This window comes from Tyto alba, unplaced genomic scaffold (assembly GCF_018691265.1).
Source record: "Tyto alba isolate M040663 unplaced genomic scaffold, T.alba_DEE_v4.0 Super-Scaffold_7, whole genome shotgun sequence".
In the NCBI taxonomy this organism is placed as follows: Eukaryota; Metazoa; Chordata; class Aves; order Strigiformes; family Tytonidae; genus Tyto; species Tyto alba.
Window position 1 is genome coordinate 41,852,774 of NW_024881328.1, and position 142,373 is coordinate 41,995,146.

At 45.4% G+C, this 142,373-nt stretch overlaps 2 protein-coding genes across 2 annotated transcripts; both read left to right on the plus strand.

Annotated features, from left to right (window-relative positions):
• Positions 1 to 18,850: 18,850 nt before the first annotated feature.
• Positions 18,851 to 69,889, plus strand: TRPM8 (transient receptor potential cation channel subfamily M member 8). The gene is made up of 26 exons (XM_042784341.1): positions 18,851 to 18,935; positions 23,880 to 23,984; positions 25,602 to 25,675; positions 28,303 to 28,459; positions 33,268 to 33,445; positions 33,790 to 33,962; positions 35,097 to 35,271; positions 36,327 to 36,394; positions 39,104 to 39,301; positions 41,723 to 41,825; positions 42,798 to 42,916; positions 43,257 to 43,547; positions 44,673 to 44,768; positions 45,679 to 45,808; positions 48,285 to 48,430; positions 49,208 to 49,320; positions 49,797 to 50,013; positions 53,577 to 53,668; positions 54,664 to 54,805; positions 56,409 to 56,580; positions 56,821 to 56,998; positions 60,412 to 60,602; positions 62,990 to 63,089; positions 64,568 to 64,601; positions 66,449 to 66,535; positions 68,010 to 69,889. Exons 1-25 carry the CDS (start codon positions 18,894 to 18,896, stop codon positions 66,497 to 66,499), a joined length of 3,345 nt encoding a protein of 1,114 aa, XP_042640275.1. The 5' UTR covers positions 18,851 to 18,893; the 3' UTR covers positions 66,500 to 66,535; positions 68,010 to 69,889.
• A 15,523-nt stretch (positions 69,890 to 85,412) lies between these two features.
• SPP2 (secreted phosphoprotein 2) lies at positions 85,413 to 97,132 on the plus strand. The gene is made up of 7 exons (XM_009964483.2): positions 85,413 to 85,494; positions 85,599 to 85,723; positions 87,094 to 87,216; positions 88,784 to 88,894; positions 90,572 to 90,626; positions 91,007 to 91,114; positions 96,874 to 97,132. Exons 1-6 carry the CDS (start codon positions 85,446 to 85,448, stop codon positions 91,102 to 91,104), a joined length of 561 nt encoding a protein of 186 aa, XP_009962785.2. The 5' UTR covers positions 85,413 to 85,445; the 3' UTR covers positions 91,105 to 91,114; positions 96,874 to 97,132.
• The last annotated feature ends 45,241 nt before the right edge of the window (positions 97,133 to 142,373 follow it).

Genomic DNA, 142,373 nt, shown 5'->3' on the forward strand with positions numbered 1-142,373 from the left:
CACCGCTCTACTGAGAAATAACTTTAAGATTTGCTGAAGCAGTTTTATCTGAATAAGATTGCTCTCTGTTCCAGCTTAGCTCTGTCTCATTTATGACACCCAGTTGTTCCTTCCAGAAGATGTCTGTACGTTTTTATTTTCTATTGGTGGTGTGTTTCTCTCTGGTATATCCTACTGTTGGCCATACGGTTCTAAGAGCAGATGTGGGGCTCTTCAACAGCTAGAGCAGACTTCAGCCTGGCTGTAAGTGTTGTAGGAATGCAGGTGAGTAGTGAGGCAGCGGGCAGGAAAAGCTCTTTTGTTCCAAGTCATCCTATACCTGCAGGGTATTCAATTTATTGCTGGATAGCCTCTCCTGGAAATTCTTTGCAAACTCACAGAATGGTTTGGGATGAAAGGAACCTTAAAGCTTATCTAGTTCCACCCCCCTGCCCCGGGCAGGGCCCCCTTCCCCCAGCCCAGGGGGCTCCCAGCCCCGTCCAACCTGGCCTTGAACCCTTCCAGGGAGGGGGCACCCACAGCTGCTCTGGGCACCCGGGGCCAGCGCCTCACCCCCCACACAGGGAGACCTTCTTCCTTAGGTCTAAGCTAAATCTGCCCTCTGTCAGTTTAAACCTGTCACTCCTTGTCCCATCCCCACCCCCCTGATCCAGAGTCCCCCCCCACCTCTCCTGCCCCCCCTTTAAGCCCTGGGAGGCCGCTCGAAGGGCTCCCCGGACCCTTCTCTTCTCCAGGCTGAACCCCCCCAACTCTCTCAGCCCGGCCCCCCAGGGGAGCTGCTCCAGCCCCCCCAGCATCTCCGTGGCCTCCTCTGGCCCCGCTCGAGCAGCTCCGGGTCCTTCTGCTGTTGGGGGCCCCCGAGCTGGCCCCAGCACTGCAGGGGGGTCTCCCCAGAGCGGAGCAGAGGGGGAGAATCCCCCCCCTGGCCCTGCTGCCCCCCCTGCTCTGGCTGCAGCCCAGGGCACGGGTGGGTTCTGGGCTGCCAGCGCACGGGGCTGCCTCACGGGCAGTTTTCCCCCCACCAGCCCCCCCAGTCCCTCTCCTTGGGGCTGCTCTCCAGCCACTCCTCGAGGCCCCAGCCTGGGTTTGTGCTGGGGATTGCCTCAACCATCAGAGGTCAAGGCAATGCTCAGAGGCTTGTCAGCTAATCTTTCCATTAGGGCCCTGCTACATAAACCCTGAAAACAGGGTCAGAAGAATATCAGTTTGCTTTCTAAATGGATTCTGTGCCCTTAAGGCTATGGAACGTAATGGGAAAAAAAGAAAAAGCCCTCAAACAGGTCATGTACTAGAAAGGTGATAAAAAACACACTATTGAAGTGGAAATTTAAAGGTATTTATATTATTCTGCAGATCTGATGCTGCTATGAAATATCCAAAGCTGTCACAGAAATTCAGATTAGCCCTCCCAACTCCATCAAAGAAGATGGTTTGCATGAAAGTTTGCCAAGAAGGGTACAGAATTTAAAGAGGAGAACATTCCACTGTTTCCATAATTATTCTTACAGAGTCATAGGAAAGAAGTGGAACAGCCAGGAAATTTTTTGCTGTGCAAGCTCACAGCCATGCAGAACTCAGGGCTGTTGTCTTTTAAAAGACACTTCTTGTGTCCCATTGTTTGGACTGCACTACAGCTCTCCCAGGCCTGGAGAGAGGAAAACAGAACAGAGATGGAAGCTGTCTCATCCCCTGTCATACCCGCTGAAAGCCTGAGCTGCTTTCTTTTGGGGCCCCCAACAGCAGAAGGACCCGGAGCTGCTCGAGCGGGGCCAGAGGAGGCCACGGAGATGCTGGGGGGGCTGGAGCAGCTCCCCTGGGAGGCCGGGCTGAGAGAGTTGGGGGGGTTCAGCCTGGAGAAGAGAAGGGGCCGGGGAGCCCTTCGAGCGGCCTCCCAGGGCTTAAAGGGGGGACAGGAGAGATGGGGAGTGGCCTGGCAGCCAGTTCCCCACCCACCGCACAGACCACTTCTTTAGGCCATAACACATCAGTTTCTCGAGGAGGAGGCTGTGGGAAACCATATCAAACACGCTGGAGAAATCCAGGTAGACAATGTCCACCTCTTGCCCCACGTCGACTGAGCAGGTCACTTTGTCACAGCAGGCGATCAGGTTTGTCAAGCACAATTTGCCCTTGGTGAATCCTTCCCAATCACACGCTTCATCTGACTTGTGACAGCCCCCAGGAGGATTCGTTCCATAACTTTCCCAGGGACTAAAGTAAGACTGATGGGCTTATGAATTCCTGGATCCTCCTTTAAGCCCTTCTTGTAGATGGGGGGTGACATTAGCCTTCTTCCAGTCTACTTGCAAGGACATTGGCCAGCTTTCTTAACACCTTCAGGTGGGTAATGTCAGGTCTCATTGATCTGTGAGGGTCAAGCTCCTGTAATAGTTCTCATACCAACTCTTCCTTCACTGACAGTGGGTCTGTGTTTGCATCAACCTGGATTTTTGCTCTCAAGGCCTGGGGCCCAACCAGGGCTGGTAAAGACCGAGGCAAAGAAAGTGTTGAGAACCTCTGCCTTTTCAGGGTTGTTGATGACTAATTCACCTCTCCTGTTTAACAACGGGCGGATATTTTCTCTCTGTTTCTGCTTGTTGTTTTACATACCTGAAGAACCCTTTCTTGTATTTTTTGACATTTCTGGCCAATTTAAATTCAAGCCAAGCTTTTGCTTTTCTAACTGCATCTCTGCATACCCTGGCAATGCCCTTGTAGTTCTCAAAGGATATTCATCCGCTTTTCCATCTCTCCTATGCTTCTCTTGGTTTTGAGCAGGCTCAGAAGCTTGCAGTTAAGCCAAGGGGGTCTCTTGCTCCACCTACTTCCCTTACCTTTCAAAGGGATGAACTGGTTTTGTGCTTCCGGGAGAGTGTTCTTGAAAAGCTCCCAGCCCTTGCTAGCTCCTTTATCTTCCATGGAAGCTTCCCACAGAGTGCCTCCCAACCGAGCTCTAAGTGAGCTGAAGTGTGCTCTTCTAAAATCTTCTTGGGCTCCAGTCTTGGAGTTATTGCTGCATGAGTTTGAGGCACTGAGAATATGAGGTTTTGTAATTAGCACTGTGAATCTATGTCCTTTCTCACTCTAGGAAGCTTAAGATTTGTTGATATGAACAGCAAATTACTGTACACTAGCGTCAAGCATCATTCAAGCCTTTAATTTCATTTTCTCATGCTCAGAGACATGCTTGGCTTTTGATGTACTGGGTAGTCTTCTCTGTAGCCAGTCCAGCTTCTTCTCCATGTTTTCCACCTTGTACCTGATTGTGCACAAACAAACATAAACTGTATGGTACTGTGGCATCTTCTAACAAAAGGAGGGAATGCTTTTCATGGAGATCCCTTTGGAGCAAATAATTCTTCCCTTTATAAACCTGAAGTGGGAGAGTGCCTCTGTGTTATCCATAGCAAAACTAGCAGAAAGACAGCTTTCTGCCTACCTGGAGCAGCTGGGTTGTCTTCTGCTTTCATGTTTCAGAGACAGTCTTGTCACACAACTGCCTGGCTAAAGTAGCAGCCCTCCTCTACAGACCTCTATGGACTTCTCTGCAGAAGTGTCTGCTAGAAACTTCCTGTAGATCTCCATAATTGCCAAGTTGTCCATCTTTCAGTAGCCATCTTTTTATAGAGGGAATCCCTTGCAGTCTGGCAGATTCACTTTTTTCCCTATACTTTCAGGCCTGCTCCTTACACTTTCCCTGTGCTGTTCTTTGTTTTTGAAAAGTCCATCAAAAGGCTTCGTTAAACTGCTTCTTGGCATCTTTCAGATCCTTCTTACAGCTGTCATTTGCCGTTTGCTTGTGAGACCTTGACCATTCAAGGCGGCTCAGTTTGGAAGCAGATGTCATGTGAAAACTGTCATCAGCTCTCTCTTTTTTTTTTTTGTGCTTAGATAATCCCTTCCATCCAATAGTTTATCAGTCTGAGTGGATAACAGCCCCTAACTGTGCCTCCCCGATAAGATGGTGCACAATAAATGGTGACAGTGATGGCAGGTTCAGGTTCTGCATGTGATTCTGTCGTGGCATGTTTTTGGTAGTTGAAAGACCAAAGACTTGCGTGAGTTTAAGATCTGTTGTGCCCCTCTGAACAGCCTCCTGTTGTCTAATGTGCTGATATCCAGGAATACCTGTAAGTCTGCGAGTTGTATTTTAAGATCATCCAAAATACAGTTATGAAGCCTTGTTTGAAAATGAGATCTAGATGCCTGTGTATTGGGGAAAGCCGGAATGAATGATGTAGTAACTTGAATGCTTTTTTGAGAGGGGAACCTTGAAATTTTGCTAGCTTATCCATACTAGTCATGCATATTTCTGCTAGCAGCATCTCCTTGCCATCTGACAGCGTTCAGACAGAAGTTGTGTTTGAAGTGCAGTTCTGACTAGCAGCTCTTGTTTTGTCTACAGAATCTTCTTCAGAAGTGGAGTCTAGTCCCGTGAAACCTTAATCTCTCTCCTAATGTTGCTAATGTGTTACTGTCACTTCTGCAGCTCCCTTGCTTGTGCCTCGGGTTTGTACAAAGCTGTAAAGGTACAGGGAGGAGAAAGCACTGAGGCAGAAGCTGCAGTGGACTCAGTGGGTGTTCTGTTACTTGATTAGGGAGGAATCATTAATAACTGAAGTGACTTCGTAGGGTGAGTGTGGTAGCTGAGCGGATGCGAATGGTTTTTATTGATATGTTTGATCTTGTTGCAAAACAGGCAAATGTTTCTGAACTAGCACTTCAAACATTGAGTTCTTCAATTTTGTCCTACTAACTGGACTGGTTTTGCTGGATATCTGTATCACACAAAAACATCCTGAATCCAGATAAGTAAGGTAGCTTGTCCCTCTACAACTCCGGCAACTGGTGGAGACAAGTGTATATCTACTGTGAGGCTAATGCATACACAAGCCTGCTGAGCTCAAGAAATATTTGGGCTAGAGAACAGCAGGATTTGATGCAGTAGCTTACATTTATTTTGGCTGTAACAATGCTGCTTTTGGGAATTTGGTCAGCCGTACAGTTCTGATGACTGGGACAAGTCTGTAGAGCGGATCATTAGCTCTGTGAGAAGAGGAACTGGTCTTTCTGGCCCTAGAAATCCAAACTCCTATGAAGAGAAATGCGTCTCTCCCATTTCTCTTCTGCCAGGAGGTCTCTCTTGCTGCATTCATGCTGGTTCAGCCCCACGTATATGGACACTTGCTCCCGGTTGTCCTCCATTTCCCCTAAAATTGTGACAACCGGGTGCATTAGAAAGTGAATTTCCATGACTGACAGCAGGAGGGGTAGTGCAGCAAGTAAGAGGAACGTTGGGACTGACTGCTGGGAAGGGAGCAGAGTAGCAAGTATGGAGTGGATTTGCATAACAAGAAGGGACAGCATAGCTGCTGCTGGGCTGAAAACTTGCTTTAGAGATGGACTTGACTTTCAGATACCAAGTGTTAACCTGGTCCTTTCACCATTTAACCTCGCCTTCTGTGTGATGGAAAATTACTGCCCTCATGTTCTCTCGTTGTCCTGTTGTAACACTAAATACTCTCAGAGAGATGCTTATCCATGCTGTTAATGTGTAGTAATGGGATTGCTATTTTAAAAATCAATACAAATATCACACTAAAAAAGAAGGGCTTATAGATTAGTCTGTCAAGAGCTGTTTTAATAGATTTGTCTGACATTTGAGATGCTTTCCCCAAAAGTACTCTTTCAGTTTCAAATTACTTTTTAAATGTTGCTGGTTGCAGATTCTAGGCTGGCTAATACAAGTTGTTAGAGTGAAAACCTTTCTCTGCAGTTTCAGAGAAGCTGGAAATCATAAATGTTTTCATTATTTTTTCAATTGATCAAGAATGTGTTCTCTCACAAATTAGGGAGTGGCAGCTCCAGACACATGCTTTATTTTTGTGGTTTCAGCCATCTGGTAGACTGGAGAAGCTGGAGAGTTGAAGATGATGTGGAAGTTTAAAACGGATCTTTCTAATACTGCCGCTTGCAGTGTGAAAAGCTGAATGATGCTGACTTGATTGAGACTCTTGTTGAGATGCAGAAAATTGCTAGCAGATGGTATATGCATTTATAATGTAGGTATTTGAAGTCATCTTTAATATCCTTTTTATATTTTAACAATATTTCTTACCCTTCTCATTTTCTCCCACAGCTCTGTGCGTAATGTCTCAGTGATCCTTGTCTGTCAGTGTACTCGCAGCTTTTCTTTTTCTATGATCCCTAAAGGCCTATTAATTACCAACACTTGCAGTTCATCAAATTCAGGGCCACGTCTTTGGGGTGGGTATGTTCTGCTGAGAGTCCAAGACCAAAAACTGTCACCAGGGCCAATAGCTTCAAGACTTGCAAATTTTTCAAAAATTACTGCTATTATTGCTCAGTCCAAGACGAAGCACTGCTCAGAGAAGCGCAAGAGTTTGATTCAGGGGTGTGTTTGACTCGACTCCATCTTAACATCTGCTGCAGTTTCCACTTTGCAAACAGGGAGGATCAAGGAACTGGCACGATTACTCCCTTGCCCTTAGAGCCCACAGCACCAGTGGCAAGCAAGTAGATAAATGGAGAGAAGGAGATCAAAAAGGCAACAGACATTCACTGCTGCAACTGGGTGGTTCTTCACTCCTTTGGGGATTCTCCATTATGAGACCGGACGGGAGGTTTGGCTTGTTTGTGATCACCTTTCTCCTGTAGCAGGTATAAATAAATTTCAGTAGGGATAGCTAGGCTTGTTGGTGCCTTGGTGGATCAGGATACTTTGATCCAGCTAGCAGATTTTTGTGATACTCTCTTACCTTTGGAGGTTGAATAAATGGAGCCATCCTGCTGGTTTGTGTGCTCAGATTATTTTTATCTATGCAGCGTATCAAGATGTTTTGTTCTTAATTCAGCATTTTGTGGGGGCTTGCTGTAAAGCTCTGTTTGCCACCCTGTGTGGAATGTGCTTCTTGACCTGGGCTTTCCCAAATAATCTATAATGCCCAATTAAATGCTTTATCTTTAAAAAACCTTCACAGCGCACAGCTCTCAGCATGAACCAGACAAAGACTTCACAACCACTTTGAGGTTCTCAGACTTTAATCAATGTAGAACTGGACATTCAAATTTTGTGTAGTGGTGGTGGTGAGAATCACAAAGCTGGGATGTTTGGGGGTAACGGCAGTGAAACAGCCAGAGAATAGATTTGGCCTTAAGTGTCCACGGGGCAATGGGAAGGTGAGATGTGGATATAATGGCAGGAATCCATTGAATCTTGGAAAACTTGGCCATCGTTGAAAGATTTGCGATTGTAAAAAGGGTCCATTTTAATACCCTTACTGTTATTCAGAAATAGTTGTTTAACATTCATCCAGAACCTGTATCGTGTAATTTCACAGTTCATGATATTTGCTATGCATTGGGAAGCACAACGATTTCTGCAGAATTTGGTAAACACCCATTTAAAATCTCTCTCTAGCTTAAAGAGCCCAGAGGACTTCTACATTTTAATGTCCTTTCTATTATTTTAAAGTATTTCTTAGTTCACAGACTTACTATACGGTTTAGTGGCCTGGAAGGTAACTAAAGCAAATGGCTTATTTGCCTACAGGCCAAGTCTGCCCTCAGGCAGACCAAGGACAGGCCTAAAGCTCTTCATGCTTGGTATTGCAAGCAGGGGAGGTTAATCCCAGCAGCCTTCTTTCCCCCATGTTTTGTTTTTATTCATAGCCTGTTCCTCTCCAGCAGTTTTCTGACTCTCCTCACTCACACTGGTGCCCCCCCAGTAGCCGTTTTTTGAGACACATGCCATTCCTGCTTCATGCTGATCTTGCTTGACGTGGTGCCTGTGGTTTCTGGCCAGCCCATCAATTAGTGGGACCGGTGAGGTTTGTTTCTTGTCATCGATTCCACGGTGGTTTTGGCAGGTCTCTGTATATTTTGTTTCAAGTTTCCTGCTTTTTCCCTTGGCTTCCCAATTGACAGGGCCCTCAGTTGGATAACTTCACTGGAGTAAACGTTCTCACACTCTCACACGCCCTCATCAATTGGTGTGACTGATGAGGTTTGCTCATTTTTAATTTTATTTTCATTTTTTTTCCTTTGCCCATCAACCCTGTCCTTCTCTCCCTCAAATGGCTGCTGGTTATTCTCTCCCTCTCAGGTCATTCCTAGTTTAAAGCCCTCTTAACCAATGCCACCACCCTTCTGGCAAAATTACCACTGCCCCACTTAGTGGTGGATCCCATCTCTCCCACGCAGAAGCTGATCTGCAGATAGTATCCCGTGGTCACAGAAACCAAAACCACCACCAGCCAACCCCATCTCCACAACCAGCTGTTGATGTGCATATCAGCGCCCCTCTCCTTTTTCCTCACTAGCAGGACTGAGGAGAACACCGCCCGGGTCCCCACGCCCCAGACTGCTGCCCCCAGAGCTCTGTAGTCACTCGGTCGGGTGGCCCAGATCCTTGGCTTGAAGGCACATTCAGCTCTTCTTCAACTTTGAGGGTGGTGAACTTTCTCTGTTAAAGTCTCTTCTAGTTGCAGAAGTCATTACAATGACAAGAAACATCAGGAGAGCATTGAAGGGAACTGCATTGTCCCTGAGAACATAGCTGACAAGCAGCTGGGGTTTTTTTTAAACTGTGGGGATATTTGCCTTTTTTTCAGCCCTGTTGGTTGCCCTGAGATGATACCTTCTTCAGGATCGTGGCCGAATTGTGAAACTTCTTTCTTCAGGGAACACTTCACGCTGGAACCAAGGTTTTCAGTAGCACAGAAGCCAGAGAGCTTTTCCTAGCTTCGTTGCAGGTTACTGATGGACCAGGATAGATAGAGCACTGAATAAATATAGCACCTGACTATGGCACGCTTTAACTTACTTGCTGTCCTTAATAGGAAATTTCCAGTCCTGCGACTCTGAGTCATCTTCAAGCTTGTGCATATAGTGTATTGGAGCAAGAATGAGTGAATGCTTGTACTTCTAACTTGCTAAAGACGTACTGGAAGAAGGGGAAGAGTGACCAGACTTGGAGAAATTACAAACCCTAACAGAAATGTGTACTCTGTATGCAATACCAGTTCATTCTAGAGTCATTTATTGTCAGAATCAATGGTATCTGTTCAGAGTAAGGGGCGTAGAAGGGGTGTTTCTGGTCCCCTTTTTGCTGCTGATTTTGACTGCAGCTAGAGACTCTGGTTTTGGTGGAAGTGATGCTTTGTATTCTTCTCCACTCTTGCATGTGAAGTCCAGGGGGATGTCTCAGACCCAGCAGTGTCTATAGAAGCAGCTCTCCAGAAGTGTACCTACAGACAGGTTGTGCTCTTCACCTTTGTGCCTGACCATAGGCTTATGCTAATCTTCCCCTTAAAGTCTGTCAAAGACACCCACCTCCCCAGACACGGAGCTCCTTATGGTCTTGGGAAAACAATGAAGTTTGTAAGCGAGTGGATCAAACTCATGGTTTACTCTAAAATGCTAACCTTTCATTATAATGCTGCGCGATGGGCATAAAATGAAATTTATAAGCTACCTCTATAAAGAATAGACTGCTTAGGGGTTTTAAGCACATAGGCTTGACAGTGGCACCTGATTAATAATTAAAATAATGGTTAATGAAAGAAATATACCTTCGCTAATCTATAATTACTTGGAAGCTTCTTCATACATTTTCCATGAGAGTCTTTTCCTTGTAAGACTCAAAAAGTATATTTAGTGTTTGTTTGCTTTCAACTATGGTTTTCAGCGGATATTCACTGAAACAGCATCTTAATCAGTCTGACCTCAGCCTCCAGGGGATCTTTTTCCATTGACTGTATCTCTTCCTCTTCGCCTCTCCCTGTGCGCTGAAATTCTTGTCAGAGCTCCGAGCTCTGTCTATTAATGTTGCCTTTAGTGCTTCTTATTTTAAGACTCTTTTTAGCTCTAAACTTTTCTGAACATTCCCGTCTTGGCGGGCAGTTCTTGCTGACTTTGACCTGAGCTAAATTTCTTGGAAGCAGTTTCGTCCCATCCTCCCACTTTTCTTAAACTGACTTTCCAGCGGCAGCTTTGCTGAGAACAAAATTCTAAGTAATGCAAAGCATTTTAGAAGGCGTGAGGAGTCAGGTCTTCTCTGTGAAGACCACTCAGACTGGATAATTCAGTCAGGTTTTCCTACCTCAAGCCCGGAGCGTGGCTATTTTTTTATTTTTTATTTTCTGTGGACTTGGCAAGGGTTCCTGTATTCTGTTTGTCTTCTTTGCACTCCTCGCCACCTACTTTTTCATTACTTCCTACTTCAGCAAGTTGGACTGATTCCAGCTTTTCTCCTGCAAAACATAAAGGCGTCCTTGGCCTCTCATCACTACCTTGTTTTTAGAAAACAAGTTGTTCAGAGTGAGCTGGGGTGAATAACACATCTGATTTGAGATGTTTTGTAGCTCTGATGTCCAATTCCTTAAGCAGAAGACCACCGTGGATACAAGGTACAGTGCTTGCTAAAACAGGAGCTCGCTAACCCAAAGCAAGTGTCAAGGGTGGCCTGTCAAGTCGTCCCCTTTGCTTGTGAAACATGCAGGGCTCGGCAGGCTGATAAGCAGGGGAGTTCATCTGATTTTTTTTTTTTTTTTTTTAATCAGGTCTGCTCAGGAGCCACCACGTTGTAAATAAAGCCACTGGCAAGTGAGGTGTCAACACGGAATGAGCTTTTGTTCACTACAGAGTGCCTTAAAAGATGCGGGTTTACTGTGTGTGCTTGGACTCCGTGCTGGGAAGTGTCACGGGGAGCCTGTAAGGAAATGGGACAGGCGGAGTGTGCGGTGCTGCGGTCAGGCTCTTGCAGTGCAGAGGTGGCTGTTGTCTGTGGCTACTTGGACAGCCTTAACAGCTGGCTGCCAGCAGCTAAGAAATTGGTTTCTCTGCCTCAGAGAGCCTCGTGTTGTTCTCCCTCTCCTATGCATGTCAGCCCCAGGTTAACTATAAACCCAGCTTCTTGCTCGTGTTGTCTCTCCGGTTATTGGAATCCTAGAGCATCTTGGGGCAGGTTACAGCTTCCCACAAAGTGCACCGTGGAACTGTGTTGTTATACAGAAGGGCTTGAGAAGGATGCAAGTTAGGGTTCCTCCAGGGAGTGGCTGAATTAAGGAAAAATGAATAAGAAATATCAGCGGTTTTGACAGTCCCACTCTTTTACAACAGCCGCATTTGCACCTGGGCTATTTGCAGCAAGCACTGCAGACTGATGAGTGAATGTAGCTTGTGCCCACATCTGTTCTGTGCTGTTGGAGCAATAGTCCAGCATCTGCTGCCAGAAGTGCAGTTTTCCCAAAGTTGGGGCACCCTAAATTTATCATTCTGGATGGCCTGTGCTTCCAACCACACCTTCCGGATGTACAATTCTCCTGGCACTCTTTTCATATTACCTCCATGGGATTGGTGATTGTTGTCTCTTTTTGTTTTGTGGCAGCAGGAAAACAGAAACAGAAAGCAACAACAGGGCTTGGACAAGTTATCTCTGGCCAACCTGTCACCTGGTCGGGGACTGGTAGTAGGTAGTAGCGTTCCTAAGAGCTGCCAAGTTTGTGCATGGGTTAGCTAGGGGTATGTAATTGCCTGACTGCGTGCTTTTGGTTCCCTCCCTGGTAAATCCTGTTCTAGGCTAATAAAAACGTCCTTAGCTGCATGTTGGGGTGAAAGGGTCTGGGGGCCAAAAAGTTGACTATGAGTCAGCAGCGTTCCCTGGCAGCAAAAGAGGCCAACGACATCCTGGGCTGTCCTGGCAAAAGTGTGGCCAGCAGGTCCAGCAAAGTGATCCCTCCTCTCTGTTCAGCGCTTCTGAGGCCACAGCTGTGTCCAGTTTGGGGCTCATCGGTACAGAAGAGACCTGGCTGTGCTGAAGTGAGCCAAAGCAGAGGCCACCGAGGTGGCTGGGGCTGGGGCACGTCACGCCTGAGGAGAGGTTGAGGTGAGAAGGTGCTGCTGGGGGTCTTAACGGTGTCTGCAACCGCCTGACGTGGGAGGGTGTGGAGAAAATGGGCCCGGATTTCTCCAAGATGTGCAGGAATAGGGCAATGGACACAAGCTGGAACGAAGGAGGTTGCAAATAGACGGTAGGGCAAAAAAAAAAAATCAGCCTGAGAGCGGTCAAACACTAGGAAAAGGGTCTTGAGAGGTTGTGAGATTTATGTTCTTTGAGATACTGAGCCATGTGTAGTTCAGTTCTGATTTACCTGGACCTCTAGACGTACCTTCCCACTTACATAACTCCGGTTCTATGATTTCCATGGGTTAAAGGCATTTTACCTTAGATATTATGTATTTGGATGTTCGATTAAGTGTATGTTTTATAGGGGGAGTAGAATCAAATGCCTACTGCTGATGTACTCTATTAACTGCATAGTGGTGTGAAATTTTAATGGATGTACAAAGTTTGCAAGTTACCTCCAGTTTCCAGAGAATGGAGACTGAAATAGTCACAAGCATATGTTCATTTTGTCTGGATACGATGAGATGAATTCGACAGAATATTTTAGTATTATGTCTCTGTAAAAACAGATGTACTTCTTCACTGGAGTAGTTTCTTTTGATTAAATTAAAATTTGTGAAAGCTTTTCCTTCAGTGTTACCACTTGTCTTTGTGCCATATAGCTTTGATTTATGTATATGATCTCAGTGCATGCAAAATAGGCATATGAATATTATGCATAAAAAAGCCCTCACAATTGAAAACGATATGGTTTATTGCTAAGCTATATGTTTAGCATTTCTTTGTTTTGAACTTTGCAACAGTGAGTGATACCAGCTATTACTCAGGAATCTTTCAACAATGTTACAATGAGCCTTAAAAGAAAAAAATGAATGAATTTAATATTTTTCTTAAATGTTCTGGGTATGTTCAAATGCGCTTTATTACCGAAGTACGTGCGTTTCCTTTTAAGGAAGGTGGTTTTGATTAAGTTTCGTTTTGATGCAAATGTGAAGAGAATTTATTACTACTTTCAATTTTTTGTTTTCTAGTTTTGAAAGATTCATTGCTGACTCCATATCTTAAAGAACTGTTGTGTAAATGCAGTAGACTTCCTAAGGTAGTCAGCAACTGGATTATTCTGGGTTAATGCACATTTTTATTTTGATCCTAGTTAAATTCAAAGAAATCCATGTAGCCATAGCAAGCTAAGCTTGTGAGCATGCTGCATTAAAACTGGTGGGAGTGAGTCTTCAATTGACTAGGGACTTGCTGGTTCCTTTTTTTTTTCCCTGTTCTAAAGTGTCTTAAGCTTTTCCTCTCTTCTCCTCTCCCCTCTCTCTTCTACTCCCCCCTCTCTTCTTCTCTTCCCCCTTTCCTCTCCTTTCCCCCCACCTCTCCCCCCTCTTCTCTCCCCCCTCTTCCCCCCACTCTTCTCTCCTCTTCCCCCTCTCCTCTTCCCTCTCTTCTCATTTTTGAAGCTCGATGAAGACTTTCTCAGAACATTTCCATCAAATTAAGTGCATAAAAGCCTGAGGTGCACAATTGCTAGTCACTCTGAACATTCATAAGCTGAAAACTACATAATTAGTTTTGGTGGATTTCTTTTATTTTTAAAGCTTTTACAGAAAGAATCTGACAGTGTTCTGTTCATACCTATTAATATTTCACACCAAAATGCACTTTTAAAGCTTTCTGGGCTAACATGCATATCAGAATGATTTCACCCATTGTTATCCAAATGCAATGCACTCTCATGCTTAAAGTAAATACAAGTGTCTGCGTTTAGGAATCTAAATTGTTAAAAAGGATTTTAAATGCTTGTGAAACAGCAGGATAGGTAATAAGAGAGGGTAGGACCACAGCTTTCTGCTCTGTTGTATCCCAGCTTTCAAGGTCCCATAACACTCGGTCTCTGTATCTTTGCGAGGTCACGCTTACATTTGTCTAGGAGACTGTCCTCTCTAAGTGAGACTAGCTGGATGCTCAGACTAATAAGAGGTGCTTCTAATAGATTTGGACTCTGTCAATAATAACTTTTTGAACAGTTCAAATGTCTGTAATTGCCAAAATATTGCCATTTTGCACTAGGTTGTGTTCTCTTTGGTGTGCCCTTTAGTGGGTCTGTGTAGACTTGATAGAATATTCTGTTACATACCTTGGAAAGGCCAATGGCTACAAATAACAAAATTGATTTCAGTAATTAATATTAAATCCTCGTGACTTGAGCACCCAGCTGGAAATATGCCACTCGCAAGGTTTTCCATTCAAAATGAGTAAGAATCACTGGAGCTGGGTATCTTTTATGAAACTTTGTGAAGTGCTCTTTAGGCTTTTCCAGGATTCTTAAAGACCCAAACCCCAAAGAAGCTCTGCAGTCTGTGCTTCTGTTGTCAAAGTTGTACTGTAATGGGACTTACCACCTCTGTGGTTCTGGTAGGACTCTGGAATAATTTGAATAGCTTTGTTTACCTTTCTTGCAATGAAGAATACCTTCTGCAGCTCCTCATTTTACTGAGCTTTATTATAACCCAGACGTTAAGCCAACAAATTGCCTGTATTATCTGACAGAGACTTACTGCAGTGGCTGGTAGGTGCATCCCAGTGGTCCACACATAAAGAAATAGGAGTCAGATCTCCCTTTCTTTGCTAAAAAAAAAAAAGGCAGGGGGAAGCCTACCCTTGTCCTTTTGCTTGATTGGAAGAGTTTCCTCCTCTTTATCTCCATCCTTCTGTGGGGTGTTTGTTGCTGGAGTATTGACCTGCCATCCGTGTAGCAGCTTCAGGTGTTCTCCTTAGCCAGAGCTGGGAAATGGTAAAAGACACAAACAGGGAACTTCTCACCTTTGCTGAGAAGAGCTGGGCATTTAAGGAGCCAGGTGAGGTAGAGAGGCAAAGAGCCTGAACAAATGGCACATATTTATCTTTATTTTCTCCACAGGTGTGTTGTGCTCACGCTAATTAAGTTCAAGGTGCTTTTGAGGATGAGAAATGCTAAAGTACTACCTCATAGTTCACATTTAATAATTTGTGTCGCTTTCTCCCCCTCCTCTTCTAACGCTGTTGAGAAATGCAGTATCTAAGCTGGAAACATACTGAAACAGTTTTATTCTCCCCAGCAAAATCACAGCATAAAAAGGGTGAGGTGTTACCCCTGCTGAAGGTGAGTTTCTGCAGTTTGGATAAAAGGGAAAAAAGTGGGTTGCTACAGCAAGCAATAAAAGGGGGTGCAAAAGGCAGGTCATACACTGTAAATGAACTTCTGTGTGCAATGGCATCGGTGCCTGTTTCCTGCTCAGAAACAGGAACCGTGTTAACAGCTTGCAGCCAAAGCAAAATAAGTCCAGGGGGATTTCTGCGATAGAAATGTTCTTTGTGAATCTCCATGTAACACTTTGTTTTAGCTTCTGTAATTAGTAAGTACCCTGGCTGTTCTACAACAGTATTTGGCATTTTGTTCTCTCTGGTGATCCATGGGGAGAATGCAGACTGGGGAAGGATGGTCATTAGCACTCAACAGAATAAGTATTTCACCTTTTTGCCAATTTGATCCATCGTGCTTTGATCGTGCTGCAAAACTCATCTGTATTTTTGCTTGGGCTCTTCTCTGAGTTTCAGGTGGAAACAGATGACCCAAGAATGCTTTCAGCCGTTGGATTCTGTGGTGGCTATGCTGTGAAACCCCATATAAAAACCTCCAGTAGGACATAGTCTTTAAACAGTGTACTAATAATGCGTGGCTCAAAGCTTAGCCAAAACAACCTTGTTCCTAAAAAAGGATGTCATGGCTAGTGGCGGCGATTTTAATGCTGTCAGCCCATGACAGTCTCCTTGGCATTAAAAATTTCACTTGGTGCGGTGAAATGAGACTAATTTAGTTTAACAAACCAACCCACAAAACAAACTCTACCAGAGAAGTAACATATTGCTTAACTTCACAGGTGCGCTGTCAATTCTGCTTCACCAATAAAAAGTCCCTCGTAAGTTCTCATAGATCTTGGGATAGGAAATGTTTTGCTGCCAACCACTGCAATGGGCCCTGTAGCACCTGGCTTTCTGCACACTGGAGGCTGCAGGGTTCAGAAATCCCTGTAGCTCTTCAGCCATCATTTGCTTTAAATCTGCTCTTTAAATCTGCTCTCTTGCTCTATACTTTTTTTTTTTTTTTTTTTATTATTAAAGGATCGTGATGTTCATTTGTGTGCAGAAGAATCTTTCTTCCTTGCAGTCTCTTCTGTGCTCTTGGTACAATGGAAAATGCTTTCATATCTAGGTGAATTTCAATCTCTTACTAATACAAGTGCTTGCTGTGTTTTGATTCCTGCATAGATAACGACACTGGTGGTCTGAATGCTGATCCTGAGGATGAGGGCTCTTACTTCACTGATCATAGAAACATAGCGCTTTGGCCAGCATCCATAGTAACACCTTTTCTGTTCTTCACAGATATTCACCTCTATTTAGTCCAAAACTGGTGTTATATCCTTTCTGTGAATTAGGAAAGACAGCAAATTCTGTGTAGTTTGGCAAATTCTCACTGAAATCTATCCAGTGGAGACAGACTTGATTTTGCTGGAATACAGTAAATATTAGTGTATTTGCTATCACTTGGTATAATTAGTGTAGGTTTGGAATACTTGTATCTGTATTCTCAGACCAAGAATGCAGGAATGCTGGGAAGCATGAATTATTGCCAATGGAGGAGCTCTCATCTTTGGAAAATATTGATCATCTTTGTCCAGGTAGACTAAAAACTTCCTGACACATTCAGAGATCATCTCTAGCTTATGCTTGGGGTGCCAAATTTCTTTACTTGAGGTATGGGGGGATTTGTTACACTTGAGAACCATAAAGTGGGCCCAAAAATCTGTCTGCTCCGCAGGTTTGCTATGTATAATAGGACCAGGTAGAATGATTTGTTCCCCAACTCTGCAGCTACTTTTTAAAAGGGATGTTTGAATTCCCCATTTATATACTTAGTTTCTCTTCTTGAGAGCTATCAGCCAGACTGCTTTCACGGGGTGGTGACTAAGGGACTTACTGCAGGTATAAACCACAATAAAAATTCATGTTTAGTACTTCAGTGATGTTGATGCACGACCATATTGCTTCTACCTGCCCCTGAAAACTCCGTTCTTGTGAAATATGATGACAGAAGATGCACAGCAGCGATTTAGCTCCCTCTCAGGATTAGCTGCAAGTCTTTGATGTGTTTCTGCATGTTTCTTAGGAGTAGTGGATCACTTGGATGAGTTACATCTGGGCTGAGCGCACGTGTGCTAGAGGCGGGCAGGATGGTGGTCCCTCTGGACTTGAATAAAAGGTCCCTGGCGTATGCTGTTCTAGGAAAAGTTTCTCTCATGGATGGTGAACCGAGCCAAGAAGGAAAGAAAGTGGAGCAATGAAGTGCATGGCAGCTGCCTGTTCATAAGTCATGAATTGCTCGTGTGCAGTATGTATTGTAGGGCAGAGACAGAGCTGTTAGATGCTGCAGTGTAAAGTTAAGCCCCTAAGTGAAAACTCATACAAATGCAGATGTGTATATGCCAAGGCAGCATGAGATTTAAGGTAAATAAAGCTATCTCCATCACAGAAGGAAAGATTGCTCAGAGGCCAGGCTGCAGGCTGGAAAAATCCAGCTCCAATCCTCTTCTGTTAACGCCTCTTGGCAGGATAATTTATCCGGATTGATTAGCCTCTCCATGCTGCAGGTCCTTGCCGAGTAGCAGCACCTGCCTCGCCGCTGGCTGGAGAGGAAAGTGCATCTGAGACTTCTCACTCCTGCTCTCGCAAAAGCTACAGAAGTACTTTGCTGAGCCTTTTTGGTGGTTAGCCACGTCCATGTCCTAGCCCACTGACTGCATGCTGGGAACAGATTCCTATGTGCATTATTCCTGTCATTTGGTTTGCAAAGGGAGGAAAGCTGGGAGCTGGAGGGAGCCCAGGGCAGGGCACCACGTTCTTTAGTCTGGATGCTCTGGGGTCACGCTTCAGAATGTACTTGAACAGTTGAGAGACACCCCTGATTACCGGGAGGTAGCACTGCGAGCTTTTGACCATCAACAGAAACTCAAAACACCCCAGCTTGTTTTTAATGGTTGTGTTTTCAACAGCAGATCTTTAATTACAACACATACGTGTTTTGTCTTGGGCCTTTTGAACAGTACGGCCTTTGCCCTTTTCCTCTGCAGCTCTGGAATCACGTATAGATCAGAGCTTCTGCCCTCCGGAGATGGATGTGTTTTCTCCTTGCATGTTCATCCACTGCAGTGTGAAGTCAAATAGGATTTTGGGAGAGTGCTTGAGCTGGCGGGGCAGTGACATCTGTCCAAAGCGGGGGATTAAAAGGATGTCAACGGTTCTCCAGCAGCACACCCACACCGGATAGCTCTGCTTTCAACAAAGAGCGTGGACTGGGAGCAATCTGCTTCTCCAGGGAGTCACTGTGAATATCACAGCGATAGAAATTACTCTTTCCAAAATGAACAGCTTTAAGCTAAAGTCGGAAGAAAATCAAATTACTCAAAATATCGGGTCAAAATATCAGTTGTAAAATCTTCCATTGTGCTGGCCAGTGTTTCAACAACCTTGTAGTAAATGAGATTAATAGGTGTTGATTTTAGAACTGTTTCATTATCCTCTGATACATTAAAATCTAATTATTCCCACAAGCATTTTCTTATACTTCTGGATTTTTAATAGTGCTGTTGATTGCAGAAATTAGCTGCAGTATTGTTATCAGTACATTGGCAGCAGGTGGGACAGAAGCATCGCTGTTCTCTTACAAATAACCTGCAACTGTTAGTTCCTGTGCCCTGCTGCAATTAAGCCTGCCTTCATTATTAATTGGTGAATAATGCTGCTGTTGCTTGCTCCTGTGCTTTATCTCTTCTTCCGTGTCCTCCCTTAAAAGGAAAGCATGACACAGATAAAAAAAGGTGGGGCTTTGCAAGCTGAAGTATATCAAAACCTTCCTCTTTGAGTAATGATTTCAGTAGGATTGCTGGGGCATGTTCTGGAGACTTTGGTAAGTGCTCCACAGTGGTATGGGATTAGGCGTTGATTTTTCTGTATATACTTCTCATATGCTGAAATTGAGGTAGCTGTGTATTTGAAGTTTGGCAACATCCTTTTCTTTTTGAGAGCCTTCACATAAAGCCTGTTGCTAGAATGATGTTAATGCAAATAGTGGTTGGATTTATCCGAAAGCTTTCTGAGAATTAAAGCTGGTGTTGCTTTCTCAGTTGCAGACAAGTTTTTAAAAGCCTATTTATTAAAATTTCTTTAGAAACAGTTATTTTTTTATCACTGTTTTTTTTTTTTTAGTCACCTCCAAGCTGAAGATTTCCTTGGAATATGCTCCTTCAAGTGCTGTGGGAGTCATAGTATTAGTCTTATACTTTAGAGGATTATTCTGGTGCTTATCTAATGGTTATTACTCTCAAAATGTGTTAGTGTAAGAACGTTATGCTTTAATGCACTAGTCAGGGCTTTAAAAATGTTTTCCTATATATTTAATGGGTTGGAAATGCGATTGAAAATGAACTGTGTTTGCCTGTTCTGTAGACTGCAGCTGTATCACATCTTTTAAAGTATGTACGATTGCTGTATTATTTCTAACACGCATGGAGTTAATGAGCTTCACTCACAAATATCAGCTAACACTGTAGTATCACTGCAGCTCTTCAGAACTTACATTTAAAAGTGAGTCCGAGGTTTTCAGGGTTCCTTTGCACTCTTGCTAACTTCTGTCAGTTTGTTTGCAGCATGTTCATTCCTATCAATTATTTACAAAAAGCAGTGAGGCAAACTTGAAATCCTTTAGTGTTTTGAATGAATAATTTAATGCCCTTGTTTCCTTTTAATCTTTTCTCTGTACAGTTATGTCCACAGTCACTTTTCTGGTGTTAACTTGTTAAACAAATCAACAAGTAAAGTAAAACTCTGTCAATAAATAAACTGCATGGATCCAGACCAAAGTGTATTCCCACTTGTGGAACTTTTATCGCGAATTACAGCTTTAAAAACATCTTTATACCAAACATCAGTCTTATGAAATGATAAGAATTTCTTTCTGGGTTATTAGGAAATATGACTCCCAATGCACAGCTGCCAGTCCTACTCAGTTAAATAAGTGTTATGGTGGTGGTGGTGGGGGGGTGTGGTTTTATGTTTTTGCTTTGTTTTCAACAACCTGGTGTTTTTAGGGACAATATTCTTTCAGCCATCATCTTGGTTGTTACCAAAGTTAGCACTTCACAAGGGCAGGATGATTCCTTTGTGGCTGTAGCCACCTAAATTCTTCTGTGCCTTTGTAGAAGAGGAACTGCTAGAGCTTTGATAATTGCTTCTCTGCTTCTAGCTCCTGCCTGCAAACCCTCCGTGCACTAGGTAAAATGTGCAAAGCTCGTGTCCTGCCTGGGGAGGGGAGGAAAGATCCTGAAATGTTTGGGGTGCTGAGTGAAACCTGTCACAACCCCAACACCAAGGTCAGCTGTTGTCTTGTAGCTTTCTTGCCCTGTTTGGAAATGCAGTGTGAGAGCTACCAGTCTCTCGATGGAGGACTTCTTGTTTACCAGGACCTTCTTGATCTGCTCCAAAGTCAGGGTCATGCAGGACCCTGGACTCGTTTGGCATTTGCAGGGCTTGTGAAAAGCCAGGCAGGCCTCTAGATGGACAACGGATGATCCCGTGCTTAGGGAAGGGAAAGCCAAGACTGTATTTGAGCAGACTGTATAGCCAGACCATAAAGCCAGAGCCGCTGTGTTTGGTCTTGCATCTGTCAGTGAACGAGTGATGCTAGCCAAGCCCCTAAAGACCTCACTTCATGTGAAGTGAAGCACGAGGCTCCACTGGCCCTGAAACGGCCTGGGGAAAGTAATGAGCAGAAATGACAGTTTGGCTGCTCTTGGCAAGCTTCTAGTGCTTCGTATTCCTTTAGTGGAGCCCTTCCCGTTGGGCCAGCGGAGACAGGAGGTCACCAGTGCAGCCACACACACGGCACTCTCGGGGCTCACAAGCACACATATATTTGCAGATCCCTTGAGCACCGGCACAGCCCCTCCACCTGCCCAGGTAGTTGAGAAATAATTTATTAAGAAGATAGGAGAGACTGCAGCGATCAGGCGCAGGGCTCAGCCAGACAAGCGCGCCGGCCCATTTCATGTGCAAAGGGTCCCTTTTGTACCCCTTTCTGCCTGTTCCTCCTTTGTTCCTCCCTGTCCGCCTTCCCTTCCTCGGCTGGCAGGGTTCCACCAGCCCACCTCCAACAACCTTGAACCTCAGGTTTTCATCTGTAGCAGCTGCAAAGTCCCAGTTTGCATGAAGTTTCTCGCTAACCCATCACTTACTGTGACTGACGAGGTGTTTTTTTCTTGTCTTTTGTTTCCATGATGCTTGCTTGCTGGGTTTGAGCCTCTGTGTATTTTGTGTATGGCTTCCCTCTTTTCCTTAGTTATCCCATTTGACAAGCCTGCCCTGTCACATAACCCCACTGCAGTAAACCTTCCCACATTCCACATACCCTTATCAGTTAGTGTGGTTGACCAGGTTTGGATCTCATCACAACCCTTACTGCCTGTCAGTCAGGTTTTCCTCTCTGCATGTTCTAGTTTATGGTAGATACCCTTAACTGAGAGGAGAGATGCTCTCTCCTTCCCCAGACCCTTGCAGTTCCTGGATAAATAAAGGCATGCTTATCTTCTGGAGATGTGGAGCAGGGCATGACCAAACCGGTGGCCGCTTTGGAGGTCAGTTTGTTCTAGTGTTTTCTTGTTATGAGCTGTTTTAGTACATTTGCTACAAAGTCTTTTCCTAAATCTGGCACAGAGCTTGCCAGATTTATATCCTTGCTCTGAAGATGAGAAGCGCTAGAATAATTAACACAAAGGAGATTATGAACTTCAAAGACGGAATGTGTTCTATTTTCTTCTGCAACTCCTACTTGAGAAACAGCATGGCACCTTTCTGCAGTGCTGCAAGAGGAAATAAAGTGGTCTGAGGCAGACCCACTGTCTGAAACCTTGAGCAAGTGTGCATAGCCTGATATTTATCTGCATCTGTACCAAGTTCCCAGGTGGAAGGGTTAGGTCAGCACAACTGTAGCTCTGAATGGCACGTGTTTTGAGAAGTCACTTTTGGATCGGTACTTCAAAGTTGAAGTTTGAGGGAGATCATGATGGGAGGTGAAGAGATGTGAAGTGATTCTACACCATCAGGTTTCAAAGGAAAGGTGTTTTTTTTGTTGTTACTCCTCGGAGCTGAGAATCCCAAACACCTTTGGTGGGGGTCTGGTCAAAAAAGATCATAGAATCATAGAATTATTTAGGTTGGAAAACACCCTTAACAGCATTGAGTCCAACTGTTAACCTAACACTGCCAAGTCCACCACTAAACCATGTCCCCAACTGGCCCCAGTGCTGAGCCCTGGGGAGCACCACTTGTGACCGGCCGCCAACTGGATTTCACTCCTTTCACCACCACTCCTTGGGCCAGGCCATCCAGGCATGATGAAATGCACTTTCCAGCCTTTTGCCTTTTCTTGGGTTTAAATCATTCCTATTGCATGCAGAAGGCAGGCAGGAGGAAGAGGTGGTTTTTCTTCTGTGCTCTCCCATCACTTAGCAGTGATAAAGAGAGTGTCTGAGATCCCAGGCATGCTGAAAAATTTGGGGGAAGTAGCTGTGGACTTCTGCCATGCACAGCAAACAATACCGAGTCAGTCATGCTCCCCCCTCAACGTGAAATGTTTTTCAAAGTATTTTTAAAATAACGGTGAAGTATAAATATACATGTTTTTGCGGAAACTTGACTTTTCTTTCCTGCTTTGGGGGTTTCTCGCATCATGCTCCATTGTTCTATTTACGACTACTGCTTCCCGCTGTCTGTGCCATTCCTACTTTGCCAAGTGTCCCAAGTAAATTGTTTCACACTTGCTAGTTTTTTGATCTCAGAAATTATATATTTACACAGGGATGCTTCATCAGAGCTGGAAAACACATGTTCCTGTGTCTGGGAAGGATGCTTTTTGCCATACAGTGGCAGTATCACCCGAGAGGCAAGCCCAGTGTACCCAGCGAGAGGAAAAGGCAGGAAAAATAACAGTGTTGGAAGGAGAAATAGAATTTGTGCTCATGATGTTAGCTGGCTGCCAGCCTTCCTTTCAGGAAGACACCTTTTCCAGTATTATTTTGCAAAGTAACATAAAGGGAATTGAAATATTTGCTGTTGGCATAAATAAAGTTTTGTTCTGTGCTTTGGTGCAAAAAAAAAAAGTGATGCTCCTTCAAAGACAGCGAGGTAAATACAGGTATCTGCTCTAGAGGGCAACTGAAGCGTGCCTGCTTCTAAGGGTTACTTGTTAACTTTTGGATCCGATAAATTTTAAATCCACTTACTCTTCAGATCACACGTGTTGATTGTCCTTGTTACAGGAGTGGACAGAGACCTGAGAGATCAGTGTTCAGGTGCTGCACCTACTCTGTGCTTCCAGCGTAGTGCCAGACCAACTCCTATTTACGCTGCAGTTCATTTTCTCTCTGATTGAAATGTTTCTTCTTAACCTCCTCTTTAATTTGTAAATACACTGGATTAGGGACTGCTCATTGTACATAAGTGCTGAATAGTGCAAGTGCCCATCAGAGATGGGAAGGGAAAGAGTTAAGACGTGGCAATAAATTGAGTGGGATAGCGCATAAGGTATGTTCCTTTGTCAAAGTGTGTTTACTTGGAGTTCTTTTTTTGGAGTGGGGAAAGAAAGAGAAACGTCTCTTTGTGATATGAAATAAGAGGAAATATTTTTTCGGAATGTTAGTTTCACATTTTAGGAATCAATACACTTCCTAATCCTTTATGCTGGATTTGAATGACCTCTCCCTTGCCTTCCTAGGGCACTAGGTGTCCTTGCTGGTTTTTATTTAGTGAGAGAAATGACCGTTGCTCCTTCATCTCCCCTTACACCGTGCTCTTTCAGGTTTCTGTGGGCACCATGCGACACCGAAGAAATGGCAATTTTGAGAGTTCCAGACTCCTCTATTCCAGCATGTCTCGCAGCATAGACGTGTCCTGCAGTGACGCTGTGAGTATCTGCTACATCCTGGAGAAGATTGGGTGCTGTCTTGGGAGTGGGCCACGGTGGTTATGAATTAGGTCATGTCGGGAGAAGGATGATTGCTTTGTCAGTTTTCCCTTTATGGAGAAGTTTTCCTACCCAGTGGTGCTTTGTTGACATGGTGAAAATCTAAGGATGTACTGCTTTCCTTTTGATCCTTGTAACTCTGTATTGTGCAGTCTTAGTCACTTCTGGATTTAAATCCTTTTTCACATTTCAGTTACAGACAAATCCTCTGCCTCTATAAAGAAGAACTCCAACCTCTTCAGCAACCTGATGGCAAAGGTGGACAACATACGATTATGTTAAACGTCCCTTTCAAGCCTCAATGTTTTGCTGATCACAGCGATTGTCTGGCAGATTTTTTGCTTCTGATGGGCTTGCAAGAGACCTAATAACTAGCTCTTAGGTCTTTAGCAAGTGGTTCCCCCTCCCTTGTATTTTTATGGTCTTTCATCATTGTGGCTTTTATTGGCTAATTATGTTCTCTTCCATTTTCTTTGTCTTGGATATTGTAATTTTTATGCTTTTTTACTTGGAATAACTTCCTCTCAACTACTGTTTAGCTAGAAGTGTTCTGTCAAGATGGTAAACTGAACTCTAGCTGAATGTTTTCCCTTTCCATCCCAAGCTAAATCTTGGTTTGCAAATTGCAAATCCAAGCTGTGCTTAAAAACAAACAACCCCTGCCAAGCCTTTATCAGTGAGTGAGAAATTTTTTGCTTTCCTAGTTTGCAGAGGCAGATTAGGAATGAATTTGCATTTCCCAAATTTGAAAGGTTCCCCTGCACTTGTGGAGTTTCAAGGTTAATATGAGAGTTGATGGTTAAACAAGGTGGAGAGACTTTGCATTCCGCTGAGTTCACATAAAGCATGACTTTAAGTTGTTCGCGTCTCCTGCTGGGGCCTTTTTGTGTTGAATTAAAATAGCCGCTACCCAAGAGGACTTTAATGTGTTGGGGTTTTTTGTTTGTTTGTTGGGTTTTTTTTTGTTTGTTTGTTTTGTTTTATTTTTTAACTTGGGAAGAAACGGTGTTTGCCATAGTCTTTTAAGCAGTATCTAGACAATCACTGTTTGAAAAATATTGTCAGTGCTCTAAGTTATTTGGAAACACAGCAACACATGCGAATGGAAATGCTCTGTAGTCTACAGCTACCTATATTGTGCCACTGAATTAAAGCAAGTTTTCTATGTGGGTCTTTTGGATTAAAAGATGAAATTAAAATACACTCCCCAGCAACTCTTAGGGCATCAAATCTGTTTTGCTGTTCAAGATTTCTTTTTTCTGAAGGGGGAAGCCATACCTTTTGCCTCTTTAGTATATATCATGCTTAATAGATACAAAAATATTGATTTCACATGTTTTACGGAACGCCTAATTATAATTTTGTCTTTTGTGTCCTGTCAACTCCCATCAGTACTTTCTAGTTGCCCTCCACCATCCACTTTGAGAAAGGAGACTTACGAATTTGTACCAGTTTTCTTTGTGTTTAAACTATGCTGATTGTGCTGTTACTGAGGTTTCTTCTGTTTTACGAGTTATCAGAAGTAATTTTTTTTTTTCTTTTTAAATTATTTTCCAGGATTTGGTTAACTTCATCCAAGAAAACTTTAAGAAGAGAGAATGCGTCTTTTTTACAAAAGACACCAAGTCAGAGTAAGAAGACATTTTTCTCTTGTTTTGCAGGCGCGTGGGGCTGGGAACTGTGGGTATTTCTGTCTGCTAAGCCATGTGCCAGGGGTTGGGCGGGGAGCAAACTTTTTGGTTTTTTGTTAAGAGCCTGAATCTAGCAGTGCAACCCTTGCCTCAGTCTCTTGGACAACTCCTTTCGTCGTCGCTGCTTGTTTGGCTTGTTTGCGTATGCCTGGGGTATTCTGCAGTCGTGGTCAAAAAAGCTGGAAGTTTGATGGTTGGACAGACACCCTGGAGTGCTTCTTCCAGCTCTAGACCAGTTCTCTTCAAACTGTTTTGATTGCACACCTCATCAGTAAAAAATTTTTGAGCATACCCCCAATATATGTTTAGTTATGAACTATATACATCTACTACTGCAGTAATATTATGTACATTAAAAAACCCCCACAAAAATAGCCATTAAAAAAGGATGGGATAAAGATTAAATAAACACTATTTTTATTTTTTTTAAAGCTTATTTAATGCACCCCCCACTTTGAAGGCCACTGCTCTGGACTGTCTGGAGTTCATGTAAAAGCTGTAAATAGATCAGTTTGCGTTACTCCACAAGTAACTTGATGTAAAAGTAGGGGCCTGACCTTCATGCTAACTCTGACAGCATGCCTTCCAGCAGCACTGTTGTTAAAGGGTTTTAATATCAAATTCCCTATTTGAAGCATAATTGTGGCAATATATAGGTGGGATGCAGTACCAGCAGTGGTATTGGTTCCTAACAATGTATGTATGGATCAGAGGGTGGCATAATTTAAATTTTCCTTTTAAACCCGAATCACAAATTCCATGCACAAGCATCTACAGTGGAGTCACTAGGTTTTGCTCAGTCTGATGTCTTAAGATATGATATTATACTTGCTCCATTTTGAGGCACAAGAACCTATGCAATGCAAGCTTGAAGGCCATAACATTGATTTGGAATTTATTTATTTATTTATTCATTATTTGTAATCGCAGGAGAAAAGTGATCAAACTAATGCAGCTGCAGAAGTCCTAATATAGAGCTCTAAGGGCTCTCAGTAACCCCATTCTCCTCTGAAGCTGGGAGGAAAAAAAAAGCCTGAAGAGGGAGAGGAAAGGAAATTAGTCACATTTCAGAAAGTCTTACTTAGGGTCCTCTTCTGCCATCTAAAATGGGATGTCTGGCAAAGGACCAACAAAGGATGGGAGAGTTTATCTTCCTACAGAGCCACTGGGAAAGGATTGCAAGTCATACTCGATACTTGCTGGGTGTTTTTGTCTCTCTATTTTTAAGGTAGGCTTGTTTTATTTGCAAGTTACAGCGGAGTAGAGGAAACCATATGTTTTCTCTCCTCCAGAGGCACGCTGTGACTTACCTTAACAGCAATCTTCACAGGAGGGCATTACTCAATCTCATGTTTGCAGTCTGCAACCTAACTGTAAAGGTCACTGTAAGCACACAAATTAATGTTCTCATCTTAATCCTTTTGGACTAATGTATTATTCCTTTCCCCTCCCCCTATATATTGCCAAATTGCACAGTGCCATTAATAGTGCTGCAGTTGTCAGTCAATCCTCTCTTTCATAAGCAATGATCCCTCAGAGAAAGCAAGCACACAGGATTGTGCTGCAGCTTTTCCCAGGAAAAGAGTTCTCCTAGCTTTCCCAACTGGTCCTGCACTACCAAAGTGCAGATTCTTCCTCCCCTGGATGCAGTTTCAGTGTTGGTGAGGAGGGCGTTGGTGGTGAGCGCAGGCTGTGCCCTGCAGCAGGCAGGGGTGGTGGTAGGGGAGATGTGCTGGGAACACAGCAAATTGCCTGCAAAATCTGCTCAGAGACCAGATGTCTGTTCCCCCCTCGATGTGAACATGTCTTGGGCATGCTTAGACATCAATCAGGCCCTGGGTCTGCATGGAAAATGATTACACTTAATAATCATCTTCATGAACTCTTCATCTCTGGTTGAGAACACAAAATGGGAAGGAAACCATTTGTACACCTCAGCAGCAGGTGAGGTCACTTCTGGTGGTGTGTAATGCTGAGCTCTGGCTCATTTTCTTAATTTATGTGCACGGTTGTAGGGTTTCAAATTAAGCTGCTGGTGGCCTAACTTGGTCTGTGATAATGAAAGAAGTCACGTAGGTAAGGCCCATCCAGAAGTGTCAGCTCATCTCTCAGGTCAGACTGGTTCCTGAGATACACTGCACACAGTCGCCCGGTGCTAGATAGAAGCAGATTACAGGGGGAGGAGGCAGGATTAGGTGCTGGTCTCAGCTGGGAGTTGGTTCCTCTCGACTGTTAATTTGCCAGCAGCAAATCCAAGTGGAGTCCCATGTGCGAGCGGTTCTGCAGCTCCACCTGCTGCTTGGCTTGATGAGTTGTGTTGGTGCAACCCTGCTCCCAGACTTTGCACTTGATGTAACTGCTACTGCAGGCACCCCCTATTATACAAGCTCCAGATGTGTTGCAGAATAACACTTCTTGGAAACGTCCTGACTGAGCAGAGAAGTTTTGAAGGCGGTTTCAGCTCTGAAAAATTTCTGTTTCCTCTTAATAAATGTATCAGAGCTTATTTTCTGTGCTCAGGATGATTGATAACTGCGGGGTTTCATGTCTACTCATTCTTCTTTCAGGGGTAATTTATGTAAATGTGGATACCCCGAAAATCAGCACATAGAGGGCACTCAGATTAATACCAATGAAAAATGGAACTACAAGAAGCACACTAAGGAACTTCCTACTGATGCCTTTGGGGACATTCACTTTGAAAACATGGGAAAAAGAGGAAAGGTAGGTGATTGTACTTAAGGATATGCATCAGGCCCCTGTTGGGTGCGCTGTATTCAGAGCTCTGAAACCAATACCAGTGGAAGCCCCTGAGAAGCAGGGAAGGTGAAGCTAAGGTCAATTTTATTCTAATGGGAATGGAAGGAGTTAAGATCCAAAGGAGACAAGCTGGTTTCTCAAGCTGTGAAAATAGGTAACAAAGAATGAATTCTTCTGTGTTATTTGTTTCATAGGCTGACGATGGAACTGAAAAGGTTATCTGTTTCCAGGCTATGGCAGAAAAATGGGTGAATGAGGGTGATGATCAATTATTATTTTTATTTTTTCATGTAGCTGGTTTTATTGTAATTAGCCTGTAGTACAATCCTGAAGGTCTTGGATTAGGAGGAAATAATTTTCATAGAATGACAGAACGGTTTGGGTTGGAAGGGACCTTACAGACGATCTGGTTCCAGCCCCCCCTGCCCCGGGCAGGGCCCCCTTCCCCCAGCCCAGGGGGCTCCCAGCCCCGTCCAACCTGGCCTTGAACCCTTCCAGGGAGGGGGCAGCCACAGCTGCTCTGGGCACCCTGGGCCAGCACCTCACCCCCTGCACAGGGAACAATTTATTCCTTACATCTAACCTAAATCTGCCCTCTGGCAGTTTAAAATCATTATCCCTCATCCTACCCCCACACCCCCTGATCCAGAGTCACCCCCCACCTCCCCTGCCCCCCCTTTAAGCCCTGGGAGGCCGCTCGAAGGGCTCCCCGGAGCCTTCTCTTCTCCAGGCTGAACCCCCCCAACTCTCTCAGCCCGGCCCCCCAGGGGAGCTGCTCCAGCCCCCCCAGCATCTCCGTGGCCTCCTCTGGCCCCGCTCGAGCAGCTCCGGGTCCTTCTGCTGTTGGGGGCCCCCGAGCTGGCCCCAGCACTGCAGGGGGGTCTCCCCAGAGCGGAGCAGAGGGGGAGAATCCCCTCCCTGGCCCTGCTGCCCCCCCTGCTCTGGCTGCAGCCCAGGGCACGGGTGGGTTCTGGGCTGCCAGCGCACGGGGCTGCCTCACGGGCAGTTTCCCCCCCCCCAGCCCCCCCAGTCCCTCTCCTTGGGGCTGCTCTCCAGCCACCCCTCGAGGGCCCAGCCTGGGTTTGTGCTGGGGATTGCCCCGGCCCACGGGCAGGACCTTGCCCTTGGCCTTGTTGAACTCCATGAGGTTTGCCCGGGCCCCCCTCTCCAGCCTGCCCAGGTCCCTCGGGATGCCATCCCTGCCCTCCCGCGTGTCACCCACCACACAGCTCGGGGTCGTGGGTGAACTTGCTGAGGGTGCCCTCGATCCCACTGCTTTAAACTAGATCTGTGATGTCTCTCACTGGGACTCTGTACCCTGACTATATCAGGGTGCAGTTACAGTGGCCATTTTGTGGCCCGCATCTATATGGAAATGTAATGGTATTGCAGAGCAACTTAGTACCATTTTGCCCATCTTTAGAGGTGAACCCAACATGATGAGCTTAAGTGCCTGAACGATCAAGCTCCCGATAAAGATGCTTTGTTCCTGACTGTCTGACTTTAACACCAAGACAAGGCTGTTTTTTGGAACACTGCACCTTTCCAGTGTGGACTGCCTTATTCTTTAGAAAGAAAACGGTGTGAGGGCATGCACCAGTGCAACTCTTGGGACAGGAGCTTGTGTAACATGCTTTGCCTTTGAAGGTACAGCAAGATCCATGGGGTGATAACCATAGGGATTTCATGTCTGTAGGGATGTAAGACCTTTCTTCGGAGGATCTGTACTTTTCAGTGCAGAAACTGCACATACATGCTTGCTGTGCACTAAAATCATCCCTCAAGTTTTGTAAGGGCTTTAACATTGCATGACATGTCATCAGAGCTTGCTGGCCGATGCTCCCTTCATTCCTAGCTGTGCTATGTGCAGATCATGGCAGTCTGCAGATGTACACTGCTACTTTCTGTACAGTCATATCTCAGGCCTTGGACTGGGCACTCTGAAGGTTGTTGGGAGATGTTGGAATAGGGCTTTTGTGTCCCACACCCTCACAGAGTAATTTTGTTTGGAAGGGCTCTCTGGAGTTTTCTAGCCAAAACTCTTACTCAAAGCATATCCACGTAGACCAACTTGCTCAGGCCCATAATCAATTGAATATTGAGTGTTTCCCAGGGTGGAGATCCTACAGTGACAGTAAATTTCATGGGGATGTAAGATACCAGTGGAACTTCAGAGGTTTATTCTGTTTGTATGTTGCTTCCCCCCACCCCGCCGTGCTTTTTCCTTAGTATGGGGACAGTGGAAGGGTGGAAAGAAGAAAAAGAAGAAAATAGCTGGTGTTGCTGTTTTTGATGATTTATACTGATACCGCCTGAGTAGTCACATGTGGCTGAGCTCATCTGCCTCTTCTAAATGACTGATATTTACCACCAGTGCAGCTTGCTTGAGACAATCAAAATAAATGAGAAAAATCAGAGCGTGCTCTGTGAATTAATTGTGTTTGTTTTATGCAAAATAGCGGAAACAAGAGGCATTTTGGTGGGAAATAAGACTGAAGGTTTTGAATCATGCTTAAACAGGTCCAGGTACTTCACATGTTTTTTGATATGCATGTTTTAGCTTCATACTACTGTGTTGTAAGCTGCTGTGTACCTTTACTGAAAGAAGAAATGGTTCACTCTATTACAACATTTCAGAGTTCTCAAAGTTTAAATATTCTTTCCTTAGGTTGTGTCCCCCTCCCCACCTTGGAAATCAGTTTGTGTGCCCACAGCTTCATGAGGGCTCTAAAGGCCATTGCGCATGTTTCAGAGCATACTTTGTTCAAATACAGCATATAAATTCCCTAATCCATCCCGTCAGCACGTTGGCTGGAGTTATATCTCTATTTCACATTCTCATTCCCTATACTGCAAGGCACCTGCTAGTCTTAAACGTTGCAAAATATTTTCTCTTGATCTTATGCGCGGTGCGGAGGACTTGAAACCCAAGGTAACCTAAGAATTGCCGACTGTTATCAGTGAGGGATGGGAATTCTTATACCTGGCGTCACACTTTTTAGGACAGATGAGTTCTGAAAAGTTCAGAGCAGAAATATTAGATGTGAACAGACCAATGAAATCTCTTCACTTTAAGTCCTGCTTGCGCGCTCTTTTTTTCTGCAGCGTTGCTCAGATCCCGTAACATCCAAGAACACTGCGGTTGCTGTGTTTTATGTTCTGGTAGCCATCAATCTGAAAAAATGCTTCTCCGAATACCTCTCTGAGTTCAGCTCCTGCAACACTTGGCTTTGCCCGTGTTTGAGGGTTGGATTGGCCAGGGTTGGGGTGCACCAGCCGGCTGTACCAGGAGATGGCACCGTTGTACCTCGGAGAAGGGAAGTGGCTGAACCGAGGGGTTCACCCGCTTGAGTAGAGCCTTGCCAGGGCCTCGAGGTGGCAAGTGCCAGATGTGTAGCTGCCTGAATGAAACTTAGGTGTAACTGAAGTGTGTTAGCAGTTATACTCCGTGATGATGGGTGAGAGAATGACATGAGCAGTCCGGGAAATTCAGCCTCAGCATCTTTTGGTTGGTACTTGCTTTATACAGTTGAAAAGAACTTTTATAGATGAAAACAAGTCATTCAATGGGAAAACGGAGATGAACAAAGGCAGTCATACAGATACAAGGTACTTTGTGTATCGGTAGGCTTTAAGAGAAATGCCTTCTAATTACAGAGATAACACGATTTGCTGTGGGGATGACTTGCCGGCTCTGTGGAGTAGTTGATTTTTCTGACAGGCTCCCTCTTTCCTGAAAAACACCCAAGGCTTTGTGTGGCTGATGCTTCTCGGAGAGCAGGAGCTGTGGGAGTCCCTTAGCTCCCCACCCCGTGTAGCTGCGGGAGCCTGCTAGGCTTCCTCTGTGATGTGCTGTTCTGAGCCAGATGCAAAAACTGCTCCTGGGAACCTGTCCTGGAACAGAGGAATATGTTCCTTCATTCAAGTTAAATGCCTCTCAAGATATGGACATTTATTCGTCAAACTAATCCCTTGCTTTTGCTTTCCTGCAAATACTGGGCAATCTATACGAAATCCCCTGTGATTAGGGTCCAAAATATTCCTTTTCATCCCCTGATATGGGTTGTATAGCCACGATTGTCTTCCACAACTCCATCGCAGTAAACTACTGATGGTGATGAAGTTGCAAAGAGGCTCTTGAATAGCATAGCAAGAAAAAGCCAGAGATCCTTTTACATAAAGGGTGACATAGCAAGTTCATCTGAAGCCAGGTGATCTATCTAGTGTGCTTTTTGGCATCCTCACACAGCGTTTAAGCTTTACTACATATTTGATAGACTTGTTATGAGTTATACTTAAAATGCTGTTACGGGTATATGTTACGATAGGGACACCATGCACATGGAGCCTGGAGTTTATAATTCATTAAATTAAGGCTTTAATGCTGTAATCAAAATCCAACCGTAATTGTTATTAGTTCACTTACAACAAGGCTACCACTAATCCATAAACTAAGCCATAAATAGCATTGTTACAATTGTTATCCCATAAACTTCCTCAGTGTTGTGTTCATTGTTCTAATGTTCCTCTGAATCCCAAGGTCAGTGCTTTTGTCTTTCCTCCAGTGGAAGGTGGGTTCGGTGCCTGGGTGTAGGGGGAAGATAAAGATGATTTAGAGGAAGAAACAAAGATTTCATCATCACTTCACCTTTTGTCTGCTGGCGGCTGGAGTCAGACCGTACATTAGAGAGGACAATGCAATTCCTGGTCTGTTCCCAGCTATCACTATTTATCTCTTGTTGTATTTGTTCTCTTATTTTTTCTCACCCAAGTACATCCGTTTGTCATGCGATACAGACTCCGAAACGCTCTACGACCTCATGACCCAGCACTGGCACCTGAAAACCCCTAACCTTGTCATCTCTGTCACTGGGGGTGCAAAGAACTTTGCTCTCAAGCCCCGAATGCGCAAGATATTCAGCAGGCTGATCTACATTGCCCAGTCCAAAGGTAAAGACCCACATACGTGTCTGTATTATTTTATTGTTTCGTAATACTGGTGGAGAGGTAGCAGCTCAGAGGGTCAGCAGGGAAGCAGCACAGCATTCGGTTTGTTTCTGCTTGGGTGGTGCACTGGGGGCAAACGTGCCATAACAGTTTGGAAGTAGCAGGGTTGAGAGCTCATCATCAGACAGCCATGGTAATGGAAGGGAAGTTGTGTAGCGTATCTTCTGTGTTGAATTGAATAAATACCTCTTCTGAGTCAAGGTCTTGAGAGGGGATTGGGTGGTTGTGTCTTAAAGGAGGGTGGGTATTCCGCTGCATTCCCCCAGGTCATTGGATGTTGTCCCCAGGGGCCTGGATTTTCACGGGAGGCACGCATTACGGGCTGATGAAGTACATCGGGGAAGTGGTCCGAGACAACACCATCAGTCGGAGCTCAGAGGAGAACGTGGTGGCTATTGGCATAGCAGCCTGGGGCATGATTTCCAACCGAGAAAGTCTGATTCGCAGTGGTGATAAGGATGTAAGAAACACGTACGGGTTGGTGGGCAGGAGGCTCAGCTGTCGGTTATACAGCTTATGTCCCTGACTGACCGCTGCTCTCGGCCATACCAGTGTCTGTGCTAGGCCGATGCTATCAGCCGTGTGGTGATTGAGTTGAGTGGTCAGTTGAGCTCTGCTGGCATGTCTGTAGCAAAGCAGACCTCAGCAGAATGCTTTCCAGTGCAATGTTTGCATAAAGCACGTGTCTCTACTCTTAGGCTGAGCTGCTGTGTCCTAAACGGTGAAACCTGGGGCCAGCTTTTCTTCAGCCTATGCAGCAGTGAGACAAAACATCGGGTGCTCTTCCCAGAACAGGAGGGAACAGAAGTGTTCTCATGTTCAAGATGGTTGCATCCGTCAGGCCTGGTGGGGAGGGTTTCAGCTGTGGGCTTAGTGTGTCTGTGTGGGAGTCCAGCTGCTCTGAGTTCATGTCCTGCAAAGCGTTAGGGAATTACTGCTGTGAAATCCCCACGCAGTAGCCCATAGTGGGGATTCCCATGAGCTAAGACACCTTGTACCTGCTGCTGCTATTAAGGATCTTGTTCACTGATTCTATCACCCCATCTGTCAGATACACTAGCGTAGCTCCCTTTGTCTTTTGTCCACCACTAAACATTATAGAATATATCTAAAATCACCCTACTAGATAAATAAAAGCAGTTTAGTTTACTGAGGGCTCTAAGGAGGTGCCTTCCAGCCTAAAAAAATCTGTGAGAGGTTGAAAGTAAATTTGCCACAGATTTAATGTTTCTGGTGGCTGAAGGAAGCTTGCATTGCTTAAGAGGTTCTCTGAAAGGACTGACTGTTACAAATAACTTCCACTGTTCATTGGCTGAGGTGAAGTTACGAGAGGATCGTTGCAAGTCAGGACGCTCTTGTAAAGAAGAACTTTCTCTGCAAATATTTATGCTGTGCTCACGTGTGGGGTTTCTCTCACTGTTTTGTGCCGCTGTTGGGACTGCCAATGAACAGTGTCTTGAGTCAGGAAATTCAGACTCCGAACTAATGAGGAATAGTTGGTGGGTAGGGGTTCAGCTGTCACGGGCTTGTCCTTGAAGTCTTGTTGCATGCCCTGCCCTTGGATCCCTGTTAAATGCTGTGCTTGTGCTTCTAGGGGTACTACTTGGCCCACTACATAATGGATGATCTCAAGAGAGACCCCCTCTATTGCCTGGATAACAATCACACCCATCTCTTACTGGTTGATAATGGCACCCATGGGCACCCAACGATAGAGGCAAAAGTACGAACTCAGTTAGAAAAGTACATTTCGGAGCGGGTTATCCCAGGTAGGTGTGGGCGTCAGGTGGCTGGCCTACTTCTCCTTAGTTCTCGTGTGCTTTGGGGCTGATGCACAGTCATTTTCTGGGAACAAAAGAGTAGTGGAAACATCCCTGGGATGCTGAGCTGGAAGGGGTGTGTCAACTGCATTGCATCTTGAGCACTTTCAGGAGCAACCAGCCCTCTTCAGAGCAATACCCCTCCCCTCATCTTCCTTTCCTTATGTGACAGTAATCCTTTGTGGGACACAGCAAATGATCCCTTTCAGCCGTACAGCCCTTCCCTCCCTTCCTGCTGGGCTATCTATTGGAAGCTGTCCCTTCTGCATACTTCCCACCTGGCACTGAATTTCAGGTAGCTGAAACACAACTACATAGGAGCTGAAATTAGGCTTTTCCTGAATTGTTAATTTGTGAAGGTGATTGATCCATCTGCAACCTGCTCCTAAATTGTTTCTCTTTCAGCTCCTTTTTTTCCAAAATGGGAAAAAAAATATCAAAAGCCTTGACAGGAAATTCTCAGTTGAAGAGTTTGTTTTGTTCTACTGTGTACCTCAGCTGAAGCATAGTTAGCTGAAGCTGCTGTTAGTCGTGACCCAGAATCATTATGAGACTTGGTATTTCTCTTAAACCCTAGCTACTAGAGTTATGGGATTCTTATCTTTCCTTTATGATCGAAAACGTGAAGTCAGAAGTTTTGAATCTTCAGCTTGTGATAAGAACCTTGCACTTAGACTCAAAATGACCAAAGCAGTAGGTGAATGCAATAAAATCATGGTTTTGGGACTTTGGAGCTAGTAACAATTATGATTGTTAGGAGGAAAAAAGCATCTGTTGGAGAAAGGTGTCTGAAGCTAGCTATGCAGAATGTTAGGCAAAACTGAGTTTTCATTGAAAACAGAAAGAGCTGTTAGTAGATGTGGCAAAATCAATAATAAACTAGTATCAAAGTGTTTGCATGAACTGCTTGGAAATTCTTTCACTGTACTCAGGAAAAATAAGTTGTTCAAACTGTATTAATGGGTTAATATTTTTTTTTTCCTCTCTTTTGACATGTTTCACAGAATCTAATTATGGTGGGAAGATTCCAATTGTATGTTTTGCCCAGGGTGGAGGGAAAGAGACTTTGAAAGTAAGTTTATTTCTTCTACCTATTTCCAGCAGTTTGATGAAGTAGACATTCCTGTTATTTACTGAAGCTTGCCCAGCACCTACTATAGACAGATCTTGCTTGCAATTGCACTTAAGCTTATAAAGTTTGTTTCAGTTCAAATTTTCTGTGTAGTTTCTACCTCAGGCTTACATCCTGGGAAACTGTTGGCTGGGCCAGTTCAGTTGTCTCAGTTCTTCCATAACAAATCCAGCATGAAAATGTTAATTTCTTGAGTTTATTTGTGGAGCAATGAGTAAGGTCTTTGTCAGCCAAGTAGTTCTTGATCCTTTTTATACAGATTTGCCTAAGATTTGGTTTGGGAAAAGTTGACTTGCCCATGCTCAGTGAAGATTAGTGCTTTCTTGTAATACACCAGGAAGATCAGCTGCTGCAGCTCAGAGCTTGCTTGAACTGACTTGTGATTGCTGCTCCTGAGAACTGTGGGCTGCACCTAGTTTAAATCTAGGCAGCTGAGCAAGCCAGGACTCTGACCCTTCTAAGCCTAGAAGAGGAGGGAGCAGGCATCATCTTCAAATAGGCAACAGGTAGGAAGAGGATGAACAGAACAGAGAAGCCAGAAAGAAGGTTCTTGAAATGGGATGTCTAAGTGACACTTAGGGAAGGGGGGAAAAGAGATGACTTCTAGGTCCGTCTCAGTGTTAAAACCCAGGCTTGTTGCTTCCCCCTCCACCTTGCCACCTTGAAGGAGTGAAGAGGGGTGGCCTGAGCGAGGAGGGTGTGACTGAGGGAGCAAAGGGACCTGGCACCAGGGAGTTCAAAGTGAGGGGATGTGCAGTCAGGCTGCGTGGGAAGGGAGCAGTAGCAGTGAGGATGAGGTGGCTCTGACTAACAGCCAGATGAAAAGCTGACATAGCCTGGGCTGAGGGACCTTGAGAAAGAGCTGAGAAAGGGGCTGGATTTTGCCAGAGGGTAGGGTACAATGAAGAAAGTGTGTCAGTTTTTGAGTCAGTAAAATTGGAGCAGGGTGGTATTTATAATTATTTCTTTTGAAGAGGTGATCTTGGTCCTACCTGTTCTGACTAGAGCTATGCTGTTAATATTGAGGCTAATCAAACTATTTTGCTTGCAAGGATGACAAACAACATGAATTCAAAGCAGAGTCTCTGTTACCACTTCACTGATAACATTAATCAGTTAGTCTGAACCACTCTGTGAAATTTCAGATTATTATCCCAGCCACCCTGCATGTTTCCTGGATCTTCTTTTTTTTCCATTCATGTGATTAATTTTAGCTTTGCCCACAGGTAGGTTGAATACAGATTCACTACAGAAGCAGGGTAGTTAGTTGGGCAACCTTGTGGTTACACGTATGTTATGGAGAGACCTCAAACCCACTGTGAAGAAATGATAGATAACACAGACTTACTAGCTATCTAATCAGACGGAATAAAACCCCTGTTACATTGAATGCATAATTCCTAGCAAGAGGTTCCTCTGAAAAGGAACTGGATGGTAGTTCAGTTAAGGGTCCATGCCACTCTCTTGGCTATTTATCAGTGTTACCAGTACACGGAGTCTGCCTTCTTGCACATTTGTAGCTGAAGCCATTTTCTGAAGGAGTAAATCGAGTCTCTGATCAGCCCAAAGTGACACAGCAGGTTCCACGCTGTGGTCATCTGTCCTTGCCATGCCGTGGTCTCAGCAGAGTTGGCCAGGAAAGGCTCCCTCTTTCTCAGCTTCTGTGACTGGTGCGTGATAGCAGGAATCAGCTTTAGCAGAGGAGAAGTAAAACTGCTTCAAGCTTCTGTTTTAAGCTCCCTGTTATGTAAAACATGCACTTTATCTGGACCCTTCTTAAGAAAACCACTTTGATCTAGTTGGTAAGAAAAAACATCCTGCTTTTGTCACGGACCTGCTGTCCAGCTGACAGGAGAGACATGCTCACAGTTTTGATTACTCCAAGTTGATTTTTTTGTTCTCACAAAACTGTCTCTTCAGGTAGGTAATAGATGTTCTGTCTTTCCGGAGGTTGCTGATAACTTGAATTGACTCCTTTTGCACACTTTGCTGGCAGCCTGTGTTCTCAGTGTTGCAGATGAAATAAGTGTCTCCTGCTGTGGTCTTTGTGACAAGAGGGGCTAATGGTCCTTCCATCATTATTTCAACACCTTTTTTTTTTTTTTTTATCTTGCTGGTAAGCCGTGTACAACATTGCTGTGTGAGAAATCACATAAGCAACTACTTGGAGACATTCAGTAACATCGGAGTTCAATGTTCTCATGATGTTAAAGAAGTGATCTCTGTGTAAAAGGCTGCTGCTTGCATCTCCGATAAAACCAGAGCCCTTGTACTCGGCTGTGGCGTTACTTGAGCGATGCTGCACCACAAAACAGGAGTGACTGTAGCTGAGCAGTGTTGTAACGTGCCCTGAATGCCATTTCTGTTTGGCAGTTTTCCTGATCAGCTAATCAACACTAAAACTTGGCAGGTGGTGAGTTCTGTCCCTCAGTTTCTGTGGGGCTCTTCATCGCTGGATGAATGCTGGTTTAAAGGGTTGTCATTGGTGAGGTATCAGGGGGCAGTAGTAAAAATACTGCCCTGGACCATGGGTTTCTGTTTTTTCTTGCCTAAGTCAAGCCTACAGTCTCCAGACTTTCTTGCTGAATAGCAGGCTCTAATAATACGATCGTGCTTCAAGTGATCACCTCTCCCTCTCTGGCTCCTTAGTCTATCAACGTGGCCATCAAGAGTAAGATTCCCTGTGTTGTGGTGGAAGGCTCGGGCCGGATCGCTGATGTTATCGCTAGCTTGATGGAGGCAGAAGGCACTCTCGCTTCTTCATGTGTCAAGGAGAGCTTGCTCAGGTATCTGCCTCGCACCATTTCAAGGCTCTCAGAAGAGGAGACTGAAAGCTGGATCAAATGGGTAAGTGGGTGCTACTGCAGGGAGCTAGCAAGGCTGAAAGTGGGAGAAGGGTGGAGGAAACGGGAGGTCGGGAGCAGCTGGTGGCTTCCAAAATCAGGGATGTTGCTGTCTCGTGATACCTATAGGATGTGTGGGGCTCCCCTTGCCATGATATATCCACGGGGATTTCAAAAAGAAAAATTCCAGACTCTCATAATTGATAGGGATTGGAACAAAAGGAGTGGGGGATTGCAGTCTTTTGAAAGGAAGCACATGTCTAGGCACAGGAGAGCTAAGACCAGATGTTTTCTAACTGTCTGCTCCCTGGATACTTGTGATTCCTCTGGAGCACTGGCTGCTGGATGTGTCGCTTGGCCGACGTGCTGGTAGGTGTTGCAGTTCCTTTGCGTGCTTTGTGAAGGTGGAGAAATTGGGTATTTGTTGAATCAGGCCTCATACTGCTAAATCCAGCTGAGTTGCTCAGAGACAAAGGGTCATTGCTGCTAGCCCAGGGACTTCCAAACTGTAGCGGTTCTGCTTCAGGATTCTCTCATTTGTTCCAAAAGTTCTTGTCTTTTTTCCCGCATCCCCTTAAGATATTGGGCAGGATGGGTTTCCCTTACAGGCTAGGAGTGCGGGGCTCAGGACTCTAGGGGCTTACTTGGTCAGTATTTCTCCACAGCAGCATCTGCACACCATCCCCATTGGGACTCTGTTCGCCTTGACTTGCGAGTACTGTGTACATGGGATGCAGATGAAGGTACAGCACTGTACATACACCTGAAAATTCTTCTTGTGCTCTTGTTTGCCTCTTTGACCAGAGCTAGAGCCTTCGGGATGTAGTCACTGTTGTGATCCCCTGTGTAACTGTTTATTACGAGAGTGTTTTCTGGAGACTGGGAGAACTGGAGAAGCAAGGAGAGCATCTGCTATCTTGGGTTGCATGGACCAGTCTCAGGAAACTGCTGCAACTCTCTGGCTGCTTCAGGTGGACCTGGTTTTGGATATACTTCTGCTCTCCTTAACGGGGACAGAAGAAACGGAGGTCCAGAAAAATCTTAGTGTCCTGTTATTTTTCAGAAATGTTAGTTCCAAGGACACTTCAGCTCAGTGAACAATCCATTAGCTTGAGCTAATTGACTTTCTCAATTAACTGTCCAATGCTTTATCATGGGGTCTGATTCTGTTTTCCTCTCTTTGTTAATTATATCCTACCCACGCTCACAGTGGGGAGCAGGCAGTGGGGAGTGATGGCATCTTCTAACCTCAGCTGAAGTTCATAATGGGGGATGGAAAACGTTATATTGCTTCCTGTACACTTAAGGCCCCTTCTCCCAACTTTCCACTCCCTGCCCTTAACTTTTTTATTTTTTAAGGTTTTTTTTTTTTTTTTTTTTTTTTTGTTTTTTTAGGAATGCACCCTTGCAAGTTGTTTACAGGCCCTGGAGAATAATTCAGATGCTTAAACTTTTGTGTGTATTTTCTTTGATATAAACCAAGCAAAGCTTCTGGTATTGAAGCTTAAGCAGCTGTTGGTTTTGGCAAGACCTGAGTCAAATCTCTTGGTCAGAGCTTGGCAGAGTCAGTCCCTGGGACAACCTGCAAGTTCCACTGCTCAACCTGCTCCACTTGACCCTGTTTAGAGCAGTGAGCTTGGACTAGATCTCCAGAGCTATCTTCCAACCTCAGCAATTTTCTGCCTCTAATAAGAAGCTTACAGGGAAAAGGGCAGGAATAGGGCCTGGCCTTTTGTAGAGACAGTTCTGCAGAAAGAGCGTCTGAACTTGCGCTTTGTGCCTGGGGCTGTGGCATCCAAACCTGAAGAGGAAGAGCTGTCCTCTGAGCAAACCATGAGCCTCTGGTTTCCAGAAGGAGCTCTGCACTGGGGAGTGTGGAGCTGTTGAAGGCAGTTTTCCCTGTTTGGTCACCCAGCCACTCTCCCCACAGCCTCCGCACTCTCCCTGCAGTCAAGAATGACTAAGATTATTTGTTTTCTACGTGCTAGAATGAAAGTAAGTTTATAAGGCTTGGTTATATGAGAAATGATCTCCATTTTTGACAAAGCACAAGGAGGTAGAAACTGTTCTCTAATAAACCGCTAGACATTTGTTGAAATTTGAGCTGTCACAATCTGTTTTTTCTTTAGTAGGAGTTTCTAATTAGTGAGATTATATCTTTTTGGTTATGGTGTTCTGCATAGGGGAATCACAGTTATTTGCTGTATGTGCAGAGGATAAGTAATCTTGTACTTTGGTGACTTTAAAATAAATCTCATTATCTACTTTTATCTGGACTTGATTAAATTTTAGCTGTACATGGAAATGGGACTGATGAGAAGCAGCTTTGCCATGATGTGATGGCAAATTTCTTTTAAACGTGCTCTAGGAGATCAACCACTAAACAGCCTATATCGCTTTGAAATGGAACTTTTCCTTTTTGTAGATCAAAGAAGTCCTTGAAAACCCTCATTTACTGACAGTTATCAAAATAGAAGAAGCTGGAGATGAAATTGTGAGCAATGCCATTTCTTTTGCTCTGTACAAAGGCAAGTAATTGTTTTTCTGTTTGGGTTTTTTTGTTGTTTGTTTTATTTTGTTTTGATGGAAAAAGATGGCTATTGAATTTTCTAGAACAGCCTTCCTTAGAGCACTGCCATCTCTAGAGTTAAGCTTCTGCCACAGTGTGGAGCTTGTCTTCATCTGAAGTGGTGCAGACAGGCTACAGCAGTATTATGGGATGTTAGCGTGGGTGAGATCGAAACCCGGTCCAGATAACTGGGAAGGCATTTAGCAGAGTTTTGGAGATGCTGGGATAACATCTGAGAGTAGCGAAGAAGTATGTAACACACCAAGGTGTCAGGAAACCAAACAAAGAGTCTTTTCTGGTTCTATTGCAGAAGCGGATTATTCAGCATCCTGCAATGTCAACTCCAGTATCTTTTGGTATATATGTGGTTTGAAGAGGTTTGAGCAGCATTTGTCAGGGAGAGAAGTATCCAGTTAATTAACAGTCAGTGTGCAGGACTGCTTCCCAACTCTTTCAAATCCCAGTGACTTGCTACCATGAGTAATTCAGACCTGGGCTCTCTGTTACTCCAGCAGAGCAGAACTGGTACTTAGTGAAGGTTGCTGGGCTGACCTCGTTTTCCTGTCTGTGCATGGAGAAAACCTCTGAACGTTACAGCTTCTCATGATACTTCTTGTGTTAGGGCCCTGTTGGGAATCCGGCAGAATTTCTTTTGTGTAGAGGATGCAGGACACTGAGGAGCCTGAAGCTGTGCTGATTTTGGTTGATGAGGTGCTCCTAGAAGCTCATTTGTGGCCTATGTTGGACCATAAATATGCCTCTCAGCCTCCAGCATCCTCTGAAATCCGATCAGGGAGATGCGCATGAGTCTGGAGAAAGACACGTGATAGGGGTCTCGTCAGGCAGAGTGTGAAAAGCAGAGATGAATAAGTATGCCAAGAAGCTCTTCTGTCTCTGGTCTTTTGCCTAGAGGATTGTTCCTCCTCTGCAGCTTTCAGCACCAATGAACATGACAGAGATAACTGGAATGGGCAGCTGAAGCTGCTGCTGGAGTGGAACCAGTTGGACGTGGCCAGTGATGAGATCTTCACCAATGACCGGAACTGGGAGGTATGGACCACTTCTAAGTACAGTGACAAGGGTTAGGGGAGCCGTGGGAGAGAGGCATCGTAACAGCAGCCACTGTCTCAGCGCCCCAACCTCTGTGATGATAAGTAAGAGTGTCTTTTCCTCCTTGCGCTGACTTCACTGATTACAAAGGTTATCCGCTCATGCCAGAAGTACTCTAGGCCACCCAACAAAGGCAACTGCATACAGAAAAAAAACTGGTTCTGATGGAAATGTGGCAGCATGATGGAAGATGGAGGAGTTAGCCACGCGTGTCAGGCCCTTGGGTAAGCTTTACATGTCTCACGTGCTCCCTAAAATTTGTTTTTCCATTTCTTCCTAGTCTGCTGACCTACAGGATGTCATGTTCACAGCCCTAGTGAAAGACAGGCCCAAATTTGTCCGTCTCTTCCTGGAAAATGGCTTGAATCTGAGGAAGTTCCTTACCACAGAGGTCCTCAGAGAGCTGTACACAAACAACTTTAGCAGCCTGGTGTTCAAGAACCTGCAGATCGCAAAGAACTCCTATAATGATGCACTCCTCACATTTGTGTGGAAGATGGTTGAAGACTTCCGAAAAGGTCTCAAAAGAGATGACAAAAATAGCAAGGATGAGATGGAGATACATCTTTCAGTAAGCGACGAGCAGTTGGATTCCACTGTGTGTCCCCTGAAAGGGAAAAATAAAAAATATGTTTTGTTTCTGGTATAGCTTTAACAGTCTCAGCCTTGTTTTACATTTAACATACTGCCCCGGATTACAAATTCATGTAAGGGTCATTTAACTACAAGAAAAATGGGTGAGTTTGGGTGTTGAGTTAAAGTATTTTCTATTAGAGCAATTAATGCTCTAGTTATGCTTGTAATTGATACCGATATAAATTTAGAGTCTGGTACAGAGCTGCCAGCTGGGCATGAGGAATCTGGACTCTTATATTTTGGTACAGACTCTTGTATCTTAAACCTTGCATGTTGCAAGGGTGTCAAGCAGCTTCTGGACTTTATTTCATTGTCAGGTAGAATCAGGCTTCTTATTTATCACAGCACAGTCGGTCCAGACATCAGATCAGGATCTGAATTTCAAAACTGGAGCTCAGGCATCAGATGGGAAATTTTTGAAACCAGTTGCTGACTTCAGAGAGATGCATTGCAGCACATGTGACATTCGAGAGAAGCTTGATTTGAAAATGCTGGTTAGCTTTGAGAGTTTCCACCAAAGCTTGTGGTTCTTAAAAGTTTTGTTGCTCAGGAGCCATTTTGTGATGGCTTCGCCATCCCCAGGTGCTAATTGCTCTAATGCAAAGATGACGGTATAGAAATACCTCTCTGTTTAAGTTTTTTGTGAAGTTCAGGGTCAGTCCTCCTTAAACACACAAGGCATACTGGTATGAAGTTAGTATTCCTTTTAAAGGATGTTAATCTGTGTTCTCTAAACACAAAGTCAAGCTGTGAATGAGGCTATCTGAACTGCATGGGTTAAAACGGAAAGTGACTTTGACCCAAATGTCCTTCAAGAATAAACAGGGAGGCTGATTCTTCCACATCAAACAGGAAGATACAAGGCTTTAATATGAATATAAAATATAGCCTAACTTACTTTAGTGTGTGACAAGTGCCAGATAGCAGAGAGATTGAGGATTGGTGGGCTGGCTGTAAAAGGAAGAAAATATGAAAATAGGAGAGTGGCAGGCAAGGATTTGTTCCAGTTGCGAGCAGTTTGGTGAGCTTAGATCTGAGGAGCTGTCGCTCTTTCTTTCAGGATGAGTGTCCTATCACAAGGCACCCACTGCAAGCTCTGTTCATTTGGTCAGTTCTTCAGAACAAGAAAGAGTTGTCTAAAGTCATTTGGGAGCAAGTAAGTTGAAGTCTCCTTTATTTCTCTTTGCAAACAGCATAGTGGTGTTCCTTGTCTTTGGTTTGTAGGCCTTTGAAGGCCCTGGATCCATCTTCAAACACAAAACCACAAGAGATAATTGCTAGATGGCTCTGTAAGTAGGTTTAATATTACCCATTTTTTTGTTTGGCTGTGGATTTCATACTTTACTTTCCTAATGCCATCTGTGAGTTAGCAGTCCAAGCTAGCATTTACCTATAGTTTTATGTTCTCGTCTGTGTTCAAGCTCGGATGCTGAGTTCCCACCCATTCCACCATATAGATGTGTTCTGATCCCAAGTATTTGATTGAAATCCATTTCTGATTTTGATTAGACAGTACATTTAGTGATGGTTGTGTCAAATACATAATTTTCAGGCTGTAAGTGTGAGGCTAATGCAAGCAAAGCTGATGGATGCTTCTGCTCACATTGATCTTTGTGGCTGAAACAGAGCACTCCCTCCCTGTACGTGTGGATGCACGTCAGTCTGCGTGTCCAAAACAGAGTGCTGCTTCCCTGCACATGCAGATGTTTTGAATGGAATGGATTAATACAGTCTGGGCAGTTCTGGGTACACCCAACTGGTCCATACTGGTGGAGAGTGAAAAATGGTAGTACAGCTTGTGACGGAGCGGACCTTCTTCTGTGAGTCTTCAGCCAGAGATGCAAAGCTGATATATCACTATGAAACACAAGACCTTTTCAGACTGGTCACAAAGTTGTTATCAAACCAGTACACTGATGGTTGCTATTCATTTTGTGGGACTGGATCTTCATTTGCCAGTCTTGATGGGGAACTGAGCAGCTGCAAAAAAAGGGGGGATAATTTTTCATTAATATATCACATTCCCTTTGCAGAGGGCTTTTATTAACTTAACTCTCTCTCCACAGACCAGAGGTTGCACTTTGGCAGCCCTCGGGGCCAGTAAGCTCCTGAAAAGCATGGCGAAGGTGAAGAATGATATAAATGCTGCTGGTGAGTCTGAGGAACTCGCTAATGAGTACGAGACAAGAGCAGTAGGTAAGTGTCTTCTTTAAGTCCTTTAGAAATTTAATAGGTGGGATCACAGATCAGGTAATTGTTCCCTTTCTTGGAACATTACTTGTTAAATGATCTCCAGGTCTGGCCCGGACGAACGATTGCATACTGATGTTTTTATTTTGTGCACAGCTAAACTGATAACCCTGCTGGTTTTGTTCAGCAAAATGCAAGGTGAGATAATTCATTCAGTTTGCCTGAAATGCTGCCCAGAAATCCAGCCTGAATTTTAAAGAGGAGAAATGACATCTCAAAAGGAAGTAGAAAGAAAGCTTTATTTAGAAAACTAGGTATCCACATTAAATGCTTCCCTTTAATGTCAAAATGTGTTTTTACTGCTTGGAAATCTCTTCCACACCATCTGTTCCCAGTAGAAACTGTGTGTCCTGTCTGAACAGCTTGCCTCCAATAGTGGGTGTTGTGGGGTTGGTTTTGGTGGAGGATTCCTTTCATTGGGAAGAAAAGCTGCCTAGCTCTAATGGCAAGGCTGAAGAAGAAGGGTGCCCAGATATAGGAAGGAGAATATAGAATAAGAGAAGCTTTCTGCATGGGTGCTGCTAATGTTCAGGCTGAGAAAAGCTACCCTTTAAATTTGCAGGAGTACTGCTGGGGCATGAGAGTAAATTGCAGGTAAAAAATGGATTGAATTTCTAAATTCTGAACTGCAAAGTCATACCTTCCCTATTCTAAGATGAAAGGTAACACTGTCGCTCACTGAGAATGCAGATCTGGCTCAGTTATTTTTCTTTCTCTGTATGACCTTCAGTTTCTCCTACTGCAAGGACTGTCAATAATTCAGAATTGAGCTCTGCATCTCCTGGGCTGAAATGACCAATAGTCTCTTATTTCACGAGAGTGATGGGTGACAGGAGAACAGAGGGATGTTCTTATTTTCTTAGGACTTCCATTATCCTGAGCAGTAGTACTGATGTTACCTCAGTGTCCTGTTATCCTGCAAATTATTCAGAGAAACATGCAAGCAAAAGCCAGAATGGTTGGCAGATACCAGGGCAGGGATTAATTTGTAGCACCCACAGCTTACAAATTCAAGCTTCCCTGTGGTGCACACTGTGGAGCAGAACCTTTCTCCTAGGCTTGGAGGGAAATACAACACAGTGTTGCCTCTGGCGCTTTATTGCAGGTTATAACCTTATTATTTGCCTGATGCAGAAAGCCACACGGCCACACGGCCAATCTGCTGTCATCACCATAAATCAGATTATGTGACAGCTGAAGTGCAATAGCCCTGCAGGTTGAATAGGACAACTGCACAAGTGTTGCTGGAAAGGGCTTCTGGAGGCCTCTGGTCCAGTCTTCTCACTGGGGTGGTGCTGCCACTAGGACTAAATCAGTTCCATCATGGCTTCATTTAGCCAAATCTTGAAAATCTCCACAGATGGATATTGGTTTATTGCTCCTAAAAGCAGACCATGTTTGTTCATTTTCTGGGGCTAATGGAGACTAGATTGACCTGTTGAACTTGAGCCTTATTTTTATTTGTGTTTTCACTATCCACTAAAGGAGTGGCACAAGGCCACGCTGAAAATGTCTTGCCTGTTACCAGACAGTATCTCCTACTTCACGAGGCAAAAACTGCTGGAATAGATTTTCTTAAAGGTATCTGCATCCCTCAGGCCCAATTATTTAGCACGACACTGAGAATCGAACAGGTCTCGTTGAAGTCTGTCCACCAGGATCTATCTGCATATTGCAGTGTGTGTGGTAACACCAGCCAAAAGTATTGCTGTAGGCGTGCAGCTTCGCAGTTACGGTAACACCGTGGTTTGTAAAGTGCCTGGGAAAATGTGCTGCTGGGCAGAAGAGCTTCTAGAGAAGGTCGGTGTGTTCTGTAAGAGGCTGGATCGCCCTTCAAGGCAGTTGTGCTCTGTCACAGATACACCAACAGAACCGCCTTCAAGTGGGAGATGTCCAGAACTGGCAGGAGAAATAATTTTTCACTCTCTGTGCCTTGTTAGTGGTGAAAATCTATGGGTAGGATAAGATGCTCATGGCTCTTCTAGAACAACTATGTTTGCAATTAATACATTAATATGGGACCACTGAGACTGACTATAGTCATTAAATCAGTGTTAAATGAATGAAAAGGAGATGAAAACAAGCAGCTATACTGAGTCATTTGAATAGGAGAAGTTTATATGTGTTCACTCTATTTTTAAGTGCAGAACTCAGCTTAATACTATCTCTGTGTGAGCTGATTTTTTATTACATTTGTCTGTCCAGACATGAATTCTGCGTGAAAGCTTAATACACGGAAGTGGGGTTGCAAAGCAATGCAGACATTTTATCACGCTGAAAACATGGGAAGAGTTCTTGTGTTTGCATGCTTTAATATTGCAAATATTCTACTTTGGAAGTTGCTGAAGCCAATTGCACTCAAGTCGGTGGGAAAATTGAGTCTGAAGTTGGAGCTTAGTGTGAGGCTGCCTCTTTCCTCCAGAACTGTTCACCGAGTGCTACAGCAGTGATGAAGATCTAGCTGAGCAGCTGCTGACTTATTCCTGTGAAGCCTGGGGAGGGAGCAATTGTCTGGAACTTGCAGTGGAAGCTAAAGACCAGCAGTTCATTGCGCAGCCAGGGGTGCAGGTAATGTCAGTGAAAAGGAAGTGCACAGATGACTGTAGCTCTTGTGATGTGGATAGCTTAAAAAAAAAAAAAATATATATATATATATATTCTTGCTGTGAAAATGCTACATCCACATGAACAGCCTGTGAAAGGCCAATGCTCAGACACTGTCCTCATGGAAGTGAGAGCCTCTGGGTGAGGTTTCCCAGCCCTGTGAACACTGAGCTTTGCCCAGCAGCAGCGCAGCCATGTCCTGCAGCGTGCTCACAGAACCAGCAGCTGCGGTGCTGTAAAATGCATCCCAGAGAGCACTGACTGTGGCTGGTGGGGGCACAGGGGGTGTGGATCCTCTCCTTGAAATAGGAGGTGGCTGGTTTGCTCACAATTGCTAAGTCAGGACGGGGGGTGGGGGGGAGACTTGATTTAGAGCTGTAAATCATCACGAACTGGATGATAAAGACTGCTTGAAGTGATTTCTCCCTTGGCCCAACTCCCGTGCACACAGTATGGATGTACTGCCCAGCATGAAGTGCCTTATAAATCAGGTCAAGTCCTCCTTAGCCTCATTTCGAACTCCTCGTCACGTAGACTGGAGGATGGCTGGACTAAGGAACCAGCACGCTGTTACTGATGCAGAAAGCTTTCTGTATTGTTGAAATAGGAATCCTAGTTATTTTGATTAAAGTCACAAATTTTGGGGGTTTCTTACTAAATTAAATATCCTCTAATAGCATTCCTAGGTTATTTTGTTGCTATTTGTTAGAACAAACACGTGTATTCTCTTCTTCCCTACAGAATTTCCTTTCCAAGCAGTGGTATGGAGAGATTTCAAGAGATACTAAGAACTGGAAGATTATACTGTGTCTGTTCTTTTTCCCTTTAATAGGCTGTGGTTTCATCTCATTCAGGTAATCAACCGGCTTCTCATTAGCAGAAGGAAAGCAAGTCAATTAATCATAGAATCATAGGGCAATTCAGGCCAGAAGGGAGCTCTGGAGATCATCCAGTCCAACCCCCTGCTCACATTGGGATCTGCTAGGGCAGGTTGCCCCGGTCTGTGTCCAGTTGGGTTTTGAGTACCTCCAAGGATGGAGACTCTACAGCCACTCTGGGGAACCAACTCCAGTGTTCAGTCACTCTCAAATAAAGATATTTTAATGGCTGAATGAGCTTTTGACAGATCGTGTCCTCACTCTGGTCTGGAGATAAGATGTGCCAATTTACTTGCGTGCTTGAAGTCAGTGGAAGCAGTAGACCATTATTTCTAAAGTAACGTCCTGTGCTAGACTTTTCACCTTTCTCATTTTCCCTTTGATGAAGAGCACAAATGTTTTCAGGCATAAAAGCTATGCTTTGAGACCTTTTACTTCTTTCAATTCCTCAGGAAAAAGCCCGTGGAGAAGAGTAAGAAACTCTTCTTGTATTACGTGTCTTTCTTCACCTCCCCCTTTGTGGTCTTCTCCTGGAATGTCATCTTCTACATCGCTTTCCTGTTGCTCTTCGCCTACGTGTTGCTTATGGATTTCCAGAAGGAACCTACTGTCCTGGAGATGATCCTTTACGTGCTGGTCTTCATTCTGCTTTGTGATGAAGTGAGACAAGTAGGCAGCGTTTGCAAGCCAAAAATGTTTAGTGCTAGATTAAAAGCCGTGTGGTTTTTCCCCTCCTAGCAGCGTAAGGCAGTGCAGGCTGCTTCTGAGTTACAGGGAGCAGGTTTCTTGGGAGATACATTCAGGCAACTCAAGGCACAACTAATTTTTTTTGTTTTTCTTCCTGATGTTTAATTCCTACTTGTGCCCCGATAGCTGCAGTGTCCATGCACCAAGAGGAAATTGTATTGACTTTGAGGCTGTGTGGATAAGCTGATGTCAGTGGAGATATTTCTCAGGAATGCTTGGCTTGGATTGCCAAAGCAGTTGAAAGTAGGAGGTTAGATTTAACACATTTATCTGGGTGCATGTCTCTAGATCAAGTGATTCCTGCCTCTTTTCTCCACATCCCATCTTTTTTATTATTTGTTTGTTTGTTTGTTTGTTTGTTTTTAAACACTGAGCAACATATCATTATGTATTTCTGTTTATCTTTTAGTCATAAATACAGTTTTTACTAGTTTCACATAGTCCCAAGGACCAGCTTTGGGCTGCCTGCATTGCTTGTGCTGGGATGGGCACAGCGTGCAGGACTGCCTTTATAGCCAGCCGCATAGTTGATATTCCTCTCACTTCATACGTAAGGGGACATATGAAATATGTTGCGTTTCAGGCAAGCTGGTCTCTATCAGTCAGTGTTCAGAATAGTGGGAAGATGCTGGGGAAATTGGAAGAGAAACGGGTGCATGGTCTCAGTGCAGTGCTGCTTTTTGATTGTCCCGTGAGGCGTTAGTCTCCACAGGAGTGTTTGTGGGTGATCTGCTGGATCAGACCACCCTGCAATAACATTTCTTACTTGAGCTCAAATTATATTGTTGAGCGTTGATGCTACTGTGATTAACTTGCTATGTGGTCTTTTTCCTTTTTAATAGTCAAGGTGGCACCCTGTTTAAGGCAACTTTACTTGCTAAGGAAAACGGGGGAAAACTTAAAGGCTCTGTTGCGATGAAAACACTAATGGAGTGTTTGTTTCTGCTGATTTAGGTTCTGGTGTCTCTGGACCTGTCCTTGCACTTCCTGTCAAAAGTCCTGGGGAAAGCCTTAGGGATAGAAACCTTTTTTTCCCACCAATGTTACTATTTCTCACTACCTTGAGCAGGCAGAACAGCTTCAGATCCCAGTAATCCCATTAATAGCTAGTGGCCAGACTGTACCAATTTGTGAGAGTGCATGCAGCTAAAACAGAGACTTTACTGAAGATTTAAAGTAATCTTAAGCCAGTGTCCTGGCTTCAAACCTATTTTACTAAGGAGCAGAATGCAAAGCAGTGTCCCTGTCCTCTAAACTTCTCAGGAAACTTTCTCCCTGGCTTCCTCCAAGATACATTGTGTGTGCATTGGCCTAACTCTGCAGTCAAAACAGTATCTGTGTCCTTAATATTTTTTTAAAAAAGAGGGATGTCTCAGATTTTGTCTTCACATCAAAGGAAAAGTAAAGAGTAACGTTGCCTGGGGTCCCACTGTAGCTGCTGCAGTCAGATAACTAGTACTGGGGAGAAATCAGCCCTCTGATTAGTGGTGTGTCCGTGGAAGTGACAGCTGCCAGACATTGTTCCAAATTTAAAGCAGCTTGTTTCACAGTTCAGGAGAACTGAACTGTATCTGAACTGTAAGCCACTGGCTCAGCCCTGTGTTCACTTCTGACGGTCCTAGAGATTTTTAACTAGCTGGAGCTGCTCTCTCATAGCCCGTTTAGAGCTGTCTTGGCAATCGGAGATGCCTTTTTCCTGCTATCTTCTTAGCCACATGGATGTAGCCTGCAGCCAGGTGAGTGGGTAGATTTGTGGGCTGTGCAGGAAAGCCCTGCTTTCTCAAATGGAGAAGGAATCTGCACAGAACCTCCATGCACATTAACTCTTAGCAGTGGGAACCGCTTGATATTTGAAGGACTGAACTGCACTTCAGTCTCAGTTGTTCTCACTTGTCTACATGCATCTGCCTCTGTTTTCTCTCTGTTTTTGCTTTAGACCAAAACCTGTTTCCTTTCCTCCATCCACAGTTGTGCCCTTAATAGAAGAGACATCAGGCTTAAGCCTGTTGCATTTAATAAAGCTGTAGTGCAGTGATATGCTTATTGCTTTGTGAAAGATGTTTGGACCATATGCATCTAGCTGTTCACATGAAGCACCTCCTCAATGTCATGTATAGCAAGACAACTTAGGTTTGGTTTAGGGAGCTACTAGACAGAGACAACCCAATATCACGGGTGTCAGACATGCTGTCCTCACTCAGTGCTCAACCTTTGGTACCTTAATTGGTAAGAAAGCTGCGTGTGGGCCCCAAGATGCTGAAATAGTGTCTGGTAGTGTCTTGAGCCTGACACCCTGGTAGCCACCACAACTGTCCATCTTTAGCAATGCATCCCACCACATGAAGAAAATACAACAATTGTGCAACAGGAATAGCAAAGTGGGACTCTACTTACAGCTTCTTCTGCATTTAGAAGAAGACTCCCCTCGATCTCCATTTCCCATAAAAGTACTGAGAGCAGAACTGCCTTCCTTGGATATGCCAGTTACAGAGAAATTCAATGATCAGTACTCTACTAAGCTCTGATTATTTCAATGAAAATAAAAAAGAATTATGATGAGGGACTCAGTCTGTTTCTTCAGGCCTGGCAGAAGTGTCTCCCAGTTAAACTACTTGTCCTAATGAGTCGCCTCTGAATTGGATGTCAAAATTGGTTCTTGAACAACCTTTGGATCCAGGGTGCAGTACTGGGCAGTCTGGGAGTGGGCAGAGATTCTCACTAGACTTGCAATTCAAAAATAGAGAGCCGAGTAATTGAAAGAATAAAATAAATTGGTCAAAAGCATGCGCATGGAACCAGAGACAGCTTTACTGAATGAGCTAGAATACAACTGCCCCAAAACAGTGACCCTCCTGCCTCTCCCCAGTGTTTCATCTGCTCTTAGTGGGCACAGCAAGACTCCTTTGACCCACCTGGCAGCAGTTCTGTTGGAGCATACTGAGATCTACCCTGAGATCCCCTAGCAGCATGTGTGTACACATATGAGCACTAAGTAGATCGATCTCGGCTCTTGTCCGGGCTGTTCCTTCCTCTCCCCAAGCACAAGGGCCCCTGTGGTTGGGTTACGTTCTTTGAGCACAGTAACCCACGCTGTGGTGCAATGTTTGTGTCACCGATTTGCTTAACTGGTCCCAGTGCAAGCTTAGGACATCTGGAGCACAAGAAAAAGTGTTAAGGAGCTCTAAACATAGAAGATCTTGAGCCACAGTCCTATCAGAAATTAGCAGTAAAAAGACGTTGCCAGTAATTTCCTGGGTATATTAAAACCCCTCTTTTTGGGGAAATTAAAAGCAATCTGAACTCTGGTGAGCTGATCATGTGTGACAGAAAATTGGGCAAGGAAACAGTCATTGCTATTGCTGTGGGTGGAATATTTTTACCCATGAGGAGATCCAGTGGGGAGAGATGAGGGGAAGGTGGATGAGCTCCCCATGTCGCTGGCCAGTGCTGTGTGGTGGTTACTTTCTGCTCTTTTTCCTTCCCAGTGGTACATGAATGGCAGTAAGTATTTCTCAGATCTGTGGAATGTTATGGATACACTAGCAATCTTCTACTTCATAGCAGGGATTGTGTTCAGGTGAGTGCTATCTTTTCTTGTGGCCATGTTATGGCTTTGCTTCCTTTCTGGGTTTTGACTACAACGGGTAATGAGATTTTGGGAAACAATGTGTTTGTGAAACTCCCTGGTCTTTGTGGAGGCCCCATATACTGCCAAGTCTTGACTCTAAATCTGTAAAAGCAAATAAATAAAAGAAAGTGATTAGGGAACATCTGCATGCAGTATTTTCTCTTTTCTGTTTAATGGAAGTTGAGTCTATCCCTGGAGTCAAAGATGGCTTTCCTAAACTCAGATCTCTCTAGGCCAGCAGGACAGCCCTTCTTAATGCTTAGGTTTAGAAGAAGGTGACTGAAATAGGCTTAGGTTTCATGACAGTGCCTTCAAGACTGGCTATATAGAGCATATCCAAGTTGCAAGGTAAGATGGTTAATATTTCAGAGAGCCAAAAGTTCTTTTAGATTTCCCTGGCTCCTCTTATTGACTATTTAATATGGTAATCTGGACTCTTTGAGCTTTAGTGAGTTGTTTTTAAGGGGGCTGTAGTTGCACCTACAATGGTCTAACAGAATGTCATTAGCTCACATAAGCTGTTTTACATGAACGGTGAGTTAACAACCGTGACAGAGAAATGATGGAACCACATTTTACAGTGTAATTGTTCGGTCAGCTGTAAATTAGATTTTGTTGCCTTGGTGCAGCAGAGCAGTCATTGCACTGCTGTTTTTTGGAGGGCTGTGGGAATAGCTAAAGGTACGAGATTTCCTTGCTGTTAATAGTTTTAGAGGGGAAGAGGAGATGGAGATAAAATAGGAGGGGTGTAAACAAGGTGTGCTTTAATCCCTTCTACCATCTGTCATCACGTAGGGGTGGGTGGGAGAGGGCACGGGGCCCTGGAGACCTGTGCTCTGTTTCCCAGTTACTCACTTTCCACTCCCCGTTTCAGTGTATTTTTACCTGACTTCTGCATGCTTTACCCAGTGCTTCTCTTCATTTTCTTTTACTGTCTCCATCAGGCTTCACTCATCTGATGAAAGCTCTTGGTATTCTGGGAGAGTCATTTTCTGTTTGGACTACATAGTTTTTACTCTGAGGCTGATCCATATTTTCACAGTTAGCAGGAATCTAGGACCCAAAATTATTATGCTGCAGAGGATGGTAAGATTCTGGCAGCTATTCAAGGGAGTCTAAATAAATGATGTGATGCCTTATTTTTCCTCAAGAGTGAAAATCACCACTGTTCTGATGATGGCAGCAAGTTCTCTCCTCTTAAATGTGCTAAACAGGATTAATTAAGATTTAAATAGGACCTAATTAGGAGTAGGGCCTCTTTTTCTCCCTCTGCGCAGGGACAGAATAAAGATCAAGCTGAAGAACAGAAGAGGAAATTTGTTTCCTGGTAGCTTTTGTCTTCCATGTCTTAAATGTTTCAGTGGTAAATTCCATCACTCTTGCTGCTTGCATGAGCATTCCCCAAACAAGACAAAGGTGATAAATGGTATTGGGAGGAGGATTTCTGTCTTTCACCTTATCCATCACACAAGTAACTGGAGAAGCGGGTGGTGAGTGGCCTGGCTGATTCTGTCCTTTGTAGCTGGAGGGAATGTTTGCTAGCAGACTGGGAAAGGAAATAGGAAGAGAGTGGAGTTCCTTATAATACAGGTATGGCTTGCTGTAGGTATGGGAATGAGAAGCGTTGAAGAGCTGGGGTATGTCTCCTTGAATCTTCATTCCAGTGATACCCCTGTGCACACACACATGTACTCCAAAGAAAAGAGGTTTGAAGTGTAGTCAGCACGGGCAGCATCATTTGAGGAATGGCACTCCAAGGGCGTGTGAAGTGGGTATTGCTAGATGTCCTTAGGAGAGGGTGTCCCCATCTTTGTGCATTTCTGCAGTGGTTGGGTTGTCTTGTGCCGTGGCAAAGGATTGGCATACATAGAATTTAAAAAACAGTTATGTGGTGACAGTCAGAGTAACAGCATGGTCTGCAGCTTACCCAGAAAGGCTTTATTTTGCCTTGTACCACTGCTGCAAAGCTGAAGTCTAGAGATTACCTGGTCCTAGAGTGCCTTATGATATGGAAGCAACAGCACAGGATTGTTTCCTGTACGTCTTTCCCTTGTTTATCCTTCTTCAAAAGGGGGATGAGTTTTTGAATAAGTTTAATAATAAAGTCGCTTGGGGTTAGTGGAAGGACAGGTCTCGTTGGAGGTGAATCTGCAACAAATGGGGAAGCTCAGCTGGAATACTGCCAGTCTTCAGCTATCTGTGTGTTGTTAGGAGCCAGAAATTAATGAAACCTTTAGCCATAGTGTCTGGACTATAAACGCTGGTTTGAAGCCATGCTGGGTGGCATTTTCAGAAGCGACGGCTGCTTTCACCTGACACCTGGCTGCAGGCTCTGCAGGTGGAGTTGTGGCATAAATAGTTTTTATATATGGATCTGGCTTTTGTGGGTGGGCCCCGTCTGATGCCAGGTTAATATCCTATATTCTGAAGCGTGCCTTAGTTTTCTGGTGGCATAAACATTTCTGAAGTTCCATGAGTGGGAACAGTCAGTTATTTGCACGTGTGCGTTTGTGACTGTAAATTTATGAAGCGGTGATCTGGAAACATGCATTAAAATGATGCTAACTGTGGAGGCTTTTCTAATATTTATTCTCCACCCAGCTGTCAAATCAGGGAGAAAGAAGGCATGTGTGGCTTGCAACAGGCACGCAGTGGGGCACTGATGTGCTTGCTTGTTGTCCTTTTTCAGATGATCGATGTCTTCTTCTTCCTCTTCCTCTTTGCTGTGTGGATGGTGGCCTTTGGTGTGGCCAGGCAAGGCATCCTGAGGAAGAATGAGCACCGCTGGGAGTGGATATTTCGATCTGTCATCTACGAGCCATACCTGGCTATGTTTGGCCAGTACCCTGATGATGTTGACGGTACCTGTTTTCTGTGGGAAGCTCTCCTGCGTGCGTGGAAGTCTCTGTCCTTTCAGTGGTTGTCCAGGCCTGTGTCTAACCCTTTCCTCCAAGCAGCACCAAGGCACGGTTTTATGTCCGATGGGGAGGTGGAGAAGGAGGGGGCCACACATATTGTAGTTAGTGGCAGGACCTGGGGCTGGGCCCAACAGAAAGAGGGGGAGAGGGCTCACTCTTTGCTCTCCTCTCTCATCCTCTGAGGTACCACCTACAACTTCGACCGCTGCACCTTTTCCGGGAATGAGTCCAAGCCCTTGTGTGTGGAGCTGGATGCCAACAACCAACCCCGCTTCCCGGAGTGGATTACCATTCCCCTTGTCTGCATCTACATGCTCTCAACTAACATCCTCCTTGTGAACCTGCTCGTGGCCATGTTTGGGTACGTGGTGAGGGAGCGATCACTTGCTTGTGATCTCTGTATCAGCCTCCTTCCAAGAACGGGGATGAAGTCCTGGAAAAGAGCAGGAAGCCAGCCCTTGGGCTCTGCCTGTGTCTCCTGCAGGGGAATTGCGAGGAGTAGTCTGGACAGGATTCCCAGCTTGAAACAGACTTCTCAAGTTAGGGGTGTGGTGTGGGAAGGCGAACAAAAGCAAGGGGATTTAGCATTTCGCACAGCAGCCTGATCAAAACTGGTACAATAGCCTGGGGAGGGATTGCTGCCTGTCCTTTTCCTATTTCTCTAAGCATCCTTTGCACACTGGGCTTAGTACAAACGCTTGTGGTTCGCACAGAGGGGTGATAGCTGGGTCAGTGATTTACCAAGTGCGAGTTGCTACACAACTGACCTTGCTAGAGTGAATAAGCAAGTTGTTATTGCAGTCTTTTCATGACACTGGTTTTATTAACCAGAACTGCTGTGTGGTGATGATGGGTGTGTTACTGCTCCGGTGGACCTGGTATTTCTTATTCTGACTTACACCACAGGCAATGGGCTGCATCTCCTCGGGCCATACAAAAGGACTTTGTCTTGAAAAATGCCATCACCTCTGTTTTCACAAGATAATTCATCTGTCTGTGGGTCTACCAGTCAGGAAGCCTACTCCGGCATCTTGTGAGGTGTTACAGCATGCAGATGGATCAGACACCTGAAATGTGCTGCTGGTAACTGCTGACTGTATCACATAGCCAGCACTGATTTGCCAAACGCAAATGGTTGCTGTTATGCTCATTATCAAATATATATTTGCTGCATTAGGACCAGCAAGAGCAAACTGTAACTGGTCCTTAGGGAAAAGTTTCCTCAGCTTCTTTCAGAAATCATTGGTGTTTACACTGCGAGCTCTGACACGGAGTTTAGTTAATAATGGGAAGTCCTTTATATCAGACTTCTGGAGTGTCTTGCCTTCCTGTCTCACTTGTGAATACAGTGGGATCGATGCCGTGTCTCTGTTCTCCTTCCCAATCCTGCTTCTTTTCTGCTTTACACTTCCTTGCAGCCTAACAAAAATACTTACAACCCCTGGGCATCATCCTTGAGGTCCTCTCTGTTTATTTTTGCATGTTTTGATGGTACTTTGGCAGTGACAGACTTGGCAGGGACTCGCTTTGGCAACAGGAGTATTTACAGGAACTGCTAAGGACTCTCGGTTTGCCTCGAGAGGATCTCCCTTCTGAATGCCAGTGACAATTTTTCCTGGCCTGAGATGAGATGTATTAGTGTGATGAGTTGAGAACACCTCAGCTTTGGGATCTGCTCTTCCCTCTGCTCTGAAGCTTTCTTCCCATGATGAGCTGAACTCTCAAGACAGTTAGAAATGTGATTTTTGGCAAGGCAGCTAGGGCTGTGGTGCAGCATATCTATATATTGTCACTGTGTTTTCCTAACCTGCACAGGACCTGGGGACAGAAACAATGCTTATACTCACTAGAAAGGGTGAGAGCAATTCACATTAATAAAGGAAGCTATTACAGTATGCCAGCTCTACCCTAGAAGCCTCTGGTATTTGTTAGAATGCTTATTTTAACAGCACCTAATAGTAAATGCTCTGGTTTATACAGTTATGACAGTAAAAACCTAGTTTTTGCCAGTTCAGCTTATTTTATGGAAGGACCCGGTGGAATTCCCTAGCGACACTCTCAGAGCTTTGCGTAGTGCATTTTAACAACAGGCTGACCAACCGAAGCAGGAGTGCTGGATTGTATGGACGTCAGGAAACCCAGTAATCCCAGATTTTTTTTCTTGATGCAGTTAGAAACGTGTGAAATCTGTGATGGCTCCTCCTCTGACTAGTGTTTGCATAGTATTTATCAGTCTTTAATAATGCTGGTGTCTATTAAACACCAGTCCAACCACTGTCTCTATATGTTGTACTTACAATTATATATTAATTTGAACAACAGAGTATCCAACAACTTCCTTGCATCCAGTATGCATTAGCTGAGAAGGGTGAATATTGCAGTTTAGATACTTCTGAAATTCAGGATTGTATTTATTTTCTAAAACAACAGATAATTTCCACCAGGTGAAGGTTTTAGCCTCTCTCATATAAAGGGTCTGTTAGGATCTCAACACAGACATTTTGGAAGCATCCATCTGCCATTTAATATCCGCAATGAAAGGTCAGGCAGTCTGTGAGCTGTTTGCTCTTGTGGTTGTTGCTTTGCTGGGTTCGTACATTGCTTAGTACAGTAGGTTTGATCAGTGCCTGGAGAATTCTTAATGCCTCTGCTAAAAATCTCAGGAGCTTTTCATTTTTTGTAAACGTTCTATTTTTAGGTGGTTTGGGTTTTTTTTTTTTGCTTAGAAATAAGTTAGCTGATGAATTAATGAGACACAACATCTTGCAAAGAAGCATCCTGTTCTCATGTGTCTAGGCTGGAAGAAAATTGCCTAGAGCTAAGGTAGTGAAAATATGTGGAGTATTTTCTCCCTGTTCCTACTTTTTCCAGTTTATTTGTAACTTCAGGGTTTGTTTTTTTTTTTTCTACTGTCTTAGTTCCTCCCATTTTCAAATTCCTCTTTAAAAAGGAGAACAAACCCGATAACGTCCTAGTCAGTAAAGATTAACAGTTCCAGGATGAACACGCCGTGGTGTAATAAAGAGAAACTCTATGTTACTTGACTCTGAGGTGGAGTTCTTGGCCTGCTGGAATAGGTCAGTCAATCTCACCTCATCCTTGGAGGATGGAAAACTGCCCGTGAGGCAGCCCCGTGCCCTGGGCTGCAGCCAGAGCAGGGGGGGCAGCAGGGCCAGGGGGGGGATTCTCCCCCTCTGCTCCGCTCTGGGGAGACCCCCCTGCAGTGCTGGGGCCAGCTCGGGGGCCCCCAACAGCAGAAGGACCCGGAGCTGCTCGAGCGGGGCCAGAGGAGGCCACGGAGATGCTGGGGGGGCTGGAGCAGCTCCCCTGGGGGGCCGGGCTGAGAGAGTTGGGGGGGTTCAGCCTGGAGAAGAGAAGGTTCTGGGGAGCCCTTCGAGCAGCCTCCCAGGGCTTAAAGGGGGGACAGGAGAGGTGGGGAGGGACTCTGGATCAGGGGGTGTGGGTAGGACAAGGGGTGACGGTTTTAAACTGGCAGAGGGCAGATTTAGCTTAGAACTAAGGCAGAAATTCTCCCCAGTGCGGGGGGTGAGGGGCTGGCCCAGGGTGCCCAGAGCAGCTGTGGCTGCCCCCTCCCTGGAAGGGTTCAAGGCCAGGTTGGACGGGGCTGGGAGCCCCCTGGGCTGGGGGAAGGGGGCCCTGCCCGGGGCACCAGATGATCTTTAAGGTCCCTTCCAACCCAAGCCATTCTGTGATTCTACGATTCTTTGGTGAATAAATAACGCTGTATGTATTTTCTCTTTCTTTGCTTGTTAGTTACACCGTTGGATCAGTACAAGAGAACAATGACCAGGTGTGGAAGTTCCAACGTTACTTCTTGGTCCAAGAGTACTGCAGTCGCTTGACTATCCCTTTCCCTTTTGTCATCTTTGCCTACATATTCATGGTGATGAGGAAATGTTTCAAATGCTGCTGTAAGAAAGAAAGTAAAGAACCATCTATTTGTTGTGAGTTGGATTATTCCTCACTGTCTAAAAGTCAGCTCTGTGGCAGGTGCACTGCAACTCTCCCAGGACATACTGTGCTCAGACCAGGCAGTTAGTGTTTTGGTGGGAAATTTTTAAGGGCAATGTAGACCTTGGAGGAGGAGGTGGTTGTGCTGGAAATGAGGAGCAGCTCATTCATGTTCTCTGTGAAATGCAGATTCACTGTGTTGCTGGAGATTTCTTCAGTAATATTAAAATCAAAGCCCCTGGCTGCTTCTCAGCCATAATCTTCCTTCAGTATTCAAGGTGTGCTCTCTCTATAATAGGGGGAATTACACTCCTGACTCCTTATGCTAAACCTCCAATTGCACCCTGTTGTGTTCTCTGACCCCCAGTAGCTTTAGTTTTGGTCTGGTTAGAGAGCTTTCCTGTTCTACCATTAGACCTGCTCTCCTTATGTACTGTGCAGGGTTATCCAGTGCTTTTTTTTTGTCCAAGCCATTCCAAGGCAGAATTTTACCTCATGTATGTAAATCAATTAAGTCTTCAAATTAATCCTATCAGTTTAGGGCTGCTTATGTGGCTTCTGAGCTTTGAAAGTTTTTTGTTTTTGTTTTTGTTTTTTTTTTTTTGTATTAGAGCACTGAGTAAGTTTACTCAGAGCCTGCATAAACTGAAAGGCATCTTCATGGTCTGCATGAAAAATGTAAACCATCCCATTTCTCAGTAATCTGGTAGTGCATCCCTCCTGCACTGTTACCTCGTGGTGGAGGTCCCTGATCCTGCATGCTCTGAATGTTTAGCTAACTCATACAAGAGGTGGTCTCGGTCTCTGCTTGCCACTCTACCTGCTGGAGTTGCATTTCTTTTTGTCCTTCCATCACGTTCTCCCAGCTAATACAGCTAGGGCAGCTTAGGAGAGGACTGTCATCTTCAGAGGCATTTCTGCCTGCTAGTGAGTGACTAGTGAACGAGAGTAGCATGGGCATGGCCAAACAGGCAAACCGCCTCAAAAATACAGGAGTGGCTGAGTCAGTCCTCTAGCTATTTCCCCTCTTATTTACAATGTCAGAGGGCACAGATATGAAGTGTTTTAAAAAGGTTTTACCCCCAACAAATGGAGTGTTTTCTCTTTAAGTGCCATTCAGAAGCAGACAAGAGAGGATTAAGTTGAGTTAATTGACAGCCTTATTCTCATCCATCAGCAACCTGACTGTTACCTTGCAGCACAGGCTGGATTTGTTATTATTTTAGGAGAAAGATGCCTGCTCTGGGGTATAAAATTCCTTAGCACTGACTAAGTAATTTTGGCTGTCCAATCACTGTTTGGTTTCCTTGCTGGGCAGGTTGCTTAATGGCAGGTATTTTAGCCCAAGTGATGCACAGATGATATTGCAGTTCTAAAAGCAATTGGAAGAATGAGTTAGAGCCAGAATATCATTGTGATTGAGATGGTGACAGGAACTGAGAACTGCATGAAGAAAGAACACTAATGTGTTGACTATTGCAAAATCCTGGCTTCCCCACTTAACTCTTATGGAAATGGTTGGGATTTGGGTGCTTAAATGCTTGTTGATGTCTGGGAGAACAACAGAGACTGTGTGAGGTCAGAGAAGTACTGGGTGGGAGAAATGGAACATCAGTTATTTGCCAGTTATAGGCTTCTTTTGTCTCATCTAGCTTTTTTTTTTTTTTTTTTTTTTTTTTTCATTAAAGCCCATGTCTTTTATGCTGTAATGCTGGAACAGGATGCAAAAGTATTATCCTGGAGGACTTTGATGCCTCAAAGTGGTTTGCTCTGTGCCACGCTTTAATTTACAGCATCAACAGGAGATGCTTTGTAGAGAAGACAATGCTTCATCATTTTGAAATGGTTTAGTTCATTGATAAATCATACAACATGGATCCCAAGACATGTTACTCTTAATGATCCAGTATGGGATCATGTAGAAGCAAACGGAAAGCCCAAATCCAGACAGGAACATTCAGGAATGTCCTAGGCCTGTTGAAGCAGCTGCCGTTTCACAAAGCACTCACGTTAACCACGACTGAAAAAAATCCCAGAAGGACTTTTGGAGCTTGTTAAGATTTTTTTCATTTATTTATAATTTCATTTATTTATTGATTTGTTATTTCATTTATTTATTTATTATTATTTTATGTATTTATTTATATTTTCATTTATTAATCAACTCTGGTTGCCAGGAGCATACAGGAAAATACATTAATGTCATGTTTATGAGGGCTGTGTCACAGGTGGGATGTGGGTCTGCGAATGCTGTGGGTGCAGAGAAGGGAGTCATCAGCCTCTGAATGCAAGCATTAACCCAGCCTTTTTGCATCTTAGCACTGGAAAGACAAATTAACTAAATCTAGTGTTGTTGGTTTTCTTCACATATGTTTTCCAGGCTCCAAAAATGAGGACAATGAAATTCTGGCATGGGAAGCTGTCATGAAGGAAAATTACCTTGTCAAAATCAATACCAAAGCAAATGATTCATCAGAAGAGTACGTCTGCCCTTCTTTGTCTTCACTCTCTTAACTTTATTGAATATTTTCAGTGAAGGCAAGTTTTCAGCAGCTCTAAGTGTTTACAAACTAATGAGTAGATAGATAAACTCAGCATAAATGTGCCTTTTCTTTTCATTATTTTAAGTAGAATGATGGCTTTTTTTGTCTGCTGCTGAAGACTGTCTTCAGAAATAGTTGCCTGGGCTGGTAAAATGCTGATGGCAATATTGCAAGGGCTATAATGGCATATTACGCACACAGCAGCTGGGTAGATGTATTAAACGCACTCATTTCAAATGTCTGTCATGGTATTTCTCAAATGATTTCACCTTTCTGTACTTGAGTCTTTCTGCTTTTCCACCAGAGGAGAAAATGTTGGCTTCCTATAGTGTTTTGAGATCTCATTGTGGAAAGCAGTGCTATAGCTGACTAGTTTTGTAAAATTAGAGGTTTAAATTGGATATTAGGAAACATTTCTTCACTGAAAAGGCTGTCAGGCATTGGAACAGGCTGCCCAGGGGAGTGGTGGAGTCACTATCCCTGGAGGTATTTAAAAGGTGTGTAGATGTGGTGCTTGGGGATGAGGTTTGGTGGTGGGCTTGGCAGTGTTAGGTTTACGGTTGGACTTGATGATCTTAAGGGACTTTTCCAACCTAAATGATTCTATGATTATGCAGTTAGCAGAGAATATTTAGTGTTAGACCTGGAATATCAAGCATTCCCTCAGCATCAATCTGTATGGATGTCTGTACTTAACAGCATGAGTAGGAAGGATCCCTTGGGAGTGGAAGATGCTATTTGGAATGATGGTATTTGAAGTTTGGTGACTTGGACAACGCTTTTTTGACTTTCTGGTCATGGCACTCTCTTTGGAATCTGTCTCAGTGTTTTCAGAGTAATAGTATAAGAGGAAACAAATACAAAGCAAGCTAGAAAACAGGACAGTAACCTGCTGCATGTGATGTCTTAACATTGTAGCTATTTTCCAGCAGCTTGAGTATTTCCCTAAATCAAATCTAAGAGAAAAGCTGATAAGACTGGGCAGGAAAGACTTCTCCATGCCCCTCTGCCCCTGCTGTGGGCACCCAGAGGCACTCAGCATTTGTTAAGAAGCCAAACAAATACAATAAAATTGCTTTTATACCAGAAGCAGAAGCATCTTGACAAGGAAAATGGAGTAGCGCGGCACTAACAGTAATTGCTGTTAGTTAATAGCCTTGTAATAAAGCCAGCGGTCTGCAGACGGTCTGTTTTGTAACTGACCTCTGACCACATGCAGGGAGGGCAGTCTGCTGAGAACTTCAGCCTCTGGAGCTGCCTTAGCTCTACTCTTTGGCCAAAGGTGAGGACTAGATCTCTTAGCTCCGGGTAGACTTCTGCTGCACAGGTTTGCAAAGAGAGGGGGGTGGGATTAGGCAAGGCTTCTCTAATACCTGCGCTCAGTCCTCTCTTCTGTGTCCTCTTTTTGTTTTCAGGATGCTGCATCGATTTAGACAACTGGATGCAAAGGTACTTGTGTTTCAGACCGAGAGGCACGTGCAGTCTTTGTTACTATTGCCAGGACCCCGTTTTGGGCTTTTCTGATGTGCTCCTTTGCACCTTTGATTCCATGCGTAGCTTCATATTGTGCTGGAAAACAAAGTAGAAAGATACTTGCTTAGAATTGAGGAAGTATTTCTCAGTATTCCTTATTGGATGGAATAGAAGTAAAACCAACTTCTATCTTCTAGAACTGCAATGTTCTGCCGTGTAACAGGCCCATGAAACACCAATGGGCAGAAGGGGCATCACGCACTTAGAGTATACCCTTCTCAAACACGTGTTCTGTCAAGTTTAGCTTCTAGTGCTGCAGGCATGAGGTAATTTAATCCTATTTTCTTGCTGTTGTTGCTTAACCTCTGCTTATAAAATGACATGGCAGTTCAGATATGTTGTGGCAGGCCTGGTGGTGCTTCAGATAGCACGGGCGTTGTAAACAAAGGTATGCCCCATACACATTGCAGGGTTAGAAGACCTTTAATTACAGTTAAAATGACCAATTCTCATCTGGTTCACAGAAACATCCTGTGTTGAAGCAATATAAAGCTACCAATCTACTAGAGAGCACATCATTATCAGAATTGTCATACCAGTAATACTTTTTATTACTGTGGTACTGAAATAGACCTTCACAATAGGTGTTTTTGAGGCTTGGCTGAGTTATGTATTTTGCCTCTGAAACGAGGAGTTGCTTTGGTGTGAAGAACAGACTTTTTAGAAGTCCAAGGGTGAAAAGGCCCACATATACTTCAAAATACTTCTTTTGATTGCAGTCAGATAGTTCAGATTGCAAAATAATAGCTTGCTTTCAAGACTGAAATGGAAATGGTGAGTGACCAAGTCTGTGTCTAGTGATGCTCCTCTTGAAACTAAAAGGAAATGCGATAACCTTAATTCTCTACTGAAAAGTAATACTCAAATTGTGCCTCTTCCTCTGTAAGGGAATACTTTGCAGCAAGCTCTTTTGTCTATTCATGCCCCTCAGCTTTAGTGACAGAAATGTACTGAGGCCAGTGCTTAGGAGCAGTGCCCTTGAGAGCAAGGCACTGCAAGGGATAGCTCACCGACTCTCACTTGAGATGGTGTCCTAAAACCAAGTCTGAGAACGTAACTGAGTCCTAGGCATGACCCTTGATTATGGGGTAAACTTTTCTTTAAACTTGATGCAGATGTCCTGAGAAATAATGGACTTCAGTTATGGCATGGGGAGGGTTTGAAGGCAGCTCCATGTGTCCGAATGAGTGCTTCACAAAATTCCACTGATCTGCAAGCTCTACTTTGAAGGAGGACGAGGAGATGGAGTGTAGACAGGAGCTTGCAGCTGTCACGATGCCTGCTTGTTAACTAGGTGAAATATATATATGCATTAGGGCTCATGGCATTAGTTTGCATTGATGAAAACTGCAATTGGGAGTGTCCTTTCAAGCACTGTTGCATTTGGTATAATATTTGGAGAGGCACTTAGTGTTACGCATATTACATACTAGCATTGCTTGCATGTGAAAAGCAACATTAACACTGTTTCACTTGCCACCACCGTGTGACTCCTGAATACAAAAAGCAGTCAGTTACTGCTTTCAGAGTAGTGGCTGGTGTCCATGGGGTAGCCAGGAATTCAGCTAAGGGGTTTTATGCCTGTTGTTGCTGATGTTGTACAGTATTTATTAGGCTATGTATGTTCTAGGGTATTTAAAGTACTTACTACTGCTTGCTTGTTTTGTTCTTTTCCTTTCCCTTCATCCCAAGCTGTGATGACCTGTTGGAATGAGTTAGATTGACTTTACATAAACAAAGCTGCCTTTTTTTTTATTTTTAAGCTCTCTGATTTGAAAGGCCTTCTGAAAGAGATTTCCAGCAGAATCAAGTGAATGCAGCTGAAATCCAAGAGCAGCTACCTGAGCAGGGTAAGCCCTCTTCAATCCATTCTCTGACTTGAATAAGTTATCAGCGTTTGTGATGTTAAATTGGCATGTCTCTGGAAGAAGAGTTAGTGTTAATTACTGATGCTTGTATTGATGTTGTCTAATACTGGAAAAGAAATAAGAGCTAAATTCTCTTCTTAATTTGTTTTTTTCTGAAAAATATAATTTTCCATCTGGTGTTTCTAACAATTTCTGGCACGGTTTAAAAAATCTTATTTTGCTCCCTTGCCTTTGAAAAACCGTGAATAACCCAAGGTTATTTTAATTGTCTTTGTGCTGGAGGCCCTCTGGAAATTTAGGAGCTGCTGTGCTGGATCCTGTACAGTTGGTTCATTTTAACTCTGAAGAACATAAAAACCAAGTAGAAATGACAGAATTGTGGGTAGGAATATGGTTTATTTTCCCACTGTCAAAGTGAGGCATTATGATCGATCACTGTATCCCGTGTCCTGTATGATAAACTGCAGGCTGTAGAATGATGGAACTCTGGAGGCTGTCCAGTCCAACCCTGCTCAAAACAACGCCAGCTCAGATCAAAGGTCGCTGCAGTTTTGCTGAAAAATAGGTTGCAGTTCAGTAAGAACAAATGCAAGTTTTACAGTTACCTGGGAATTATTTGCTACACAGGCACAAAATGGGGGAAAATCTGATGAGACAGCAGTTCTACAGAACAGCGTCTGACACGGAATATTAAATAGCTGGTGTTTGGTTGTCTGAGAGATGTATGAAATAATCCTCCCGCTGCTAATAGTGGAGTGAATCCTCTGTTGGGTGCAGCATCCAGTGTAAGCATTAACCTTCAAGGAAGGCGATGGAGTGGCTGGAGAGTGTTTGGAACAGTGACAAGAGGAACTGGAAGTCTTAAATAATCTGTAGAAAGGAGTGAATGAGTTACAGTTAGCCAGCCTGGGAAAGATGATACCCGTTTATGATGGAACTTGTGGAAATGACCTCTCATTATAGATAGTAAGTGCCTTGAAAGGATGGAGTCCCTTTCCAGTTTATGCCTGGTAAACTTTCTAAGTGACGTCCCAGCTGTGATCAAACTGGTTTGTGTGTGAGCTGTCCCGACAGAAGCTGAGCCTTGGCAGCCCACAGTGCTGCTGTCCTGGTGTGAGCAGAGAGGTTAGTGTCGGGCAGGAGGCAGATGTTTCTATTACAAAGTGCTCCCTTTCAGGTGAGATAGTGTATCTGCACTGACCGTCCTCGGCGTGAGGTGCTGGATTGGCCACTCCAGGTACTTTGATGCAGGTGGTTCTTTTGTTTTCACCTTCTGACAACCAGTGTCTCTGCTGCTCCGCTCAGACACCGTGTTCTGGATGGGTGCTTGCTGCATCTGTGATCCCAGGTGTCGCACGAGACATCCAATTTTCCCAGCTGATGTCATGAGGATGAAAGCAAAACGTTGAGTTGGGCAACGAGCTCTATTCTAAAATCTTTTCTTCTGCTCACACAGGTACCGATTCACCAAGAATAATTTCTCTGAGCTGGTAGTAAGCACCAAGCAAACGGTAACTGATCCACCAGAGTGTCAGTGTCTCAGCAGGAGTTACTAAGCTTTTTTTCGGGTGTTTTTTTTTGGTTTTTTTTTTTTTTTTTTTTGATAAAGCAGCCCTTTCTGCTTGTTGCAAGATGATGGTAAAACATCAAGATGACTGTTTATCTCCTGGCCGGACTCCCGTGTTACCCAAGCTCTTCTTTTTCATCATCTCCCCTGGTGTTCGGTGGCAGCAATTAGTCCTTGTCAGCTGCTGTTAAAAAGCACTCCTAATTCCAAGAGTTCTGCTGCTGCTGCTGCCAAAATCACTTTGCTTTTCAATTTCACTCAAAGGGGCCTGTTCATGGGTTTCCTTTAGCCACTAATTGCTTGTCTTAATGAATCAGTCTCCCTTCCCTCTCCTCCGTGGAGTAGCCAGATCTAGCTTGTTACTTGCACGGTCTGTCTGTCAGACCTGCTGAAGTCTGTAGTGCTGGCCTGCCGGAACACAGCGTGTTTCAGCATCATCGCCTGGAAGAAAAGGTCCAACCTTTGGTCCAACCATGCGCCCGCATCTCAGACTCCACAAGAACAGTGTGGATTTCTACCTGGAACTGTGCACCAATGCAGAAGCTCAACTACTACAGCCCCGCGTGGGAGAGACTTCATTCATCTAGAAAGTGTTTCCAAAGGCCCCGTGTTCAATCTTTGCTTGTTTCTTCAGTGATAATATGTATAGTTGGAGCATTGCAAATGCTGTTTGCAGATGTTTGTATTTTGAAATGGAGAAGAGATTGCTGGTCAGCTTTCAATACTGTGATGCTTGCTATGGTGGGGTTGCTCTTTCTGCTTTCTGTCTAAAATAGCAGCTGAATTTTGTGGCATTATGTGTAGTATAACTGGGTGCACTACCAACTGAAGGGAAACCACTACAAATGGCATTTAGTTACCTTGCAAAGCACTGCATCTGTCTTTATCCCCCGTGTCTAGCAACGCTCTCCCATGATGTTTGATTTTGAAGGTTTAGATGTTTTCCTTTTGCCCAGCAATGACTATCATAGTCCATGACTGGCAGCTAGCCTGAGGGCTGTCAGGCAGAATATGTGGGTGCTCACAGAGGTGCCACGTGAGGTCTCCAGATGAGCAGTTAGGTGGGTGGGGAGGGAATTTCTGCTGGAGCAGAACACTCCCCAAGTGAGTCACCCTGGCCGGTGCAAACACAGGCATCTGCTGCCTGCCTAGAAACCGAAGCCTCTGTGCAGGCCTGCCTCTGTGCACAGCAGCAAGTTCCCAGTCCATGTCTGCTGTGAAAACACGTTGGGCCAAGGTGGTGGAGCCGAGCCGAGACCGTTATGTGCGATTTGGTGTTTGCTTCAGTACAGGGACATGAAGGGCTGTTGCACGGGGCGAGTATTTCTGCTTTAGGATGCAGCCGATTGAGAGGGCCAGCACGTGCATGCGTCGTTTCCTCGAGCTGCTGCTCTGCTTGTCTTTGTAGCCGAAAAGGGAATAGTTTTACAGGGAAAACTGCAATGAGGCCTTATCGGAAAGGCTGCTGCTCTTTTCTTCCTGCTTCATGTGACTTAACTTTACTGTGTGCCATTCATTACGCAGTCCTGGGGGATATAGCACTACCAGTAGCAGCGTTACGTGTTTACGTGTGGAAGTATTTGTCTTTTCCTGTTAACAAGTTTATAAAGGACTCAGGCTCTCATTGACTTCTGTGTCAGCTTCCATCATAAATTATTGAGATAAGTTTCCTTTCTAGAAATTATTTTTCCTATGTCATTTGTGCACCTTGAATGTGAAAATTGTGCTTTCAGTTCACTCTTTTCGTATATAAAACCTGCAGTGCGCTTGCCAGCAGCTCGAGTGATCTGTTCTCTTGTGAAATTCTGAATGGAACTTTGAACATCCAAAACCCAGGTGTCTGCCCGCTGCCCCTGCCCGTGGCCGCCAGCCTGCGCCCCGCACACGCTCCCTCCCCTCGGGCGTGCGGCCCCGCGGGCTCTCCTCCGGGCTCCTCTCCCACCCCAACCCCGGGGGTGCCGGCAGGACCCCGGGTTTTGGCAGCAGGGTGACACCGCAGCTCCCCCGGGGTGCACCCAGCCGTCCACTCCCTCCAGAGCCCGGCACCAGCCGGCTGCTGGCTGGGCCTCGTGGGGGTCCCGGCCATCCTGGGCACAGGGGCTGCCCGTCCGAGGGGGTGAGGCTGCGCCACCCCTCCCCTCCATCCCCTCGGTGTCGTGCTTTAGGCCTGGTCAGCAGCCAACCACAACGCAGCAGCTCTCTCTCCCTTCCCCTCCGGCAATGAGAAGGGACAAAGAGCCAGGCTTGGGGTCTGAGATAGGACTGGGATGGGGAAAAATCCCCCTTTATGGGCACGAGCAAAAGGCAGACTCGTTAGGGGAAGAAAACAAAGAACATACATTTATTACAGACACTAACAACACATAACAGAGTAGGACAGTGAGAAGCATTGCCACACCTTGAGAACACCTTCCCCCCACCCCTCCCTTCTTCCCGGGCTCAGCTCTGCTCCCCATATCTCTACCTCCTCCCCCAGGGGCGCAGGGGCAGGGGATGGGGGTCACAGCCAGCTCCCCGCTCCTTCCTTCTCAGGAGTTGGGGTGAATGCCACACATCCCTCCCCTGCTCCACGGGGTTTCCCTCTCGCTGCAGACAGCGCCGAACCGCCACAGCGGGGGCTGCTTCTCCCCTCAGAGTCCCGGCCTCCTTTAAGCACAGTCGCCCGTCCTGGAGGGGGCTGCTCCAGTCCCCTCTCAGGGGGCTGCCAACCCCCTCTCAGGTTCCCCTTCTTAAGTGTGTTCTCACAGAGACGCAGCCACCGTCACTAATTGGCTTGGCCCTGGCCAGAGGTGGACCCGACTTGGAGCTGGGGGAGCTTTGAGAAGCTTCTCACAGGGGGTCACTGCTGTAGCCCCCTCTCTGGCTACCAAAAAACTACAGTACAGAAACCCAGAACGGCGGGTTCTTCAGGTATATGAGCAGTAAGCAGAAACACAGGAAAGACATAAACCCGTTACTAAACGTGGCAGGGAAGCTAGTCACTAGTAATGCTGACAAGGTGGGTGTTCCCAATGCCTTCTTTGCTTCTGTCTTTACCGGTGTGGCTGCTCCCCAGATCACAAGATCAAGTCGTATGTGTCGACCCACCAGTAGTGGAGGCTTTTGTAAGGGCTCAACCCACATAAATTTATGAGCCTGGACATAATCCATCCCAGGGTGTTAAGGGAAGTGGCTGATATTGTTGCAAGGCCACTATCTATAATATTTGAAAAGTTGTGGAGGTCAGGGAATGCCCCTGATGTCTGGAAGAGGGCAAATGTCATACCCATCTACAAGAAGAGACCATTAGTCTTACTCCAGTCCCTGGGAAAGTAGTGGAACGAGTCCTCCTAGAAACTGTCACTAATCAAGTGAAGGAGGTGACTGGGAAAGGCCAGCGGGGATTTACCAAGGGCAAACCATGCAAGGCTAACCTGATCACCTTCAACAAAATGACATCGGCTGACACGGGGAGAGCAGTGGGTGTTGTTTACCTGGGCTTCAGCAAAGCGTTTGACACAGTTTCCCACAGCTTTCTCCTGGGCAAACTGGGAAGAAACAAATTGGATGGGTGGTCTGTGAGGTGGGTGGGAAGTTGGCTAACAGGTCACGCTCAGAGGGGGTGAATGGTTTTTACTCAGGCTGGCAGCCTGTCGCAAGTGGGGTCCCCAGGGATTGATAGTGAGCCCTATGCCATTCGGTGTCATGGATGATGGGATTGAAAGCACCCTCACCAAACTGGGTGATGCCACCAGACTGGGTGGTGAGGTGAACGTGTCAGAAGGGCGAGCCATCTTCCAGAGAGGCCTGGGCGGGCTGGAAGAGAGGGCTAGCAAGAACTGTGTGGAGTTGAACAAGGATGAGTGCAAAGTCCAGGACCAGGGACAGAATAACCAAAGAGCCCAGGACGGGCTGGGGTCCGCGTTGCTGCAAGGCACCTGGGGGTCCTGCTGGACAAGAAGCTGGACGCGGGGCGGCAGCGTGCCGCTGCAGCAGCAGGCAGGTTGGATCCTGGGCTGCATCCGCAGGGACGTTGCTAGCAGAGACTGATGTGTGACCGTCCCGCTCGACTTAGCACTTGTCAGGCAGCACCTGGAGTACTGCGTCCGGTTCTGGTCCCCACAATTCAAGAATCCCAGCCCCTGCATAAGCCACAGTCAGAAATCGAACAAAATGAGACCAGAAGTAAGGGACCTTTCTCACCTGTCCTGGACATATCTGCAAAACAGCTGAAGGTGCAGCTGCCGCTTCTTCCCCCACCAGTATTTGGGGTTTGCTGACACTGGATCTGAGCCAGGTTGTGCTCCATTGTCTGCTCAGAGCAAGCGTGAAAAATGCTATATGCACAGCGGAGAGTCCTGGATATTGCTTAAAAGAGCATCCTGTAGGAACAGGGATCCGGTCTCTCACTGAGAACAGATTGTTTTTGCTCTCATGGCTGGAGGCAGGAGTTCAGAGCTGTGAAGAAGACAGCAGGCAGCTCGTGTCTGCAGGAGGCCTGGGGCTTGAAGTCTGAACCTACACCTGGAAACACCCCTAGAGAAGTAAGAGGCAGAATGCCTGTTCTGAAAAGACCGTAAGAAATTCAGTCTTGTCAGGGTTTCTTAAGAGTGTGTTTGTTTTCCCCGAGGAAACTAATTTGGGTGAACCCCTTTGGAGGAAAGCGGGTTGCTCCCCAAAAGGTTCCCAGTGAGTTGTCTACTTTGGATCTCCCTGTGGCCCTTCCGCTCCTCCTGGCCTGTTGCACCTCCGAGAGGGGCAGGGGAAGGCAGAAGCCTTTGCACGGCTGCTGCTGTCACAAGCAGGCTTGGGTTCTCCCTGCAGCCGCAGAGCCCAGCTCTAACCATGGTCCATCCCGAGCGCCTGCCAGCAGGGTCTGTTACCCACCTTTCAGCTGAGATCTGGGCAGGAGCATCTGGGGCGCAGCTGAGAGCCCCCAAGCACACGACCCCTGCCACAGGAAAAAAAAAGAAATCCTGCCGGGTGGAATGGCTGCTTTGTTGCCAGTGAATTATCTGACGTTAAAGCCACTGCCGTGGTGGCTGGCTAGCTCCTGGGACATGGTCGGTTCAGTGCAGCAGTGAGAGCTGTGAACTAAAAGGCCTTTACCTGCACGCTTACGCACATCTTTTCTATTTAGGCATTTTTAAATCCATGGCACTGTGCATTTGCCTGGCTTTTGCCGCTGTGCCCCAAGAGGTGCTGGATCTATCCCGCTTTTTGCTTCCTTTCCACGCTAATCTAAGCTGCGGATGCACAAATTTAGTGTCGTGATATTCTAGCGCCTGATCTCTCGAAGCCTGTGCCGCCTCTTCTGTGCAGATGGAGATGGTTGGAGACAGATGGAGAGTTAGTCACAGCCTCTTCCTTGGTGGAAGCTGCGGTGGCCCGGAGCCAGCACAGAGCTGAGATGCATGGGCCATGCACCTCGGAGAGTCCTTCTCTGTATGGCACCAGCTGATCTCGAAGTGTTCAGGCAAGGGTTGGAAGGTTTGGCTCCCAAAGCTTCCGGCTTATTTGCCTTTCCTGTGCGTCTTGGAGAGAAAGAGGTAGGTGGTTTTGGCAGCTGTTACTGCTGGGCATTACCAACCATTCACCCCCTCTGAGCGTGACCTGTTAGCCAACTTCCCACCCACCTCACAGACCACCCATCCAATTTGTTTCTTCCCAGTTTGCCCAGGAGAAAGCTGTGGGAAACCGTGTCAAACGCTTTGCCGAAGCCCAGGTAAACAACACCCACTGCTCTCCCCGTGTCAGCCGATGTCATTTTGTTGAAGGCGATCAGGTTAGCCTTGCATGGTTTGCCCTTGGTAAATGGGGGCACGTTCTTAAACAAGCACAGCTTAGACCCCCTGCAAGGAGCTGTTTGCTCTTCTCTGTTGACGTGTGAGGGCTGGTCTGGTTTCAGGATGACACCGGGCTGTTGCGGGTGGGCGAGGGGGTGCTACGGGTACACGAGCTGGTTTTTTGACAGCCAGTCCTGCCACCCCGGGGCCCAGCGAAACCTCCTAGCAGTCCTTCGTCCACGTGTGGATGCTGGTCGAGACTGGGCTGTGCTGGGAATGGAGGGAGCCGATTTAAAGCTTGCTTGGGTACCTACAGATCAAGCACAACGTCCCTTCAGGCACCCTTCAGGATGTACCCGTCCTGCCAGGTCTCCCTCAACCCGGCGGGTGCCTCCCACACCCTGCGGTGCGAGTTCCTTCCCTGTGGAAACGTCCCACCATCTGTCCCCAGCGGCGGGGGCCCCGGCGGGGGACGGGGAACCAGAGGGATGGGAGGAGGCTGTGTCATGGCCCCGCTGCTGAGTCTGGGGGCTCCCGGAGGGGCTGTGTCCCTCGGCTGCAGCCTGCCCCGGGAATCCCGGCAGCGAAGCAGTGCCTGGCTGCTGTAAATAAGCCCCGCTGTATTTCCTCACAGAGCAGGTGGCTTACATGTTTTTGCCCCTGGCTGTCTCCTGCTTTTCCATTATTAATTTGATTTAAAGCACTGATATGATACTGTCTCAAGGCAACTTTGTGTCGAGTTATTTTCCTGCATCCCCAGTGTAAGTGGGTAGTAGCTCTTGCTTTATGCTATTACTTTTTTTTTTTTTTTTTTTTTTTTGCGTGTAGGAGTTTTATGTATTTCCAATAACAACCTTGTAAAACTGTCATCTAAGAAACATGTAAATCTAATAATCTCCCTGTTAATTTATGAGTTTTCTGCTGTCAGGAAATCTTTCCCGTGAAAAGGAATATTAACGAGATCATATAAAATGTTTCTTTTTTTTTTTTTTTTTTACGAGGTATTTACTTTGCTTAAAAGATGTAGATTTGCTCTTCATGGTAAATAGATGAAAAACACTGCGTTTTATCTGCAGTGTGGGCTTGGTCTGGGAGACACTAAAATGACATACAGTTAAAAATACTGGCTCGAGCAAGGATATATGAGTAAGCGAAAGCTGAAAGTGTTCTGCTTGCCTAGGCTGGTGCCTGGAATGCAGGTATTGTGCAAAAGGATTTATGTAATATAGAAATTAACCATGGGCCGTAATTAAACCTTGATTGCAATAAATTTGCTTTCTGCGAAATCTTGGATTCATAAATACAGGGTGGTTTCAGCAGGAGCAAAAATGCAGAATGAGGCTGTAACCACGTGGCCGTATTGACTGCAGCAGAACTGCTGGAGGTGAAGCGTTTCTTGGTTTCTACAGCATGCCCCATTTTGGCTGGAGCGCACCCAGTTGCTAAAAGAAAGGGCTAATTTGTAATGATTAATTTATTCCCAACTTCATCTTTCTTTCCCCTCCTGCTTACAAAATAGTGAGCAAACAGGCGTTCTTTCAGAGAGGTTTTGTTTGGACATTGGGAATGTTTTTTGGTTTGTGGCTGATGTCAGTGCAGAATTTGAGCTGTGAGGTATTCAGGATGTTTGTGCAGTGTTTTCTTCTTGGCTCGTGTACGTGTGCTGATGGTGTCCTGGTGCCTATGCTGCAGTGTAACTGTAAAACTTAATCTCTGTAAATACTCGCTGATGGGCTTGGATTGGGAACACTTGATAGCTGACTCCCACTAATGTCTTCTTCAGGGAAACCTGAACGCTTTGCTGGAGCTGTACTTGTATAGAATTAGTTGTTTTGGGTAACTTTCACTCTGAGACCTGTGACAGTGTATTTCCCTTAAGGCCTTGATTCTTGCAGTTTGGGAATCTGCACTTAAAAGCAAGAAAAGACCCAAAAGCTTGCTGCAAGCCCTTAAAATGGCCAGCGAGACATAAACTTGAACTTTAAAATCCGCAAATCCGAAGACAACAATCTACCTGTTCTATAATTTTCTACAATCTTTTGGCTTTCTGGGGTTTGATGAACAAATACTCGAACGCTAAGAATCACTGGTGTCGGTGATGACTTTGATGCTGTTCCAGGCACTGAAACCTCACGAGGCAGAGGCTACCAGACTGCTGAATCAGGGAGTACTTACTGCTGCAGAAAGCGCTTCAGAAGCACCACTCGTGTCACCACTGGAGTTGGCTTATCCATGTTAATGCGTATCTTTGTGCTTTCTGCCAGCGCCATGCGATTGCATTTTGCTAGCGTGAATGCCCTTAGGATATTTGTCCGTGTGCTCGGTACATCAGGAAAGGTAATTGTGGTTTATTTTCTTGGAGCTGACCATTGCAATCAGGTTTGTCTGCTAAGTGCAGCCACTCGGGGAAGAGAGGCAGTGTCACACAGTTGGTGATGGATTGCAGTGAATGTGACTGCAGCAGGTTGACCCCAGTTGGCAGCTAAGCCCGCTCCCCCCTCGCTCACTAGCTCATCCCACCCCCAGTGGGATGAGGGAGAGAATGGGAAGGGCAAAAGCAAGGGAGAAAAAAGCCCCAAACCTTCCAGGTTGAGATAAAGAGAGTTTAGTAAGTGAAGGCTAAAAAAATTAAAAAACAAACCAGAAAAACAGTGATGCAACAGCAATTACTCATCACCAGCCTAGCTAGTCCCTGAGCAATGGCTATTTTGGGAAAACTGCCCCCAGTTTTGTTGCTGATCATGGTATCACAGGGCATGGAACATCCCCTTGGTCCCTGTGGGTCAGCTGTCCTGGCTGTGCCCCTTCCCAGTCTCCTGCCCACCCCCAGACCGGTTGCTGGGGAGGCAGCATAAGAAGCAGAGAAGTCCTTGATGCTGTGCAAGCACTGCTCAGCAATAGCTGAAACATCCGTGTGTTACCAACACTCTTTTGGTTGCTGATCTGAAACACAGCACTATGCTGGCTGCTATGAAGAATACTAACTCCATCCTAGCCCAACCCAGTACAGCAAGTTATGATTTGGAACAGCAAGCTGCACGTTTAAACAAACCTGATAAAATAAATATGTACCTAGGAAGAGACTGCAAGAGATGAAACAGAGAATTCACTTGGAAATGGTTGCTCAGTTTGGCTGGAAGCAGAGTTGAAGTGTGTGGTGAATGATGCTTGAAGATCCCGATAGATGTCTGCAGAGAAACTTTTGTGAGTTTACTGTGAAATCAAACCAGAGATTTCGTGGGTTTCCTCCAAGGGTAAATGGAGGAAGGAATGTTGCAGCAACTCTGTGAACCAGGGAGGATCTGTTAGCTTTTGCAGGCTGGGTGCAAAAACTGTGTTGGGTGATAGGGAGCCCAGATTCGGCTCCTGTTCCCGTGGTGCTGCCACAGGAGGGGGCGGTTTAAGCTTTGCGTATGTGCACATACAAGGAGGGGGAGGATGAAAACAGTACAACTACAAGAAGTTATGACAGTGCTGCCAAGTCTCCGCCTCGGAAGAGGGGTGATTGGGCAGAGTACCTGCTGACTATGATCTGCTCGGGGTCCTCAGTGTGGTCCCGGTCGCTGTGAGCCTGCTGCCTGGGCTCACAGCGAGCCTGCTCTGTGCCCCCTTCCCAGCACGTCAGGCCGTGCCCAGTTTGGATGGCTCTTGCTTGAATGCTATGGACAGAATTAGGGCAGACTGACGGCGTAGAGGGAGGCGGCAGGTGCCCCATGGCTTTCCTGCTCAGGCCTTTTCTGCTGTGGTCCTGGAGCTGATTTGCTCTATAAATCTATAATGAGGGAAACATGAGAGGTCCAGCAGCTCTTCTGTGTACCATTTCTTTCTTCTGTGTGGGTGTAGTTAGTCACTAGTGGTTGTTTGGACTCTAGAGTATCTTGTCTTGCTTTGCTTTGCTGAGCAGCTGAAGCTCCTGCTGTAGCTGTAACGGAGAAGCACGGTTATCTTCGTTGCAGAAAGGACCAACACCCACCGGGGCCAGGAGGTCCAGGGAGTCTATCAAAAGAGAGGACGTGAGGTGTATCTTGTCACTTTTGAACAGGTAGTGCACAGGATTTAGGATTTAGTGCTCCAGGACTGACTCTTGCTGCCCACTGTGGCTAACTGTCTCCGTAAGAGGTGGGCAGGAGGAGGCTGTAGCACAAGCAGGAGATGGCAGCTGGGACCGGAGTCTGTTGATGCCGGTAGGGAATCCCTTTGTGAACAAGACCTCCCAGAACTGAAGCATGCTCCCAGCAGAGAAAATGTAAAGCAAAAACGAAAAGTAAATTGTAGGCTGCCTGGGATTCACCTTTGTAAGGAGATCGTGGCCAGCCGTGGACTGTCTCCTGAGGAGTCTGAGTTTGGGGTGCGTCTGAGAGAGGAGAAGCCTTACCCTAGCTTTGGGTTTCAGTTCTGTTGGTTGTCAGATGGGAGCTTAGGTAGCCTGGCCTGAATGAGATTGGGCTGCTAATACCTCTTCTGAGAGCAGAGTTCTTGGAGTCAGAGTTGATTCACCTGCGTGGCCCTCAGCAATTCATAGGGAAAAGGGTCAGCAGATGTGCAAGACAAGGCCCTTTTAGGCCTTCTCATCTACGCGGCTGCCAAATGCCCAAGCACAGCCCTTGAATGAATTCCTAAAACTAATTGCTCCAGGTAATTAAATGAGTCTTACTTTAAAAAAAAAAAAAAAAAACAAACCAAAAAAAAAATACACCACTTTGATGTATCTTTTCAACAGAGAGGACACAAGTGCTCATGCCATGTCTAATCTGGGAGAGCAGAGCCTGTGTTGTTGCCCGTGCTGGTGATTAGGACGAGGCTTGGTGGTGGGATCCAGAGATCTGGAGCTACCAAGCTGCTCCTGAGTTTCGTGTCTGCTCCTCACTGTGCTTGAGCCGAGTTTTGTTGCACACATGCAGCGGGAGGAGGAGGGTTGGGCACCTGGTTTTTCCTGTAAAAACTCACCAAGGGACTGGCGTGCAGTGGTGCTCCATCCTTGTACATTTTTCTCCAATCCTCCTTCTACTATTTGCGCTGAGTGGTTCTCTGTGTTCTCAGGTAAACGACTTCTGCAGCCAGTGCCTCTTCCTCTTGGTTGAAGCTGAGCTGTTCTTCTGGGAGTGACTCTGAAGAGCCTAAGTGCTATCGGCATCCCTGGTTTTGGCACTGGGTCTTTTACAGAAACGGTGGCTACACACCACACGTTGAGCCAAGACCAGAAGTGATTTCCTGGGTTTTTCTTTGCTTCATTGTATTGACCTCACCCCTGTACAGTCCAACCGTAGGCACCAGATCGGTCCCTTTCAGCATCTGAATGTCTTTGGGGTTTCACGTGCAGCCTGAGACTTTTGAATCCCTTGATAAATGCCTGGCTGCTGCTGTGCGGGAGATGAGACAAAACAGTGCCTAGAATTGGGCTAATTCTTGGTTTTGCTGCTCATGACTGAACTAGTTATCTAAAATGTATGCTGATTTAAAGCTTGAGCTCACTGCCAGGAACTTTTTATCTAACGTCTAAAACCTTGTGTAACTGGCCAGAGACTCTAAAGAACAGATGAAAATGACTGCTTTAGTATTTGAGAATCCTTGAAATTTGTTTGGACTTCTGATTTTTCTTGTTATGGATCTTAACACCTCTCTGAAATTACAAAAACGTTCTAAATTTTTTTATTGAGAGAAAGATTGTAACTTGAAGAAATAACTTTTTTAAAAATTAATTCATGCTAAAAATTCATGACTCATGTTTCTCCAAATACACACCACCTTCTCATGACTTGCAGCCAGAAACAACTCTTTCTGTGTTGAATTACACCGAAGCTGAGGGCTAAGGTTGAAATAGCATTCAAAGGAAATGCTGGTAATGTGACTGAATACCAGAAAGTCTACTTTTTTTTACTGAATACCAGAAAGGCTCCTATTTTGAGCCTACTTCAGCAGTGCAAGCCACTTCCAATAAATGGCAGCAAGGGACAGGGTATGACACTGGTGGCTGCACTTGGTATTCGATGACTTCAGAAGTCGGAGGTGAATGTTTTGCCTAATTTCACCTAGGATTTCAAGTTTTACCAGGGCTTGATTTGACCAGTGGTTGCAAGTAGATTTCACTGAGAATGCAGAAGGAGGTAACAGCTGAACTGTCTGAGAACGTGTCCTAGGGACAGGGAGAAAAGCTTGAAAATTATCAGTACGGTCAGCAAAACCCTGAAAAAAAAAAAAAAAAAATTAGAAAGAGACATAGCTCTTTGACTGTTCAGGTAACAATCTTTGGATCTGGAGGTGATGTTTGCCTTGCATCAGCTACAAAGTTGTGCCAGTGACCCTGTAAGAGCTATTACTGCTGACCTAGCAGGCACAGGAAATATAAATATTTAAAGTTTCAAAGGCTCAAAGTAGTGAAGTGAGACCTCCGAGATTCTGCTGCAGCCTGTGATGTTTCAAAACAGTCACCCAGTGTGTGTTACTGAGGTTTTGTTTGCTGTAATGTGTGCCTTCTCTTGCTTCACTCTCAAAGTCCACTTCCAGCAACAGCACTAGAAACTGCATAGGCTTAAGTTGCTTCACTGGACCAGCGTGGTGATGCACCTCAAAAAAGGGGTTAGGCACTGCCGCTGTGTGCTTACTGAAATGTTTCCTTTAATCTTTGTAAAATTACTGTTAAGACATCAATTCCAACGGTTTTCAGTTTTGACACAAAACTCAGTGAATTCTCCTGGAGCAGCAGCAAACCTCGCAGAGAATTAAATTTCCATGGTATAAACTACAGACTTACAAAATGCATCTGTTTTCATCCCTAACGCTATAGGTGTGGGAAGCCGAGGTGTCACTATATTCACTTGTCTTTAATTTACTCTCCTTTTGACCATCAAATCTTCAAGTGCTTCACAGTGGAAAGCCCTATGTGGGGTTAAGAAGTGCAGCCAATGCAGCAGAGGGTACCATCTTATGAAAGTGTGAGAGTGATTAGAGAAATTGGAATAACAAAGACTTATTCTCCTTCCCAGGTGGTCAGGGGCTGGAGAACATTCAACTGTACGTTCATCTGCCGGTTTCTCAAGGGTCATGCAAACGAGATCTGAAGGGAATCAAAGCTGAATCTCTGTTGGTGTCTATGAACTATGAATCAGGTCTCAAAGCCTCTGATACTCTGAACAAAGTCTAGAAGACTTTCTCCTACCTCTATCAGCCGATGTCAATACAACAGTCTTCTTCATGTGTGATGAAGAAGGTCCCCATGAAGAACTTTTAGGGAGCCTTTTGATTTTACTAATGCCATGCTGCAAGAGCTGGGGGGTGGGAGTGGCAGGGGGAGAACATGCTGCTTTGAATATAGTCAGGTTTTGTTTTTTTTTTTTTGTTTTTTTTTTTTTTTTTTAATCTGAAGAGACATCATTAACTTTCCCCTGTCATCTGAATGTTCAGGAAACAAGGGATCAGGAATAGCTCCTCAGTTCCTGGGATGCTCTTAGACTGTTTTCAGCATACAAGCATGTGATGATGCTGGACGATTTATATTTTAAATGAAAATGCATCTTGTAATTATCAAAATTTCACTCATAAAGAGAAATTATTGCTCGCCCAGTTGTCTGGGAACAGAGCTGACTTGATTGCTGGGAGTGAATGTGGTCTGAAAATAGTCATCTAACAAATGCTCTTTAATTTATTTTCTTGAATAGTATATATCTGTTTGCTGTGTAGATTAAATTGGATACAACCCCCTCCCTCTGCCCCAAGGTGCTTGGCATCTGGAACTTGCTGGTAGCAGATTCGAAGTTTAGTCCTTAAATTGTGAAGGGTCTTTCTTCATCTTGCTCCCTCTACAAAACCTCTTGAAACTTGGTTCTTGGGGGTTTAACCATAAAATTTGTCCTTTTTAAAAAGATGTATACGTATGTGTCCATACACTTTTTCTGTCCACTCTGCAAGCTCTCTCTAAAAGTCCACTCAAACGTCTTCAGTCTGGTTAACTGGGGGGAAAAAAAAAGTTTTCATTACCTGATATCTGATCAGAAACATTGTGAGATCTTCTGCTGCTGCTGCAACCAGAAGCCTTCATAAAGCTGCAGACTAAATCTGTGGCGTCTCCCCAGGGCTGCATGTTGTCTGGGTTGTCTTCTCATGAAAGCCTGTATAATTCCTCGGGGACATGGAAGGCAGCAGCAATAGGGCAGCAGGCAACATGTCAAAAGCGCTTATTGTCTCATTTTTTATACCTTCTCCATTTTGTTCTGCCCTGGTTTTGATTTGAGGCAAGGGCCTTTCGTCAGTTCTCCATGTGCCACAGCACTGCTCACCACAATGGCTTGTAGGTCCTAGTAATCTGTGGCGAGGTCCTTATCAGCAAATTCCAGGAACTGGTCTCTAGAAGAAGGGAAGGATGCTTTCCTCTTTCAAGAGCATGTTGTCCTCAGTCTGCGTGGCCATGCCTGTTGTTTCCTTAGCATAGGTGGAACAACAGCTTTCTGTTTTGAATATGCCAATAACTGAAGAGCCTTTTGGGTTTGAGAATTTGACCTTGGAGGCTTTCTGCAAAGTGTTGAATTCCAGTTGCTTTTCACAGATTTAGTGGTGTCTCCTAACCTGTCGCTCCAGTTACAGTCTCCAGTACGAAGAGAATGTGGTGACAACCTCAGACCTCCTCAGAAACCCAGAGATTTGGGGCACTTCAAGTCTGAAAATCTAAAATTGGTTCCACTGCTTAAACCTACTGAAAGCAGAGGTTTCCCAAAAATGCTTTTATCAACCCCCTTTCCCCAAAGGAAAATACCCCATCCTTCACTTGTTGTTTGCTCCTGGCCCGCTAGCACTAGGCAGGTGGTACCCATGGAGGTGCATTACCTGTGAGTGGGGACAACGCTGTGCCCTGTTCCATCTTGCATTTCCTCCCACCAGCACATGCCCAAGGCTGTTTTCTCCACAAACTGTCCCTTCTCCCCATTTCCATTCTGCCCACCACCAGTTTTTACCTCTTTCCCAGCTCCTGTCTCTGTTTGGGTTGAGCACCCTCAACCCAAACGTGCCTTTGACACGGAGAGTGGATGAAAACAATTTTGCTGTAACATGAATCTACTGGAGTGTATAATGTATCTGTGGAGAGACAGGAGAAATATTTACCAAGCTCATTACAGACTTAATGAGCCAGGATTCAGAGAGGTGGAACAGCAAACATCTCCATTCTCTGGATGCCGCAAAGCAAAGCCAGGGCTCTGAAGAGGAGCTTTCATTTCATTAAACAATTTTATTTTCAAGCTCCACTCATCATTACTACAGTCCTACTGGCAGCATTTCCTAGTAGCTACTCTAAGAGGAAAGTCTTCAAACCTTGCACTTGGTTCAACAGTTAAAATTGCCATTGGACTGGCTACAACGCTGTGGCTCGGCAGTTAGGAAGCAGTTTTGCATATTCAGGTTCTGGTGTAATATTAACAGGTCCTGGCATACAAGAAGCAGATGGTTCCTTTTCTAGGGATGAAGTCAAAAGCTAAATGTTATCCAAACTACCGCAGCAAGTTGGTGGTGAAGCGTGATGGAAAACAAGAAGTACCTTGGTGCTCTGAATGCCAAGTTCTTTCTATTCAGGTGGTTTGAGCGGTTTTGTTCCTTGTGTTTCGTTACCGCAGCAGCAGCACGACTGATTGCAGAGAAACCACCGCAGGAGCAGGTCAAACAGTATTTTGGAAGGTTTCCTCCTTGTGATCTGAGGGAGCGTGGTCTTGGCTCTGGTTGCAGAGAAGTTGGGCACAGTACAACAGACTCTGTTCTTGAGAATCTCCAGCTCAGTTTAAATCCTCCTCGTTGTGGTGCTCTGGCATGACTGTAGCCACAGAAGAATATTACTGGCCTCCCCGTGGCACAGACAGCAGTTAAGGAGAACTGGGAAGCAGGAAGGGCAGACCCTGCTACATAGAAGCATGTCCAAGAGCTGGCAGAGAGCGTCTTCTTCAGCTACAGGGAACGAGGAGAATGGATGTACAGAAGAGGCGCTGGCTTCTGTCTGGGCAAAGTTTCAATCGTCGTTTTTGATCGTGTTCCCGATGCTGAAATCCAAGTTGGCTGGTGAAAAATGCCCACCCCTTTTTTTGGAATGTGCACCCACATCCACCTCTCGCAAAGCAGTGCTCGGGTAGGATGGCACACACGTGGTGTGGCACCAGCCAGTAACGTGGCCCCGGCAAGGTTCCTGTTTGGCGCCGTGTCTGCTCGCCCCCCTCCCCTCCCCTGGCGTGGCTTGGTCCTAGCACGGTCTCTGCGCTCGTTTACAGCTCGACCAACCGGCACACAAACCCTTTCCTGGGGTGTACCGTGGCTCAAGAGGTTCCTTTGCTAGGATCTCACAGCAGCAATGGGGAATGAATCCCGTGACCAGCAAGACCCACACCTGGGCGGTTGTTTCTGTCGTGCCTTAGAAGCGCATTGCCCTTATGGGTCTTTGCCTTAAAGTACTTGAATTATGAGTGATACTTACCCGGCTCCATCCGTCACCCGAGGAGTCAGATCCCTCCCCCCCCAACACGTGACCTTGTGATCTGACAACCTAACAACCAGAAGCAACTTTATCCTCTTCCTCATTAAATCTGAGCCCTGGCACTTGGCCTGCACCCACGTCTTCCCTTGAGTGTTTGTCATTTGGGAAATTCTTAACATGTCCCCGTGCCACATAATTCAAGTGGAACTGTGATTCGAAGGTCAACGGCAGAATTTCACGCGTGGGATCCTCAAAATGCACATGGTTAGACACATCTCTGCCTTGTGAACAGTCAGCAATGGGGCGAGCTTGTTTGAAGGCAGCAGTTTCCCTCCCAGCTCCCACGGATGGCCTTTAAGCACTTAAAACCCAGGTGCACCTCTGAACCTTACTAGAAATGTCTCAGCGGCTCCGTCGTGGGGTAGTTGTGGCAGTGGTAAGATGCATTGCCTGTCTCTGGAAACCAAGACTGGCGAGAGGCTCCTGTTAGCCAAGCACTGAGGTGTGGTGTCTAGCTCGTCCCTGTAACTCCTCATGGTGCTTCCAGTAGTGAAGTCAGGCCACCATTTTTCAAAAAGCCCGTTGATTTCTGTGCTGAAACGGAAGCCTGAGCATCCGGGGGATCTGACAGGGGAAACCAAATGTCCACAGCTTGTTTGGTTAGATTCCCATTCCCGGGATTCCCCTTCCATGCTGGGGAACCGTCCCCTCCTCGGGGAACGCCAGCTTGTAAGCGCTGTCAGATGCTGCCGAGGCACGAAGGTGCTGGGTCTGGTGCTGAGGAAAGAGTTGACTCACCAGCTTTAAATGGATAACTAACGGCTAGAAGTGAACAAAATAACTAGATCCTGCCTTTGGCTATGGAGATATCAGGAATTCAGTGGTCTTGCGGTCCTGGGAAAAAGACACTGCAGCCCATCTCTTATCAGAGAACTACTGCTAAGTGGAGAAAAGCTGACGGCAAATATTGACTCTCAGATCAATTCTGTTTAAAGTGCAATGTTTGTAGCAGAGCTTGGACACAGGAAGGTCGGGTGTAGGATCAAGGCTGCATTTATATAAAGACAGAGGGATATGCACTGGGGGAAAAGACCAGAGGATTTTGAAAAGCACGCTATGAGGATCTTAATTTTTGCCCTCACACTGAGCGTTTTCTCGTGTTCAGGTAAGTTGCTCAGAATGGAGCGACGTCCTCTTTCTTACGGTGGTTTAGGGAGGAAAAGTACAAGACCACAACGAACTTCTAATGGAACTCTGCCTCCGTCTCAGGGTTTCCAGTGTACGACTACGAACTCCCTGTCACAGAAGAGGCTCTCAATGCTTCCATTGCAAGGATCAATTCTCAGTCCTGGGGGACAAACCTGTATGGCGTTGTCAGGAGCCATGTCACAAGAGTAAGTGCACAGAGAGTGGAGATCCTTTACCTGAAATATGCTTTGCTGTGATGGAAAACTCTTTTTCACCCAACCCTGGAAACCCAGATTTAGTTGGAGTTTTCTGATGCTGCTCCAAGAGGGCGGGTTTGGGGCATTATCTGAAGTTATGCCTCTAGGAACCTCAATATTCTTTGTATGTTGGTTTGTAATTAAAAATACTTTAGGAATTCAAGTTTTCCACCCCTAGGATAGAAATCTTCAAGGGATGTCTTGCAACATTTTATTCAAAACTGGTGGCTTTAAATACCTCCAGCTAACTGCTTTGCTCTGGGCATAAAGTAATCTGGTTCACCTGAAGGTCTCAGCTGAATGTCCACACTGCTAATTAAATGCCACTACAAACACATTCAGGATTCTTTTTCCAATCCGTTTTTATGTCATCTGTCTCTATACTCCAATTTTAGTTTAAATCTGCTGGTGTCTCAATGCAGGCAGGAAACGCCTATCTGTTTTAATTTGTGTTGCTAAGAATTATGTTGGATAGCCAGGGTTAAGGAGTTGAAGCTTCCTAATTTAAAGTTAGCATGTACACGTTTCTGAACATCCTCAGAACCATTCTGTTTCTATAGATGGCAAGAATGAATGACAAAATGACTTTTGGATTCAACTAGTTTGGGGGAAAAAAAAAAAAAAAGTACTTGAAAGCAGTGGGGATTTGCTGTTTGTTAGGGGTGTTTTAGGGGTTGTTTTGGGGTTTTTTTTTGAGTCTCCCATCTTGAGCTAAAACATTGATTAGACTCTGAGAAGGAGAACAGAAAATTCTGATGTGTCAACAAAAGCAGTGAAACTCTCTAAAGCTTTCAGTGTTTCCTGGACGCTGCCCATTGAAGCACCTGAGCTGACAAGGGGCGACCCTATCAACTGCATTAATTCAATTGCCTGCGGTTGTGTGATTGACTTTCCAAGTCACGTATTTGCAATAACCTTCCCAGCAGCCCAGATGTCCACAGCAGAGCTGTTAGCACCCTGGTTCCCACAGAAGAGGGGGTAGCATGCAGGGGTAGTGCTATGCTTATCTACCTTTGACAGCTACAGCCCCCCGCCAACCGACTCTGAGCAGTAGGACCCAGCAATGCCTGTGAGGTTTCAACTGAAACCCCCGTGGAAAGCTGTTCTGTGTTGCCGTTACCAAATCTGCCTAAGAGAGTAATTCCTGAGCACAATAAAATAGCCGTTCTCTCACACAGTAATCTGCTCTAAATGGGGCACTGACCCATGATGCCTTTATGTCTTGCTCCTGCTTGACGAAGCAGCGAAGTTGCCATGTAGTGGGCCTAGGAGAATGACAGGCACTAATTCTATGTTGTGTTGACCTTCCTTTTACCAAGGTTGACATGTGGAACAGCGATGCCTACAGACTAGAGCTGCAGTTCAGCATTCGTGAAACTGTGTGCACAAAAGCTTCAGGAAGGGACCCGTTCACGTGTGACTTCAAAATGGGGCCTTTCGTGGTAAGCGAACCCCCCCTCTCCCTGCAGCATGTTCTCAGGACGTGTCGAAACGCTACTGGTGCTGAAGGATGAAGAATGACAGGGTTTCTGAAAACAAAACCAAACCTGAACAATTGCAACCCGCAGCATGGAGTGGGTGTTAGGTGGGAAGGGTCAAAGCTGGGGAATTCTTCTGCCGGGTCAGGGGGGAGTATGGGAACTGCTGTGAGCTGAAAAGGGGATGCGGGGTGTCTTGGAGCAGCGTGTAGTGAAAGTGTCTGTGTGCTCTGGGATCAAATTCCGGAAGGATCATATGGCTTCTTTTCTAAGATAAGAGGGTAGAAAAACTGGTGTTTGACCTGCTTTTGTCTATCATGCATCTAGGCACCATATAAAGGCTCATCTTCCTATGTAGTGCAGATTCCCACCTCGTGCTGTGTGACAGCGCTAATCTTTTTCAGATTTTCATTATCTTTTCAGCCTGAAATAAACACGAATCAGGCTCTTGATACAGCTTGTGCTCTGCTCTGATTCTTAGATGACCAGCTTTGGTGTAAATACATCACCTTTGAATCTGGACTTCTCTGTGCACAGCTATTTTTACCAAAACATGGCTCCCACTGCAAGCTTCTGAGGGGCTGTGTCCTAAGTGCTTGCACAAATCTTACAAAGCACGTGGACTAGCTCTTGCATCCCTGTGTGCAACAATGCTGTACTGCATGTCAGACTTCCACAGAGGTTACCTCTCCTCTTTTTGCTGCTCCTAGCTGAGCTCTTATCACCCTTTTTCCCCCTGTGAATGGCTGCCAAACCGATCTGTCCCTCCTGGACACACTCTTTGGGGAAGAGGAGGGATTTGGGGAAGGCACAGAACAGACAGCACAAAGGCTTTCCTCATAGCTTATGAGTCATGCTACTCCCTTGGGAGGTGGCTTGCTCCATGAAGAGGGGGGTAAACATCTCCTTGAGTATCGCTGCTCTGGGACTAAGCAGCTTGTGCGTGCGTGTAGATGGGACAGCACGGAATTGACGGGTATTGCTGTGAAGTTATCCCTGTATCCTAAACAGGCACCACCCCTCTTCTTTTCCTCTTGAGGCAATACAGTATGAAAGATCGTGTGGGGATCTCTGTTTTCCAAACTTGGGTGACAGGTTTTGCCGAGGCTTCTGTCAAATCACAGAGACAACTTCTTTAAAGGTAGTTTAATTTCTAGAGCTGGAGCTGCCATCAGCGTAGCCCTGCACAGCTCTTCTGTTTGCAATGGGTGATGCCAGGGCTAGGAGAAGGATTTGGAGATTTTCTTCTACCTCAAGCAGGCTCAAAGCTTCGTACAGCTAATATGTAATATCTTGCCTATTAGCAAGCAGAGCAGTAACTTGTGTATAGTCATGTGCTACCAGAATATATTCATCTGGCCACAGTCTGCTCCAGTAATTTGCTGGGTGTAATAATCTTGCTTGAGTTTCCTCCTTTTGGAATTTGTTTTTAAAATCCCTGTACAGGTTCCCACCCGCAATGAAAATCCCATGAGAGGGTTTGCACTGTAGCTCTGCTCTGTGAGATTTGCTCTATTTTGATCTGTTACAGCCAACAACTTTCTGCAGAAGTGTTGTGGACGTCTCCGGTGAGCGGATCTCGAACATTATTGTGCAGTGCCATCATGGCACATCCAGCTCCGAGTCGATGAGCAGCGAGGAGGTAAGGAAGGGGAAAACTGATTTTTGCTGCCTGGGAGAGCGAAAATTCTGCTCATTCTCTTTTAAGAGGTCGGGTGTGTATGTGTGAACTGCAACTCCTGTTGCAGTTGGCGGTTTTGATCTTAAAATTGAATGTGGTTTGAAATCCAGTTGTCTGCTAAAATGCTTCACTTCCCATCAGCTGCGAGGTTTGACCCTGCTTGATGGATGCCTGGGGAGAGTGTGAATCCCTGCGGCAGTCTGGCACATCCACCAACTCCGACACAATTTCTTCGTTGACATGTAGAGTATGTGCCTGGAGAACAGTGATTGGCACATCTTACAGACAAAAACAAATACCGATGGCTCTGGCTCTGTTACCAGCCCAGCTCTCGGCTGAGCATGTAATCACAGCGTAGCTGCAGAACATTTGCTCTGCTGAGGTTTGTGTTCCCTTTTCAAGCTCTTATTTGGTTTTTAAGGTACGATTAAATGCTCACCCAACCTGTGAATTCCTGCTAGCTGTTTTCAGATCACGCCAGTCTCCACTTTCTCCAGGAACTGACATTTGAACCTGGGTGCCTGCACTTACAGCACAGATCTACAGTGGGTGTTGTGCTGGAGGATTATACGCAGGGAACAAAGACAGTTTCACAAGCAAAGGTGCCGGAGGATATGGACAGCTTTTATTTTTGGAAGGCGCAAGTGACTAAATGAATAACTTGAAGCAAATAGGATTGTGTGTCACCTTTTCTTAGTTTGAATTGCCAAGTTAGCTTGTAATTTTTATTTTTATTTATTTTTCCTTTGTTGTTCAGAATCTCTATAGTGAATGCACCACAGGAAGTCTTGATTTGCAGAGCAGAAAGACTGCACGTCAAGTAGTGAAATATGTAACATAGTCTTGGATGTTCAGTCTGTCCTCTGTGGGTTAAGCATAACTCTTGTTTAATAGGGCACTCAGTATAAACACTTGCTTTTACAAGCAGACATCTTCCTGCAAGTCTTCTTTAACCATCACTTACAATTCAGTGCTGCTGCCAATATTCCTGCTGGGGAATATATTTCCTGCAATGTTAATAAGGAATAAATGCCAAAGGGAGTTATTGCACATGAAAAGGGAAGTATTTCTTTCTGCAGAGGGCTGCAGCAAGTGCACCGTAGCTCTTGCTCTAGAGCTGTAACTCAGTTCAGGAGATCTCAGCCTGGCTGAGATGGTGTGGTGTAGCTGTGGTGGATGGTGTCGGTGTAGCTCCCATAGTGCTGGTGGCGTTTGGATAGGAGGAGGAATTGTGATTGGCTGAGCCTGGGAACGTATTATTTGGCTAGAGACCAACAAAAGAAGAGTATAGAGAGCTTTTACAAGAGTAATTTGGGATAAATGAGTCAAAGAGGTGCCCTGTGTGACTGCAACACTAAGTCTGCTCTCTGGGCTCTGCTCTCTTGGCTGTATCTGCACTACAGGAAGGTCGGGTAAGGTGTTTAAGTATGAAAGATGTTGACCTGAGAGCCCACCTGCAACTGCAGACTTCCTTAGCGGCATCACTGCTTTGCAACAGCATCAGCAGTCATCTTGTTTTCAGAGAAATTAATAATGAAGTTTGGAATGTCTTCAGTGCTCCCATAGTACCTGAGGAAATGAAGGAGAGGCGGACTTCCTGACAGATGAGCTTTTTAAAGAAACGCCTTTGATTTACAGATGATGCATATGCCGATAATGAGCCCCAACAGGCGAGGCAGCAGTCGCAGAGAAGGTAAGCTATTTCTGCCATGCTGGACTGTCCTGGCACGTGTTTGCCTTTTGGATCATCTGTTCAGACCATCTGAAGGTCATCTGTCTGAGGGAGAAGAAAATACGGAAGATCAGCAGTTTTCTCAGGTCACGGCCAGCATCTTTTTCCTTCGCAGAGGGGTGTCTCGCTGAGGAAGCAGTGGGGGCATCAAGCTGCAGAGTTGGGCAATGCTGGGCTTTGTATACCCTGTACACACATTTTCTGGATTGCCAGATTAGTGCCCTCATTACCAGTGCTTGTGTGCATCCTTGAGGTTGTCTTGATGTTGTGCGGAACGCTGAACGAACGTGTTTGAAAGCATGTAACACTCACGTATGTCTCCATGTTCTTTTTTAAAAAAGATGTATTTGCTCCTGAAGCCTTCCCTTCGAGGGGAAGAGGCAGCAGCCATGGAGACTGGCATAAACCCAGATATTTCAGCTCCGACAAGATTGAATAATATGGTTTGGGTGAGTACAATTCAAAGTGTAGCTTTTATGCACCCTCGGTCTGCAGGTTTTGTGGCAGGGTGGGAGAGTGACTGCTCAGGATAAAGGACCCCTTTGGGAAGGTGGTTCTTGGCTATGAGCATGTTAAAAGCCATTTTACTCTAGGCACTTGTAGGACTTTTATTACAGGGAAATTCAGTGACACAAGCACCACTATCAGCACCATTGACAAATGCTGGTGGGGTGGCAATGTCTGGTGCCTCTGGAAGGGCTCACAGAACAGGGGTCTGACCGGTTGTCAAGGCAGCAGAAGACATCTTTGATTTTCCTACTGTTGCCACACTCCCAGGATGACATCCCAACTTCAGAGCTCACGACTTTCACTCCCTCTTGAGCAGACCATCTCACATACTCACACAAGCGCCAGTGTCCAGGTAGTGTGGACAGTGTGCAAGCAAATCAATCTTCTGGCCTGAGTTTAGCATAGGACTCAAGCCATGAGCTACAGTTCTGCCTTTCTGCCTCCATCTCCCTTGGCTGTCAGAGACATGTTTCTCTCTAATGTTTCGCAGGTACCTTGAACCTTACCCAAACTTGTTGCCCTCAGCAGGGGTGTATCGCTCAGCTGTGGGATCTGGAACGTGCCCTAGCTGTGTATTGGCAAAGACATGGATGAGTTGTTGAGTGCCCCCGTCCTTCATCAAGTCTCCCACCATCTTTGTGCTCTCCTCCCACCCATGGCTTGTTGTGTCTGTTTATACTGCAAACTCTTGGAGGAATGGCCATGTCTTTGTGCCAAATCTCACGCAACAGGGCCCCGAGGCCACACAGTTCAGCAAACAAAAAAGGAACGTGGTAGTAAGGTATCAGGGAGAACCGAGATGCCGTTTACCCAGGACAAGTGTTTGTTGCAGAGAAGCTGTGAATAAGATGTTTGGAGCCCAATTAATGGGAATGATAATGAAAGGCATTTATGGTTCATTGGAGCTGGCAAGGCCTATCCTACACAAACCACCTTTGCTGACCTCCTTCTGAGGTTCTATGTGGGAGCAGTTCTAATTGCTGCTGACACTTTACCTGCCGTCTTATGGAGTTAAGCTAAAGGGAAGTGGTTTTGAAAGAGTTTTAGCAACACAGAACGGAGATCATTCTTTGGCATGCTAAACAGTTTCAAAGTAGTTGGGAAAGGAAGAGGAAATTACTTAGCACTATGTCTTTGTGATTAAAAAGGTTTCGCACACTCTTATGGGTACATATCATCAGCAGGTCTCTGTCCCTGCAGACAGTGCCAGAACTGAGTGCTCCATGTGTGTGGAGCTCAATTCAGGCCTGCTGCATTGGAAACAAGACAGTTTTAGCTGTAATTTAGCACCCATGACTCACCAGAAGCTAACACATGTTACTCATAAGCGTATCCGTGGTAAACTTCTATGTGCTGAAGGAGACATACCCCCCACTCTCCTAGAAACTAGATATGAAAGGAAAACCCAGTCATTCTGCTAGGTCAGGACTTTGTTTGTAAAAATGATTTCATTAAATCCATGTGCTATTTCAGTTTATCCATGAACTAGTAAAAGTGATAGGCTGTTTTCATCACTCCCTTTCCTCTTATAGGAATCTCTAACTTTTCTAAATGTCTTCTAAATGAACTTCCTTGAACACACTGCAGTGGCATTTCTGGTGCGCACTCTGTGTCCTTCTGGGTACCTTTCATCCAAGGAGACGATGTGGAAAGACTGAGGCTTACTGAAGAGTAGCACAAGGTTGACTTTCTGTTCCAGAGAAGAAGGGGACAGATTTTATAAATGCCTGACCATTGCTGGCCTCTGAGAACCAAACTCAGTCTGGATGGGTGAATTTGGGTTGAACTTTCTTCAACTGATCTTCCAGAAAAGTTGTGGGGAAGAAGATCTATGTGCTCAAAATGGGAAGGCATAATTTTCTTTCCATTTGGAAAACTCTAGGTACCTTAAATTAGTCCTCTGGCTCTCCAGAGGAGCTATCCCCAGTAAGCAGTAATCACAAATGTTTTGTGTTCCTGTATCTAACGTCTAACAAATCTCTAAACCAGAAGCAAGCTGTAAAATCTTCTTGAAAGAGAACATGAAAAAAAATGGGGAGAAATTTATGGCTCTTGAAATCCTGTGCAGTTTGAGTTTTAATACCTTCTGCTTGCTCTTGAAGATAGGTTGCAAGTGTCATTTATGGAGCTGTGTTTCATACCACTGTCCTAGGTTTTGGACATCTCAGAGGCAGATACATCAGGAGATTAAGGGAGAATTTAAAAAACCCTCAAAACTCCTTTCTCTTGTTTTTATCTATTTGACTTATTATTAGCTGTAAAGTCTGGAGAGAAGTCTTACTTCTCAATTTCACTTGTATCTAGAATTAGGAGGTTTCATCTGCGGGTTTAATTTGGAGCCACACCTATCCAAATTATTTCATGTGTTTGAGGCCAGGGAAGGTTATTCACAGCTTTTTATCCTGTGTTTTGGCGCTTGTGTGATCATGGCTGGCATTATTACAAGCCATGCTGTGATGGCAGTGTTTGGTGGGGCATGGGAAATATGGGCTGTGTTTTGTGATGGCAGTAGCTCAGCTGGCTTAGTTTAACTGAGAATATTTTGGGGGAGGGTGGGGAAAAAACAATTTAATAATAGAAGTCTTTCATCTCTTACTCAAATAACCTGTTGTTGACAGGCAAAGCTAGACAAGATCAGGTAAGAAATGAAATGTGATTCTTTTTTTTTTGTTTTTTTTACGCGATGGTATGGGTAACCAGCTGCTGCAAAAATTACTAAGGCAAGTGGCCGACGGAGTTTTTTGTGCTGGATTTTACATTTTCTGAACTGTTTGGCTACAGGACTTATTTCAGGGGAATCCTGTGGCTGACCCTATGCAAGAAGCTAGGCTAAATGTTCTTACTGGTGCTTTGTGGCTCTTTATTAGAATGTGCTAAATATTCAAGAGAAAAAAATCAGTGCAATTGTTATCTAAAGAGCTTCTTCAAGTCTGCAGTCTTCAGACCCACCGGGCTGCTGGTGCCCGCAGGAGTTAGCAAACTGCACGGGAAAGAACCACACCAATGATTAATGAGCCTACTTCAGCGACAAGTCCTAGTCAGATTTTCTGGATTTATTTCCTGGTGCATCTCTGGAACTGAGGAGATTGTAAAATTCACGTGGCATGCTGAGATGTTCCGACTGATAGCTCGGGCACGTGAGTGATGCAGTCAATCCCCTCGTGAAACTCGTGGGGAGGAGGGAGGGACTCCTGCTCCGACAGGATGCTGTTTAGCGCACGTACAGTAGGAAAGGCTTTTTGAATGAGCGCAGGTATAAGGAATTAGGAGTTCCATTAAGCTGGAATCTGCTTAATGGTGCTCGTGGCTCTGAATTGCAAACAGGAGCCTCAAAAATGTCTCAAAGTCACCTCACACCTTAAACCCCAGAAAGAAAAAGAAAAGGGCCCCAACACTCTGCTCTTCCAAAATCAACTGCCTAAAGCATTTTTTTTGTACAGGGTGGAGTCCAACCTATGACTTATGTCTGGAGTCTCACCAGCAATGTTTCATTTCCTCAAACAATAAAATTAAGAAGAAAGCTCCTGCCTTCGCTTGCAAGATACATGTAGATTGTGAATGCTGATTTTCTCTTGCTGTCATTAATCACACAAGGAGAGTGGGTTTTTTAGCAGACAATCAAATTCTTTCTGCATCAAGCCAAGAGGCTGTTGATTTCCTCCTTGAGTTTTCTACATTTTTCTGAAAGCGACTCTCTGGCCGAGTTCTCACCTGACGTAGTTCGCTGCTGGGGGCAAAGTGGTGATGGCAGCTGTTACAAGCTGATTAGCAGCCTTGCAGAAGCAGAGGTGAATATACTGGCATCCTTGAATATTAGGGATTTTTTTCCAATGGAAGAATAACTGGCAACACTGGGCCTGTTCTCATAGCCAAGAAACCCAGGATCCAACCTTCAGTGTGAAATGGATTACTTGTTTGTCTGTCTTCTATAAGAATAGCGGAGCAGGGTGCATAACCCTCCTGGGGCATGGCAAGAAGAGCTTTTATCCCCAGTGTCCCAGTGATTTTAATTCCAGTTTTGTATTCTCATGGCTTCATATATTCCGCCTTTGTTTTTTCCTCTCCGTCCACCCACCCCACTTCCTACAGTTCTCAGAAGGCAGCTTATTGCTTTCTGGGGAAAAAAGTGAAAAATCAGAGGGAAGGAAAATCCCTGCAGGATGGGATCTGTTGCATAGTGCATGAGCTCCGTATCGGATCAGCTTTGAGAGTGAGAGCTAGAGCAATTTATCGCTTAGGCAACGTGGAGGAAATGACAGGCTACCGTTATATTTCTCCTGCCTAGGAGTCCGTCTGTGGTAGCTAAGTCCCTGATGTCACCCGGCAGCTGTAGCAGAGCAGACAGCGTACTCCCATCTGTTCAGAGGTAAAGGACTGAAATTGAAACAGACCCAGGCAGGACCTTTCTGGATGCTCAGGTCAGAGCGTGGTGCAGGGATGAAGCAGAGGTGTTACAGCAGAGAGGAGAACCGCTGTGACAATCTCTTGTTGCTGTTGTGAACAGCAGTGATTTTTGCCTTGCCCATTGTACACCTCTACTGCATCTCTTTTGAAGGATTAGACCCGCTGCTGCACTGAGGAAATTGCTCCTGCTTGGATGATTCCTTAGACTTCACCGGGTCTTTAAACCCAGATTGCAAGACCCTTAATCCAATTCCTGGAGAAAACCACCAGGACTTCACTGGAGTAACAGAAAGGGCTCCCCAGCTGTTTTCCAGCCTCCTGCTCAGTGTCACATTTTGTAAGCACTAGAAATGAGCCTGTCAAAGGATCACACAGGCTGGGAAGCCCAACCCCAGCTCGAGGCAGGGCCAGGTTCACAAAGCTGCGTAGCTGAGTTTTGAATATCCCGGGATATAGATCCCTCATCCTCTCTGGGCTCCAGGCTCAGTGTTGGAGCACTTTTGGGGGGAAGATTTTTCCTTAAACTGAGCTGGAATTTCCCATGTTCCCACTTGTTCCTGTTTCTTCTCTTGTCACTTGGTCCCCAGTGGTGAGTGTAGTGGGTTCTTTGGGTCCTTTGGCCTGCATCGCCCATCTCCAGGGCTGGGCAGGACCCAGGTGCTCCTGGGCAAGCTGCTCTCAGAGGGTCGCTGTATCTATCCCTACCACATGTGTGGACACTCCTTTCTGGCACAAGTCTATCCTTAAAATTTTACTAACAAAATTGTCTTACAGAAAAATTTCAGGTTGCCATGGTGACAAACTTGCTGAGGATAACAGTGTAGGCTGCAGACTGCTGTAGAAGCAGTCACATGGTCCCTTAGAAAAACATATCTCAAATTTCTTCTGCATATTGTAGCTCTTAATTCAGATATGTTTCTCAGAAGACCATACATCAGCTTATGGCCTCGACCAACTCTGCTTTTGGGACTTTACAATATGTGTTGATTTGTGTCCCGTGTTACTTGTTTCACTGTTTTTAATTTTTTTAGCAGTCTGGTTCTTTTTTTCCTTTTTTTGTTCTTGCACTATTTAGCAATTGATGTGACATTTGTGCACGTGTGAAGTGTATTGCATATGCAGGTTTCCTTTTACAGATTCCTCATGGTGTGATTCTGATGCTAAACAAATTAATAAGCAACTCAGTGAGGCTGAATACATTTTTTCCAATGCTATGGATGTTTGGCTAGTCCTGTGAAGTATGAGACAAATTTTGAGCTATGACATTTCTCTCCCCTCCCTTTTTTTAAAGTAGGTTGGAGACTGAGAAGAATCAAGATCCAAATATCCAGCATGGGAAGAAAGAACCTGATACCATTTCCTTTCCTTTTTTTGTGAAAAACAGTTCTGTAATTAAGTGACTAAACTCACTTTCTGCTGTAATGTCAAAGGGCCATTGGATGAGCTCGTGAGAGCTAAAAGCACATGCTTGATGATAACCAACCGCCTTCTGATGTGTCAGAGCTCACTGGGAGGGCTGTCGCAGACACCTAGCCTTACGTGCCCAGTGTGTGTTGTACCATCTCATAATGATGTTATTAAAGGATCATTATTCCATCTGTTTGTTCTGCGCTGCTCTCTCTGGTTGCTTGTAATTTGCTGTAGTGCTTGTAGCTAATTATTGATTCATTCAAACCAATAAAGGCACTAAATTCCTTTTTCTCTGGGGTGCAAAGCTGTGGGCTAGGTGTCTTGCTACAAATCCAAAGGCTTGAGTTTTATCCCACCAGCATTTATCCCACAAGCACCACCTTTAAATGGGTACTTGACTGCTAATGTGGGGACCTGAGGGAAGCTAATGACAGTGATGGTCAGGTACGTAATGGCTCTTGGGCCAAGGCCAGCTTAGAACAGACTTTTGTTGTGTTCCTCTCCTGGGAAACAGGTCTTTTCAGTCTTGTCCCTTTCTCTCCACTCCATGCAACAGAGTCCCGCCACCTCCACCCTTTGGGAAGGTTACTGTGCAGTTTGGGGGATTTTCTTGTTTGTTTTGTAAGGTTTTACCACCAAGTTTGCTCTTTGGCTATGGTTATGGTCTAGGCTGGTATCAGAGGTGTGCTTCTATGCACATTTAGTTCTCCTAGTGCAGATGTGATCCCATTGGACATAGACAAGTCACCTGTAAATAGGCAGCAGAAGCTGTTCCTGCAGAAGCTGTTCCTACAGAAGCTGTCATCTACGTAGTGAAGGTCCTGAAGAGGTGTTTTGTATGCAGCTGGGATGACAGCAATGCTTCACCTGTGTGCTGGGTTGGCCGTGCAGGCGCCTGGACCAGCAGGATTATAAGGACCGAGCAGCCCTGCGGTGTGGGGAGTCTCTCCTGACCGAGCTGCAGACCCTTCAAACTGCACACTGGAGACTCTTGTTGCAGCCAACCTGCTCGGGCAGTTTGATTCCCTGTGTGTCACCTGATGCCAAGATCCCAGTGAAATAGTTTTCCTCTTACCAAGCGCTCCGTGAAGCATGGCTTTCCACTGCTCCTGGCTGTGATGGAAAGAAACCAGGTGAGGAATTTGCAGTTCTGGGATCGAATGTGTTCTCTGTCTGTCCTTCCCTGTTTACAGCTCCATTTTTCTGGTACAGGGTGGGAAAGGACTCCGGGGAGGTGCCCGTTGCCTGAGCACTGGAGATCCAGATAGGTGGTTTTTATCATGCTTATGATGGATTCGTGCCAAACTGGATCAAAATAACAGGTGAATTTTCTGAGACAGAAACAGGCAAATTAGTTGGATATATGGTGGAATACAACAGTGCCGTTCAGCGCTGAGGAAGGCTTTAAAACATGCAGACATGACAAAGCTGTCCTCTTTAAGAAAAAATATCAGCTGTGTTTTAAGACCTGCTTCCATCCCTGCTCACTCCCACCACGCCGTGCACTGGCTGGGTTTGCAGTCGTGCCTCTGCACTCCCTAGTACTCAGCGGTCGTTCTCAGGAAGTGGAGGTCATGGGAGCTGCAGAATTGGCTCCTTATCATTTATGCAACTGTCCCGCCTTTCAAAATCAACTGATGTTTCTCTATAAAGCGATTCTCCCATCCAGTTTGACTCTCAGTTAATTTTCCTTACTGATTGCAGCAAGGTAACCTGATTTGTAGAGTTTTCTGTCTCACAGAGGTGACAACGCATAGTCAGAGGAGCCTTTATGATTACCCGTAGCAGCAGCAGGGAGTAGAAGGGGGCAGAAGGTGCAGATAAGGACCTGGGGAGTAGAGGTCCAGCAGGGGAAGGGCTGTTTTCCTTTCTCATGGTGGTTTTGCTTTGCCTCTGCGAACAGGACCGGGAACATCACTCCTCCCTTCGTTGTGAGTGCACAGCTCCAGAGTCCTCGCATAATCTGTTTCCCTGCTGCAGTCGAGTAATTTTGGCTGAGCGTCTTCTTCCTAATAGGGGTCACTTCACACCTCCATGCTGATTTTAGGTAGGACCATGACTCTTCGTTTAAAAGCAGGTGGAAAGAAACAGCTTAGCTGCTTTCAGAAACTCCTGAGCTCAAGTGATTGTGGCCTTTGTCTCCTCCTATAGACCCGGGTGTCTTCCTGTCCTAGGCACAGGCATGGGTGAGCAGAAGAACTTCCTGGGCTGCTCCTCTAAGACCTGACTTTGCCTCCTGGAAGGGACAAGGTGGATTGACACATGAGCCAGCTTCAGCTGCTCTTGGACTTCCCTATCTCACTCTTGTTTTTCACAGTTCCCAGCAGACAGTTTTCTTGGCCCAAAAGCAGTCATATTTTGCTGACTGAGAGTAGTGGCAGGCCTCTGCCTCAGCAGAGTAGGGGGGGAGCATATTTGCTACAAAATCCTTGTATCGTGTCTCTGTGTGTCAGGGAAAAGAGACAGAAGAAACTGATGAGCTTGATAGTGGGTCTTCCAAGACCTGGAATAGAAAACTTGTCTTTGAGCTGAGGGTGGGCTAGCTGATGCTGGGATGATGAACCAGAGCCTGTCCCTTGCTCTCTCAGGGGCAGTGCGTTTGGGGAAATTACCATCTGTAAGCAAACAAGAGTGGAGCACCACATTCCTTCGGGAAGCTACTTTCAGCATCTTTAATTTACCTTATCTGCCCTCCGCAGACAGAAGTTCAGTGGCAGGGATCTGTCCCCGCAGTGATTTCCATCACTCATGGGGTACACTGCCACTACGTTGTCACTGGCAATGTGTGGACTTTTAGATAATTATACATTTGCCATTACTGTCTGAGCTAAAAAATCTTACTACTGTTAAAGGATGAAAACCAAGGTTGCTTCTGACCTCCAGATGTGATCCTTGTATAGAAAAGGTCTTCTTCTCTCCCTCACACAGGTGTCCCACAAGCAAAAACTTCTCCGAAGGCAGGACTTTGCCTTCATGTCCCTTGGGAACGAGGGCAGGAGCTTGTCTGCAGGCACCATTGTAGCACGTGCCTGGGCTGTAACATCTCCTTGACAGATGTAATGAAAGGCCAAGCCTCTCCAGTATACATGGGACACCCATATGCTAATCATATGCACACTTCTCTAAAAAAAAAGCAAAGAAAACACTTGGTTTTCTTCCCCCAGCAAAATGGATTACGGATACTTTAAGCTCCTTGCTGCATGTATGCAAATACCTTCACACCTAGAAGCTGATGTGGCATCTGCTGTGCAGATGTTTATCTGGCGCTGGGGACTAATATTTTGCTTTGTCCGCATTACTCAAGTCTTTCGTGGTCTCAAATTGCTGACTCAAGCACTTGTTGCTCCAACATACCAATGATAGTTGCTACGGATGTTCCCTTCCAACTCCCGTGTTTGAGAGTTTGGTCCAAAACACCACAACTGTGTCCAATGAGCAAATCTCTCCTCACTGTGACTAAAGCCTGAAATCCTAACGGGGTCCTGGTTCCGTTCGTGTTCAGCCACGTCCTCACACTTGTGGGCTCCCAGCCTCCAAGTACACTGGTAGGCTCCAAAACTGCTTCCCTCGGGGGCAGCAAGCTCAAATGGAGAAATTTATTATCAAACCCTTTTTGCACTCCCGCACCAAGAAATATTTTGACTCACCGCGTTGCCTGCTAGGCTCCCCATGGCCACCCTGCCCAAGCTATTGCAGTAGCTTTGCTGCGTGAGAATCTGCGTTGTACAAGGGACATTGGTGTTCTGCATTTGGCATAGAAAGGAGGAACGATGCAAAGAGCAAGATGCAGAGTACAGCGAGGAGGAGGCAGGCTCTGTGTGAGCAGACCATGAGTTTTGTTGTTGGAGTTTGCTTGGAGAGTGAAGCTTTATGCAGCAGCAGGGACAAGGAGGGAGCTTTCCCCACACTGCTTAGAGACACTACTTGAAGTAGAAGGAATGTGCAGAGTAGAAATTCTGCTCTTGTAGACTTTGAGATTTTTCAGAAACTCTCGAGACAGCAGAAAAGGGAGCTATGTCTGAAGGGAGACAGCAAAACCATGGGGTATTACACATGGGGCTTGCTCCATACAGGGACTTTGTGGCAGTTCATTTGAGCCTTGGCTCACCAGAAGGCAAAAACATAGTCACCCTTTCAACGCGCAGCATCTGCAGTAGTTGTAGGATGAGGAAAAAAGTGAGGGCTTATGTTGATTTGGACTTGTGCAATAATGTGGGGCACGGGTAGGAACCACCGCAGCCACCCGCTGCAGCTGGGGCAGTGTCAGGAGATCTGTCCCTGCACACAGTGAGCGTGTCCCACGCAGACCTCCGGCACCTCGGTTGGGCCCTGTGGAAGGGGGGAAACTGCTGGGTTTTTACTCTCTATGAACAGGTAGTAAAACCTGCATGCATGGCAGAATCAGTCCTTTTATACACATTTTTTTTTTTTTTTTTTTTTTTTTTTTTCTGTACACCCCAACACTTTTTATGCTGAAAGTGTCTGAGTGGGAATTCCTGTGTTGTGGTATAGATGAAGGCCAACACCATGCAGTGGCGTCGCCGAAAAACCAGGCTCAGCTCCCTTCTTGACCTTCAGTCAACACTTGAGGAAACATGGCAGTATTTGGGAGGTATTTGGGCTCCAGGGTGCCACAGCATTTCATTTCCCAGACCCTCGCTTTGCCGTTGTGCCACAGATGCTCACTGATAATTGCTGCACATATTGCTTGACGTTGGCATGCTTTGTGCCACCATGGGAAGTGTGTTGGTGCGTTGGTAGCCCCAGAGCAATTCTGTTCATTTGGGCTAGCTGGGAATGGGTAGAATTCCCAGCAGCTAGGAGGGGTTCAGTGCTACATGAAACTCATCTAAAAAAATTTCACAAAGGGCAGAGATCATCTCGAGTGAAAGCTGGATGGAGCCTAGCCCATGTTAGGAAGAAGGTTATTGCTCATCCTGAAGGAATGTGGAGATTTCCTGGCATACGGTTTACTGTCAGCAACCTAATCTCAGGTGGGTGACAAACCGGCCTGACCCCTGGATGATCTCTCTGAAATGAAGGATAGGCCTTAATTGCCAAGCCCGGGTCCCGGTCTAGAGCAGCGAGATGCCGGGATCAGGACTCGAGCAGTTTCCAGTCTCGACTCCGTTGAATGTGCAAGCGTCGGTACATCTGTGAGTTCAGCACGGAGGCTTGGGAGGGTTTGAGGAGACACAGCTGTGCTATGGATGGAGAACAGCCCTCACGGCACCAGGAGTAGCTAGTGCTGAGCCTCAGCATTACTGCTCAGACTGTTTGTGAGCGTGGCCGGCCGCCTCTGCTCCGGCTTCCCACCAGTGTCCGTGCCCACTAGGTGTCAGAATTGAATAAACGCAAGGCTGGCACAGGGGAGGTGGGATCACAGTTTTCAAATAATTCAGATTTTTTTTTTTTTTTCTTTCTCCCCCTTCTGATTTCTGGCCTGCTCTGTGATAAAATGATTTTCAGGGAAGGAGGATCTATTTGTTTGAATGGGGAAGGGAGCAGGGGAGAAGGAGAAATAGCTCAGACCACAACATCCTGGCCAGGTTAGAGTGCTTGCCTTGCATGTGGGAGCCCAGAGCTTGAATTCTGCTCCTGGCACAATAATGGTTTTGCTTTTTACTTCTGAGGACAGTAGACTTTTCCCTCTGGCTGCATGACAAACTTATCAATTTTTGATAAAATTTTAATCAAATTTCACAGCCATCCCTTTACCTTGGAATGTAGGCTGTAAGGTCCCTTTTTAAGAGGAAAGCTAGATAAATACTGTTTGTGGAAAAAGTTGAATTTTATAGTTGAAGTTTTCTACCTGTTTCTCTCACCCCTGCTCCTGTCTCCCATCTCTTCTCTTATTCAAGAGCTCAGCTCATTCGCTGCAGCTGACTGTGGTGAGGGCATCATAATGGATCTAAAGATTAGGTGCACTAATTAATGCTTTCACAACCTGGAAGAAATTTGCTGCTGTCTGACACTTCACAGCTGCCACTGGAATTTTCTCCTTTCAGACCTTCTGCTGGCTTTAAAATCCTCTTTTTTTCCCCCCTCTTCCCAGGACAAATTGTTGCCTCAGTCCCATGGTGCACTGGGGACTCTGCAGGAAACAGAGCACCAGCAGATCACCAGAACCTCAGACCAGTTTTCTTGAAAGAGCGTCTGTGCATATGGCTGGTGGGGTTTGGTGGTTCAGCAGCCAGAGCTGCCATGTGAAGACCCAAGAAGGTCTCCCAGCTGATCCTGGCCAAGTTGACTTGTTTCTGTAGTTTTCTTCCTGCAGCATTGCCAGGGAAAGCTCATTCTCCTTTAGGATGTTCTTACATGCCTTGCTGGCTGATGGTCTCAGTCAAGGGTGGCTGAAAACATCTCTCAGGGAAGGAAGCACTGTGCTGAGCGACTTGTTGAATGTGCTTGTCCTGGCCTTGGCCAGTTCTCTTCCCAGAATATGATATTTCTTTCCCACTCACCTTGGGTTTTCTTCATACCGTCTCTGTGTCACTTTCTTGGTGAAACAAGAACTTACCATTAGTGATCATGAGTGTACTTAAGAGTCCAGCCCTGACTTTGTTACTACTTCAGGCTGAGCTGTGTGCCTGAATCCTTAGCAGCAGCCAGTCGCAGCACTTGTCCTAGTAAGAGAAAGCAGCAAAACAGGAGTGAATCCTGTTTTGAGAATCCTTTCCTGAGATGCTAATGGCATTAGAAGAACATTTTTATGTCTTTTTTCCTCAGTTTGCACCTTTAGTCCTGTTTGATTGCTCAACCACTAAAATGCTTGGGGACCTATCAGATTCTTTGATCATGGAGTACCTGGGCACGTGCCCCTCCTTACCTTCCAAGTACTGTTTGTTTTTCAGACTGACACTGAAGCCAGATCCACCTGTGCATATCTGCCTTGATTGTCAACACGTGTGGCACTTGTTGCAAAGACCAGCAGTGGGTTTCTCCCACAGCTTCAATCCAGGTAACATCAGATGGCTGATAGTGTACTCGGCTAATCCTCCACGTGGTGACGGCTTCTGAAAAGGGGGTGATGATGCATTTACAGACTTTGCTGCTTCTCTGTGACAAGCAGGGAGTCTGCGCTAGAAAACCAGAGTTAGAAAACCAGGGAAAGAAAGCTTCAGACATGGGTCTTAACTCTTTCAAGGAAGTTGGGCTCCTGGAACTGGTCTAGAGGTTCCTTGCAGATTAAGTCAGGAGGAAGTTAAGCTGGAAGAAATGAAGCCCAAGAAGGAAATTGGGATTTCTTGTTGGCCTCCAGAGACCAAAGCATTAGCTATCTGTGAGACTTGGAGTTGAAGAAGGAGACCACCAGGAAAACTGCAGAGCCTGGCAGGATCCCAGGGATTACAGGCCATGATTAATGAGAACTTAAAAAGAATCTTATGTGCTTTTGGAGACTGAATCTTTTATTGAGCAGTAGGGAGGTGCTGCTGCTGGCTGAGCTTCCTGATCTGGAATGAATAATGGAGAAAAAACTGACAGCCTCCCAAATTGAAGGCTGTTGATTTAAATGAGGGGGGAAAAGAAGAAAAAAAAAAAAAAAGCCCATGATCTCATCAAAAGTAGGAACTATGCAGAGAATTGGGGGCCAGAAAGGTTTAAACTTGGAAATTAAAACAGTAAGCCTCATGTCCACACCAAGCATATCAACTGAATTGGTCTTGAAGGTATATTTGGAGCACAGCAATGTAGCGAAGCCTTGCCAGTGCTGTTTCTGCAGAATAAAGCTCAGAAGTGTTTGGGATGGATCAGGAAAGTAAAGGCCCGATCTAGTCTTCCCAAAAGCCTTCTGACAGGCTTTCCTGATGAGAATATTATAGAAATGAAGTAGGTGTGATACAAGGTGAAGAAGTGTTACAGCTCAGAAACTGTCATGGGCAAAATGACCAAGTGAGAGGACAGCACTTGACAAGTGCAGCTGGTGCAGAGGTGGTTGTTGCAGACAACCTCTGGGGCCACGGTGAAGAGTTTTGTTGATGCCCTTACAAGCATCGTGCTTCTAGAAAAGAGCCACATGACACCTGTGTGTTCCTGGGATGGGGCGGCGAAGGCCCAACAATTTTTTCTGTGTGCGTTTTAAAGGTTTTTAATTTTCTTTTGTATCTGAATACCGAAGGTGTTCTTGTTCAACAGTAAGAAATCTCCATTAAGCAGGTTTGCCAGATATTTTGTGAGATCTAAAGAGGGGGGGAAAAACCCAGAAAACCCTGGGATGGTCTCTGATGCAGGGGCTACTAAGGAATATTTTTATACCTTTCCTGCTTAGTGGAATCGTCTTGCAGAGTATTTTGAGGGGAAGAAGTACAGACTGTAAGAAATACTAGAACTGATTGCAAGAGCCTTTGACTTACTTGGTTTTCTAAGGTGGTTAAAAACTGTTTTATTAATTGCAAACTTTTTATTATCTTGGAAGGAACTGAAATAAACACTTCTCCATGGAATTGTTTTCAACTTCTTGAGCTCCTAAATGGTTTTAAAGAATTCACAGATCCTGATGGTGAGTTTTCTGGATCAGGCAGTATCCAAAGATAACCCAGGCTTCACACCATCTTTCCTAGCAGATAAAAAAAAAAAAAAAAAAAAAAAAAAAAAAAAGAAAGTGAATCAAATAGGGATTATTGCATTGAGAAATATTGTCATAAGAACGGGAGCAGAGTTCGAAGCCTGCCTCTTTCAAAGGGTCAAAGCAGGGGATCTGTGCATCCACAGTGTGCTCAGTGAACCAGAACACAGCCTTTTGTCCAAAAATCTTACATGCCAAAGCCTGAAAATATATCTACCGAAGTGAGATTGTCTGGAGAAAGACCAGAAGTAAATGGCTGGGCGCTATTGCTGTTTGCCTGTGGTTTAAAGAGTGTCACAGGTTTAGTTCTCTCACTGAAAGAGGATGGAACAAGAGCCTGAAGCTGAAATATTACGCCTTGGGTTTCTGCCCGAATTCCATGACTGAAACTTCTTTAAAATGGCTATTCATTATGACTATTTCATAATGAAATTACTATTTCATTGCTATCTACCATTGCACAACAGGCTATGTTCTGACACTTCTGAATTTCTCGTCTCTCTGTCTGAAACAACTCTGCAAAATGTCGCCAAGTAATCTAGTTTCCCTAAAGTTCCTATTTTTAGGAGAACTTATTATTTATCAAAAATGTTGCACGGTCCCACTGTGAACAAAAGCACAGATACTCAGCGTGGTGCTCATGCCTGTCATTGATTGACATTTGTGGTGTTGGCTCTGCTGGAGGAGAGCAACTTGGAGCAGAGGGCTGGAGTTCCGCAGGGACATGCCTGTAGGCTGGAGCCTGCCACGGTTTGAGTGGGAATGCTGCTGGCCATGCAGGAGACTCCATCTGTTTTGTATTTGTACCCATGCTCTGATGATACTGCAGGGCTCCGGGCTTGGCCTTGCAGGGGCTTCAAAAGCCAACGTGCCCAAGAACCTGGCTTGTAGGAACGGAGTGTGATCTCTGCAACATGCACCTCCGAGCAACCAGGGAAACTGCAAGACACGGGTTTGGGGTTTAAAATGATCTCTTTGTCTAGGGTGCTTGATGGTAGGGCTATCCATTGAAGGATGAGGCATCTGCGAGACCTGGTGTTGGTGTTTTTCCTTACAACCCTGAGCGCTCCCAGATCTGCCACCCTCTATACAGCCCTGGTGTGTGCAGCGGTGGAAGGAAGTGGTCTTGTCTCATCTAGGAGATGTCAGAGCCAAGGGCTGATTTGGCAAAAGAGGGAGGTTTCTTGGGCTCGTGCCTCCTCTTTCCTTCTAGAGGGAAGGAGAAGCAGAAGAGATCTGTGTTTGCATAGAAGAGCTGCTTTTCAGTTCCCAACTAAAGGGAGGCAGGAAGGCTTTCTTTGCCTGTATGTGTGATTTGCCAAGTGTGGGAAATTTACTCTTTAGCAGCTCATGACATATGGAAGAGTTCAGTAAAGTTTAAGCTGAAAGTCTTGTAAGCACTTCCTCTTGCCCTTCTTTGAATGTCTTCTCTCTTACCTGCTGTTCCAGTGAGTGCAGAGTATGATGGGACTGCTGTGCTGCCGGTGTCCTGAAAATACACCTCCCCAGCCCCCAGTGTGTTAAAAAATATCACGGCCGCTCGTTACAGAGTTGGTAAATGATGTTCTGAATGGTTGAGCCTTGCGTGGGCCAATACTCTTTGCCAGTTTCCCTTGCACTAATCCCAGTTAACGTAACCACAGGACATGCTGCTGCATGAAGATACAGTGAACAAATGCTTTGCAATTTTTAGGGACCCGTAGATACTTGCTAGCGTGGAGTGCTGCCCAGTTTGAAGCTACTTGCTCTTTTGAGTCCACTTTTAGAGTAGAATTAAAGAAGTCAGCCACCATCTGGTTCCAGGACACTGAGTTTAGCAAAAACAATAAAAAAACTCTGGCTCCCGTCTTTTCTCCCCCCTCATCCTCCTCTTCACTGATCAGGGGCAGCCAGTTCAAATGTGCAAGTAAAATGTGAGCTGAAAACATGAGAGGCAGGGAGACAAGGCAGCTCTGAAACTAGGTTAGAGATGAAACGAGCCTAAAATTTAGCAGCTGTAGGCAAGGCTGGGTGGCCCTAGGGAACCGGCTTGAAATGATTGATGAAATAAATGATTAATGGAATGGTGTGATCAGCCTATCACAGGACTGCTTTACTGTTTGGATCCCAAAGACAGAAACCGAGAAGAGCCATGTGGGTGTGAATGATGTAGAAGAAAGAGCGCGAGAGCAGCATCTCCCAGAAGGCAAGTAGATCCCTCAAGTCAACCTCACGTTGGCTTTATTGCACCCCGCGGGCTCTAAAATATGCCCCTCGCTACTACCCTGTTCAGAGGATTGACTCATCATTTGGTATCGGGATTTACCATCTGCACAGCTATCCTTTCTCTGTTTAGGCAGCTCAGAAAGAAGGCATTTCATTTTATGCATTGGTATTTGCTCATACCTTTGCTTCCGTCCACTGAACACCTGGGCAGAGCAGGTTTTTTGCTGAATATTCAGGAATATTGGGTCTCCTGGGTTTCTAATGGCTTTTTGTATAGGGGCGGTAGCAACCTGGGGGGTTCAGATCTCATTCTGCTTTTTCCTGGCAGATACTTATTTCAGGAAAGCAGAATGTTGGTGTGAAATGTTCAAATAACAGCTAATCTGTCATGCTGTTAGTTGTGTCACTGTAGTCTAAATAAGAGATCGATCTATGTTTACACCCCCTGCCAACTTTTCGAAGAGGGAAGATTTGAGAAGAGTAGTTTGTGGGAACTCGTTGCATCTGCCATTGGATTAATAGATTCAGACTTTGGAATGACATAGCTATGCCCTCAAGGTGGGTTTTTTTTGCCAGTTAAAACCACAAATACATCACTGTTGCTCAGGTCCAAACGTTTACAGTGCAAAATACCGCCAATCAAACTCTTGTTCATTAAGCATTAGCTTGAAGAACCAGTTTCTTTGGACCCATCAGATGACTTCTTTATTTCCAGAACTGCAGATGCATGCACAGGCCTTCCATGGCTAGCGTGTCCTAACAAGTGGCTACCTCCTGCTGTACAATCTTGTAGCAAAAGCCACACTGGGAAAATGTCATTTCTCCCAGAAATTGCAGCACCTTTCTTGTTATTTAATGCTGACTGGCTGAGACGGCCAGAGCCTAAATATGTATGTGCATGTACACACATACACATATAGAGATAATTGTGGCTGTCTTTAAAATTGAGATTTTCTTCTCCCCTCTCGCTCTGCAGTTCTTCAGCTATTGTTGTTTAGGAGGACACTGTTGTATAGAAACCATACAGTGTAGAAATGCCAGATTTCTTCACCTTTTCCTTTCTGGCATGGGTGACTTCTTCAGCATGGCCTGGCAGCTGAGCTGGTATTCTGAGCAACACCAGGCTGGGCTCTGTTCCTGCTTTTGCTGGTAAATGGAGAGGCAGGTAGCTTTGCAGCCCTGTATTGATTCCAAGAGCTGCACAGGGAAAAAGAGCTCTGTATGAAGGTCGTTTACTTCCCCAGGGGCCATAAACTTACATGGCATGGTTTGTCAAAGGACTAAAAGTTGGATTTTTAAGCAGTCTCATATTTAGTCCTGGGTAGCTGTGCTGTAGAAATGGGGTGTGCTCAGTCTTTTGTAACTCAGTCTTTTGTGTGGGTGGAGAGCTCATAGTGTTGGTTACTGGCTAGGCTAGATGTAAGCTCTGGTCTGACTTGGAGAAAAGTTAAGAAAAAACCCCATATTTCTATGTGTCTGTCCTTTGCTCATTCTTCTTCACGGCAAGACTGTGTTTTGGGGAGTGCGTGCTCCTTCAGAGGCTTAGATGGGACTCGTGGGCTGGGTGATGTCACCATTTAAATGCTGAGGTGGATTTCAGGTACTTGTTAATTTGGTGAGCACAAAGTCATGAGCCAGTGAATTTGGCTGACCTTCTGCAACGCATTGACATCAGGAGATAAAGACCTCTTGTGAAACCACTGGGGTGTTACACAAGAGCCATTCCCTTCTCTCGCTCCTTCTCACAACAAGGCTGTTTGGGTGGCTCTTTTACAAAACTTCGTGGGACTTTTTATGGGAACAATTACCCATAATGGTTTGCCTCTGAGGGAACTTGCTCTGACTCCTGCCATGCACTTGGGCTATGTTACGGTTAAATGGCTGGGGCACTGTAGCTATGCCTCTTTTTGGCTGAACATCAAGGGGCATGCATCCAAATGTCAAGTTTTTTTCCACGTACACAACCTAAATCTTTTTTAAATGAAGGGATTAAAACAAGGAAGCAAAAATGAGATCTTCTGTGTGATCACTCCATGTAATCTGTGCTGTCCTTGATGCTACAGAGGAGTTGTGCGACTTCCTTTGGTCTTCAGGAAAGCCAGACCTTGCAGCCTTTCCTTTGCTGCAAAGGTGTCCTTTGCTGAAATAACCAGGTAATTGCCTTCAGCTGAAACCTCCAGGGCATGGAAAGCTACCAAGTGTCACGTCATCAAGACCAACCATCTAATGTTGGATTGCTGCTGAGCAGGCTGGAAAGCCCTTGAGGCTGAAGATCTCTAAGATGTGTCATCATCACGAGACAGAGAGAGAAAAAAGAGCTGTACAGAAGCCAAGTCTCTTCTTGGATGGTACCCGTAGAGGTTTTGTGACACAAGGAAGCCAGCTTTCTTGTTTTCCTACAGATCCTCTCTCCTGTCAGGTCTTGGGAGCTGAGAAGCCTTAGGAGAAATGTCATAGCCGAAATTTCTTGCTCTCAGACTCCATTCCCTGGCTTCTGCAAGGGCACATCTTGCAGGCTCGCTGGGATGCTGGGGATACAGAAGGTAACGCTCAGCTGCACTTCATGCTCTTTTCCCTGCCTGTCCTTTCTTCTTTCTGCTGGATATGACATGCACATCTCGGGGCACTGGGAATCCTGACAGCTGCTGAATTTGGTTTCAGAAGCCAGAGTGCACTTGTGATTTGAGGTTTCTCTGAGTAAAGTGAAGGATGAAAAAAAAAATCAGTTTTTTTAAAAGGATAGTTTATAAGAAGAAAATGGTGTAGAAGGAAATAAAATGATATACTGAAAGAGATTGACAGAGTGGTTTCATCGGCTGCTTGCTCTCACAGTAAGTGTATATTATTTTACCAAAACCAAAAAAGCTTTTCCAAGTGAAAGGTTTCTTCAGTGCAACATGCTGCACCTTGTCTTCTCTTGGTTTAAGTGAAAGGCAGTGATGACCGCTCCCCTGAGAGAGGCAGTGAACAAGCCAGTTCTGCTGCCTGCAGATTCCCTGGTAAAAGGCATTGTGCAAATGTCAGAAATGTATCTCAAGACTTGAAAAATCAGCTGTCATTGCTTTCCCCTTAATGTGAAGTAATATGCAGGGGGTGAGGAGAGGATGGGATGGACAAAAACTGAACTCCAAGCCAAAAGTAGGTGTACTTCTGAAAGCAGGTTTCTGATCAAGAGGTCCCCTTCTCTCCACATGCGGTGGGTTGACCTTGGCCAGCCGTCATCTGCTCTCCCAGATGCTCTGTCACTGTTCCTCCTCGGCAGCACAGTGAGAGAAAATAAGATGGAAAAGCTCGTGGGTCAGGATGAAGACAGGGAGATCATTTACCAGTTACTGTCATGGGCAAAACAGACTTGCCTCGGGCGAAATTAATTTATTGCCAATTAAAATAGATTTGGATAGTGAGAAAAAAAGACAAAAATTTCAACAACACCTTCTCCCCATCCCCCTTTTGCCAAGCTCAGCTTCACTTCTTCATTCCTGACTCCTCTACCTACCCTGTCCCCCGAGGGATTGGGAATGGTTGCGGTCAGCCCATAATAGCTCCTCTCTGCCACTGCCTCTTCCTCACACCTTTCCCCTGCTCCAGTGTTGATCTTTCCCATGGAGCTATTGTCCTTCATGATAAACGTGCCTCTACGTGGGCTGTCCATGGGCTTCTGTTCCTTCAGGAAAAATCCAACTGCTCCAGCGTGGGGTCCTCCGTGGGCTGCAGCCTGGACATCTGCTGCACCGCAGTCCTCTCCACGGTCTGCAGGGAAATACCTGCTCCATGGGCTGCACCTCTTCCCACCCCTTGATCTCTGGTCCTGGTGTCCACATGGCTTTTTTTTTTTTTTTTTTTTTTCTTTCCCCTCACTGCGCTCTGGTGTTTTTTTGCCCATTCTTAAATGTTATCCTGGAGGCAGCACCGGCTCTGCCGACGGGCTCAGCTGTGTCTTGGCAGTGGGTAGAGCTCCTTGCCTCTTACACCCGACACACCATAGCTGCAATAATCACTTCAGTGCAAGATTCCCCATTGCACCTGCACCAGTGGTGGCCCCTCAGCCTTACTGGAATGGTTTTGCACATCAGCCCCTGTTGCTTTGCTGATCCAGGCAGCGCGCTTTGACAATTGCTGGGTACTGGGCAGAGTCAGGACAGCAGCTACAATGATAGAAAATAATAGTCTGAGACATCAGAAATCCGGACTGTGGGCAAATGGGTTTGTCCTTGGGGCTTTAATTTCTGAGTCCAACGCAAGAAACAACGTTGGCCTTCTCACGTGAAATATTTGGGGTTCAGCTGATAACTGTCCTAATTGAGGGTGTAGCAAGATTGCCAAGCTATTTAAAATTCCTATTTCCCTATTCGTTCTGGCCTTGCAATGTAGAGTTTAATAAATCCTTTACAACACTGAGAGTTAAAGACAGTTTAATAGGTTGTCACTTCAATTTTATGTTATTTTAGCATTTGCATAACTGCATTCAGCATTTCGGCACTTAACCCGAAGCCACCGCAGAAGTTCGAGCTTCTTGGCTCACCCAGCAACAGAAAGCAGGGTCAGGGGTGGATTGCAAGGGTTGGTTTTCCTGTGGGGTGGGCAGGAGTGTTCTCCATGCTGGTAAAAATAGGCTGCTTCTAGTTCAGCCAGGCTAGCATATCTGCAGCAAACTCAAGTCTGTGGTCCTCCCACTTTTCTTCTTTCCTGGCAGCTACTACAGCAGCAACAGCTGCTTGTGGGCCTTAGCTGTAAGAGCTGCTTCTTCAGTCCGGGCAGCTGAGATCTCGTTCCAGAACAGAATAATCTGGGCCCAATTCATCATCTGTGTTAAATGCGCCCAAGTGACATCATGCTGAGTTGCTCTGGATGGCTCGCTGAACAAAACCTCCAACTCTCTGGAACTTTCCAGGACTTTAGTTGAGTATCCGGAGCAAAGAACCTTTTTACCTTCCTCCTGTTTTGTTTTAGTTGTTTTTGTTTTGGTTTTTTTTTTGCCCCTGATGAGCCATCAGCCATATTTTCTCAGGAAAATATGTTTCAAGAATACAGTCTGCAATATCTTGGATGTAGACCTAGCTTTTTTTTTTTTTTTTTTTTTTTTTTTGGAAGGAGTTTTTCGGATATGCCAGTCAGAACTGGCTGAGGTTCCTCTTCCAAAAGATTTGTAAACATCTAGAGTAACCACAGTGCCCTGATTTAAAATCAGAAAATGCACAGAGCAAAAACCAGACGTGCAATACAAGGTGCACACTCCAAGCATCTCATATTGCACATAGACTTCAAAAGCGTATTAGATAGATAGCAGAAAAACCGATTGGTAATTACCTCTTGACAGTGTCTGGATGAGACAGTGGAGTGCTCAGTTTGACGAAGGTGCTGCTGAAATCACGGGGACTAGAATACCAGGAAAACGCCAGAGGCAAAACGAACTGGGGGTTTGCATAGCCGGAGTCTAAAAGCAGCTGAACTCCAGTGATGCAGGTCTGTCTTACAGAGCTTGAGGTGCTTTCTGCCTGCAAGAAGATGATGAAAAAGGACCTTTGTTATGTAGTGGATGCTGAGCTCCTGTTTATGCAGATTTTCTCACCTGTTATTGTCCTGAGATCGTCTTTGTAAGCTAGTTTCTAAATCTTAGAGAACTTCTTCTCTACACCTCTGACTACCTGGCAACGAGCTTTAGAAATACATAGCACTCTGTTTCTCCTCGTCCCTGTTATCCCTTATTATGCTGAATTGCCATTGATGTATCTAGCCTTATCTAGGTTGTTCTAAAATCCACAGTAAATGTTTTTATTTGGTCTATCGATTCGAATGTACAGGCACTTTTCTTACTGTAAGGCAGATTTCTTAAACTCTTCTAGTTCCTGGCTTATTGCTAGGAAACAGCAGGCATCAGTCACAAAAACACCACCGAGAGAGCCCATTTGCCATCTTGTTTTCTGACATTTTTCCCACATTTGAAAAAATCTTCAGAAAGCTCTTTTAAAACCATTTTTGGAGGCACTTTATCTTAATCATGACCTCAAAATATCTGACCGAGCCAGTATCAGATTCAATACTCTTCAAGTTTGGGTTTGTTTTTTTTGTTGGTTTGTTTGTTGTTTGTTTGGTTTTGGTTTTGGTTTTGTTTTTTTCCATGTGGGAGCTCAACACTTTCTCTTTGCACCAGCTGTGATGAAGGAGATTTCTTAGGGTTTCTGTAGGAAAATGCTCCCTGCTAATGTGTTAGGAGGATGGTAACAGCTGCTGTGAACTGGCAGTGCCCCTGGGGGCTCCTGGAGTTCAGACAGTAAGCCCAGAACGAGACAAGAGAAGGTGAAACCAGCAGCTGGAGGGATGTGGGGAATGAAAACCAACCAAGAGTACCCTTTAGTCATGCCAGATGTAAATGTGAACACTCCGTATCACTGGCATCCAGCTAAAAGGCGGAAAGGAGTGAGCTAACGAGATGCTGAAATTAATGCAGCATGCAAGAATGCTGCTGCTCCAGAGCAGCTCGCTGAGCAGGGGTGGGAAGCAGGGGAAAGTTGAAGTGGGGTGATAGTTTCAGAAATAGCTCCCACCCTATCTTTTGAGCACGCTCGCAAAGCCTTTGCTGAATTAGGGAGGCTTGAAGTGTGTATCCTGTCTCTCATGTGCGTGTTTGCTGCTGTTCGCGCTCTCTGATTTTAAATTATTCAGGCTGGATGGAATAGCAGCTTGTTAAACAAGAAGACAGTGAGACCTGTGCTCAGAAGAAAGCAGAGGGAGAGGACTGGTGGAGCTGTGGTGGCTCCTTAACACGGCTTTGACCCTAACCTTGGTACAAAGACATGGGAAAGCAATGTGGAAGGCCAGGGCTGCCACATCTTTGCCACAGCCTTTCCCCGTTTGCTCCCCCGGGGCAATCCATGCCCAGCCATAGCTATTGCCACTCCTGCACATCCAGAAAGGGTTCCGGTTACATTACCCTGAGAATGACTTAAGCAGACACTAAAATTTGACCTACGGCTCACAAACTTGAGAAGTAAATGAGCCTAAATGTATATTTTTAACTTTCTCTGCATTCATCAGAGTTAAAAGCTGAACATTCTCCACATGAAAGTGGAAATTTTGTTGATTGCTTGAGTCAGAAGTGGGGAAAAAGAATCTCTCTTCCCCTTCTTTAACCATCAATGACAGACAGTGTGAACATTGGCATCTCCTTCTGCATCGCCAACCAGAGCTGCTAGGAGTCACTTTCTCCAATATTTAGTTCTTACCAGGCTGTGACATGAGAAAGCGTTTGCTGTGCTGACAGGAGGGGTTGGGCTGTGCGTGGGGTGTCTCTACCCTTCAGCAGGAGTGGCTGACCTTGGTTGCAGGCGGGTGTGGGATGTGGCTTTGGAGGTGCTGTGGAAGCCCCGCGTTTGGAAAACCGCCGCTCACCATCTCAGTGAGGGTCAGTAAGCATCGGTTGCTGGTCTCCAACTGCACAGTAGCAGTTTCTCTTATTTCTAGCCTTCTCCCCCCAAATGTGTGCAGCAATGCGCCTGATCTAGTACAGGCCCCAGAAGTTTCTTGCAGTAGTTAATCTTCCTCAAATTCTTCATAGCATTAACAGTCCATTTAAATAGAGGTCATGTCGCAGACTCTTGGGGGTGGATGGTAGAGGCTGCTGTAAAAGGTGTGACTTCAGTAAATCGCTGGGACAGAGTTGGACTCATTGCAGAGCCAGAGCTATCAAGTATAGGGGTTGTCTGTCTTCAGCAACCTTCACAATTTTTCTGCCCCAAGATAAATTTTTATCTTGTAGTATGAATCAGCCGTGTCCTTAAAAAAGCAAGCAAATCCACAAAATCTGAGTCATCGCTCTTTGCCTTCAGTCATATCCTGGTAAGGCCAATAGAAGTGGCTGTTGAATGGGGCAAAACAACACTTGCATCTACCAGTCCCTCTATACACTTCAGTTATGTTGGGAAGTAGGGGAAACTGCCCCTAGCCAGGGCTCCCTATCCTCCTGGCAGGAGCCTTTTTGTAAAGTGTTGAGATCGTACGGAGAGTGACCATGCAAACATAAGTTTCTGGCAATTCCTGTTTCACCCTTTAATTAGCTTGGTTTCCAGTAGTGTTTTTACCAGCCAGTTATGCAGCAGTCAAAACTTACCTCTGCAAAACCAAACTAGTTTCCCTGTATATAAATCAAGAAATGCTAGGACTTTTGAATGCAAGTCAGTAATGCTGTTGTGGTGGTAGAGATGTTGATTCCCATGGACAAATCCAACAGCATCCTGTGCTGACATTTCTGGCTCGTGTCTGGCTGTGAAGAATAAGTCAAGCCAAGCTCTAACAAGCTGTAATACCTATCATTACTCTTATCTGGAAATGGTGTTGAGGAGTGACTGTCAAATATCCCATTACACTTACAGTCCCAATTCCGCTTCAGCTTTCTGAAAGCACACCGCTTTGTGTCACACATAAACTCTCTATTTTGGGTTATGCAACTGCATGCTGATTTTCCAGTAAGTCACAGAAGAGTGAAAAAAATGCTACCCTAAAATTTTGCACTCCAAACTTGACTAGTAGTTCCAAAATCAGGGTCAGCTTTGCTGCCTGTCACTTTGCAGCCAAGGTGATAAAATGCACTTGGACAGGGAATTTGAAAGCTTTCTTTGCAGCAGTAATTGTGGGAACTTGGATTCTGCAGGACCCAAATTCCAAGCAGCCTGCCAAGAGTCTTGAAATCACCTTTGATGTGCCAGGGCTCCTTCTACATGAAAGGTTGTGAAATCTGCCTGAGACATCAGCAGTTTTTCCAAGAGGAGGCAGGATGCTGTATGCCCTTGTCACCTTGTGTAGGCTGTAATAAATGCCCGTGAGAGTTGCGTGCTTAAGGTACAGATCCCCAAAGAGCATTGAACAAAGTCGACTCACGGTCCACAGACCTTTGCTATCTAGGAAAAATGCTCGCTGAGTAAGAAACCTCTGGATGACATGCCTAACTCCAGTCTTTCCCACAGTTTTCAGCAAGGTTTTTGAACATCCTTATTCTTTCCTTCATTTAATTCACTAGTGAGACCTTTGCCTCCTACAGTTGTCTTCTAGTGTGGTATCTTGCAAATGGTGGGAAGATGTTTTGTGTGTCCTGTGGGTGTTTTGGCAGACAGTAACCAGAGTTTTGATACAGTTTGCAGCAGGTTTCTGGGAGACATCGTTAAGGAAGGAGCAAAACTCAGCATCCCTGGCACTCTTTGTGTCATTTCAAATTAATTTAGCACCGAAACGATATTGTCTTTTGAGGACCTTGGTGGAGTGAGACTAACAGGGGCACCTACCTGTGTACCTGGAGAATGACCCCTCTGTAATGCGTGTAGCTAGAGGTGCTTCCCCACTTGCCAAATTATTGTTTAATGTTCTGACTTGCTGCTCAAATTAGGCCTTGATATTACTTATTAATTTATACTACCTATTAATTAACAACAATAAACAATTGCACTGTAAGATAGTTATTTTGCCCAATAACAAAATACTTTCCAGGAACTCTCAACTTTTCCATCAGCTCTCGCTTGCCCCTGGCTTTCCTGCTGCCTTCTTTCAAACTTGACAGCTATCAGTGGCTTTGGTGAGGCTTTTTCATATGAATGTTTGTTGTCACGCTTCTGTGATGATTGCTCCTCTGAGCTAATACAGCCGAGTGTGTTCCCTGAAGGTCTTACCGAGACCTGCTCACGCAGCTTACACCCTGTAGCTGTCGGGTATTTCAAATATGCATAAGCTATTGCTCTACTTCTGGACTATTTATTTCCTACTCAGCTGTCTGTTCTGTGGTGGATATCTTCATTATTCTCTTTTTGATTTATTTGGGGGGGGCTGTGAAATTCTCACTGGAAAAGATCTAGTGGTGAGCATAGCTGAATCTTAATTCTGCCTATCACTGGCTTGGTATATGAGCTTGAGCAAGTCATCTAGCCTGGCTGGGCTTGAAGCTGTGTCAACAAATACAGTGCAATGTCAACAAATTGAAAAGCACTATTTGAAAGCACTGTAATTAGGAAAACATATCCTGGGAGATTTTCAGAATGCTTCCTAAATTTTAACAGCAAGGAGGACAATGCCAGAGGGATGTACAGTACCATATAGGAATAACTGCGAGAAATACTAGGTGGAAAATTAGAGGCACAACCTTTGTAATCTTACCAAAATAGCAGTAGGGAGCATTGCTGAGAGCTGTCTGTGCGGGAGGATCCAATGCATGTCACATCCTTGCTTCAAGTTGACAGCTCGGCTCTAGCCCTGCCTGTCGTTCTGTGCTGCTTTCTCCAGCGTCCCACCTGGTGGTAACTCTGCCGAGGCTTCTTCCAGTGTAGACAGGATGCCAAGTGGACATTTTTAGCTTATTTATTTAAACACTAGGAAGAGAATCTATATATTTTTATATATATATATTTTTTTTTTTTTTTTTTTTTAAATGCACCTTTCCCGCGTCTTCCAGTGATCCAGCTTACACCATAGAAATTGAAATGCAAACTCGGAGCTTCGTGCAAGCTTTTGAACTGCTAGGGACATCTGTTGTTAGTGCCATGGGCAGGCTCTGAACAGACAGCGCTGCTGACAGCAGACAGGAGAAGATCTGTCCGGACAGCGTTAATCACAGTCTTTGGCAGGCTGGGTATTCGAAGCCAAGCACAGATGGCTGCCCGTTCTGCAGTCTCTTCCTTCAAGTACAAACTTGCCATTATTTGTAGCTCAGTTGGTATTTTGTGAATCTATCTCATTTTAGCATGTTTTTTGTCTCCTGCTCTCACCAGGCAAGGACTGCCATAGTTCTCCTCTACAGTGACACTGACCTGGCAGCTCCAATTTGATCCCCCGTTGCAGTTCTCCCCCATCTTGAGGTAGGATGTCTGTCCTGTGGCCAGCATCTCATGCCATTTAAATGTCTTTTGTTTGAAGGGGCTCTGCTTAACAAGAGAAATAGATCTCTTTCAGCTTGAGTAATCCATCTGTATCTCCTTTCATCCTAATCAAAATATCGCTGGGAACTTGATTAGGAGGAAATGTAATGCAGATCATTGATGAAAATATTATTTAATGACTTTGCATCTGGAAATGGTCCTAGAAATATCATTGTTCATTGACAACTGATTAGCAGAAACTCTTTACTTAGCCATTAACATACCTGAGTGAGGCCTCTCTAATAATCAGCTGTGCTAATGCTTTCACCATGTTCACAGAGGAGGCAAGTCACATCTCACAGCACATTTTCAGTGTCTCTGTCTAACAGAAACGTAACTGTAGGGGTCATCATCGCCGTTGCCCAATCTGAGAGGTGCTGTCACATCAGCCAGGCACTTAGAGCTTTCCTGGTGTTAAGATCTTAAGCAGACAATGGAGATCTCAGCCAACTCCTCCAGGACTCCCACATCATTGTTACCCAGGCCAGTTTTAATTCGCTGGCATGTGTTGGGATAACACTTTATATCCTTTATTGCTTCCGGGATGGAAGTTGTTTTAGCCCAACAGCTGCTCCTTGAATACAGATGAATCCTTTATTGATCCCTTTGTGATAAGTGATTCGTACCAGGTGCTGGTGTGTCAGTGCCAAGGAGCTGAGGGCAGGTGGGGGGGGCTGCACCTCTGGGAAAATGGCATTTAAGCAAGGGCAAACACATCTGAGGGCAGTAAGGAGAGGAGAGAAAAGGGGAGGAATGATTAGTCTGGTAAAGCTAGTGTTAGCAGTCTGTGTGTAAGGAGCAAGCTATCAGTAAAACTGGCTGGTAACTTGTTGAAATAAAACTACCCAAAGTTTATAAGCTCTATACTTGTGTGTTTACAAAGTGCCTGATGTAAAGATGCTGTCCTGTTAAGGACGATCTTCTTCATCACTATCAAATCTCCTTTTGCAAGAGAAAGTCTGTCTGTGTGTATATGTGCCCCTGTGTGTGCACGTAAAATGAAAGTAAGCAGGGAGGGTTTTCTCGCTGATTAAAATCAGTATCTATAAATAATTCTAATGTTGAATGCTGCCTGTGCCCTGTAGAGTTGTTGGTTGATGTTTTCTGTTTGTTCAGTGCTTAACTAGGAGTCTTGAGAGCTAAGTGCAATGTTATGTTTGAGTGGTAGACTAACTCATAGACTATAGCCTAGGGGAATATAGGGTGGTATTGCATATAGTCCTTGTATCAAAGCCCAGCTGTGGCAGAAAAGCAGAAAATACCCCTCCTGCTTCACATCTGGGAAGGTTTAGTGACCATTTTCTTGGTGGAGCACTCTGTTGGAGGGGGGCTGCCCTGCCATGCTGAGCAGGCTGCTGGGACCCTGGCTCTCCGCAGCGTCTGGGCAGCCAGGATAGCTCCTTCTGGTGCTCCACATCTGTGTTTCGCCAAATTATGCCCTGAAGTACTTCTTGTTGCAATGATTACTTCAATAAGATGCTTAAAGAACCTCAAGGATTCTCCCAGCATTGTAATTGTTCTGGGACAAATACAGGATATCTACTGGAAAAGGAAGGATGTGGGTTATTTTGTAGCTCGGTATTTCTTCCTTCAAAGGCATCACTTTTGCAGGCAATTACACTGTGCTAGCAGAACAAATTGTAGCGAGCAGTTGATAAAATTCATAATTAATGAGCTTTGGCTACCACAGTGCTGATTCTGTTCAAAATAAGCTCGCATTCCACACTTGCTTTTCTAAATACTAATGAGACTGCCATTAGTAAAATCAAATGTCATTTAGACATATATAGCCTAGGGGGAAAGTACATTCTTCAGCTGTTTAGTACCTGTCCCAGTCTGTTTTCAGGGGTATGCTGATTTTTGGCCTTCTGGGTACAAAGTAGTAAGAAGAAAAACTTTCCCCCCTTTTCTATCTAAAATGCTGTCTGTAGGGTAAGACAAACTTCTATCAGGTGAGTACCTAAAGCCTGAAATGGAGAGAGATGCCTGTGTGAGCTGGATGTCTTATTTGATATTGGCGTCTTCCTCCCATTGTTTTCTCCTCTCCTGGAGGAATTCTCTACAGACCTTTGCTGTGGCTTTTCTGGAGACATCTCTTCCCAGCCAGAGAGCAGTGCAAGTGGTGGGCTAGGAGGATTAGAAAGGCTCCCCTTGGAAAGGGGGAGAGTAGTTTTGAAGAACCTTCACCATAAGAGCCTTGGGGGAAGCACCCACAGAAATACCAGGCTCTTGAATGTAAGGAAGGAAAGCCAAGCAAGGCAGGAGACAGCATAGAGAAGCAAATGCCACTTTCTGTGCTGGAGTCTGCAGCAGGGAACATCACCCCTCCTCTTCCTGCTATGTTTTGCAATGAGTGCCTTGGTAATTGAAGCTGATAACTGCAGGACAAAATCTTTCTTGGCCTCCTGGGCTTTCTTGGGCATTTTTTCTTCAGGAACTTCTCCTATTTGAGGTTGACCAAATACTCAGGTCATAATACAGGCAAATGGACAAGCTTCAGGCAGTGGTAGCAATGAGTCCTGCCTTGTTTTGTCGGTGACAACAGTTGAAGAAGTGGCCCAAGGGAGTGGTTGTGTTGCTTTTAAGCAGCACTAGCTGGTTCTGCAAAGCACCTGGGAGATAGTACAGATATTTGTATAGGTATTAATATACTTCTCCTGGTGTTAGGATTCTGTATTTCTCCTTCTCCCCAAAGCAACCTTATTTTTTCCCCACAAATGGTCACAAGAAAACTGTTGGGCTGGGAAAGACGGATTTTGAAATGAATCTGCAAATGGTCTGGTGTTCAAGTCTTTCTACAGTCAACTTGAGATTCTGGAATAGCACCCTCTGAGCTAGCAGACACCTGCCAGAATCTTGGTTATACTCCTTGTACTGTATTTTATAGGGAGAGACGTATGCAGCATCTTGCAGAAGGAAAACTCAAATGCTGTTGCAAAGCCTGTGAGTCCATGGAGAGCTCTGTGTTACTGCTTCAACATGTGAAAATTTGGATTTCCTTTGTTTGGCTCTCGCTTCATACAGCAAATAAAGTAACTTCTGGGCTTTGAAATGGCAACAAAAAGTGTCTGGGCTGTATGTTGGGAGAGCAGGTAGGACCATGTGAGATTGCCCCGAGGGCAGGCAGAGATGGGCCAAATCAGAGGGTGAGACTCGTGGTAACGAAACCAGAGCCATTAAGGTGATTACTGTAAAATTAACTTTTATAGACCTTTTCTCCCTCTTGTCTCCCAGTAGAAGATTAGGGATGAGCCCTGTCTACAGCTGCTTCCTCTTCGGGGGTCAAGAGCTATCTGCAAGGTGAAGTGGCCTTCCCTTTTTCTCACTGTGCAGAAGCAGTATCGTTCTGGCCAGGGGGAGAAAGGGTGTTGGGACACCGGGGGAAGAAGAAAGAGATGCTCGTGAGTCTAGCATCTGTTGTTTTGAGGTTTTTTTGTTGGTTATTGTTGTTGGTTTTTAATGCCAGCGCTAGTGCAGGTGGCCCAGCTCACTGAAATGGCTGGGCTAGTGAGGAAGACCTTGAGCTTTCTCAAACTTTAGGCTGCCAGAAGAACTGACCTGTCAAGTGAGCCCCTCCTGGCAGACCATGCTTCGGTAGAGGGTTGTTTCCTTGCTGACAGGCTCAGTGCTCTGAGCGAGGGGAGGGTCTTTGGAGGGGGAGCAGTGGGGACAGTGGTTTGCTGCTGGGAACTGCCCGAGTCTGTAACACAGGGCTGTCCAGGCTGCCATCAATGGATTAACTGCTTACAGAAATCTGCAAAATATTATAAATTAGCCCCGGCTGCTCAGGTAACCGGGAGAATATTCATGAAATGATCAAAGCTGAGAAAAGGTGAGTTAGGAAAGCTTAACTGGTGAAAATGAAGGAAACCTCAGCAGCCAGCTCAAGTAGGGTTAAGAATCACAGTGTGATTAGATGCTCACATCTGTCAAGCCAGAGCAGGGTTTTTAATCTTCAAACCAGCCTTCAGATTAGCTCTGCCCTAGCAGAGACACTATAATTCATTATTCTTCATCTAATTAAGTGAGAAGGTTGCCTTAAGTGTGGCAAAGAACGTATCACCCATGGACCTATTGGGGAGGGCAAAGCATTTTCCCCACTTTCAGAACTTGGAGACTGTGTCTCATAGGAAATTAATGTATGTCTAAGGAGGCTCAATTTTTCTAATAAAAATTACTTCACTTCTTCCCTACTTTATCTACTGAAAATGTTTATCTTTGGCCTGCTGCCGGTCCTGTTGGTAAGAGAAGCTGGCTGTGCAATTCTTGTGTTTAAGAGCCAAATAAATTTGAGTGCTGGGACATGTACTGTGTGGGTGCATATGCCAACTGATGTTATGAAGATATAAATGGTCACTTAAATGCTGTAATTTCCATTTACCACTGAGCCGAGGTGGGGTCAGGCCAGGACAGAGACCCCCAGGAACTGCCTTCTCATGGGTGGGAGGTCCTGGGGGCATCCGAGGTGGATGGAAAGGGACACCAGACTAGAAGCTGGCTCTTAAAAATCAGAAAGCTGGCTCTGGACGGGAGCAGCAGTGGAAAAGTAATGCTGATTCGGGATTTGGTGAGCTTTTGGAGTTTCTTTTAAGACTTTGATATCCTGTTTGGGACAAGCAAAAGCTTCTTGAGAACTTCAGACCCATGGCAATATCCCTATTCACCTGGGGGGGGGTTGCGGCTTTTATTCCGTGTTTTGTTTTATTTTTTCTTTTAAAAATCCCTATTCACCTGCTTTTTTAGCTTTAAGAGCTTTAAACAGTCAGGTGGAGTGAAACATGCGGTATGGGCATAAGCACCTGGTGCCTCCCACAGATTTTCACAAGTTGGCAAAGGGTTTAGTATCTCTTTTGTATCCCAGTCTCTTTATAGTCTAATGCAGTTTGCAGGGCATGAAAGAAAACCCAGCTTCGTAGAAGGATTCAAAGGGAAAATAATGAATCTTGGTCTGTTTCAAATAATTAAAATACACCAATGTTTAGTGATCTATCAAGGGGTATGAGAGAGTAATTTGACACTCTGTCCAATTTGGTTTAGAGCTAGAGTTTGAACACTCTAATATAAAATTATAACCTATGAATTAATCACAGGAAAGTTAACTGTATCTAGGTCAAATCCACACGTGAACCTCCACAAAACTTTTGCTTCATTCAGCTTTTTCACGATTATCTTTACTTTCTAGTGCCTCAAGGGAGGAAAAAACCCTTTGATTTTTTTTTTTTTTCCCCCCTAAAAAAAACCCACTTCTTTTTACAGTTTCTCTTTAACGTTTCCTCCCTGTTTTATTTTAAAAAGTAGAAAGCTTTTTCCTTTAAAAAGGAAAAAGGTTTGCTTTATGCATGTTTTTCACTGAAGGTTGCTTGAATTCAACCAGTCTTATTGTGGCTGTAAAGGAGCTATAAAATTTCATTATAGCTTTTGCACAGAAACCAAATCAAGTGTCCAAGGCTTAGTCTTATGGTTTAAAGATCTCTCTAGAATTGCTGTGTGCCTCTTCTCTATCCCTGTGCGGCTGCCAGGTTCAGTTCACATTTACTGAAGTATTTCTTTTGGGACTGAAACCAATTAAAACTGATGAATTAGAGGTTCTGCTTTTGGGTTCGCTCTAAATCTTGGCTTCATGTTCATGAGCATCCCACTTTGCAGGCTACCATGAGGGTGGATGTACTCTTTCTCATTCTGACTTATACAGAGATTGAAGACGAGGAAGTTCTATTGCCATCTAATATTCTGTTTCTAGCTGAAGATCTGAAGGGTGGTTGATTTGGGGGTTTTATGTGTGTGGTTTTGTTTTGTTTTGTTTCTTTTTTTTTTTTTTTTTTTCCCTGTGGTAGACACTGTTAAAGCATCATCTTTTGCAGATGCTTCCCTGGTGAGGTCCAGCCTCAGGGCTCTGTTTGTGAGACTGAAATACTGGGCCACAATTAGTCTTACATTTTCTCCAGGGAGAATTTTTTTTTTTTTTAACTGGATTCCTGTGTCAGCAAATGGAGCTATTCTTTGCGTGAAATGGTGTAGTTTGTTTTGGTTTAAATACTTGCACTGTTTTCCCCTCTGAACCTCTTCTTTCTCCGACATCTGCAGTTGGTTTTTAGTCTGCCCTTGATGACTGTGGTCATGTTGAGAAGGCTGGAGCTGTCCCTGCCCAGCTCGCTGCGGTGACCTCGGATGTGCTGCTGGAGCATCCGCAGGGCTTTGCTGGAGGTGCAGTCCTGCAAACCCGCGTGCGGCTACAGCAGTCTCCAGCCTGTCCCTGCAAGGTCTTTGTGCTTGAGAGTTGTCTTTTTGGTGTAACTCGTTCCGGCTGTAGAAATGGGGAGGGTTTAACACGTGTCTGTGATGGCATTTCTATAAACAGAGAATGTCTAAAGGTCATATGGGTACTAGATGCTCAGCATTGCCTGTTTTGGGGTCCGCTCCTGTGTTAAAGAAGGTCCCTACTTGATCTCCAGTGGAGTCACAGGGCAGCAGTAGATGATTTCCTCCTTCAGATAATTACCTTATCACCAGGAATACTTCGTAGGAAGGCCTTGTTTGTTTGTTTATTCTGGGGGTGGTGTTAATGCGTTGTAGTCCTTGACTTGCCCAGCTATAACGCAGGCACAACGATTCTGTCTGCGGGATGAACTACATGGGACATGGTAAATGGTACAAAGAAATCATATTCCACTCATATACTAGTGATTGCTCCTCATTAATAGCCTCTCAAAGAGCTTTAAAGATAAAGTGGCCATAAAAATAAGAAACAAAACATTCTGGTTTAGCTCCTTTTTTTTTTTTTTTTCCCCCTTTTATGTAAAAGCTCTTAACATCAGATTCCTTTGAAAATGTAACATCTCTTCAGGTTTGAGCCACTAGGAATAGTTCTCAGAAATCTTCAGCCTTTAGAGGCCACACGTACAGAAAACTGGAGTTTGAAAGCTTGTCTGGAATATTTTAAGGCATTCTCTTAGCAAATGACGCCTGGGATGTGCCAAGGTGGGGGTGTGAACTCCTGGACCCGTGAAGCTGGGGCAAGATCTGGCACACGCCACTTTGGTATTCTCATTACTGTGAGAAGAAAACCAGGGTGCCTCGGTTTTGGCAGCACTACCCCACTGTGGGTTGCAAAACAACTTACACATTGCCACCCAAAAACCGTGGAAGGGCATGTCCTCCTAGGCTGTTCATGGCAGCTTTTTTACTGAACTCTATACAAAGCCTAGTGCTGCATCTTTATATTTCTGCCACATGACAATCAAATGGATTTGGTAGCTGCAGAGCTGAGCTGGCGTTGTCTTGGAGCATGCATCTTATTTCCAAAGCTACTCCAGCTTGCACAAGCAATGCATGAAAGCTTCTGGCAGCTGCTGGCTTGGCTCAGTTCAACTCCAGCTACTTCTGCAGCTAATTTCAGCCTGGTCCCAGCCAGCATCTTTCAAACTCCTGCTTCCAGCTGAGCAGGAGGAGAGAACGAAGCACAACCCCACCATCCTCTGGAAAGCTTTCATCAGTGTTGCAGGAGCTGCTAGCAATATACTGACTGATCCTCCTCTTCCTCCCCTGTTGTCCTGAGATTGGCCTTTTGACTTGAATGAGCAGCAAAGCTTGAAAAGATGGCACTGTTTTTTTTCCTTTATTAGGCTGCTACAGCCTTACAGGAAAGAAATACTTTTGCTTCATTGGCCTTCACTGGCCGCATGTTCATCTCCTGCATACTCCTAAGGGGGGGGAAAAAAAAAAGGGGGGGAACAAAACAAACAAACAAACAAAAAAGCAAACAAAAACAAACAAACAAACAAACAAACAAAAAAAAACAACAACAACAAAAAACAAAACAGAAACCCCGAAGAAACAAAAACCAAAATCCCCCTCCCAAAATCAAACAAAACCTTGGGCGAGGGAGTTGGATATAGTCATGTCCTGACTCTAATGATATGATTCTTCTCCACATTAACCCACTGGCTTAAAATACCTCTTTACTCTTTCCAGATATTGCCACTTGGGTCAGCCTACACTGTTCTGCCTTGTCTTAAACTTGATCTCTGCGCCAGGAGCGGTTCAGCTGCTGACCGGTGCGGTGAGGCCTGATCGTTCCCCTCCCAAAACATCCTCCCCGAGTGATTAGCCTCCTCCGTACCGCTTCCCCGAGAGCAGCGGCGCCGTGACGGGCTGGTTGTGACCACTTCGTTGATGCACCGAAGGCTCGATTAAACCCGAGAGGACTCGGGTGAAATCGCTGCTTCTTCCCTCGCAATTACACAGCAAACTGCTCGCCTTGCGGAGGCTGCTGGCGAGCGCGGCTCCGCGCCGCTGAATCGCCCGGGCGGCGGTGGGGGCTCCTGACTGGGTATCCCACATGTGCTAAAAGCGAGCTGTTGCCTCATGGCTGCTTCACCTGACCCACAGTGAGGAGCATCTCTGCTTTTTTCTCAAGTGCCCCTGCTAGTTTCAGGCAAGGCTACTTGTGTTTCCCATGGGCAACGGTGCAGCCCTTAGTCAGAATAAACCCTCCTGACAGCCGTAGTCTGAATAAATATCTCTTCCTTGCCAGCCTTCCATTCTGATTTTGCTTTCCCTAGTGACTTGCACTCTCTCACCGCCATCAAGAAAACAGATTTATTTTTGAATGTGTAGCTAAGCTGGCAGCAATGTAACACCTTATCAGCTCTTGCTTGGTGTAACTGCAGGAATAAATAACTGCTTTCTCTTTCTAGTCCCAGAAATGTTTGAGCTTCCCGTGACTTTTCAGTAGAATTTGATTTATAGGTAGTTGTAGCCATGTATTGTTTGCATCTGACCTGAGGAGATTTTTATTGCTCCAGAGTGATAGCTACAAAGGGAAACTGAAACCCCCAACGTACAAGTCCCAGTTGATCCCTTGTCTTGGGCACAAGGGCGAGGCCAAGAGGTTTGCTTCTGCAGAGAAAACGAGGACTAAGGCGACCTCGGTGGGCACAGCGGGGCTATGGGCTTCATGAAATCCAGGATGCAAGCGGGAGAGCGGAGAGGTGTGTGTTGTGGAGCAGCAAGGAAGTAAAATCTTTTCATACTTTTAATTATTAGCTCCTGGATACACTGAAACTAGTTTTAGAAGGCGGCTGTAGATATTTCATAGAAAGGCAAGGAAGGAGCAGGAACATCGCCTGCTGCACCCACAGCGGCTGCTCTGGCTGGGCTTTGCCATGCTGGAGGAGCCGGGCCAGTAATAAGGGTAGTCATTCCTTAATGGGAGAAAAACTGGAGTTTGGATGTGCCATATGGGAACTCCCCGAGACAAGGACTTAGCCAGGCTATGGAAGCTGCAACTTGACATAACAATGGTTAATGGGGTGAAAACCATGCAGTTTGGGTTGAGAGAGAGATGCAAAGGTGTTACCTGCTTACAGGAAGGTAGTTTTGAGTTAGAAGGTAAATATTGAAGCAGCGGGGGGGGATCTAGCAGTCGCCCCTTTGCATGGAATGGAGGGAGTGCAGCCAGAACTTTCAGTCTCTGCAGCCCTGACCCTTACCCTGAAGGTACCTCATTGTGAAATGTGCTTTTCAAGAACAGAAGAGATGCGTGTTTGCTGGTTTAAAAGTTTTCTCTGCCTATGGGAGGTGCAAGGCAACCTATGCTTGAACTCCTTGGGCCCCCCTGCCACTACCTAAAACACCCTGGAAAAAAAAAAAAAAAAAAATCCCTATGTGCTTCCAGTTTGGGTCACTTCTAAGACTGTAAATCTTGCTGTTTCCTTGGGGTGGGGTGACAGTGGGAGAACATGATCTCTGCCGAGAGGCTCTGCCTTCCATTTGGCAGCACTCGTTGCTTTTCAGACCAATTTCTGCAGGTTTTTGGCCACCTGTACCAGGGTTTGGTACATGCTTGACCAATGGCAGGAACCTGTGCTTTAGCGTGTGGGTAGATCTGAGCTGGAGGCTCCCTGTCCCCTTTCTTACTGACTCACACAGCGCAGGAGGACGCTGTCCAGAAGTCACCGGGGTGCGCGGAGGGGGCTCGGAGCAAGAGTCTGGCGATGGCTGCCTGGGGTGGAGAGGGGTGTCGTGGTTTGGGCCTGGTTGGCAGCCAACCACAATGCAGCACCTCTCTCTCCCTTCCCCTCCGGCAATGAGAAGGGACAGAGAACCAGGCTTGGGGATCGAGATAGGACTGGGATGGGGAAAATTTCCCCTTTATGATCACGAGCAAAAGGCAGACTCGTTAGGGGAAGAAAAAAACCATAGATTTATTACAGACACTAACAACACATAACAGAGTAGGACAGTGAGAAGCATTGCCACATCTTGAGAACACCTTCCCCCCACCCCTCCCTTCTTCCCGGGCTCAGCTCTGCTCCCGATATCTCTACCCCCTCCCCCAGGGGCGCAGGGGCAGGGAATGGGGGGTGCAGTCAGTGCTGCTGCTTCCTTCATTTTCGGTGAGGGGAGTGTCCAAAACTTGTTCCCCCCTGCTCCATCGTGGTCCCTCTCTCACAGGAGACAGTCCTCCACAAACTTTAACTCCTCCCACGGGCCGCAGCGTTCCCCACACTGCTCCGTCATGGGTCACTGACTTCCTCCGACTGGATTCCCTCCCACGGCTGCAGCCCTTCCCGAGCTGCTCCGGCGTGGGACTCCCCCGCATGCTGCAATCCTCCCAGTGCTGAATTACAGCAGCGGAGCTGCCTTTTCCCATGAGACCCCGGCCTTCTTCGGGCACAGAACCTTGATCATCCGAGCAGGAGCCACAGGCCATAAATCAATGTCTGCTCCACCGTAGATCTCCATGGGTGGCAGGGGGGGGGCCGCCCTGCCGTCTCCCCACAGGATACAGGGGGGTCTCTGCTCCGGCACACCTCCCCCCTCCTTTCTTCCTCCGTTCCTCCACTGACCTTGGTGTTCATGCAGCTGCAGCAACTCCTCCTCACAAGTCCCACTGCCCGTCACCACGTCCCTTCTTAAATACGTTATCGCAGAGGCGCAGCCGATTGGCTCAATTTCCCAAACAGAAGTGGAGCTGACGTGGAGCTGGGGGAGCTTCGAGAAGCTTCTCACAGGGGGCCGCCCCGATAGCCCCCTCCCCTGCCACCAAAAAAACTCCACCATTCACTCAACCCAGGACAAGGGGCCACGCTGTGCTCCCGCTCAGCCCCTTGCAGTACGCTGGATGGGGAATTAATGTTTAAGTCCGGGAAAGCCAGCAATTCCCTCTGTCAGACCCCTCTGCCACAGCCGTGCCACATGGACCACCTCTGCTTGCTGAAACAGGAGACAACCTGCCCTTTTGACTGCGTTTCCTAGCAGGTTCCTGGGATTTTTTTTCTTTCTCTGGCCTCCCACATGGGAGATAATTCTTCCAACATGCAGATGGCAGCTCCCTTTGCAGAGGGGCAAGCGTGTGCAGAAGGCTGTATTTTTACTTTATTCATAGAACATGTGTGCGTGTCACTTGCAGGGTGTTACTCTCAGTATTATATTAAAAATAGCTACTGTGTTAAGCTTCTAATTCTCACCTTTTTGCTTGCGCTCCTGATTTCAGAGTAATTTGTGATTTGCAGTGTCAAACTTCTCTGCAGTTGAGAGAGCTAGGCTAGCTTTCTATGAAATATCTACAGCCGCCTTCTAAAACTAGTTTCAGTGTATCCAGGAGCTAATAATTAAAAGTATGAAAAGATTTGACTTACTCTAACACTGCTAGAGTGGACGCTGGACATCTATGTCCTGGGTTGGATGCTGGTGCCTAAAATCACATAGTTAGTCTGGAGTGAATGGCAGTGCTGTTGCTGCTTAATTGGACACTCAGATTGTAAGTGGGAGAAGTGGCAAAATCCCCCTGTAGGCTGTCAAAAAGCTGAAACTTGGCAATAGGAAAAAAAAAAAAAAAAAGTGCATTTTTTGATCTTCTAGCTTTTCTCCCATCATTTGTGCAACACGAGTGGCCTTCTGCCCAGAACGCTACAGCACTTGGATGCGCTGCGTTTCTGGGCTGCTGCTCTGTAGGGAGAAGAGACGAAGTGGGAAGAAGAATAGAAAGAAAAATGAGTGGTTTTTTGGAAGCAGTATAACACCCCCCCTTCCTCCTGCATTTTGTCCTATTTCATCTCATGATTATTAGCAGCCTCCTGCCCCTGCTTTCTTTTCAGCAGAAACTTAGTCCCACAAAATAATAAAAATAAAAAAAATAATAGAACCCCAAAAAGCAAATTCTTCAGAGTGAACTCCATCATGTGGGGGGATGCTGCTTCTACGCTGGACCAACAGCAATGTACTAATCCCTTAGCCCGGCCGACTGCGGACCAGTCTGGGCGTCCTTGGAGCCAAGAGTGAGCGGCAGCCACATGGGTGATGAGGAAGCTGCCAGTCCTTGGTCCATGGGTGCCCTGGCATCTGCGGCAAGACCCCCTGGTAGCAGCACCTCGTGTGTCGCAGAGCACTGGTCAGCTGGGACGGTGACTTCTGGATCCAGGAGCCAACAAAACACCCGGGAGCTGTCGCTGTGGCTATCGTGTCAATGTACGCGTGAATTCTAGCATCGTCTTTACCATGAAGTTATTAATGGAAATCATCACCCTCATTTAGGAGCTGCCATCACTTTAGTAGATTAACCTTTATCAAGCAACTTTGCTATGCCAGCTGCATGGCAAAGTAATTACTTTTAATAGAATCTGCCCTTGATTTAAAGCCACAGGGGAAGCAATTAAATTTAACAAAGGCAAAAGCCGTGACTTATAAATGAAGATGGATGGCTTTTGTTATCTGTTTCATAAATTTTATTGTGTACAAGTATTAGAAAATATTCAGTCATCTCATGTTTTGGGGGTTTTAAAATGTGATATTAGACTCTTTTCCTCTAGGGATGAATTGAATGTCGTCAGTACCAGCTCTGGGACTTGGCTCGGAAATAGAGCTTAGTATCATTTACACCCGGGTCACAAATGACTTGCAGGGGGCTTCAAACTTGCTTCTCAAACGTTTGACACTTGTGTTCAGCACGAAGAGTATACTTGCTGATTTCTTGGATCCCCTGATCTCTTCCCTATGTCTAGCTAATCGGGTAGCAGTTTGCTTTAAACTAAGATGCACCCTATACTGCTCAAGATGTCTACAGACTTTTTCAATTAAGACAGTGCCAGCGAAAAAGAGTTGGTCAGTGTATATCATCTGGACCTGTGTGGTGGCCCTGAGTACTTTGGTTTGCAAACAGTTCGTGAGCAACAGCTGCCACATGCACTTCTGTTCTAAAGTCATGGTGATATCTGAGCTCTTTGGGGGAAAAATCTGTCCTAGTTCTTCCTTTAAACATGCACTGTGTTTCCTTGGAAAGCTTGGCATGTGTATGGATTGGCATTGGGCCTGGTGAGAGATAGGCAAGAGAAGATTTTAAATCTTTTTTAAGTTGAAGTAGACTCAGATACAATTGTCTGCTGGGGAATAGTTTGTTCTATGTGGGAGATGGAGATCGTAGCTGTAGGAGTCTCTGTGGGCTTGTATAGCAAGGTGGATCTCTAGTGTTGGTCATGTTAAACTTGGCCAGAAGGAACATCTTATACTGCTGGGCTGTTTTGGGAGATCTTAAAAGTTGGTCTGGTGGGGGTTTTTTGTTGTTTTTTTTTCTTCTGAGGCTTTCATGAGTGAGATGAAGGTCATGAAATGCATAGTCATCCAGATTTTGGTGACTGGACAATGGAAATCTGCTTGCGAGTAGGTGTGGACAGTCCCTGCACGTGTAATCGGTGTAGTGGTAGTACCTTGTCATGGCACTCGTCACGCTGCAGCATCCACACCTGGCTGAGCCTTCTGTGCCCTCGGCTAAGCTTGACTGACTACAAGAGAATCCAAAAGGTTCAACAACATAGATCAAGCTGCCAAAACCAGTCCAAAACTGGGCTGTAACAGTATGGTAAGGACAGCGTGGTGCTGGAACCAACCCCTGGGGACATCATGCTGATGTTGCAGTGGAGGGTTTGTAAGAACCTTTAGGAGAACCATTTCTGGAGAAATGCTTACTGTAGGTAGTCAGGGCCTGGCGACCGGAAGATATCACGCTGTACGGAAAGATAGGGCCCCTTTTTCGGATAGCCCGATAGCCAGTAGTAATGTAGCTGTGATGTAAGCAGAAGGAAGTGACGTCATAAACCCAAGCTATATAAGGTCTGTATATTGCTCAATAAATGCCATTTGCCATCCACCACGTTGGTGTCTGTGAGCTGATGGCCCGAGCGGCCTGGGGTTGGTCGCCGTGCCGTTCCTGAACCAGGTCACCACGCCTCCGAAAGGCAACAGCTTACCAAGGATCTTTGAAATGGAAGAGATCCTGCTCTGGGGCTGGGAGGTGCTGGGTAGCATCATGTGGTCCCTTCCAGACCTTGATGACAAGAACCAAAAGTACAAATGTCCTTTTCTTCTTCAGCTTAACCCTTCCAGATTTGGCCTGGTTTAGGTGTAGACAGGGCCACATGTCCTGCCCAGACCTCCAGCCAGACTTCTCTCCTTCCTCCACCCCACTGCTGAGAAATATCTACATAGCCAGCAGCACCCTTCTGCCTGTATGGGCACTTACTTTCAGCCACATGTAAATGTTGTCCTCTAGATATCTTACTTGCTGACAGCTGTTTCCAGAGGACTTGAGCTAGAAAAAAAGCTCCTGAGCAGCATCTTTGAGCACCCATGTGCCAGGATCCTTCAGGAGACCTATGGAGCCATAGGGTTGCCTTTGCAGAACGGGGAGACATCACCTAAGCTGCCCTGCTCGCAGCACAGTATCTGCTGTGGATAATGCAGAGAAGTGATAGTCCTTTTGCTCAAACAGCCCATTTGCAGGTGACAGACTGATTCTTGCTTCTGAGTACAGACCACACAGCCAGCCTTCCAACATTAGCCCAGGGTGTATTCCCTGTTTTATTTTGTTTCATTATACCCATCTTGGAGAGCAGCTAAGTCCCTCGTTTGCTGTCTCTCTCCCAGCAGGGTTCTAGTTGCTCTGCTCTCTACTGCAGAGTCCCCAGCCTGTGATGCCATCCCTTCACTCACTGCCTCCGTGATGGATGCTCAGTTATCAGGAATGCTGACTCTCCAGAGCACGTTACTGGAAATACTTTGGCTGGATGAACAGTGGGATGTGCTTAGTATGTGGGGGCAGAAACACAGTGGACTGCAGCCCATGCTTTCTCATAGCTGTCATTTGTGAAGAGAAATCCTCTTTCTTCTGATTTTTCTGTCAGAGCAGCTTCCCTTCACTTTGCAATATGTTGTAGAAGGGCTACTTGGGCTCAGAACCCTGACTTGACTTTCTTCCTTCAGTTCAGCTAATATATGCTTTGCAAGCAAATGCCCTTGCCTGAGACTTTAAAGTTTCTATTTCTTTTGAAAAGTGGAAGAAGCCAGTGGTTTCTGACAGGCATACATGAACATAAAAGTGTCCCTGCTCTGCCATAAATCTCTCTGCTGATTATAAGTCCTCTAATTCTTGAGGCTGCTTGAGGTCACTTCCTTAGTGCTCACATCCTTTGTGAAGCTCTGGGGTGATTTCTACATTCCAAACACTGCCCTTGGATGGCTGGTGTGCAGAGGTGCACATGCAGCGTCACAGCCACTGCATCAACAAATTGCCCTCTGCGAACTGTCAGCACAAAATTCAGGACATCAGTCCTGAAAGAGGCAAATCCTTCATGGTTTTGTTCCCAGGGATGAGCGGTTCGATGGGAGGAAGGTGATCTGGGGCTGAAGTGGTGTGCTGGGAAAGTCCCTCTCTGCCCCTGAGCTTCCAGAAAGATTTGTGGAAGTCTTTAACATACCACTGTTTTTCTTCTAGTCTGTACAAGTAGAAGAAAGCATCTCCCATGTTGGCTTCTTTATATAGTTGCATTCAGCTGAGCTTTGGCCTTTCCCTTCAGCATTGGGAGCAAGGGAAGAGGCTGGGATGCAAGAGCTGGGAGCTTGCTTGGGGGCTGCTTCTGCTCTGGAAAGCAAACCAAACATCTCTGTGAAAACCTCAGGAGCCCCAGATCTTTCCTATGAGATGGCTGGTGTCCTGAGCAGCCTGCCCCACACCTCTGCAGCCACGCTGCACGGACACCCCTCCGTGAACTACAGAGTAGAACAAAGCCTGCAGTAACCCATCACTGCTCTCTGAATTTCCACTGTCACTGTGGCTTTGTAAGCAAGCAGCCCTAGCTGTCCGAGGAAGCCAGGAGTGAGGAGACTGAGCTCGCACAGGAGAGAAGATGGAGGTGAGGTGATCCCTGCAGGCTGCAGTGCAGGTGTGGTGACCTGTCCAAGCTCCTTTGCTATGCAAGTACTCTGAAAAAACCTTTGTTTCCTCTGGGTGCTGATTTTTAGTTAGTGCAGCTATAGCAGGAAAAAAAAAAAAAAAAAAGTGTGTGTGACAGCTCTTGGGAATGGAGCAGCTCATTAAAGAGGAAATAGGTTTCATCCTGTGCTAGGCAGCTTTGATTACTCTCCCAAGAGCTCTCCTCTGCTGCTGCTGGCAGACCAAAACCAGGGTCTTCACTAACTGCATTTTCCTCATGTCACACTGACCCTCACCTGAGAGATGCAGTATCGCTGTTCCTTGGATTGGGAGCAGGACATATATAACATTTCTCCTAAGACTGGTAAAGGTATCCAGTTGGTTATGACTCTCCTGGAGGGAGGGAACAGAACTGGGTTTTGTACTACCTTGTTTTCGTCTCTGCCACAAAGCTGCTTTGGTTTTCTCTGCCAGTGGTTTATAGTGCCCATCCTCATTTTTGATCCAGTGGTTTTATTCTCCTTTAGGGAGATTGATTGCAATGGAGAGGGTGTTCTTTGACTGGTGGAGTCAGTTGTTTCAAATGCAAAAAAAAAAAAAAAGCATTTAAGGCTGCTTTAACTATCTTTTGTAGAAGAGGGTATATACACAATTCTGAGCAGCTCCCAAAAGCAGCTATAGTCTGGCAGCTGCCTGTGCACGTGCAAGGCCGATTAAGATTCAGTGCTGCTTCAAAGCTTTCATTTAGTCTCAAAACAGACTTCTAAAAAGCAGGAAAAAAACCCCAACAACAACAAAAAAAAAACAAAAACAAAACCAAAAAACTGTATTAAAAAGAGGCTTCCAAATTAGAATTGTTTCTCCCCCTCAGAAGAACCTCTGTTTTCCTGCAGCCCTACAGAGCGTTGCTCATCCTGCTGCAAGCCTGCCCTGTGTGGGAGCCACCCTCCCAGATGGCTGCGAAGCGGCTTGGTCTGCTGCTAAACTGTCATTCCGTGCTGGGTCACACGGATATTATTTTTTTTTTTACAGTTCTAGTTGGGGTAGAGCTCGAGGTGAGCTTCACATCACATGCTCTGCTAGCCTGAAGGCAGGCAAGCTTTCTCTGCGCGGGTTGTGTATGTGTTTTTAAAGGGAAGACTAACGACCCCCTGCAAGAGATGGGTGGGCAAGAGATAGGTGGCTGCTGGAACACCAGGTTGATAGGGAATGATTTGAAAATAAATAGCAGGTGGTTATGCAGAGGAAGGACCCAGTGTCTCTTTGAGTTGGGTGGGTGTTCAGTATGGTAGGGGTAGGAGTCCAGTTACAACCTGTCTGCAAGTTCCTGACACCCAGGAAATGCTTAAACAGTTATGTAGATGTGAGAAAAGAATGAGCTTTACCATGAACATGTTAATAAACATCTTTTTACTAGCTGGGGCAATATATTGACGTAAAAATACTGTATCTTATTTATGCAGTGGAAATTAATCTGGATTAATTTGAGAAACTAAACATGATTAAAGTCATTCTTTTGGAATCAGAGTAGCTTTTTATTTGATTTAGTTTAATTGGCTTACAGAGTTAAGTGGCTGTTCTCAAAAGGATGTTCATACCCATGATGTCTATGGAAGCATATACTCTGAACAAACCCTTCTCCACCTGTCATTTGGACTCGCCTGTGAACAGAGTAGCTGCATTGACAATATTATACCATGTAAGTAAAGAGACCTGCCCTCCAGGCTTGCTCTCACCTGGGACGCTGTAAGAGGTAAATGCTGCAGATGGCACCTTCCTCTGCAGCAGGTATGGGGAGTGCAGGAGTTGTTCTCAGCCCATCAACACGAGGAGGTCATCTCCTCTATACCTTCAGTTTATTGAGCAGGGAAAAAGGCTGCGACACTGTCAATGGCATAGAGAGAAGGGAAAGAGTTTTTGGTGTTGGGTTTTTTTTTGTTTGTTTTGGGTTTGTGGTTTGGGTTTTTTTTTTTTTGTGTGTGTGTTTTTTTGTTTTATTGTAATTTTTCTGTTTGTATTCCCTCCTGTCAGGAGAACAAAGAGGCAAAAACCACCATTGCACACTGACGTTTGCCCTCTGATCAAAAGCACTTCTGCATTTTATAACCAGCCCCAGGGATTTATTGACAAAAAAGAGCTTCAGGATTCTAACAGAGATGATGTGCCCAAATGATAGTATAGCATCCCCTGGAGTAAATATTAAGGTGAGTTGGGGTTTTGAAAAGGATATAAGCCTTCATGTCTGAGTCTCTGCCACCTCTATCTACTTGTGCTGAAGCAGAGCAGTGGGAATTCTACACCTGCTTCTTCAGACAAGAAGGGCTGGGGCAGACTGTGGGTACTGGTGGGGCTGGGGAGCACATGGGCTGTGTCTCCAAGCCCAGATGGCAGAGTCCATGAGGCAGCCCAGCCTGTGCTGGAGCTCACCCTAAACAGTCATTTCCAGCCTGAAGGGATGGGGGGACCTGCAGGTCTGAAAGAAATCAGGGGTGCCCCTGGCTTTGCAGCATATCAGCCATGGGGTAGGCTCTATTTGTGTCTGAAACAGGAGACGTCCTTCAGCATCAGCACAGCAGAGCAGGCTCAGTGCTTTTCAGCAGTGTAAGCAACCCTGCTTTTTGCTGCTCTAAGGCTGGAGGGCCAGGATGGATCTGGCCCAGAAAGGGAGAGCAAGGCTCTGGAGACCCAAATTGTGGCTCTTGCCAGCTACACGAGGAGAGAAAAGTGTTCACTGTGGGTGGAACGAACTGTTCTGTGTCGCACATCTTCAGCCTTTCTGTGCATGCAGCAATGCCCTTGGCTATGCCACAGCTCTAAAAAAGCACAGTAGTTCAGAGCAGGGACTGAGGCTTCCCTGTAGTGTTTGCTGATACCCATCCTAATCTTCCTGCCAGCAGCCTGCTGTCCTTTCCCTATAGCAACTGCTTACAAGGCCGTCCACAAGATTTATGCTCCTGCTGACTTTGGTTGCAATGGGTAAGGACCCAGCTCTTGGGAACTGCTGCGGTGTGGAGATCTTGGTAGGGACTGCATAAAGCCAGGAAACTGGGATTAGGCTGGGGTGTAAAGCCAGGAAATTTATGTGCTAGTTATGTGCAGAGCACCTAGCAAAGGCAAGATCCCTCCCGGAGAGGGATTTGACAGGCATCTGTCTCCCAGAACAGGGAGGAGGAATTGCTGATGGTGTTGCAACACCAAAGGCAGCAGAGTGTTGGAGACGTAGGTGCCCACTGGAAATCTTCTCCCCAAGGACTTCCTGCATGAAGGTGCAAAGGTTTGTGTTAAAAAATCACCTTGATAGACTCTGTCTGTGCTGCTTGGGCTCTGTCTTCATGCCATCCCTCGTTCTAAGTTACTTTGGGTTTTTTCCTCCACCCCTTTTTTTATTCCTAGAAAAGCTTTAAGTGATTCTATATTTAGAACAGGCTGCAAGCTGCCTGAAGACTTTCTGACAGCAAATAATGATGTTAATAGGGCCCCCTGATACCTATCAGGATTATTCCATTTCTAATGCTCTGTAGTTTGAAGAAGGTTTGTGTTGTTTGGGTTTTTTTGTTTTTTTTTTTTCCTTCCCCTGAGTGATGACCACCTCTTGGTGCAGGGGAACTGAATTTGAGTCAAACAGGGCCTTCCTGAAAATGGGCTTGCCACAAAAATAGGTGACAGTGAAAGCTGCACAGCATTGGGGGAGTTTAACATTCCATTCTCCCCAAGTCTTTACCAGGCAGAAACCATGTGATTTCTGAGTGGTGGAGATGACTCTTTGCCATGAGGATTGAGCACTGCTTAGGTTGCTGACTTGGCTGTGATAGAAATCAAGTGTGGCATGAAATGTTACGGAAGAGCAGATTTCGTCCCCGTAGGATGAAGCTCCTGTCCTTAACCAGCAGCCCAGAGCTGTGGCTGCTGTCCCTCGGAGCTTGTTGGATGGGAGAGGGGTAGGAGCTCATGGAGCAGAGCGGTGGTCCTGTGCCTGGGGGCCCGCAGCCCCAGAGGATGCTGCTTGAAAGGGCTCTTCCCTCTTTAGTTTCTCTCCTGTTGCCCCAGGGGGTTCAGAGGAACAGCTGAAGGGCTGCTTCTGGCTGATTCCTGTTTCGTATCAAATTTAAACGTTGGCCCCTGGTGTTGACTTTTTTTCTTTGCAGCCACTGTCAGGGATGAGGATTGCCAACACGAATGGCTGTTCTGGTGTCTCCTGTCAGCCCTCATGGGTCCCTGGAGGGGTCTGGTCTCCCTGGATGCCCAAAGTGTGATGATGCTCTTCTGCCCCCATGGCTGCTCTGCTCAGCCTACCTGCTTCCTTCCCCAGTTTTGACCTACAGCCAGTGAAAAGCAGAGTCAATGCTTCTGGTTCTTAACAGCTCCCAAATGAGCTGGTTCTCTCCCTGCTAAAACTTCTCCTGTGGCAATGTAACTAACTTCTTTTTCTGTCTTTTGTGGTCAGCCTGCCATGGCTGGGCAGCTGCCAGTGCTCTCTGAGGACAGATGGTTTGACTGACCATGCCAGCTCCTTATTTCCAGGGGTTATACCCCTTCAATTCAGCTATGGAGCATCACAAGCTGAATCTTTCCAGAGCTCTTTTCAGTGGCCTATTAGCTGTTTGCTTTGCAAAGCACTAACTCAAGTAGTTGTTGAGTTAGGCTGACAGAAGGCACTTCTTGCAAATGAGGGGAAGACAAAATTGATGCTTTAAAGAAGCATTGTTGTACGTGGGAAGCTTTCCCGTGCTGCAATGTTTATCTGCTTGAGAGCATTATTACAGCTGTTGTTGCTTTTTCAGAACATGTGAAAGGTTGCAAAAATATATCCTTTCTCTACTGTGTGCTTTACTTTGCATCTGGAACAGGGAGATGCCATGGTGGGTAGAATTAACAGCGTCGCTTGTTGAATACTGCAGTTTTAACATTGCACAGATTATTGCATTTAATTAGGTAGGATAAATATTAATTAAAATGCTTGGTCTGAAAGAGTTGTAGAAGGACTGGAAAATCAATTGCATTCCTCTAAGGAGCCTTCTTGTGATTTTTTTTTTTTTTTCCTTAATTCTTTCTAAATCTTGGTGCCTTACTGTGCTTGCTAAACTTCTGCTTCTTCTACACTGCTGTACCTCAAAGCAATTGCCCCGTAAAACACTACAGCAGTGGAGGATGGAGAGCAGTGAATTTCAGTGGGAAACTTTAACATGCATTACATATAAAATGAAATAGCGAAGTTTTAAGGTGCCTTGATGGAGAAATTATTATACAGCCAAAAACCATCTTGGTAAAGGGAAAGGTGCAGAGTTTTCCACTGCTGATGCACGGGTGAATTTGACTTAATGTATAAAGACACTAATAAAAGAACTTGCCTTGTACTTGTGCCCTTCCTGTATCAGTGGGAAAAGGCATTAGAGTAACTGTGGGTATTTAGTTGTGAGGATCTGAGAAGCCATGATGCTGATGACAAACTGCAAGGCTAAGGGATCTGTCTGTAGGGATAGTAAAGTATTCCCAGGACAAGCTGGGTAACAGGGACAGTAGTTCAGGTTTCATTCTCTTTCTTGCCTTTTTGGCAAGATCTCCACAAAAAGCTGCTGCCGCCTCTGAACCACTGTTCTTTGGTGTTGTATGCCTGGGAAACCTCCCTCTTGCACCCTTGTCTCTGTGCTGTGGCACCCGTTGGCTTGGCCAAGGCTCTGCCCCTTCCCACTGGGGACCTTTCCAACCTCTACCCCTTTCCTCGAGGACCTGCCTCGCCACCCCCTCCCGCTGTTCAACGATGGGTGGGCTTGTGCTGCCTGAGGGCTTTGGAAATGCTCTGGCTGGCGTGGCGCCAGGGTTGTCATTGAATTCACAGGGGATCCTCTACAATTAACTGGAAGCTGATTGCGTTGCATGGTGAATGTCACCATGATGAGATAATTAGAGCAAGCACCTCAAGCTCATCCACAGACTCCTTCCTGACAGGTGCCCCACCCGAGGCGTGTTGGATGTGCCCCTCGGTTTAAGGATGTCTGTAACCTGCTGCCAGATGTGAGATTCGTCTGCTGGCTCTGTGTAATGGTCAAAGAAATGCCTGTTCTGCACTTTCTTTGCATCTGAACTTGTGTGTCCAAAATAAAAATTGAGTTTGGGTGAACACGTTTATGTTCTTCCTGCTAGGGGTGTTTCCTTCTTCTCTCACCTTTCTCTCTGTAAAACACCATTGAAAATATTTTTTTTTTCAGGGAATGGGTCTGACCTTTCCCTGGGGAGATTGGAAATGGATACAGCTGTGCAGCTTCATGGTCTTCATTTTGTGTCTGACAGACCAGCATTAGACAATACTCTAAAAGTTTCCTTAACAGCCCATCTGGCAGAGCAGCACCTGAGTAGGGTTATCTCTCTGCCTTCCACCTGAAGCCACCCCATGTCTTGAGTATTTTTGTTTTCCTATTTCCTCCCATCCTCTCCCTGGCCTCTTTTATTATTTCTTTTTCTTTAAACCGCTTCCACATGTTGTTAGTAAGCAGATATCCTGAATTACAGATCATGACCAGTACATATTTATCTTTTTCTCCTGGCTGCCCCGCTGATGGTGCTCATCATGCAGACCTTATTTTTACATTGCTGACATCTTGAAATCATAGCTATTATGTACTTGAAAAGCTCTGTGTGCCGAATAATTTGCCTTGGGCTTTTGAGTTTGCATGCCGCAAGCCGGCTACTAGTGACTCTGTGTTTCCAGTTGAAATAGTGTGTCATCATCTTGCTGTCCTACAGCCTTCTGCCTATGGGTGATGCGGTACTGTTTTCCTGAAAGGAGGCACAACACATGGTTCTGCTGTTAAATTTGCCTAGCATGGTTTCCAGCCTCAGTGTAATGTGACCTTTCACATCTTGGGAGAAGTCCAGCCTGCAAGGAAAGATATTTTTGCAGTAACAGAGGGTGTGAGTGCAAGGTTGGAGAGCAACAGGTGATTGCAAGTAAATTTACGGAAGGCAAAAGAGAAGTTGCTGGCCTCACTCAGAAGTCACCCCTCCCCTCTGATGCACAGTGGCCAACGCGTGACCATCTTTGTCTGCACGCAAAGAAAAAGGTGTAGTTTGAGATGTTTAAGTGAATCCCATTTCTTTTGCATTGTAACAAATTTATGGTAATTATACATAATTTTATTTGGGATAAATATTTTAAGATGTGCTATCTGTTAATAGAGAAGCTCAGACTTTGTACATAACATTATAAATCATGTCCAGGAATAACCACACCCCAGTTTCTTCTTCAAATGAATGAACATGATTAAGAGGCAGAACACCACCACATGGCTTTGTCGAGAAGCATTTGCTTAACTTTCTGTGAGTAGATATCTTTGACAATGTCACTGAAATATAATTTAAGAAAAAAAAAACAAAACAAAACTAGAGTGGAAGAGATAAGAGCTTTAAACAAGCTTATAGATGAAAGAAATGATCAAACTCATAGACAACTCGCATAATACAAAATGGGCACGTGCAGTAACTTTTTTTCTGCAAGTCATTAAGGTAATAGACCT

Bases quoted from the DNA above. Each gene is read 5' to 3' on its own strand.
- TRPM8 (XM_042784341.1), top strand. From the start codon at position 18,894: ATGATTTCAGTAGGATTGCTGGGGCATGTTCTGGAGACTTTG. The intron at 56,999-60,411 runs GTACGTGGTGAG...TTTGCTTGTTAG, and splicing joins CTGCTCGTGGCCATGTTTGG to TTACACCGTTGGATCAGTAC. The intron at 60,603-62,989 runs GTGAGTTGGATT...TATGTTTTCCAG, and splicing joins TAAAGAACCATCTATTTGTT to GCTCCAAAAATGAGGACAAT.
- SPP2 (XM_009964483.2), top strand. From the start codon at position 85,446: ATGAGGATCTTAATTTTTGCCCTCACACTGAGCGTTTTCTCGTGTTCA. The intron at 87,217-88,783 runs GTAAGCGAACCC...GATCTGTTACAG, and splicing joins TCAAAATGGGGCCTTTCGTG to CCAACAACTTTCTGCAGAAG. The intron at 90,627-91,006 runs GTAAGCTATTTC...TTTTTAAAAAAG, and splicing joins AGGCAGCAGTCGCAGAGAAG to ATGTATTTGCTCCTGAAGCC.